The sequence below is a fragment of the Nelumbo lutea genome, chromosome 6, assembly GCF_056320005.1.
Source record: "Nelumbo lutea isolate HS-2025 chromosome 6, American lotus-T2T, whole genome shotgun sequence".
Taxonomy (NCBI): Eukaryota; Viridiplantae; Streptophyta; class Magnoliopsida; order Proteales; family Nelumbonaceae; genus Nelumbo; species Nelumbo lutea.
In genome coordinates this window covers 38,928,753-39,050,648 of record NC_142689.1, presented here as the reverse complement: position 1 = coordinate 39,050,648, position 121,896 = coordinate 38,928,753, and the positions used below count along the sequence as shown (strand labels likewise).

General features: G+C 40.6%; 5 protein-coding genes, 2 long non-coding RNA genes, 3 other non-coding genes and 1 pseudogene across 23 annotated transcripts; 5 read left to right on the top strand and 6 right to left on the bottom strand.

The window, feature by feature from the left end:
* Positions 1-11,745: 11,745 nt before the first annotated feature.
* LOC148848654 (5.8S ribosomal RNA) lies at positions 11,746-11,900 on the bottom strand. Its single transcript, XR_016101629.1, has one exon. It is a non-coding gene; the product is annotated as a 5.8S ribosomal RNA (ribosomal RNA).
* Positions 11,901-12,141: 241 nt separating this feature from the next.
* LOC148848653 (5.8S ribosomal RNA) lies at positions 12,142-12,330 on the bottom strand (annotated as a pseudogene).
* A 238-nt stretch (positions 12,331-12,568) lies between these two features.
* Positions 12,569-14,369, bottom strand: LOC148848652 (18S ribosomal RNA). Its single transcript, XR_016101617.1, has one exon. It is a non-coding gene; the product is annotated as an 18S ribosomal RNA (ribosomal RNA).
* Positions 14,370-16,870: 2,501 nt separating this feature from the next.
* LOC148848651 (signal peptide peptidase-like 1) lies at positions 16,871-64,118 on the top strand. Of its 11 annotated transcripts, none has more exons than XM_088951238.1 (8): positions 16,950-16,964; positions 17,259-17,485; positions 17,681-17,879; positions 18,015-18,171; positions 18,456-18,577; positions 21,174-22,135; positions 23,948-24,148; positions 63,837-64,118. In XM_088951238.1, exons 6-8 carry the CDS (start codon positions 21,338-21,340, stop codon positions 63,951-63,953), a joined length of 1,116 nt encoding a protein of 371 aa, XP_088807364.1. In that variant the 5' UTR covers positions 16,950-16,964; positions 17,259-17,485; positions 17,681-17,879; positions 18,015-18,171; positions 18,456-18,577; positions 21,174-21,337; the 3' UTR covers positions 63,954-64,118. The 11 variants fall into 11 exon arrangements, with proteins under 11 accessions (XP_088807362.1, XP_088807367.1, XP_088807366.1 ...); XM_088951239.1 differs by lacking the exon at positions 16,950-16,964 and adding an exon at positions 17,098-17,164; XM_088951241.1 differs by lacking the exon at positions 17,681-17,879 and having other exon boundaries at positions 16,901-16,964.
* A 59-nt stretch (positions 64,119-64,177) lies between these two features.
* LOC148848650 (uncharacterized) lies at positions 64,178-65,092 on the top strand. The gene is made up of 2 exons (XR_016101045.1): positions 64,178-64,320; positions 64,485-65,092. It is a non-coding gene; the product is annotated as an uncharacterized LOC148848650 (long non-coding RNA).
* A 2,300-nt stretch (positions 65,093-67,392) lies between these two features.
* TRNAV-CAC (transfer RNA valine (anticodon CAC)) lies at positions 67,393-67,466 on the bottom strand. The gene has a single exon. It is a non-coding gene; the product is annotated as a tRNA-Val (tRNA).
* Positions 67,467-76,943: 9,477 nt separating this feature from the next.
* LOC148848648 (pentatricopeptide repeat-containing protein DOT4, chloroplastic-like) lies at positions 76,944-78,743 on the top strand. The gene has a single exon (XM_088951349.1). The coding sequence runs from the start codon at positions 76,944-76,946 to the stop codon at positions 78,741-78,743; it is 1,800 nt and encodes a 599-aa protein (XP_088807475.1).
* LOC148848647 (uncharacterized) lies at positions 78,694-84,448 on the bottom strand. 4 transcript variants are annotated; one of them, XM_088947959.1, is made up of 3 exons: positions 84,172-84,448; positions 79,935-82,793; positions 78,694-79,352 (listed from the first exon to the last, which is right to left on the bottom strand). In XM_088947959.1, exons 2-3 carry the CDS (start codon positions 82,653-82,655, stop codon positions 79,023-79,025), a joined length of 3,051 nt encoding a protein of 1,016 aa, XP_088804085.1. In that variant the 5' UTR covers positions 82,656-82,793; positions 84,172-84,448; the 3' UTR covers positions 78,694-79,022. The 4 variants fall into 4 exon arrangements, with proteins under 4 accessions (XP_088804085.1, XP_088804086.1, XP_088804089.1 ...); XM_088947960.1 differs by having other exon boundaries at positions 79,935-82,790; XM_088947963.1 differs by lacking the exon at positions 84,172-84,448 and adding an exon at positions 84,008-84,143.
* A 6,047-nt stretch (positions 84,449-90,495) lies between these two features.
* LOC148848646 (uncharacterized) lies at positions 90,496-95,919 on the top strand. Its single transcript, XR_016100585.1, has 3 exons — positions 90,496-90,662; positions 90,804-91,033; positions 91,170-95,919. It is a non-coding gene; the product is annotated as an uncharacterized LOC148848646 (long non-coding RNA).
* Positions 95,920-106,539: 10,620 nt separating this feature from the next.
* LOC148848645 (uncharacterized) lies at positions 106,540-107,553 on the top strand. Its single transcript, XM_088951348.1, has 2 exons — positions 106,540-106,880; positions 107,070-107,553. The coding sequence occupies exons 1-2, from the start codon at positions 106,540-106,542 to the stop codon at positions 107,551-107,553; spliced, it is 825 nt and encodes a 274-aa protein (XP_088807474.1).
* A 7,687-nt stretch (positions 107,554-115,240) lies between these two features.
* Positions 115,241-116,137, bottom strand: LOC148848644 (putative germin-like protein 2-1). Its single transcript, XM_088951691.1, has 2 exons — positions 116,017-116,137; positions 115,241-115,791 (listed from the first exon to the last, which is right to left on the bottom strand). The coding sequence occupies exons 1-2, from the start codon at positions 116,135-116,137 to the stop codon at positions 115,241-115,243; spliced, it is 672 nt and encodes a 223-aa protein (XP_088807817.1).
* Positions 116,138-121,896: the final 5,759 nt, after the last annotated feature.

Here is a 121,896-nt window from a genome sequence, read left to right as displayed (position 1 = left end):
GTGCATATAAACAATATAACTTTCTTACAACTAGGGTATAGCAATTGATGGATAGTACCATCCATATAATTAAACAAATTTCCTAAAAACATAGAATTAACTGGCATCACATACTTTATTGCAGCTAGTATCGCCATAGGCAACAAATTATCTCTCACCCCAAAATTTAGACTCCTAGGGAATGGAATGAATGCAATAAGGTGCTTTTGACTATTCCCTTCTTTCATCTTAACCCCTCATCACCTTTCATAAACTTAAAACTTAACCATTTATGTAAGGGCAACTTTGCCTTGTGCCCAATCCCAAACAAGGTCTCTTTGAATGTCTGGATGCTCGATGGTCACCTTAAGGTTGCACTTTGCATTAACCAGTTGTGCTAAACTTATAGTACTCCTCATGCATAGACACAATAAGGACACATTCTCTACTAAAATCCCAAACTCCCCAAATGGAACTAGGAAAATATGGGTTCTACAATACCAATGAGCCATGCCCTTAAAATAGTCTACAACCAAAAGAAAAATAGAGGGAATGAGACATTTATAGAATATGGGGTTATCTAGCAATAAATCTACCTAGTTGGACAAGTCATCACCGGTTTCACGATAGTGGTAAATGATTTCTTTCTTGATGACATCATGGAAGCATAGAAGGTCCTCCCTATCAATGCTATCAAAATGTCTTTCCTCCTTAATTGTAACTGGGACCAAAGGCCAAAAATCCTCTCCCTTTTCTTGATTCTTCAGCTCTTTCATCCACTTTCACAACCATTTGACGTTGAGTTGATCGATGTAGGTTTCAAATACATAAACAAGAATAATAGTCACACCACATTTAATTATTGCTAATAAAAAACTCAGGAGAGAAACATAAACAATGGAAAAAAAAACACAGAATGAGAACTAAATGGTTTGAGTGCTTTTTGGACTAGGCGGACAGTAACTTAGCCCCTAAGTTTAATTTAAACTATTCAATGGATACACCAACACTACAATTCACTTATAAGTGACTATCATGCATCACTAATTAAATTTTAGGGTTTTTGACTTTATGTGTTTATAACATAGGCCTTTAATTTTAATAATCATTCCTCTACATTAAGTATTTCCTCTTTCATTTTTTGCACCTATTAAAAGATAACTTCATCAATAACATCACCAATTGCATTAGAAAGCTTTCCTATCCCATGCCTAATCTAGTATATTCTATATCCTTATAACAATTACCATTTTCATCTATAACCAAAACATTGAACATTTGCTTATTGACATAAATACTTCTATTAGCAAAGGGCTACATCAAGGTAAACTTTAAAACAACAGAACTCATTACCAAAGCTCTTGATCATTGATACAAAATACTTTTATAAATATGTAGAGGGACTAATGCAAATGCATGATTTAGACATTGTTTCTCTTGGGACAAGTGACATGTCACAAAACTATGCAATTAGTCATTGTATGGTGATAGTAAAACAATGAGACAACACATTAGTATAGAACCACAATATCTTATATCGTGTACTTTTTATCCTTTTATTATAGTGAAATCTTGTAATACAACGTTGCATCACAAATTCTTATCTCTTTCTTACATTGCAATATCGTAATCTCCTCCCACTTAGTGATTGGCTACTCATCGTTAAGTCCTTCGTCAAATCTCTCAATACATCAATCGCATCTACATACTCTACCATTGCCTTATCACATCTTTCATCATGAAAAAAACGTTATGATGTCTTATTTTGCACTAGATCTGCAATAAGATTTGTTTCATATTACACTTCTATCTTGAGGCTCATTATGGTTTTTCCATAGTTTTGCATTGCTCATTGCAAACACAAACCAACACTTAAGCATTCTTAAGGCAAAACCTCCCTTAGCTCACTTGCCAAGGAATTTAGAACGGGTAGTAACTATACTTGTGTTCACATGTGTATGTTGAAAAGAAGTAGGAATTCAAATATCGAGGTAACCACATGGATCTGTAGTGATACCTCAACTGGATCAGGTATCAGATCTAAGAAACTCATAACAACTTCGAAAAAGTCCCCCCCCCCTGCTTTCATTAGGAAATAAAAAAAAAACATCGAGTCTTTGAAGAACCCACACATACATTTATTACTAAACCCTACATAAGATCTTCCCCTTTAAAGCCTAAACTCTTTTTTCTTCCTACTTTCAAACCTCTTATCCTTGATATCAGATGATCTGAGAAAAACTTGTCCTATAACCTCTCTCATCTCACCTAAAACCACTTTTTTAAAGTCATATACCATCATTCAAGTAGAGATGGCTATGGTGTCTTTATCTTCAAACTTAGAGGGAGCAAATCTTTTGGTTTGAGATAAATAACTTGTTGCCCCAATATCCTAACCCAATATGGCGCGAATTGAGTACTAAAACAATTTTCCCCAACTAAAGCCTTCTAAGATGATGAATGCAAGATTAATGGAATGGAGGGTTATGTGTGTGTCTATGTGCTATGTAATATGCAACAGATACAGTGACCAAATAAATAGAAATAAACAAATAAAGCATACAAAGATTTTTATGTAGGTTAGGTCAAACCCCTACAAGATTTGAATCATTGAACTTTTTAAGTGTCAACCAAACCTGAACAGTTGGCTTATGGATGCTAACCGCACCTACAATGATGTTCTTCTCTTGAACACCCCAAATACAATAGATATAACAATGTAAGCACAAATACAAAGTAAATGCCTCTCAGTATGTAGATGAAAACAAATTCAATGCAAACTATATCAAAGCAAGAGAATGCATAAGGTAATTTGCTCAAATTATTAAAGAGATTTAACAAATCTCAGTGAGAAACAAATAAGCCAAGAGGTTATTCAGTTTTTCTCATTGCATAACTGATTTAGCTTATAAATTTAACATTTCTCCCTTTTTTCTCAATAGATCTTCATTTGTAAAGTTCTTATTTTTCTTTAAGCCAAAACCACTGATTTATAGTGTTAGAAAGTATATGACTATTAGATATCCATTGGGAAGGAATCAATATATACTAGGAAATGTTCAAATTGAGTTTTCAACAAGATAGAAGGCATGCCATAAGAAGTAATAGCCATATTGGCTTCAAATGCTTAAATTTTTCTTCAAGTAATTAACTAGAAAAACCTAGTAGTCGATTACTACTCACTGTGAGGAATCTTTTTTCTTAAGCAATTTACTACTTCCTCTTAATAAATGACTAGTAGTTTATATCTAGTCTCACTATGATGCGTAGACAACTCATGATTTTCTGTAGTCAATTATTGAATAATGTCTACAAAACACTAGTCATGGTTAGTCAACTATAGAATTATAAGTAGTCAATTACTCACTCTTTACAACCTTAGAAACTTAGAGATTTCTATCATAAAGGTGTAGAAATTGGTCCTTTAGGCTTCCAAGCTTAGATTAATTACCTTTTAAGTCTACAAACACCTAAGAACCATACCTAATAGTAGTCATTGGTCTCTAAGGTTACATTAACCAAGATTGGTTAAGTTTAAGTTAAACCATAAAGTGCATCTCATGCATATGATTCACATCAAATCTTAAAACATGACACAATATAGACTATTAGAGTTAGATGTTTCTTTCTTTTTAGATTTTAGTAACAAACTTCTTCTTTGAAGAGATTTAAGTTAATTCATACCTACCTAATGTATTTTATCCATGCTTTGCTCATCATAGCAATTTGTTAAACACTTTTAACTTAATGGATATAGTTGCACACTTAACACATGTTGGAAGGACTAAAACCCATTTGTTTCATGCATGAACCTAGTAGGTTTGATGGATGAATTTCAAAAAAAAAAAAAAAAAAATTAGCCCAAACCTGGGAACCAATTTCTCGATATTTCAAAATCTGAATTTTTTAAGTTGATCTTACACTGAACTAGACTAGATTTGAAACCCAAAATTAAACTAAGCGTACCTGATACGAAGTCCAAAAATTGTAGCTCCCATAGTGGTATTTCACGTCAAAAACTCGAACCTAGATTGTCCTCCCAACTAAAGATGGTGCATCTAGAACTTGAGGTCAATCCTACAATTATGTTCATTGTTCAACCAATTTCAATCTCCAACTGATTGGAATTGATGTTTTTATTCAAAACCACAATAGAAAAAAGTGGAGAAACAGTCCCCTCCAAAATTGGCTCAAACTAGGGTTTATGGGAAGCAAGAGAGAAGAGAGAGAGAGAGAGAGAGAGAGAGAGAGAGAGAAAGCAAAAAAGTGTCTAGAATATGATAGTTTGACCTCTCCACTTTAACCTTATATATAGAACTTTCTCCTAATGCAATTAGGTCTAATCCAAATCAGATTTGGATTAGGATTTAATTAAACTAAGAGATGGAGCTCCATACCCATATTCGATCCAAATCACGTGACAACTTGTCATGTGACTAGTTTTAACTAGTCTTACTAGTAATGGGCTAAGGCCCATTTGCATTAATGATTCACTTACATAATCATTACTAGGCTTCTTAGGCCTAAATATTGTATGGCATGGGACCCACAAAGGTCTCACATAAGTCCATATGGGCTCATACCATGTCTAGAAAGAGATATGCCGAATTCACTACATAAGGGCAATGAACACTTGAGCTAATCAAGTTGGGCTCAATTTGGGCCCAACACTTAAGTTTAAGTGATTTTTGGTCTCAACCACCCTATGAAGCCTAAGGATAATGGATTTTTATGAGATAAAGCCTATCAAGTTTTAAGCCCTATAATGGTCTCTTGCCCTTAACCTTTGAGCCCTAAATGATCAAAACACTGCTCACAAGGAAGGACATTTTTCCTAATTGCAAAATGTAATGTCACACTCTCTGTTTATATGGATTTTGGGATTAAAAAATTTTGCGAACCACTTTTTCCATAAGGAAAAGTGTAATCTTGATATTTACTTTCTTTAACAAAGGGATCAATCCTATTATTATGATTACCCACTTAAGTAGCATCCTACATTATGCTCCAACATACCTAGGTATTTGACACTAAGTGGATCTCACAGATTGGCATATCAACAACAATTCAGTCTAGGACCTAGTGTAGTATTATAATCAAGTGTAGGGTTAAGTGCAATTTTCTAGTTTTTCCCATCTGTCTCTATGGTCCAAGGCATAACTGAAAATTGGTTCAGATTCAATGCTTCCAACAAGCACCCATTGACTGTACTTAGGGTCTAACCCTAGCAATTGAGATAAGTTGCTCTACCAATTTGACAACACATTAATGTCAACCTTGTCAAGATAAACTCCCCAAATTTATCCAATGTTTAAGAACTTTCTAAACTAATACAAGTCTCATAAATGCCCAGCTTAAGGAGTAAGTCATAGAAACATATCAATTTGAACATAAAACAATAATGTATTAATTTTATTAATACATAAAAGTTAGTGTACATCAATTTGATTGTAGCTAAGGTTATAAACTATCTAACAACAAATTCATTTGTAACCTCAATAAGTTTATTATTATTAAAACACATAAGGTTAACATTCTCCCCCTTTTTGATGATAACAAACCATTGATGAAAAATGATAACAAGTTACATGTACATAGAGAATATAATGATAACTCCCTTTGACAATATGCTACACGAAATATATAGATGTATAATAGCATATAGACATGCAAATATAAACATTTGAGAACAATTATTTAACTCCTCCTAAGTAAAATAGACATTCAGGCATAATAACTACAACTTCCCCTATAAGATAATGGGTTTGTATAAGTACATTAACCTGGCCAGCTCGGTATAAATCTAGGTTAGATTGAATCGAAACAAACTAATTATCCATTAATTATTTACAAGCAATTGAAGACCTAGAATCTTATAGAATAATAACATTTAAGAACATTCCTAAATAGCAAGTAGGTAAAAAGAAAAAATAAAATGATTCTAGAAGATAGAGGTCCAAAACACTATAAGTAGGGCCCCATACCCATATGGGGACTCATTAATATCATAATCATTAGACCCATTTAAGGGGAGATGAAATCCAAGTCCTCTCTCTCTCTCTCACAAATCTCCCTCACCACCATTCTCCTATAGACTTTCAGAGTTAGACTATCCTCATTCCTCCATCGACTTACATAGAAGAGGAAACCCGTATCCTCTCTTTCTTCCCTTTCTCTCTCTCTCTCTCTCTCTTCCTCTCTCTCTGATTTCTCTCACTACCATTATCTTACAAACTTTGAAAGTCTAACCATCCTCATCCCTTCATCAACTTACACCCCCCGAATTATATAAGGAAATAACCATATAAACATATAGATGACTCATCATTCCACATTAATCAACCAAAGGAAGCTCATAGATTATTGATAAAGTACATGGATAACTCATCAAAGCACATAAAATCAATTGAAGTTTATAGATCAAAGCCTTTAAATGACTTACAAAACACATAAGAAATAATAGATCTGATGTTCTAGCCATGATGAATGTCTTAGATCTTTCATTTTGGATGAGTGTTCCATTACCATGTAGGTCCTATTAGGATTCTACTCAATTTTTTTATTAGTGAATAACTGAGTACTCGATTCTTTAATAGTTGATTGCTAATTTTGTTAGAATCATCATTCCTTTTAGAGTGTAGAATTTATCCTTCTAAACATGAGATTTTCATACAAGTTTAGCTAAATAAACTTACATTCATTAACAACTACACTCTATTTAAACTAACTAGATTCTTTACTAGTACCAAATATGCAAACATAGCACAAGGAACAATTCTAGGCTACAGATTTCTTGTCATTTTGACTATCTACTACTCTACACTCACTCCATGTGGGATAAATATCTTCACTTGTGAGTAAATCAATTTCAGCATTGGAATCCCAACCACCTTCATGTGGTGGAATCCTTTCTTTATTTTTGTTCTTCACTATTAATCAAATGCAGACCGCAAAATCTAGATCTTATTACATAAGCACCTCATATTGGGCTACAAAGTTTTGGGTATCATTGGCAGGCCTGCCTATTTGGCTAGACTCTTCTTTTGTAATGTTTTATCTTCTTAGTGCATACATTTTTTGTTTATTTATCAAAAAATGTAAGATTTAAAGAAGGGGAATTGAATAAGGTGAAAATTGTAGTTCAAACTACATTTTAAACCTCATAATTAAATAGGGATTAAAATAAAAATGGGTATTTTAGTCAAAAGAAAGTTCCACAATTTATTCATATTATTAATAGTAGTGTAAATATGGAGTTATAGATGCGTTCAATTTTTTCTATAATTTTTTTATTTCCATGTGTGAAAATAATACTGCTATTTACACATTTTTTGCTTAATATGTTACATATATGATATTATACATGTGGTGAAACTTTTTTTTTTGGTAAAATTTATGTATTTTTTATTTTTGCTTGTTTTTATATTTTATTAACTTTTACTATTTAATTATGATATTCAAGATTGACATATTTGACCCAAAAGTTGAACTATTGATCTCTGTCGAATAAGAAAATAATTTCATTTCTTGTTAGTTTTAGATTATGTATTTCATTTTCATCATCAATAAAAATAATTCTTGGTTGTTACACTTGTTTTTCAATTTGATTAATAAAAAATATCATAAATTTGTCTATTTTTATACATTTTTGTAATTTTCTATATTTATTTCTATTTAAAAATTTTATTATCTAACTATGATTTTATCGATTGGTCAATTTGATATGGATAGTTGAATTGCTTAGTCATCACTTAGATAAAGAATGATTTTGTTTTTGAGTAAGTTTTAAAATACCATAAATACAAGAATTATCTAATTAGTAGCATTTATTAGTGAAAAATTAACTTAAATATGGGATTTAATAAGAGAGAATGGGAGTTAATATCATAAATACAAGAGTTAATGAGAGGGGATTAAATGAGGTGACAAGCCGTAATTGAAATTATATTTTCAACCTTCATAATTAGAGATGGACTAAATAACAAATGAGGGCATTTTAATCAAGAAAAGTTCCACACCTCATTCGTACTTTTTATAATAATATAGATATAGATTTGTAATAATTCTTGAGGTGATCCCAACTTGGTATTTTTGTAAGCTAACACCTAAAAAGCAACTGTTTTCATAGTACCACCACCCATTTTGTTCCTCTTGTTTAATCAAAAGCTAAAGTGAGATAGATTTTGAGCAACCATTGGACTTGGTGTGTTAGGACTTTCACCAAAAGATATATTATCCTAGGTAATGGTTTTGACTAGGTTTTATCATCCAAAATGTCTAGTCAAATCAGATTTCACTTACTTTTCTATTTTTGTCAATTTTGGCTTTTTTTAGACTAATTCCTAAGGGAAAACCTTATTATCTCAGAAGCGATTAATTTAAGTGTTGATGAGGTAAGATCAATCATTTGGTTATAATTCAGTGCAACTAAGGCTAGACTAATATACTTGTTTTAATGAGCTCAAAAATTACATGAACTTCCTATTTATCATATTGAAACGTGATAAGCAGGATTAATCCTATTTACAATAGTGCTTGCACGTGGTCCTACCATTTTAACAAATTTTAAGAGAAAAGAAATGTACAATACACACTTCTCCATTGGTCTAAAGTAGTTGAAGTATAAGAGTATATTACCAACAATATTTTCATACATAGTTAAGTGTAATAACACTCTTGTCCCTATCATAAAATAATTTATTCACTAAAGGCTTTTGATATGACATTCCACAAAATTGAATAAGTGGTTTTAATTGATTTGTCCTTTTTGAGTGTTTCTTCCTATAGTTTAGTCTTAATAAACTTCAAACTAATGTCTTATTAACATTAACTAGCTTCCTAAAACGCAACGTAACATCTCATTCATATATTTTTTTCAAGAGATTTAGGATTTAGAGTTACCTCAGCCTTTGTTTAAGCATTATTTGAGGTTATTTTTCCAATATAAGAACTGTCATTGCTTCTGGTTGCCTCATCATGTTCTTCATCTCTTAGGGACCTATTTCTGCATCAATTTTTGTTATTGATGTTTGAAGAGACTCATTTTGTTTCACCTTTCCTTTCTTAGCCTTGTCTTCTAACCCTTGCCTTTCTTGTACATCTTTAACACTTTCTTTGCACAAATTGTTAGTGACAATATTTGCAAAATTAGTTCCTTCATATGGAAATTGAAGAGTATGCCATATTTCATATGTAGTGGTTGTTGAATGGACTGTTACATTAGCATGTGGGGCAAACAAGCTAGGGTTATTGGTTGAGTTTCAAAAAATCAGTTTAAAACCCAAGAATTGGATTCCCTAGATTTGGAGAATTGAATTCTCTTATGACCGATATAGCATTGGGTTGAACCAAATTTGAATCCAAAATAAATTATGAGTATACCTAATACAGCGATCATAGAGTGTTGCTAACTGAAGATGGTGTAGTTGATGTGAAGAGGTCAATCTTGTAACTAGCTTCAGTTAATTTCCTTTTACAGCTTGATTGGATATATGTAGCTGTTAACCACTTTAGTTTTCTAATGCTTTGTAGGAAAAACACAGGAAAAAAAAAAGAGAGAGAGAAAGCAAGATTCTTGAGGTTAGGTGTAGAGAAAAAGGTGTAAGAAAGAGGTGCACTAGTATTCTAGTAGTGTTCGATTTCTACTTCTTGTATCCTTTATAGTCATGACAATTCTAATGTAATTAGGAATATCCAAACCTAATTTGGTTATGTCTCTAATTGCATTATTTATTAGGATATCCATACCCATATTCGACCCATTTCACATGACAACTTCACTAGTCTTACTAGATAATAAATGGTGTGGATCAAGAAAGGTCTTATATCAATCCATATGGGTTTAGTCCATGCTAGAACCCTTGAGCCAATCAAATTGGGCGCAATATGGGCCCAACACTTAAGTCTAAGTATCCCTGGTTTCAGCTAGGGGTGCAAATGGATTGGATCATGATCTAATCCGGTCCGAAGTCAGATCCTATTTCGTTAGATTCGGATATCCCTATTTAAGATTTTTGAATTGGATCTGATGAAAAATTAAATTTGATTCAGATCACCCCCTATTTGATCCAAAAGGATTCGATTCGATATATATGCTATTTAATTATTTATATATAATATATATTTAATTTATTTATTTATAAATATGTTATTTATATTGCATTTTTTGTAAATATTATTTAACTTTTATAAAAACGCACATATATGATGAAAATAGTTGAAAAAATACTTGTATTTTTTTTGCTTTTCTTTATTTAAATTTTTATATTTTCTTTTCCTTTTAATAATTTATTAGTTTTTAAAAATTAAATTGGATTGGATCATATTCAGATATCTGTCATCTTGATTGGATTCGAATAAAATCAGTATTTATGAGATTATTTATTTTTTTTTAAAAAAACATATATATATATTGTATATATGATGAAAATAGTTAAAAAATACTTGTATTTTTGTTTTTCTTTATTTAAACTATTATATTTTCTTTTCAATTTAATGATTTATTAATTTTTTTTTTAAATTAAACTGGATTGGATCATATTCAGATATTTTTCATCCTGATTGGATTTGAATTGAATTAGTATTTATTAGAGCCGATTGGATCGGATCTATAGTGTATCGGATCATATTCGAATATACCCTAATTCAATCCAATCCATTTGCATCCCTTGTTTCAGCCGCCCTATGAAGAAGCCCAAGGATAATAATTAACATAAGATAAAGCCCATTGTCAACCCCCAATTTTTGCTTAGTTCCCTCTCTGTTCCACTTCTTACACTTTGGATACCTGATCAAACCCCACCTTTCTTTCCAAAACGAGTCAAAACCCCAAGAAACCAAATCTTGGTTCATATGCCCTCAAATCCATTGTCAAATACACAATATTCCCTTCCAACAATCATGATTGTGCCACCTCATCACACCTATCCTCCATTACAAGAAACAAAACCTTTAAACAACTAGTCATGCCAAATATCAAGATCTCATTCTTAAACATGCTTAAAGCCTTAATCTGAACTAATCCGAACCTTTGATAAAAAATCCATCACTCTAATATAATTATGAATGTTCGAACTTGTCAACCATTGAGTAAAGATTCTATTTTAGAAAGTCTCATTAATCCAAACTTGTCAACCATGGATCCCCATCATCCTGACCCAATTTAACCAATTAGACCTCACCACTATGATCAAAGACCTAAAAAACCCTAGTACGCCAATTTTCACGACCTAATTCACTTGTTTGACTGTTAAACCAAAAAATTTTGTTTCGATACATTAGATTAAATCACCCATTCATGTGTTCCAACCTAAGGCCATGAAAGAGAGAAAAGGCTGATGCCATCCCTTTACTTAATCCACCTTGGCCCATTAGTATAAGCCAAGTAGACCAAAAGAACGGTTCGTTGCTGAGGATGCTTCTATAGACTACAATTCAGACGACGGAGGTCGCTCGATTCTCAAGTTGGGCTGATCCCGGTTCGCTCGCCATTACTAGGGGAATCCTTGTTAGTTTCTTTTCCTCCGCTTATTGATATGCTTAAATTCAGCGGGTGGCTTCACCTGACCTGGGGTCGCAAGGCAGGCTCCGTCAACAACGGATCCCTCATTGGGTCACACACTCGACACCCTAATGACAACAAAACGTTTACGACGTCCAACATTCCACCACCTAAGATTGAACCACCAACCGTCGTGGCACTTTGTTGTCGAGGGCCATCATTTGAGCCAACCGCACCAAAATGGAACAAGAGGCCAACATCTACACCAACTCTCCAACACCTAATGGGGAGAGGCGAGGCCTTGGGCGCAACTTGTGTTCAAAGGCTCGATGGTTCATAGGATTCTGCAATTCACACCAAGTATCGCATTTTGCTACATTCTTCATCGATGCGAGAGCCGAGATATCCGTTGTCGAGAGTCATTTTTGAATACAGAGGCAAAACACCCAACAATGATGGGATTATGCACCCTTCCATGGAGATTCCTTGGTGCCATCCACGCCCGGAGTTGGTTGTTAGCTAGGAGGCCACAAGACAATGTGTCGAGCGCAACCCCTAGCAAGCGAGAGACGGCCATGGAGGTCATACCCCAAGACCACCCCTCGTGGGCCCTTGTAGGCATCACATATTCACAGGTCTTTCCGTGGGGCAGGCATCGACAATGATCCTTCCGCAGGTTCACCTACGGAAACCTTGTTACGACTTCTCCTTCCTCTAAATGATAAGGTTCAGTGGACTTCTCGCGACTTCACGAGTGGCGAACCGCCCACGTCGCCGCAATTCACACCAAGTATCGCATTTTGCTACATTCTTCATCGATGCGAGAGCCGAGATATCCGTTGTCGAGAGTCATTTTTGAATACAGAGGCAAAACACCCAACAATGATGGGATTATGCACCCTTCCATGGAGATTCCTTGGTGCCATCCACGCCCGGAGTTGGTTGTTATCTAGGAGGCCACAAGACAATGTGTCGAGCGCAACCCCTAGCAAGCGAGAGACGGCCATGGAGGTCATACCCCAAGACCACCCCTCGTGGGCCCTTGTAGGCATCACATATTCACAGGTCTTTCCGTGGGGCAGGCATCGACAATGATCCTTCCGCAGGTTCACCTACGGAAACCTTGTTACGACTTCTCCTTCCTCTAAATGATAAGGTTCAGTGGACTTCTCGCGACTTCACGAGTGGCGAACCGCCCACGTCGCCGCGATCCAAACACTACACTGGACCATTCAATCGGTAGGAGCGATGGGCGGTGTGTACAAAGGGCAAGGACGTAGTCAACGCGAGCTAATGACTCGCTCTTACTCGGAATTCCTTGTTGAAGACCAAAAATTGCAATGATCTATCCCCATCACAATGAAAATTTCAAAGATTACTCGAGCCTGTTGGCCAAGGCTATAGACTCGTTGAATACATCAGTGTAGCGCGCGACGGCCCAGAACATCTAAGGCATCACGGACCTATTATTGCCTCAAACTTCCATGGCCTAAACGGCCATAGTCCCTCTAAGAAGCTGGCTATGGAGGGTGCCTCCGCATAGCTAGTTAGCAGGCTGAGGTTTTGTTCGTTAACGGAATTAACCAGACAAATTGCCAACTAAGAATGGCCATGCATCACCACCTATAGAATCAAGAAAGAGCTCTTAGCATGTCAATCCTTACTATGTCTGGACCTGGTAAGTTTCCCCATGTTGAGCCAAATTAAGCTGCAGGCTCCACTCGTGGTGGTGCCCTTCCGTCAATTCCTTTAAGTTTCAGCCTTGCGACCATACTCCCCCTAGAACCCAAAGACTTTGATTTCTCATAAGGTGCCGACGGAGTCCTAAAAGCAACATGTGTCGATCCCTAGTCGGCATCATTTATGGTTGAGACTAGGATGGTATCTGATCGTCTTTGAGCCCCCAACTTTCATTCTTGATTAATGAAAACATCATTGGCAAATGCTTTTGCAGTGGTTTGTCTTTCATAAATCCAAGAATTTCACCTCTGACTATGAAATACGAATGCCCCTGACTGTCCCTGTTAATCATTACTCCGATCTCCAAGGCCAATGTAATAAGACCGATATCCTATGATGTTATCCCATGCTAATGTATACAGAGCGTAGGCTTGCTTTGAGCACTCTAATTTCTTCAAAGTAATAGCACCGGAGGCACGACCCAGCCAGTTAAGGCCAGGAATGCATCGCCGATAGAAGGGACGAGACGACCGGTGCACACCGCAAGGTGGACCGTTCGACCCAACCCAAGGTCCAACTATGAGCTTTTTAATTGCAACAACTTAAATATACGCTATTGGAGCTGGAATTACCGCGGTTGCTGGCACCAGACTTGCCCTCCAATGGATCCTCATTAAGGGATTTAGATTGTACTCATTCTAATTACCAGACTCGTAGAGCCCAGTATTGTTATTTATTGTCACTACCTCCCCGTGTCAGGATTGGGTACTTTGCGTGCCTGATGCCTTCCTTGGATGTGGTAGCCATTTCTCAGCTCCCTCTTCGGAATCGAACCCTAATTCTCCGTCACCCATCACCGCCATAGTAGGCCACTATCCTACCATCAAAAGTTGATAGGGCAGAAATTTGAATGTTGCGTCACCAGCACAAAGGCTGTGCGATCCGTCAAGTTATCATGAATCATCAGAGTAGCGGGCAAAGCCCGCATTGACCTTTTATCTAATACATGCGTCCCTTCCAAAAGTCGGGTTTTGGTGCACGTATTAGCTCTAGAATTGCTACGATTATCCAAGTAGTAGATACCATCAAACAAACTATAACTGGTTTAATGAGCCATTCGCAATTTCACAGTCTGAAATAGTTCATACTTACACATGCATGGCTTAATCTTTGAGACAAGCATATGACTACTGGCAGGATCAACCAAGTAGCATTCCTTGTCGACATCACAACCCGCATGAGACCATCCAAAAACATTATGCGGTTGCAATTGTCGATTAGATATCAGGACATATAATAGGGTGGTAACAAGGGACCTAAGGCCCCTACCCTTGGCATCTTCTACATCCAAGAGAACACACACTAGGCATGTGCCGAGTGCATTGCACAATCACAAGACAATGCATGGCATCACGTTCTACATGTTCATGGCTGCCTCACCCCCTACCTTGGGAGGAGAGAGACAAACTATCACTCGAGGGGTATCAATTTCATTTCTTTGGGTAGGCAACACAGGAACCATCTGCACACGCCCAGATAGCAACACCTAGCTTGGGCGAAACTGAAGAGGAGGGGAAGGTTAATGGTTCCAACCACAAGCACAGAGCCCATCAACACATGCCATCCAAACACCACTCACGCACATCGCGTACACCTTCAGGCAACCACCCCCCAAACCAATGACACATCAATGACACTTAGAATGGTCGAGGAAAGCAGCACCCAAAGGCCCCACTAAGCACGGAAAGCAACCACCAACATGAATCAACATTCGAAAAGGGTCACCAGGAGATCACAAGAAATGCGAGAGATGCCAATTGTGTTGCACCATTCCCACTCATGTGAGGTCCCCATGGGGGCCTCCCATGCTTGAAATAGGTACGCCACGGAGGCACCATGGAGTGCCCTGGGCAGCATGCGGGGAGGCACCCAAAGCACAATTGCCAAACACCTTGCACATCACCTAACCCAGCACCGCTAACCCACAAACGCGTGTTCATGAGCACGCGCAGGATGACACTATTAAGGCTGCGGCAACGCACGCAATGCTCAACATAGCAAGTGCGACCGTGCATGCTACGGAGGGCACCCAACACAACACACATCGCTTGCGATCAAGGGGAACTCAACAGACGTTGTGCTGCAACGCGTGCATCGTCGTACTCCCAGATCTCTTCTAGTGCACATCATTGTGCAGCAACATGCACTATCAAGTAAAACCTTGCACATTGTTATGCATGTCATTGCGCTACCATGTCGCGCTCGGTAAGCATCAATGTGCCTTCATGTCGCCTCTAGTGCATGCAACTGCGCTACCCGTGTGTCATGGGTGACGGGGGGGGGGGGGGAAGCCCCATGACTGCCAACGCTCACCCAATGGCGCCCCCAGGTGGGAACCCCCTCAGAGTCACCACCCCCCCTCAAAGAGTACGTTAAGCTTTTGGGGCTCTACCAGCAGGAAACATCACTTCTCTGAAAAATCATACTAGGGTTATATTGAGATGTACGACTTAGATTGGTCTTAAACTTGACAAGTGGCATTAGTTAGGATTGAAAAATGATGAAATTAATTAAAATAAATTTTTAACCAAGAAATTGACACAAAGGGCCATTATTGCCACTTTAAATTTACATTTTCTGATACTAGCAAATCACATCTGAGCCTAATATGAACAATAACACCATTGGCCATGAGAAAAATAAAGGAAATCATGAGAACCTCGGATTGACTAACTAAACCCCTAAAAATCTTTTGAAAAAGCATGTTAGATTGAGTTTTTGGTGTTTCTTTGTATGTTTAAGCATGTTTGAAGCCTTGAACACATGGAAAGTTGTCTCAAACTTGCTCCAGCCTCCCTTCTCTATAAATAGGTCAGATTTTGAGCTTCAAGAGAGGACTTTTTGAGAGGAAAAACCAAAGGAGAGAACTCCTAGTCGAATCCTCTAACCATTTCAGCAAGAAACTTGAGAAAGAACTTCCATCTCAGAGTAGGATCCAACTAAACACCCTAGAAAGACAAGTCTCCAATCCTACGCATTAAGAAGCTATTGCATGATCTTCCTTTGTTCAAAAATATCAAAGGACGCCATTCTCAAATTCTGAAATTGTTGCTATAAAGTTTAGTCAAAGGCTACCTCAAATAGGTAAGTTTCTTAACCTGCATTGTGATTTGTCATCCTTGTTGGTTAGTTGTTTTGCATTAGTCTCCTTTCAAAAATCACTTAGTTTAATTTCAAATTAATAGAGACTAGAATTCTAAATTTGCAAAAGCTTTCCTGTTAGCTTCACATAATCTTGGAATTAGAGGGAGAGAGGCGAGGGATTTAGGGAAAATTAGTACCTAAATCCCGATAACATCCCCTTTCATCTTTATTAATTCAAAAATTGAGAAATTGAAAGCTTAACACATTTCCTCTCTCAATCCTAATGGACTTAGAGTCTCTTGGTGAGTGCCTCTCTAATGGGGGATGAAGTTACTATTTTCAAAACGTATCAACTTTCCAAAATTTATAGAGGACCAATTTCTTCTTGAATTAAATGGGTGGTAACTCTATCTTTTGAGCCGACCATAAACTTCTCGGACCTCACACCCATGAAGTTTTATCTCGTTAATGATCTTTTGCTTTCAACCTCTTATTCCTAAATGATCAAAAAAACAAGTTGAAATATTAGAGTATTAACCTTATACACCATAGGAAATCTAATAAATAATGGCAGTTTTGAATGTGGGTAAACGGTGACGAATTTCCCGCCCTATTTCTCTGTGTTGAGCTCTCACCTAGACGACGTCCAACAATGAAGCTGGTAATCTCTTTCTGCTCTCTGTCTCTCTCTTGTTGTCCCTGACGGGTTTTGATTTCTCTCAGCTCTCCTTTCTTTGATCTAACTTCAAAAAATTAAAAGCATGCCTCACTGCCTGCTAGAGCTTCTTTGCTTCATCTATTACCACTCTTCTAATCCCTCCCTGCTAACTCTCTTTGTCTCTCTCTCACTCACACCAATAGGTTCATCTTTCCTTCTCTCTCTGTTTCTTCTTTCCTATTTGATTTCGCTTCTCAGATTTCTTATATCTTTCTTTCTCTTTTGAATTACTTCTAGGTTCATTTATTAGCAACAATGTCTCTGAGGCCAAACCCTTGGACGGAGATTCGTCGGAACTGATACAAGGTTGTTGTCGATGCCGAGGAAGGTCGAAGAAGGAGAGAAGACAATATGGTTGAGCTCCGAAACAATAGAAGAGAAGAAAGCTTGTTAAGAAAAGGTGAGAAGGAATGCAAGTACAAGAATTTCCCATTGTGATTCATGCTTCGGCCGTTGAGAAGAAGGTATGCTTGATCGCTTTTTATTGAATTTAGTTATTTGTTGGATTCATCTGAAGGTTGCCGCGATATTGGAAGAACTTTCTATCCCTAAATTTGAATTTTGATTAATACCAGTTTGATCGGTTCCACTTGCCACTTGTATGATACCGGTTGATTTGTTATTAGTTTTTTATCATGCTATTCTTCTCTTCTTTGTAGCGTATGGTTGTCGCTATTCTGCGCCTCTCTCTGCTTCTACGAAAATAGTTTCCTAATCAGTAGCCTTCACCTTCCCCCACCTTAGTTACTCTCTCCTTATCAGCACTCTCCCTGCTTACACGAAAACTTCCTCCCCTTCTGTCAACTGAACCCTAGTCTCTTGCTCTTTACGGACAGTTGTCTCTTCTTCAGAATGGAGGTATATATGCTGCCTATTTCTCTCCTGATCATTTCATTTTGTTTTTCATTCAATTTGATTCTGAGCCATGTTTATTGAACCCGCATTGGACGCTGATTTTAGTTGTTTTTTTTTTTTTTTGTTTTGATTTACAAGATTTATGAATGGATGTATTGGGTCTGTTCTAAGCCATGGAGCAATGATTCCTCAACTTGCATAGTTAAATGATCATGCCAAACTCTCTATGCTGAGAAATGCCATGTGGACTCTATCGAATTTTTGCAGGGGCAAGCCACAACCACCTTTTGAGCAGGTGGGGGGTTTGACTTTCTTGCTGCAACCATGTGCAATTTTTCCTTTGGTTGCTTTTTTATATTCTTAAATTTTTGAAATTTCTTTTGCACACAAAGCCTACATACATTCCCAACTTTGGAGTGCCTAATTCATTCAAATGATGTTCTGACGGATGCATGTTGAGCAATTTCATATTTGTCTGATGGCACAAATGATAAAATTCAAGTTAATTTTCATCTGATTGTGTTGTGTAGTTAATTTTCATGTTTCTCTGGCTTTATTGCTAATACATTTCTTACACAGGAAGGAGAGCCTAGGGATTTCTTATGGTCTTAACTAGACTCTTGTTGGAAGAGGGGTGATTGTTAAGGATAAAGCTTTTTACAACTCTTTTGAGCTACAATAAAAAGGTGCAACCTCTGAAGGTACTTTGATCTTAGCCTTGATTTCTAGCATTGAAAATGGATTGGATCAAATAAGATATACCTACTTCCGAATTTGATATGTTAATATTTAGATTCGAATTGAATCTTATCCGATGAATTTGGACCAGACCTGTAATGGATTCAGATACTGAACAATACCATTAGTAAACTAAATTAAAATTATTGGAATATTATATTGATAAATTAATTAATTAAAAATGACTTTGAAATTGCATATTACGAATAAAGTGATACGAGAATAACTTATACTAGAATTGAACCTTTGACTTTAAACATACAGAAGTCAAACAGACTTTACTAATAGATAGATATTAATTTTATGTAGAACATAGCATAGGTATTTATCCATTATTGGATTAGATTGGACCAAATTGGATTTGGGCGGGCCCATATTTGATCCAATTATAAATGGGTTGGGGGATGGGCTACCCCCGTTGTGTAGCCCTTCAAAGGATATAAAAAAAAGAATATTGGGATATTGTTGTTTCTTCATTCATTTCCTTTATTTTCTCTTTCTAGAGCACATTCAGTAAGTCTACAGTGCAATGTTGTTGACAAACATTTACCAAGATTGCACCAACACTCCTCAAGTACAGTAATCGTAAGCTTTGTGACTTAGCCATGTCTAAAGAAAATACAAGAATACATGCTTCGTAGAGGAACGACAACTTCAAGGAGAGAGACCAGGCCAAAGCTTCATGCTTTTGTTGCAGTCTGAACCCCACATAACTTGCTACTCACCACTAGTTGCATATCTGTGGGATAAGGAGGCAATCCTTTTATCCTTTTAGCTGCTGCTTTTGTTCCCTTTTTTCCTGTAAAATGAAGGTTGAACTTTGTCAAGACTGATATATTTCAGTTATTGTTTTCATACCTTTTTCACCCCTTCTAATTTGTTTCATGTGGGTGGTAAGGAAAACAAACTTTTCATTGGGAGCAATTATTAAATGTTCTATCTTGAATTATGAGAAAAGTAAAAGAAAAAAGATACTATCTTGTTTCAACTGATTTTACCCAAATTAAACTCCATGGTCTCCAAGTTTTTGTTGACAGTAACAAGTTTTTGGCACACAGCTAGGGCTATATATATATATATATAATATCAATTAATCTTCTGTATTATATTGTACTTGTCCTCTACTTATGGTAGGCAAGGTTCAAAGTATTTACTTATCGGTCCGTATTGGCCAATACATATCGTTCTGGGACCCTTTCGATATGCCCATACAGTGGGTGTATTGGGGGTCTGATCAGTTCAGGGGATGGAGGGGTCTTAGACCAGTTCCCCTGAACCAGTTTTAAAAGAAAAAGGTAAAAAAACAAGTATCAATACACCTGATATACCCTTACCGGCGTATTGGGCGTATCGATATTTTGAACCTTGATAGTAGGGTTACTTCTTTTTTTCAACCTTAATAAAATTTCTTTGGTAACTTTTAATGATAAAGCAGATCTTCATCTTCAATTCAGATGCTGACATATGAATAGGCTACAAGTTATGCAACTGTTTTCTTGCTGATATACACAATAGTTTTGAGCTTTGCCTTCAAGGTAAGGCCTGGGTTGCTAATATGGATTGTAGCAATTCACATGCCAGTACTCTTCAATTCAGATGCGAGAAACTTATTTTGGGTTGATTTGGTAAAGTTTTAAATGGAGTTTTTTGCATCTTTTTTGTTTTATTTTTGTGCAAAAAGACACGAAAAAATGCATGATAGCCAAACTAATTTTAGGCTACTCAGATCTTCATACAAAAACTCAATACATCTTTTCACTATCAGAGTTACTACAATATCTTTCAAAAAGACTTCTCAAACAGCCCGTTAATGAGGTTTTTTTTTTTTTATCTTAGGAATTATTCCTCTTGATAATCAACTAGTAACCTGTATCCAATCTCGCTGTCCTGATTGACATTCCGTTTAGATACAACACCACTCCCAAACACCGCTTAAATTGATTAATAGTAGCCGTTATACTCTTACCGGCCTAGGCGCGGTTGGCAGAATCGTGCCATTTTGAGAAACCAGTCAATTTGTCCTTACCGTAAGGTCTATAAAGGCAGTGTAATTAGCTGTCTTGTGAAAATTAAAAACAAGTGAATTCCCTTTAGGGGGAAGGTAACGCTTTTCAAGTCCAAGGTTTGTCTTCCCTCCATTTGAAAGAAGAAAGTATCTCTCGCTTACATTCGTTATTGAACCTATTCTTTTGGAAAAAGATCAAATTTTTGTTTGGTTTGAAGCCCTAGATCGCTTGATTTGAAGTGGCAACTAGATATTTAAACGGAAAATGGGCTTTAGAGATGGAATTGCAGACTCCTTGCCTGAATAGTTTAGTTGATATTCCGAAATTTCTTGTATAGTTTGTATTTGGGTTGAAGTTGGCTTTTACCTGTAGCTTTTAAGTGGTTGATGCATGAATGTACTGTTAGCGTAGTTTTTTTTTTCTCGGGTGATTGTGCTTGCAGATTGCACGAGTTCTTGTCCTTAGTTGCTTTTGGATTTTGCATGAGTTCTTATGCCATCTCTTCAATCATGTTAAATATGTTCTTGCTTTTTCTCAGCTCATTATTTTGCAGGATGCATGCACTTCTGTCGAGATAGCACCAGAGAAATAATGCAGCTTTGGTAGCGAGAACACTGTGTGTCTAGGGTTTTCTTTTTTCATGGAATGTTAATTTCTGTGGGGAAGAACGAATTCAAGTATCGAATCTAAAAAAACGTCTATTTAATTATTTTTCTAATGGAATCATTATGGAAGCTCCTCTATTTGCTCGAACCTGCCCCTGTCATTCTAATTTTAACAGCAGTAACTGTGGCCTATGGATCGGCATTTCGAGCTCTGAATTATGGAAAGGAAATGGAACGAAACCGTGATTTGTCGGAGGCGTCCATCACTTTAGATAGGTCCCAAGCGCTCATGATACCCATATTGAGCTCTTGTAGCCTGCTTTTGATGTTCTATCTGTTCTCATCGGTATCACAGCTCCTTACTGCGTTCACAGCCGTCGCTTCGGCCTCTTCCCTCTTCTTTTGCCTTTACCCTTATGTCACTTATGTGAAGACGCAATTCGGGTTGGTGGACCCATTTATTTCTCGGTGCTGTTCAAAGTCGTTCACTCGAAGCCAAGGGATTCTGGTAGTGGTATGCGCAGGAATTGTCACAGCGTGGCTGGTCTCTGGGCATTGGATATTGAACAACTTGCTGGGCATCTCGATTTGTATTGCATTTGTTAGCCATGTCCGTCTTCCAAACATCAAAATATGTGCAATTCTCCTCGTTTGCTTGTTCGTGTATGATATATTCTGGGTTTTCTTCTCTGAGAGGTTCTTTGGGGCAAATGTAATGGTATCGGTTGCCACACAACAGGCCTCTAATCCTGTTCATACTGTGGCAAATAGTTTGAGTCTTCCAGGGTTGCAGTTAATAACCAAGAAACTGGAGTTGCCAGTTAAGATCGTCTTTCCCAGGGATTTATTGGGTGGGATGGCTCCAGGAGGCAACTCGTCAGACTTCATGATGCTTGGGCTTGGTGACATGGTATGCCATTTTTTTTTTATCTTAATTGATTCTACTTCAATTTCTTGCAAAATTGGGTAACGATATTGTAGTTGACAGCTATAACAGTGCAATGACATGCTGAAATTTTGTAAAATGCTCTTCTGTATTAGTTCAAGCAATTTTTGTGAATACAAAGTTCTATTTATAGGTCAGGTTAACTGTAATTGATATCTTTCACTGCCAGCCCTCCTTGATAAAAAATACTAGTACAATTAAAGAATATACCTATATGATTAATTTCATCCTTTTGGATGATCAGGAATATAAAGAAGTTTGGGTATGTTTCAGAAAATGTGTAGACAATAGTCATCGGATGGTTCCAACCTATTGGCTATGCTATGCACAATTCTCTGTGCAAAAGTTTCTTTTATTACGATTTTGTTCCATCTTATAAATGTCTAGTAGAAAGGATTCCTCAAGTGCTTACCATATGCGCCTCAAGCTTGGATGAATCTGTGAACACTTGGTTAAGTTTTGGATCATACCACAGGTGCATTCGATGTAGCATTTCCTTGTAGTCATTAGAAAGCAAACAATTTTGTTGATATGTTGGCTAAATGTTGTGTAGCATAGATGCTAATTGTAATGTGATTCTTTTCTCGTGATTCGAAGTTACTAATTTTCAGGAAGGCAGAAGAAAAAGTAAATAGCTTTGCTTGTATCTTACTTGGGTTGTAGTTCATTTTCTCAAAAGTAGACACTTATTGCTCTCTAGAATATCAGTGGATCATCCTAGAGATCTCCTCTGGTTAAGTTGATCGGACTCGTTATCCATTGATGAGCAGCCATGCTATTTATAGTAAGACAAATATTCAGCTGTACCATTTGTGAATATTCAATATGTAGGTCTTCCTGTATGAGGTGCCATCAACCACGAGCCCACTATATTATTAGTGACAAACACAAACTATTAGGCTGACAATTATGCAGTTTTTTTTTCCTGTTTGGAGGTGGTTTTGCTGTTATTCCGAGGGTCCATTTCTTGCAGTTTGGTGTAATGGTAAAATCTTCGGCTGACAAGCGTGAGAGAGAACACAGGTTCTAGTCTGAAAGAAGCCACTGTTTGAAAAAAAAAATGTCAAAGGTTTGTCCTGTACCCCATCCACCTCTCCCATGACCAAATAGCTAGGACCAACTGTAGGTAATGGCCTTCTTTTATGTTATTATACCAGATTATTTGTTATGATTTGTAGACTTCTCTGCATGACGTCCATGGTCAGAAACTATTCTATGCATGCATCCAACTTTGTGTAGAGGAAGAATATTAAGTACCTAATAAAAAATTTAGAACTTGCAGACATTAATGCTGGTTTTGCAGATTGCTTTGTTAAATTGGATGGTCTTTAGATGATTGATTTTTATACCCACTGTTTCTTTTCTTTTCATTGCTTTTTCCTTTTTCCTTTTTAAATCTATTGTATAGGCATGTAGAAAAGGTTGTTGGGTTATCCTATATTAAACTAATTTTTTTGTTGATACACTACTTTTTTCCTGGTTGTCTGAGTTTCAAGTTGATACAAGTATAAGGAGGGTAGCTATGTTAAGATGCTGTCACTTGAAAAAGGGAAGCAGTTACTATTCAGATTTCAGAATGTAACATAACAGTGTTTGCATATTTGGATTAAATGTGTATGAATCAATATTATCATGACAACAATGGAACCCCCCAAAAAAGAAGATAAAATAATAGTTAAATATCTATACTTTGGAATAAGTGCTTTTTTCTTAGCATTTTCTTTCTGCCTCTGGTAAGAATTTCTAAAAAGTTAAATACGCTGTTTGGTTTTGAAGGCTATTCCAGCCATGCTTCTTGCTTTGGTCCTCTATTTTGATCATCAAAAGAGCAGAGATTCAGCAGGAGTGTTGGATATATCTTCTTCCAAAGGGTACAGATACATTTGGTATGCTCTTTCAGGATATGCCATTGGGTTGGTGACTGCTTTAGCAGCTGGGATATTGACTCATTCACCTCAGCCAGCCCTTCTTTACCTGGTATGTTTTTTTTTTTTTCCATAAAATGAAAAATTTGATGATTGGGTAAAAGCTTAGAATTTGTTGAAATAATTTAGTTATTTGTGTTAGGGTCTGTTTGGCTAGTTAAAGCGTTTTTTTCTGTTATTTCTGTTATTGTACTCACTTACAGCAGGGGCACAAGGGTCTTTTCCCTTCTTATTTCTGCCACCCTATATAATATAATAAAAGTTGGTGCCGCCAGCACTGTTCTATTGCTCCAAACTTTTTCTTCTTCCTTTCTTTCTTCTCCTTTTTCTCTTCTTTCCTTCTTTTCTCTACTTCTTCATATTTCAATCGGATTTATTGTCAAGATGGTATCAGAGCAAGGCTGTTGAATCTGGGCGACCAAGTTTTTTCTCTTCAAGTTGCTGAATCAAGGCGGAACAGAGGACTGAATCTGGGCTGATCAAATCAGATCTGCAACTGGTACAACCCTAAAGTTTTCTTTATTCTTTTATTTCTTTCCTTGGTCGTGTACCAAGTGGAGAGCAAATGAATTCAAACCACTGAATGTCGGCAAACTTTTGTGAGGGTTATATCTTTTATTTGTTGGATCGTGTGGTCCTGTAAATGTTGGCAGACTTTTGTGAGGGTTATATCTTTTATTTGTTGGATCGTGTGATCCTGTACTTATGAAAAGGTGACTGTAGGTCGTAGATGACCTATTTTCTCTGCTCGTTAGTCTGATTTCATGTGTGTTAGGATCTCTCTTATTGATTAATGCTGTGGTGGAACTTACACGTTATTGATTAATGCTGTGGTGAAAATCAGTCTCGTCATAGCTCTTCTTTGGAAGTTGGTGCTGTTTGTTTTTGTGCTCAGATTAAGTTCAAAAATGAATTATTGTCGGTGGAGCTTTTGTCGATATAAGGAGGGATCCTAAGTTGAGAGTTTAGATAAAAAAACTTGTGCTTACTATGTCGTCTGAGAATTCTGCTACTTCAGAGTGGGGGAATGGATATGAGTTTCCCCATGGCTGTTATTCCTTTTGATGGTCTGAACTACCTTGAGTGGTCTAGGAGAATAAAACTCTACATCACTTCTAGGGGGAAAATAGGATACATCAATGGGAGAGTGAAGGAACCGAAGTATGGAAGTGCTGAATATGATAGGTGGAACCAAGAGAATAGTATGGTGATGTCATGGCCCTTGGTTTCCATGCTGCCATAGGTAAGGAAGACTTTTATGTGGGTTGAAATTGCTTGTGAGATATGGGAACAAGCAAAGTCCACCTATTCAGAGCAAAGACACTATGCCAAGATATATCAACTGCAAACTGAATCCTCCACTTGCAAGCAGGGGGAGAAGAGTCTCTCGATGTACTATTCTGATTTGACATCGATATGGAAAAAACTTGATCACTACCAGAATGTGAATTGGATGTGTGATGAAGATGCAAAGGCGTATAAGTCACTTGTATCTCAGCAACGGGTCTTTGCCTTCCTCCTAGGGCTGAATCCTTCATATGAGTCCATCAAGGTGCAAATATTGGGTAGTAAAGACTTGCCATCAGTTCAGGAGGTGTATGCTTTAGTGCAGTCAGAAGAGAGTAGAAGAAGTGTGATGAATTGTGTAGAGGGGGAGTCAGTTGCCTTAACTGTCCGGGGAAATTTAGATGCAAATGTCGGAGGTGCTTTTAAGAAAGGTGACTCTCAGAAGAGAACAAATGATAAGAGTAAACTTTGGTGCACTCATTGCTAGAAGACACGACACACGAGAGATACATGTTGGGATCTCCATGGAAAACCTAAATGGGCACATGATTTGGGTAAGAAGTCAACACCTGATCAGGGCAAGAAACCAAGCCAGCAGAATAAAAAAAAGTAAAACTCAGCTAATATGGCATCTCAAGAGACTGGTCCCATGGTAACTCAGAAAGGCATCACAGTTCTGACCCTAAGGAAGAGATCATCAACTCCTTCCGTGGCCATTTGGAGTTATATGGTAGGACTCTTTGTCAAATGGATACTAGTCCTACTCCTACCTCTTTCGCGTCTACATCAGGTAACGCTGCCATTGCCTTCCATGTGTCATCTCATACCACTGATTCTCCTTGGGTTATTGACTCCGGAGCCTCAAACCACATGACCGGTAAGTCAAATTTATTTCAGATATATAACCTTCTCTCTGAGAGAGATAAGGTGAGACTAGCTGATGGTTCTTTCTCTACCATAACTAGCCAAGGTATCATACCTCTCCCACTCGGCCTTACCCTTTCTAATGTACTGCATGTTCCGAAATTACCTATAAATTTGCTATCCATTAGTAGTATAACTCACTTCTTGAACTGTTCAGTCACTTTTTTTCTGTCTTCCATGTGTGTTTCAGGATTTGGCCTCGAGGAAGACGGTTGGTAGAGGAAGCATGGTGGATGGTCTCTACGTGTTGGAGAATAAAACTAGTCTTGTGGCTACAGAGTCCATAAGTTTGTCAAATGAGAGTCAAGCCTATCTATGGCATAGTCGTCTAGGTCATATTTCTTTTGAGTCCTTGTCAGTGAGTCAGTTACAGTGTCAGACATGTCAATTGAGTAAACATTGTAGAAGTTCTTTACCTTTGAGAAATAAAATATCTGAATTTCCATTTCATATTGTTTATTCAGATGTTTGGGGTCCTGTTACTCTACCAATTGAGGCTAGATATAAGTACTTCATTACCTTGATTGATGATTACTCTAGATACACTTGGGTTTACCCTATGCGATCTCGAGATGAATTGCCAAAAATTGTGAAAGACTTTCAACACATGGTGTTCACTCAGTTCCAAACTGAAGTCCATACCCTCCAGTCGGACAATGTGAAGAAATACTTCCATAGTGATCTCCCAGAGTTTTTTGCTTCGAGTGGGTCACTTCAGCGAAGCTCTTGTGCCAGGACACCACAACAAAATGGTGTTGCTGAACGAAAGAACCGTTACCTTCTCGAAGTATCTCGTGGCTTATTAATTCATGTGAATGTGCCAAAACGTTTTTGGATGGATGCAGTTTTGTGTACTACATACATCATCAATTGTATGCCATCTCGGTTACTAAAGTATAAGGCCCCACATCAGCTTTTGTTTCCTACAACTCCGTTGTCCACCATTCCAATGCGTGTTTTCGGGTGTCGTTGCTTTGTCCATAACTTGTCCCCTACTCGAGGTAAGCTTGATCCTCGGGCTATTCCTTGTGTTTTCCTTGGTTATCTTTTATCTCAAAAGGGGTATCGCTGCTATGATCCTACCTCTCGCAAGTACTATGTCTCCATTGATGTATCATTCTTTGAGAATCAACATTTCTTCTCGGTTTTTTCTTAGGGGGAGAATAGGGTTGAGGAGAAACAGGCGGCTCAAACTCAACTACCTCCTTTACCCAATCCTTCATTCCGGGTTTTTCATCGTCACCATAAAAGCCTGCAGAGTTCAAGAGTCGTGGAACTTGACACTATGCAACCAACATCATCGGAATCACCAGAGGCAGATCCGTCTCATCAGCCAGGTACACTTGCTCTTATTGGTATGCTTGTTCCTCTCAATGTTGATTCACTTGTCATCAATGATCTTAATATTTCTATTGCTAAGAGAAAGGGTGTTAGATCTTATACCACTAATCATCCTATCTCTAATTTTGTGTCCTATGATCACGTTTCACCTTCATTCCATGCATTCCTCTCTTCTGTGGACAGTGTCCCCGTTCCTAAGAATGTGGCAGAAGCTTTATCTAAACTTGAATGGACAGATGCAATGTAGGAAGAAATTGATGCATTACACAAAAATGGCACTTGGGAGTTGGTGAACCTTCTGAAGGGAAGGAACCAGTGGGTTGCAAGTGGGTGTTCATAGTGAAACACAAGGCTGATGGAACTGTTGAAAGGTACAAGGCTAGACTGGTAGCAAGAGGTTTTACACAAGTATATGGAGACTATGCAGAGACTTTTGCTCCAGTAGCCAAGGTGAACTTTATCAGGATCCTTATTTCATTGGCAGCAAATCTTGACTGGGAACTTCACCAATTGGACATAAAAAATGCTTTCTTGAATGGTGACTTGGAAGAGGAAGTGTACATGACCCAACCTCCAGGTTTCTGTGCCAAAGGCAGTGAACAAAAGGTGTGTAGGTTAAAAAAAAATCTTTATATGGGTTGAAACAATCACCTCAGGCTTGGTTTAGTAAGTTCCATTTAGTAGTTCAACAGATGGGGTTCAAACAATGCCAGTCAGATCACATTCTATTTGTGAAAAGAGGTGAAGGGAAAATTGCAGCTCTTATTGTGTATGTGGATGACATAGTGATCACAGGAGATTGGGAGGCTGAAATACGGAGACTAAAAAAATTCTTAGCCACTCAATTTGAGGTGAAAGATCTAGGCCCCTTACGTTATTTCCTTGGAATTGAAGTTGCCCGCTCTCACAAGGGCATCTTTATTTCCCAACGGAAATATGTACTAGATCTACTAGAAGACACAAGCAAGTTGGGGGTAAAGCCAATTGGCTCACCAATTGAATCTAATCATTAGCTGGGAGACAGTTAGGGAAAGTTTTTGAAAGATGTGAAGAAGTTCTAGAGACTTGTAGGGAGACTCTTGTCTTTGTCTATGACCAGGCCTGATATTGCTTATGCAGTGGGTGTCCTTAGTCAGTTCATGCACAATCCTAGGACAACTCACTTTGAAGCTGCAGAGATGATCCTTAGATACCTCAAGAAGTTTTCTGAAGCTGGTTTGTTGTTCTAGAAACATGGTCACTTAAATGTGGAAGTATATACTGATGCTGATTGGGCAGGAGCAGTCAATGACTGAAAGTCTACCAGTGGGTATTGTTCCTTTGTAGAAGGAAACCTGGTCACATGGGGAAGTAAAAAACAAAGTGTGGTGGCTAGATCTAGTGTTGAAGCAGAATATAGAGCAATGTCTCATGGGGTTGCTGAAATCATGTGGATAAGAAATCTGTTAACTGAACTGGGTTTTGTAGTGAGCAATCCTATGTCACTCTACTGTGACAATAAAGTTGCCATCAATATTGCTGCTAATCCAGTCCTGCGTGATAAGATGAAACACATTGAAGTGGACAAGCATTTTATTAGAGAGAAACTTGTAAATGGAGAAGCGTGTACTCCATATGTCAGCTCAAAAGAACAACTTGAAGATATCTTCACCAAAGGTCTTCATCATGTGTGGCACAATGATTTGTGTGACAAGTTGGGCATGATTGACATCCATGCTCCAACTTGAGGGGGAGTCTTGAAATAATTTAGTTATTTGTGTTAGGGTTTGTTTGGCTAGTTAAAGCATTTTTTATTTTTGTTATTGTACTCACTTACAACAGGGGCACAAGGGTCTTTTCCCTTCTTATTTCTGCCGCCCTATATAATATAATAAAAGTTGGCATCGCCAGCACTATTCTATTGCTCCAAACTTTTTCTTCTTCCTTTCTTCCTTCTCCTTTCTCTCTTCTTTCCTTCTCTTCTCTACTTCCTCATATTTCAATCGGATTTATTGTCAAGATAATTGAATACTTTTTCTAGGCAATTATTATTAGTGTATGGGGTGGCTGACCTAGGAACCAATTTGAATTAGATATTCTGTTAGGAACCAGGCAATCTAGAACAGTCAAGCCCTAGTTACCCATGCCAATGCTGCTTCAGATCAAGCCTAGAGGGCCATTGCCAGCCAGCTAGTGCCCCAACCATGAAGCCAATGAAGCCTCCGGTTTGAGTTTACATCAAGAAGCCATTTGAGGCCTAGTGGTAGGAAACATGCAAAGAGTGTGGATGTTGTGATAGAAGACCATATATTTAAGGCCTCATGAAATCATCAAAGGCAGAGAATGTAAAAATCTACTCTCTCTCTCTCCCCCCTCGAACGAGCTCCCTCTAAGTAGGTTAGTGTAGAGAACATTGATGTGGGCCCCATAGCTGTGGTCCCACTCTGTCTGTAGGGTAGAATGTATCTAGTCATAGATGATGGTCAATTTATTATTCTGTTATTCTAGTTGTTATTTACTTTTCAGTTTTATATTGTTGTGTTATGATGTAAACACCAAGGGCAGATGTGTCCTTTCATGTAACTAGCATAACATAGAAATATTAAATTGAAGTGGCGGCGGCAGAATATTGAGATTCTGTTCTTCTCCTCAAACCCTGTGTTCTACTGCTCTCTCACCACTCTTTCTCCTTCTTCAATTTCCCTTCTCTTTGAACCTGAAGTTCTCTTAGTGATCAAGACTGATAGCAGACTTGAACACCTACATGGTATCAGAGCCAAGTTAGGGTTTCTCATGTGAGCCTAATACCAGCCGACCACATGAGAATCTCCTAGGACTGGAAGCTGAAAAGGAGGAGTTCGCAGACTAATTCTTGGAGATCGCCAGAAGTGCTAGTAGCTATTGGAAACTTGTTAGGGTTGTAGAGTGTTGGTGGTCAGGAAGGATAAGAGAAGACTAGGGTTCGGGTAACCCTAGAAGGCAGCAGACATTTTTTCCTTGTAAGTCATTTACTTTCTAAGAGAAGTTCTATCAGAGAAGATAGGTTGGACATATTTGGAGGGGGAGGCCAAACCATTCTAGGGTTTTCTCTCTTTGATTCACTAGGGTTTTATAGCAAATCTTAGGTTGAACTGTCTCAACTTTGTTTCTCTCTGCTCTAGGGTTTGAAAGTGATCTTGCGGCAAGCCCTAGTGTTAGACTGAACCCTGTGATTTACCTAGAGCTGCCCTCAAGTTTATTGTTAGCATTGATCAGATTCTAGGGTTTCTTATTAATCCTACTGCAAGTCTATCTATACGGTACTGATTGGATTGTGCAACTGAATTGTTCACTTTAAGGACTGATTAAAACCCTAACTCTGCCAAGCATATCAGACCTATGTTTAAGCTGTTTTTTAGAGTCCTAAGGGGTTAGAGCTCTACGGACAACTACTGTTGTGTTGGCTAGTTGGTTTCAGATAAGAATTATCCCAGTTTTGTGCATACACTGTGAATACAGATCAGGCCTATACTGTTTTTTATTGTGATTGGTATTGGTAGTCCAAGTGCTGTTTTGAGACTTGACAGAAATGGAGTTTAAAAATCAGGCAGAAGGCAGCCTTGGGAACATCAGTTATGGTAGTGTTTCTGAGATGGGTGGTCAGATTACAACCGTAAAGTTTGATGGATCAAACTATTTGGAATGGGCCCAATCGGCCATGATGGCTATTGGTGGAAGAGGTAAATTAGGGTACCTCTTGGGAGATATGAAAGAACTTCCCAAGGGAGACCTGGCATATACCAAGTGGATCCAAGAAAACTACTTGGTTATGACATGGCTGTGTAATTCTATGCAGCCTCATATTAGCCGGAATTACTTGTGGGCAAAGACAACTAAGGAGATATGGGATGTTATGAAAGAAACTTATTCCCAAGGGAGATATGAAATGTGAAGTGAAAAATCTTAAACAATGAGAGAGACCGGTTTCAGTATATTTCTCTACCTTGCAGTCCTTGTAGCGTGAGATTGATCACTTAGAGACTCTTGAGTGGGAGAGTCCCAAAGATGCACAAATATATAGAAAGCGGGTTGAGACAAATTGGGTATTTGAGTTTCTGGTAGGCCTAAATTCAAAGTATGATATTGTATGACAACAGATTTTAAGTAGAGACAGTGTGACTCTCTCTCAGGCATACTCATTTGTACACAGTGAAGAGACCAAAAGGAAAGTTATGATGCAACCTCAGCCCCTCACACCAGCCTTTGTAGCGGTCACACCCAAATCAGGGGGTGATTCAGAGAAGGACAGGAGGAAGGAAGACAATAAGGATGTGGTATGTGAACATTGTAGAAGCACAAACATACAAAAGAAACATGTTGGAAACTGCATCCTCATTTGGTTCCTGCGAAGTTGAGAAGCAAGAAGGGCACTACTCATGTAGCCATGGACACTGATTCAACATTCTCATCTGGCACAAAAGGAACATCTTTAGAGACCTTAGCTGCAGTTCAGGCTGCCCTAATATAGTTAGAAAAGGAAGTTGGAAATTCAGCTCAGCCACCGCAGTCACCATCAGCCCCTGCCACATTTGCCTTCGCACATTCATGTACTCAAACTTCAGCCTATCATGCCTCAGCTCCAGGTACTACTGAACATTGTTGGGTAATAGATTCAGGTGCATCCGATCACATGACTAGCTTGCATTTGCTATTTACTACTTACCATTTGTCTTCTGGTAGGGATAAAGTATCTATTGTTGATGGCTCCCTGGTTTCTATTTCTGGGAAGGGTGACATCAAGTTATTAGATACTATCTCCCTGTCATCTGTCTTGCATGTTCCTAAGCTTGATACTAACCTTATTTCAATCAGTAGTATTACCAAGCATATGAACTACTCAGTAACCTTCTTCCCTGACCGATGTGTTTTTCAGGACTTGGAGACGAAGAAGTGGATTGGGTCTGGCCGTGAGACGAATGGGATCTATCTGCTCGGGGAGAGGCTCCATCAGGAAGAGTCAATAGAGAAGATTTTTTTGTTTCTCAGAGTGTGAAAGCATAACCGATTAGGTCATTTGTCTTTTCGGTCTTTAAAGAGTCTGTTTCCAGCTTTATTTGAGTCTATTGAGTTGTCTCAGTTACAGTGTGAAAGTTGTGAGTTTGGTAAGCATTGTAGAAAGCCTTATTTATTGAGTAATAAAAGGAGTGATAATTTTTTTGATATTATGCATATTGACGTTTGGGGGCCTTATCATATCCTTTCCATGGGTGGGTACAAATATTTCTTGTTATTTGTTGATGACCATACCCATTTTTCTTGGGTTTATCTCATGCGTTCACGAGATCAGGTACCTTCCCTGACCCAAAACTTTCACCAAATGATCCTAAACCAGTTTGATGCCAAGATCAAAGTTGTTAGATTTGATAACGCAAATGAATACTTTGCTAAATCATTGACATCTTATCTTCTTCATCATGGGGTTATCCACCAGAGCTCTTGCCCTCATACACCTCAGCAGAATGGAGTTGCCGAAAGGAAGAATAGGCACATTTTGGAAGTGGCTAGAAGTCTCATGTTTACTTCCAATGTTCCTATCCGCTTCTGGGGTGATACTATTCTCACGGCGGTATACCTTATTAATCGGGTTCCTTCCAAGGTCCTTGATATGAGATCTCATTTTTCCCTTCTACACCTACGTGAGGACTTGTTTTCTATTCCCCTTAAGACGTTCGGTTGTACTTGCCTTGTTCAGCTTCTCGGACCCCATCACTCCAAGTTCGAACCCAAAGCCTCCAAATGCATCTTCCTTGGTTATGCACAAACTCAAAAGGGTTATTGTTGCTATGATTCTGTCTCAGGGAGGAAGTTTGTCTCCATGGATGTCACTTTCTTTGAGGGGACACCCTATTATCCTCGGGTTTCCCCTCAGGGGGAGAGTAGTGAGAGCGGGGGTTTGAGTCATTGTCTTCAGGGGGAGAGCAGTGAGAGTGGGGCAGTTCCTTTACCTATTCCATTGGGTGATGAGAGCTACAATGGTGAGGGTGATCAGAGGGATCAGGAGTTGAGGGAGAGCTGCAATGATGAGGATGGTCAGAGGGATCAGGAGTTGAGGGAGAGCTACAATGGTGAGGGTGGTCAGAGGGATCAGGAGTTGAGGGTCTATCACAGGCGGTGTAGACAGGTTGATCCTGATCATCAGCAGTCCAGGGCAGCTTCAATCTCATCTGCAACTCTAGGTCTAGGTACTACAGTCCTAGGGCCCACATAGACTTCCTCTATTGTTGCCATTTCACCTCCTACAGATGATCTTGACCTTCCGATTGCAGTCCGTAAAGGGAAACGACATTGTACCACATCTACAACCCACTGTATTTCCCATTTTTTATCCTATGATCGCCTATCTCCTACCTACAGGTCCTACCTTAGTTCCATTTCCAATGTCCCTATTCCAAGAACAGTGCAAGAAGCCCTATCCGTTCCGGAATGGAAAGATGCAATGCAAATTGAGATGGATGCCCTGTTGAAAAACAACACCTGGGAGGTAGTTGATCTGCCCAAAGGAAAGAAACCAGTTGGATGCAGATGGGTATTTACGGTGAAGCATAATGCAGATAGATCTATTGAGAGGTATAAAGCTCGGTTAGTTGCAAGAGGGTTTACACAGACTTATGGCATAGATTACTTAGAGACCTTTGCCCCGGTAGCCAAGATGACCACTATTTGAGTCCTATTATCCCTTGCAGCAAGTCACACTTGGCCTTTATACCAAATGGACATGAAAAATGCTTTTCTGAATGGAGATCTGCAGGAAGAAGTTTACATGCGTTTGCCTCCTGGATTCTATGATGTAGAAACAGGTAAGAAGGTCTACCGGCTTAACAAGGCTTTGTATGGTTTGAAACAGTCACCTAGGGCTTGGTTTGATAGATTCAGACTAGCCCTTGTGCAGTTTGGTTATGTACAGGCCCAGTCAGATCATACTCTATTCATCAAGAGGGTAGAGTCCTCCTTGACACTACTGGCAGTATATGTTGATGATATTGTGGTCACAGGGAATGATAGCCATGAGATTGAGTCTCTTAAACAGCTCCTTCACCAAGAATTTGAGGTGAAAGACCTTGGTGTACTCCGGTATTTTTTGGGTATTGAGGTTGCTAGATCCAAACAGGGGATCTTTATCTCTCAGAGGAAATATATTCTAGACCTGTTGGTAGAAACTGTAAAGTTAGGTGTCAAGCCTACAAATACACCAATTGAACAGAACCACAGGATTAGTGCAGAAAGTGGGGAGCTTCTTGAAGACAAAGTTATGTTCCAGCAATTGGTAGGAAAGCTCCTATATCTCTGTCTCACTCGGCCAGATATTACTTATGCTGTTAGTGTTGTCAGTCAGTACATGCATTCTCCTAGAACCACACATCTTCTTATGGCAGAAAGAATCTTAGCCTACTTGAAGAGATGCCTGGGTAGGGGTATACTGTTCAAGAACAACAACCACATGAAGGTGAAGGTCTATACGGATGCTGATTGGGCTGGGAGTGTTGATGACAGAAGGTCTACCTCAGGATATTGTGCCATTGTGGGAGGAAACCTTGTCTTCTGGAGAAGTAAGAAACAAAGTGTTGTCTCCCGGTCAAGTACTGAAGCAGAATACAGGTCCATGTCCAACGGGGTGGCTGAAATCCTATGGCTAAGATCTCTACTTAAGGAGTTGGGTATTGAGTATGAGAAGCCCCTGATGCTGTATTGTGATAATCAAGCAGCCATTAATATAGCACATAATCCAATGCAGCATGACAGAACCAAACACATTGAAGTTGACCGCCATTTTGTACGAGAGAGGGTCTCATCTCAAGAAGTATGCCTCCCTTACATCACATCCAGTATGCAACTAGCAGACATCCTCACTAAAGCCGTATCAAGAAAGAAGCTAGAAGCGGATCTATCCAAGTTGGGAATGATGAACACTTACTCCCAACTTGAGGGGGAGTGTAGAGAACATTGATGTGGGCCCCACAGCTGTGGTTCCACTCTGTCCATAGGGTAGAATGTAGTCATAGCTGATGGTCAATTTATTATTCTATTATTCTAGTTATTTACTTTTCAGTTTTATATTGTTATATGTTATGATGTAAACACCAAGGGCAGATGTGTCCTTTCATGTAACTAGCATAACATATAAATATTAAATTGAAGTGGCGGCGATAGAATATTGAGATTCTGTTCTTCTCCTCAAACCCTGTGTTCTACTGCTCTCTCACCACTCTTTCTCCTCCTTCAATTTCCCTTCTCTTCGAACCTGAAGTTCTCTTAGTGATCAAGACTGATAGCAGTCTTGAACACCTACAGTTAGATTAGATCAAATTGATATTATCAATTGGTATCAAAGTGTCAATCCAAGATAATGAACACCAAACCCAATTTCACCAACGATCAGGTAGATCGTTTTGAAGTGAATTTGCATAAGATGGTTGACAATTTGAAGGACATCAAGAATACACTCTGTCATTGCTAGAATTCAGGTCTGCCTTAGAGTTCGGCCTGACTGAGTTCAGCTATGTAGAAGAAGAAAGAGTGATAGAGAAAGAGAGAAAGAGAGAAAGAGAGAAGAGAGAATTCTGGTTGGAATTGAAAGAGTCAACATGACCTTTCCCATTCGGCCAGTAAGAATTTATATTAATATTAAAACATAACTGAAAAGACTTATGTGCCCTTACTTAAGTTAAGAGCACATATTTCAACACAACATTACAGATCAGCAACATCAATCAAGGTATAAAGACAGAAATACCCTTACGCTAACACTCCCCCTCAAGCTGGTGAGTATATATCATATACTCCCAGCTTGTTACATATGTAGTCCACTCTTCCCTGACTCAAGCCTTTTGTAAATAAGTCAGCCCACTGATTTCCTGTATTAAAATGTGTAGTGTGTAGCTCTCCATTCAGCACCTTCTCCCTCACAAAGTGACAGTCAACCTCAATATGCTTGGTTCTTTCATGAAACACTAGATTCGATGATATATGAACTGCAGCCTGATTATCACAATAGAGCTTCATTGGAGTGTTAATGTTGTACCCTACTTCCTGTAGAAGGTTCCTTAGCCACACTAATTCACAAGCAGTATGCGCCATAGCCCTATATTCTGCCTCTGCACTGCTTCTTGCCACAACCGTCTGCTTCTTACTTTTCCATGTCACCAGGTTACCTCCCAGAAACGTGCAATAGCCTGTAGTAGACTGCTTATAGACATAGAACCGGCCCAATCAGCATCAGAATACCCTTCTATTTCAAGTTTTCCCCCACTCTTGTATATCAGATCGCGACCCGGGGCCCCTTTTAGATACTTCACAATTCTCAGAACCGCATTCCAGTGAGGAGTCAGAGGTTTTTGCATGAACTGGCTTACCACACTAACTGCAAATGAGATGTCTGGTCTGGTAATGGTTAGGTAGTTCAGTTTGCCCACAAGTCATCGGTATCTGCCAGGGTCTTCAAACACTTCACCCATATCACTGCTTAGCTTGGTATTTGTGTCCATGGGTGTTTCAGCTGGTTTGGCACCCAACAAGCCTGTTTCTTCCAGCAAATCAAGCACATACTTCCTCTGGCACAGGTTAATCCCATACTTGGATCTCGCTACCTCTATCCCCAAGAAGTATTTTAGTTTACCCAGATCCTTTGTCTAAAAGTGATCCTGCAGATAAGTCTTCAGCCTATCAGTACCAATGTTATCATTCCCAGTAATAACAATATCATCTACATACACCTCCAATAGTATTTTTCCTCTCGGAGAGTCATGACTAAATACAGAATGGTCAACCGTGCACTGTTTCATGCCAAACTTCTTTATCACCTCACTGAACCTACCAGACCATGCTTGAGGAGACTGTTTAAGCCCATATATAGCTTTCCTTAGTCTGCACACCTTACCATCTTCCCCCTGAGCAACAAACCCTGGAGGTTGCTCCATGTAGACCTCATCGAGTAAGTCACCATGCAAAAAGGCATTCTTGATATCAAGCTGATATAGTGGCCACTCATACATGGCTGCAAGAGAGATCACAACACGAACTGACCCTATCTTAGCAACCGGTGAGAAGGTCTCTGTGTAGTCAATGCCATAGGTTTGGGAGTACCCTTTTGCAACTAATCGCGCTTTCAGGCGTTCAATACTACCATCAGGCAGGTACTTAACCGTATAAACCCACTTACAACCAACAGCTTGCTTCCCAGGAGGAAGAGCAACGAGGTCCCAAGTATGATTATGATGAAGGGCTGAGAGTTCTTCTTCCATGGCACAACACCACCCTGGAGAGGTAAGGGCTTCCTAGACATCTTTAGGAACAATAACTGATGATAACAAGGTAACAAACTGGCGATGGGAAGCGGAAAGGTGAGTAAGAGAAACATAATTAGAAATGAGATGAAGGGTGCAAGTACGTTTACCTTTCCGCAAAGCAATGGGTAGATCAATCTCAGATGCCAAGTGGGGTTTTGGTGCCGGATCCGTCGACAGAGATGTAGCCGGGGGAGTAGTAGCCGGTGCACGTGGGCGATGTGTATACACATGACGGATAGGTGTGCGTTCAACAGGTGGTGGCACTAGAGGCAAGGATTTGGTCACAACTGGAACAAACTGAGGATCGACAACGGGAAGTGGAAGGGGAGGAGGTGATGAGAAGGAAGAAGCATCACCAGACCCCAAAAAGAACGGAGTAGACTCAAAGAAACTGACATCAGCATACACAAAGGACCGTCGAGAACCAGGATGGTAACACCTAAACCCTTTCTGGGTCCGAGAATAGCCAAGGAAGATGCACTTGAGAGAACGGGCATCGAACTTGTCGTTCCCAGGACCCATATGATGGACAAAACAGACACACCCAAAAACTCTCGGCGTAAGAGGGAACGGAGACAAAGAGGGAAACAAGACCTGAAACGGAGACTGACCATCAAGGATGAACGTGGGCATCCAATTAATCAGAAAACAAGAGGTAAGCACTGCATCACTCCAAAAAGGTTTGGGAACATGCATGTGATGCATTAGGGATCTTGCTGTTTCAAGGAGATGGCGATTCTTTCTCTCAGCCACCCCGTTTTGTTGTGGGGTGTAGGTACACGAGGTCTGATGTATAATGCCGTGTTGGTCCAGGTATTCCTGAAATGATGAGGATAAATATTCGCGGCCATTATCAGAACGAAAAACTTTGATATGGGTACCAAATTGGTTACGAATTTCAGCATAAAATTTTTGGAAAATGGTAAACAATTCACTTCTTTCTTTCATTAAATAGAGCCACGTCATCCTTGAAAAATCATCCACAAAAACGACAAAATATCTGTATCCATTATATGACATTACTTTATAAGGACCCCAAACATCTGAATGAACTAAAGAAAAAGGACTCGACACACGGTTATCAATCCTAGAACTAAAGGGAACACGATGGTGTTTCCCAAACTGACACGACTCACAATCCAAAACAGAAAGCTGACTCAAGGACGGAACCAAGGACTTCAAGACTTTGAGCGACGGATGACCAAATCGGCAGTGCCACTGGAGAGGAGAAAGAGATGACTGGAGAGCTGTTGAAGTTCTACCACCACCTCCGTCAAGATAATACAGTCCACCTGCTTCATGCCCTCCACCAATCTTCATCCCCGTCTTGAGATCCTAAAAGACACACATAAAAGGATAAAAGGTAATGGAGCAGTTAAGTGATTTGGTCAGCTTAGTAACAGACATAAGGTTAAAAGGCAATTTAGGAACATACAAAACTGATGAGAGGGATACAGGATCTAGGTCAACATTACCAACACCACAAATTGAGGATGTGGAACCATTAGCAAGAGTGACAGATTGTGATGTTGAGTAATGAAATAAGGAGGAAAACACACTTGGTGTTCAAGTCATGTGTTCGGAGGCTCCAGAGTCAATGATCCAGGGATTGGGTGTAGATGCCAGACAAGCCATACCTGAGTGAGCAAAAGTTGCCATGTTCTGCTACGATTGGATAAACCTCTCATATTCATCACGGGGAACATTCACCATCTCCTTCATGGGACCATCTGTGGATGTAGGAGGCAACTGGTCAGATGAATGATTCTCTTGTTTAAAGCTGGAACTTGAGTCACCGGTCGTGGCATGATTGGCCCAGGTTGAGGGAGGACCATGTAAATCATAACAATAGTTGATGGTATGTCCATCCATTCCACAATGAGTGCACTTTCTCGGGCCTGAGCTACGTCGTCTACCATGGGCTCCCCCTGAATCTCTGCTCCCAGTACGACCACCACCACGATTATAAGTAGACCCACCATTGCCACTTTGGCCATATGCAGAACCACTACCAACACCACGGCCAGACTGAGCTCCCCGAGCTCCACCTCTACCACCACGGCCTCTCGATGCAGCAAAGGCCGATCTACCTGAGATATTAGAGTTCTCAGTAGATCCGATAGAAATCCTCCGAAGTCGAGCAAATACCTCTTCTAGGGACGGAAGAGCTGATCCCCCTAATATCTGAGCCCGTACTGGTTCATATTCAGACTTTAGTCCCACCAAAAATCTAGTCACATCAAGCTGCTCTCTCTGTTGTTGCTGAATCTTGACATCAAAAGTGAGAGGATGATAGACATTCAACTCATTACGTATGTTCCTCATGTTGGCATAGTACTCCTCAAGACTCTGATTGCCCTGTTGCAGATTAAAGTACTCTTGATAAAGCTGATAAACTCTGGTTGTATTGTCCTGCCCCGAATACAATTTTTTCGCATGGTCCCACACGTCTTTGGCAGTATCAAGGAACATGAAGTTCACACTAATCCTGGGTTCCATACTGTTCCACAACCATGTGATGATCTGAGCGTCCTCTTGCTCCCAATCTTCATACTCGTGAGAGTCAGAGGAAGGTTTCTCCTCTCTGATATGTTTTACCTTCTTCTTTGCCTTTAGAAAGACTTCAACGGATTTAGCCCAAGTCACATAATTCTCTCCATTTAACTTAATGGAGGTCATCTGAACATTCAGGTAGTCTGTAGGCACCATCACACTAGGTTTATAATCATTACTGTCTCCCATTATGTTATCACCAATACTGCACACTTGCTGAATTCTATTATCACTAAGATCTGCACACTACACACCACTAGGTCACACCTGTCACACTCATTGCAGCACTAATTGTTGCTGGAATGTGTGCTCTTTACACCACAAACTCTGCTCCTACAACTACCTGAAATCTCACCACTATATGATCATATCTCTTCAACATGCGCAAAGAAACTAGCATAAACCCTAGCACTGACTGGCCGAAACACTAGCAAATGATCTGAAACACACCTCCTATTTAATCCATAAACCATAACTGAAATCTCTTACCTTATCGCTGAAGTAACACCCATGCGAGCAGGAGAGCAGTCCACACACAACAGCCGCTTCACACACAACAGCCACACACAGTTCGACCCTCTATTCCTCCTCTACTAGGAGAGGGCGATCTCAGAAATCACAGCAACCGACCACATACGACCTGATTGGAGGCATAGAGACCCCCAATGGAAGAGGGCGATCACTCCTTTTCAGCCCTTTCCCTTATCTCCAATCGAACACATAAAAAAAAAAAGGAAAACCCTAGATAGGGTGCGTAGAGAATGAACCCTAGGCAAGCAGAAATCTAGGCAGATTTAACCTGCTCTGATACCATGTTAGAATTCAGGTCTGCCTTAGAGTTTGGCCTGACTGAGTTCAGTTATGTAGAAGAAGAGAGAATGATAGAGAAAGAGAGAGGGAGAAAGAGAGAAGAGAGAATTCTGGTTCAAACTGAAAGAGTCAACATGTCCTCTCCCATTTGGCCAGTAAGAATTTATATTAATATTAAAACATAACTGAAAAGACCTATGTACCCTTACTTAAGTTAAGAGCACATATTTCAACACAACATTACAGATCAACAACATCAATCAAGGTATAAAGACAGAAATACCCCTATGCTAACATGTATAATATTGTAATAAAAAATATAATTTTACTGTGCATCATCAGGGTGTATTTAAAAAGATAAAACAACAAATGTTATCCAATAAAAAAAGACATATTACAGATAGGTGCCCACCTAGTTGCCTAGGCAACTGCCTAGTACTCAGGGCAGGTGCCTTATGTTAAAACATGTAGTTTGGTCAAGGTGAGCCCTGGAAATTGCCTAGTGTTGCCTAGGTATTGCCTTGACAACTATGCTTCCAAGAGAGATCAATCATGCTCGATTTTCCAATTTTCTCAAGTGATGACCCTATCCCATGGATTTATTGAGTTGAATGATACTTCGAGTTCTGTTAGACGCCAACTTATCAATGAATGTCCATTTCATCGATCCATCTTGATGGAGAGGCTGCACTTTGGTACCAATGGTACTATAGATCCCTTTCTCAACTTATTTGGCTAGACTTTATAGAGGCTCTTAATGTCAGGTTCTGTCCTTAAGGATTTGAGTTTAGGCCCATCGGCCTTTTAAATAGCTTCTACAAGATTCTCAGAAAGGTGTTAGCAGTGAGAATGAAACAGGTGCTAAGTAGTGTTATTGCTAAAAATCAGTTTGCCTTTGTTATGGGGAAACAAATGCTTGATTCTGTCTTGATTGCAAATGAGCTTATAGGCTCAAGATTAAGGGAGGCTCTGGGACTGGTTGTAAAGCTGGATATAGAAAAAGCATATGACCATGTAAATTGGAGAAATTGGATAAAAGTATGTGTTTCTTCTCCCAAATTCTCTGTGCTGATCAATGGCCAGTCAGTGGGGTTTTTTGATAGTTCGAGGGGTCTTAGACAAGGGGACCCACTCTCTCTTGTGCTCTTTATTTGTATATCAGAGCTCCTGACCCAATTCTCCTTAAAGGCAGCAGTTAATGGCTTGTGGAATGGTTTTGCAATTGCTCTGGGAGCGGAAAAAGTCATTCTATTGCAGTTTGCTGTGATACTCTCTGTTTCCTTGATGCCTCTTCTGACCAGGTGGATGTTATACTTGGTATACTTTGCTGGTTCGAAGTTGTATCAGGCCTTAAAGTTAATCTTCACAAAAGTAAGATAATCCTAGTGAGTCCCGTTCCTAATCTGGATTCTTTTGCTAGGTTGATGGCCTGCCAGGTGGATTATCTGCTGGGTAAGTATTTTGGCCTCCCACTAGGTGCCAAATGCCATTCTTCTGCTTTATGGGATCCCGTAATTGAGAGAGTTGGGAAAAAATTGGCCTCCTGGAAGGCAAAATATCTGTCTATAGGAGGGAGAGTGACCCTTATCAAGAGTACCCTTGCCAACCTCCCTACCTACTTCATGTCCATGTTTCCTATGCCATCTAAAATTGCAAAGAAACTTGAGAAGATACAGAGAGATTTTCTCTAGAGAGGGTGGGAAGAAGAGAAGAAGATGCACCTTGTGAATTGGGATCAAGTTTGTCTTCCTAAGGCAAAGAGTGGTTTAGGTCTTAGAAGATTAAAGGTGGTTACTTTGGCTTTATTGAGTAAATGGTGTTGGAGATTTGCTGTAGAAAGATCTTCTTGGTGGAGGTCCCTAATTGCAACAAAATTTGGTGTGGATTGGGGTAATTGGAAGTCTCAGGATCCATACCCAACATGGGGTTGTTCGGTTTGGAAAGGGATTCTAAAATCTCTTCCTGTGATGTATGAGGGGGTGAGGTTTAAGGTGGGAAGTGGAAATAGGCTGAAATTCTGGAAAGATCCCTGGTACATGGACAAACCTTTAGCTGAGGCGTTTCCCCTTCTGTTCCAATGTACAGTTAATCAAGAAATATCAGTGGCAGAGTCTTATGTGATTTTTAACAACTCAGTGATCTGGAATCATCAGTTCAGAAGAGAACTATTTGATTGGGAAGTAGAAGGTGTGGTGCAGCTTCTGCAGATTTTACAGGAGCAGACAATAGACATTGCAGGTGAAGATGAATGGAGCTGGTCCTGGAGTAAGGATGGCTGTTTCTCAGTCAAATCCCTTACTTTGAAGCTTAGTAGTATGGGGGTTACTGAGTTTCCCTACCAGGAAGTTTGGAAGTCTTGTGCTCCCTCGAAGTCTTTATTCCTTGTTTGGACTATGGTACTTGTTGAAGTTTGACCTGCCCTAGAATTCTGTCTTGTTCGTTGACTGTAAAGAAAGTAAATAGCAAGTAGGAGGAGAAAGAAGAAGAGAGAAAAGAGAGGAAAGAGAGAAAGGCTGGTTCGAATTAGAGAAAGATTATCTCCCTAGATTCAGCCAGACCTGTTATTATATTATTAACTTATTGGAAAAGACTTAAGTGCCCTTCTTTAAGTAAGAAGCATTCAAACTAACATAACATTACACATCAACCTTCTCAACAAGTACAAAGACCGAAATACCCCTTCACTAACACCACTAACACTCCCCCTCAAGCTGGTGAGTATATATCATATAATCCCAACTTGTTACATATTAGTCCACTCTCCCCTGACTCAAACCTTTTGTAAACAAGCCTGCCCATTGGTTTCCCGTACTAACATATGCAGTTTCAATCACCCCATTCAGCACCTTCTCTCTCACAAAATGACAGTCAACTTCGATGTGCTTGGTTCTTTCATGAAACACCGGATTGGAAGAGATATGAACTGCTGCCTGGTTGTCACAATAGAGCTTCATTGGAGTACTGATGTCATATCCTATCTCCTGTAGAAGGTTCCTCAGCCACACTAATTCACAAGCAGTATGTGCCATGGCCCTATATTCTGCTTTTGCACTGCTTCTTGCCACAACTGTTTGCTTCTTTTCCACATTACCAGGTTACCCCCTAGAAAGGTGCAATAGCCTGTGGTGGATTGTCTATCAGACATAGAACCTGCCCAATCAGCATCGGTGTATCCTTCTACTACTAGTTTTCCACCACTCCTGTATAGCAAACCACGACCAGGAGCTCCTTTCAGATACTTCACAATCCTTAGCACTGCATTCCAATGTGGAACCAAAGGTTTCTGCATGAACTGACTCACCACACTAACCGCAAATGAAATATCTGGCTGAGTAATGGTTAGATAGTTTAGTTTGCCTACAAGCCGTCGATATCTGTTAGGGTCTTCAAATACTTCACCTATACCACTGCTCAGCCTCGTATTTGTTTCCATAGGTGTCTCAGCCAGTTTAGTACCCAACAACCCTGTTTCTTCCAGTAAATCAAGCACATATTTCCTCTGACACAAATTAATGCCATGCTTAGATCTTGCTACCTCTATGCCCAAAAAGTATTTCAACTTGCCAAGGTCCTTTGTCTGAAAGTGTTCTTGTAGGAATGCCTTCAATCTGTCAATGCTCATTTTATCATTCCCAGTCACAACGATATCATCCACATACACCACCAATATTATTTTGCCTGCTGAAGAGTCAAAACTGAAGACAGAGTGATCAACTTGGCACTGTTTCATACCAAACTTCTTGACCACCTCACTGAACCTACCAAACCATGCTCGAGGGGACTGTTTAAGTCCATAAATAGCCTTCTTAAGTCTGCATACCTTACCATCCTCCCCCTGAGCAACAAACCCAGGTGGTTGCTCCATGTAGACATCCTCGAGCAAATCACCATGCAAAAAGGCATTTTTGATATCTAGCTGATGGAGAGGCCAATCATACATAGCTGCAAGGGAGATGACACGAATTGACCCTATCTTAGCAACCGGGGAGAATGTCTCTATGTAGTCAATGCCATAGGTTTGGGAGCACCCTTTGGCAACCAGCCGCGCCTTCAGGCGCTCAACACGACCATCTGGCAAGTACTTAACACTATACACCCACTTACAACCGATACCCTGCTTCCTAGGAGGAAGAGCGGTGAGATGCCAAGTGTGATTATGATGCAGAGCAGAGAGCTCTTCTTCCATAGCACGACACCACTCTGGAGAGGTAAGGGCTTCCTGGACATCCTTAGGAACAACCACAGAGGATAATAAAGAGATGAATTGGCGATGGGAGGCGGAGAGGTGGGTAAGTGAAACAAAATTGGAAATAGGGTGAAGGGTGCAAGTACGTTTACCTTTCCGGAAGGCAATAGGAAGATCTAGGTCGGAGGCTGGTGTTGGAGCTGGAGCTGGATCTGTCGACGGTGATGAAGCTGGAGGAGCCGTAGCCGGTACGCGGGCGATGTGTATACACGTGACGGATGGGTGGACGGTCAACCGACGGTGGCACCGGAGGCAAGGACGTAGGCATGACTGGAACCAGAGGAGGTGGATCAGCTACAGGAAGAGGAAGAGGAGGTGGTGATGAGGAGGAAGCAGCAGCACCAGACCCGACGAAGAACGGAGTAGACTCGAAGAATGTAACATCAGCACATACCAAGGAACGACGAGAACTGGGATGATAACACGTGTACCCTTTCTGAGTTCGGGAATAGCCAAGGAAGATACACTTCAGGGAACGTGCATCTAACTTGTCAGTCTTGGGACCTAGATTATGAACGAAGTAGACACACCCAAATACCCGATGAGGAAGTGGAAACGGAGACATGTTGGGGAATAAGACACCAAAAGGAGAACGACCATCAAGGATAGACGTGGGCATCCGATTAATTAAGAAACAAGAGGTGAGTATTGCATCGCTCCAAAAGGTTTTGGGAACATTCATGTGGTGCATGAGGGAGTGTATCGTTTCTACAAGATGGCGGTTCTTTCTCTCAGCCACTCCATTTTGTTGCGGAGTGTAAGGACATGAAGTTTGGTGAACGCCAAATTGATTGCGGATCTCAGCATAAAATTTCTGGAAGATGGCAAATAATTCACTTCTTTCTTTCATTAAATAGAGCCACGTCATTCTTGAACAGTCATCAACAAAAATAACAAAATAGCGGTATCCATTATATGACATCACTTTATAAGGACCCCAAACATCTGAATGAATTAAAGAAAAAAGACTCGACACACGGTTATCGACCCTAGAACAAAAGGGAACACGATGGTGTTTCCCAAATTGACACGACTCACAATCTAAAACAGAAAGTTGACTCAATGAAGGGACTAAGGACTGCAACACTTTCAGCGAAGGATGAACAAATCTACAATGCCACTGGAGAGGAGAAATGGATGATTGAAGGGCCGTCGACGTTCGTACACCACCATCAAGATAATACAGTCCACCGGCTTCATGCCCTCCACCAATCTTCATCCCCGTCTTGAGATCCTAAAAAACACACATAGAAGGGTAAAATGTGATGGAGCACTTAAGGGACTTGGTCAGCTTACTAACAGACATAAGATTAAATGGAAACTTAGGTACATATAAAACAGAGGATAGGGATACAGGGTTTAGGTCAACATTACCAACACCACAGATAGATGATGTGGAGCCATTAGCAAGGGTAACAGATTGTGATGTTGAGCAATGAGTGAGAGATGAAAACACACTTGGAGTTCCCATCATGTGATCAGAGGCTCCAGAGTCAATAATCCAGGGGTTGGGTGTGGATGCCAAACAAGCCATACCTGAGTGTGCAAAGGAAGCTGTGTTCTGCTGCGACTTGGATTGAACAAACCTCTCATACTCATCCCGAGGAACACTCACCATCTCCTTGCCTGGGCCATCTGAGGGGGTAGAAGGCATCGGGTCAGCTGACCGGTTCTCCTGTCTAGAACTGAAACTGGTGTCACTAGTTATGGCATGGTTGGCCCACGTCAAGGGAGGACTATGTAAGTTGTAGCAATAGTTAATGGTATGTCCATCCAATCCACAATGAGTACACTTCCGTGGACCCGAGCCACGTCCTCTACCACGAGCTCCCCCTGAATCTCTACCTCCAGTACGACCACCACCACGGGTATGTGTAGATCCACCACTACCACTTCTGCTAAGCTGGGCTCCTCGAGCCCCACTTCTGCCACCTCGACCTCTCGACACTGCAAATGCTGATTTATCGGAGACATTAGAATCCATAGATCCAATGGAAGCCCTTCGAAGACGAGCAAACACCTCCTCTAAAGATGGAAGAGTAGATCCCCCTAGTATCTGAGCTCGTACTGGTTCATACTCAGATTTCAGCCCCACCAGAAACCGTGTCACATCAAGCTGCTCTCGCTGTTGCTATTGAACTTTGACATCAGAAGTGAGAGGATGATGGACATTTAACTCATTACGGATATTCCTCACACTGGCATAGTACTCCTCAAGGCTCTGACTTCCTTGTTGCAGATTGAAGTATTCTTGATACAGTTGATATATCCTAGTGGTATTATCCTGACCTGAATACAGTTTCTTAGCATGATCCCACACCTCTTTGGCTGTGTCAAGAAACATGAAGTTCACACTGATTTTGGGTTCCATACTGTTCCACAACCATGTAATGATCTGTGCATCTTCCTGTTCCCAGTCTTCATACTCTTGAGAATTAGCGGGGGGTTTCTCCTCTCTTATATGCTTCACTTTCTTCTTTGCCTTCAGAAAAACCTCTACAGACTTGGCCCAAGGGACATAATTCTCTCCATTCAGTTTAATGGAGGTCATTTGGACATTCAGGTAGTCAGTAGAGATCATGACACTAGGTTTACTATCACTGTTATCTGCCATTGCCGAACTCCCTTATCACTGAATTCTGAGCACTGAATTATGAGCACTACACACTGCACACACTACACACAGACACTTCACTGAAATCTGCACACTGATTTCAACAGTAATAAATGCTGAGAACTGCAACACCATAAACCCTAATCACCGAAATCTGCACACTGATTTTAGCAGTATTAAATGCTGAAAACTGCAACACCACAACCCCTACTCACCGAAGTCTACACACTGATTTCAGCGATATCAAGTGCTGAAAACCACACTTGTAACACCACAAACCCTAATCCACAGCTACAGGAAGTTTCACCATTAAGTAGACACTATTGCCCTTTGAATCACAAACAAACCAGAATAAACCCTAGCATAAACCCTAGCATACTGCAATCGAAACCCATCATGCGAACTGTACTACACCTCTCATGTATTCCATAACAGAAAATATGCATAAAAAAAAACTTTACCTTATCGCCTGAAGGCCAACCACACGAAGGGCTGAGACACCACTGCACCACACGTACCAGCCCTAACTAGGGCTTAGAAACCACAGCAACCAATCACCAACGACACAATTGGAGGCATAGGAACCTCCTAGGGAAGAGGGTGATCACTCCTTTTTAGCCCTTTTCCCAGTCTCCAACTCACAGCTGAGAAACCCAAGAGAAACCCTAATTCGAATGCGCAGAAGACAGAATTTTAGCAAGTCTGATTTGTTGAACCTGGCTCTGATACCATGTTGAAGTTTGACCTGCCCTAGAATTCTGTCTTGTTCGTTGACTGTAAAGTAAACAGCAAGTAGGAGAAGAAAGAAGAAGAGAGAAAAGAGAGGAAAGAGAGAAAGGCTGGTTCGAATTAGAGAAAGATTATCTCCCTAGATTCAGCCAGACCTATTATTATATTATTAACTTATTGGAAAAGACTCAAGTGCCCTTTTTTAAGTAAGAAGCACTTGAACTAACATAACAGTACACATCAACCTTCTCAACAGGTACAAAGACCGAAATACCCCATTCACTAACACCACTAACAGTACTGAACAAATTGTCTCTCAAGACTCAACCTGGACAGAAGGGGTATTCAGCTCCCTTCTGTGATGTGTGGGTTCTGTGGCTTATTGCCTGAGTCCACAGACCATCTGTGCTTTGTCCTATCTCTTCGAAAATCTGGTACCATTTCATAGGTGCAGCTGGTCTTAATTGGGTCATGCCTAATTCTGTGAAAGACCTGCTTCTTTGCTGGAATCTCTAAGGTTTGAAGAAAAAGGGAAGTTTAATTTGGAGAACTATTCTTGCGGCAGTGATTTGGTAATTTGGTCTGAAAGAAATAGAAGAATCTTCGGCAACAAAGCTAAGAGTACTGAGGAGATAGTGCAGCAGGCGGTCAGCAAGCTGATTTCTTGGGTGTCTGTTACACCTGATTTTAAAGAACTAAATGTTCCTGAATTAGTTAGGTCTATATCCATTTGGGATTTGTAACATGTCCTGTAATCTGAGCTGCTACTTGTGGCTTGCTCTTCTATTGTACTGAGTTCCTTCTGATTCAATAAATTTATTACTTTACCTTTCAAAAAAAAGAAAGGATTTGAGGGCTTTGATGAGTCTCTTCCTAAGCTTAAACATACCGGCTCCATGAGTATTATATCCAATTTGAAAGACTCAGCACTCAGGTCCACAGCTGGTCGGAATAGGTACTTTACCGGTTACTTTGTGGGTGGCCTTAGGGAAGACACTAAATTGGAAGTGAAGGCCATGCAACCTATGTCAGTTATGGTAGTAGTGGGGCTGTCCAAACAATATAAGGAAATGATGGACTGGATCAAGAAGATTCATCAGCCCATGGGCCTGATACTCAAATCGCCCCCATCTAAAGTTGAGTCAGGCCCCACTAAAACACCAAGTAAACCACCTTGCTTCTCAAGAGACCAACGTGGGCCGAGATGCAGGCTCATAGGGAGAAGGGCTTTTTCTATAATTGTGATGGAAATTTTTGCACTCAGACATTGGTGCAAGGCCCAACAATTATTCCTACTACAATCTGATGAAAGCAATGGACTAGATGAATCAGATTTGGATCCAATTGATCCAGTTGGCATTCGATCCCACAAATATTGTTAGATCTCATTACAAGCATTACTTGGGATAAAGTCCCCACGGACCATTTGTGCTGAAGGCGTTCTCATGGATTGAACCATGTCTATGTTGATACAGTTGTAGTACATTAAATTTTATCACCTCAGAATTTTCTAAGCAAGTGGGCCTATCAGTCCAAATGATGACCCCCTTCTTAGTCCACATGGAAGATGGGAATCACATCTTGTGTGATAGGCTATGCAAGTCAGTGGGCCGTAAATTACAAGGTCATTTGTTCATTATGGATTTGTATCCACTAGACTTCAGCGGTGTAGATGTGGTATTGGACATACAATGGTTGTGACAGCTTGGCCTAGTGGTGTATGATTAGGCAAATTAACTATGTGCTTTAAATAGTGGATGCTCAATGTAGGTTTCAAGGAATTGGCCCAATTCCTCCTAAAAATGACCTAGGCTGTTCTAGAATACTGCAAGCATTCTAAGGCCTCAACACTTGTGTACTTTGAGCCCGATTATCATCAACAGAAGATTGTTGCATCAAGGGGATACAGAAGAGATGGGGCATCAGGCCTACCGGCTTCAGCAACAATTACATGAATTTAGTGATGTGTTTAGCGAGCCCACAAAGTTACCACTAGTCCAATCTCATGACCATCAGTTCCCGATCATACCTGGAGCCTAGCCCACTAGTGTGCAACCTTACCACTACCTGCAATGTTAGAGGGTGAAGATTGAGAAAATAGTCCTAGAGCTCTTGGAAAAAGCAGTTGATATAGCCTAGCCACAATACTTATTCCTCTCCTATCCTTCTAGTAAAAAAGAAGGATGGTTCATAGCAGTTTTGTGTTGATTAGGCATACTAAACAACATTTCAGTAAAAAACTAATTTCCAATTCCTATTATTGAAGAGCTCTTTGATGAATTACAACAAGTTTTCTTCTTCTCTAAACTGGATATCTCCAGTATGGGTACTATCAAATTTGGGTTCATCTGATGGCATCCACAAGATGGCTTTCCACACACACAATGACCACTACTTTCCAAGGCCTTATGAATGATGTATTCATGCCTTTAATTTGGTACTTTGGGATTCACATTTGGATCATCTGAGAAGCACTTTGACTCTAACAAAAACATTAACTATTTGCCAAATATCCAAATGTGATTTTGGCAAATTGCAAGTCCATCTCTGCCATATTATTTCAAGAAGAGTTATGACTGATCCCAACAAAATTACCAGCATGGTTAATTGGGCTCATCCCAAGTCAGTGCAAAGCTTGTGAGGGTTCTGCAGGTTAATTAGGTACTATTGTCGGCTTATCAAGGGTTATTCCTTATTGGCTTGGCCCCTAAGACAATTGTTTAAAAAAGATGCATTTCTTTGGAATGAGGAGGTTGAAAAACCTTTGTGGCTCTCAAGAAGGTAGTGACCACCCTGCCAACCCTAGTCTTATCAGACTTCTCCGAGGAGTTTATTATTGAATGTTATGCATCAGGCAAAGATATCAGAGCAGTTCTTATGCATGGGGGACAGCCCATAGCCTTCTACAGTAGAACATTGTTAGCTCAAACCTGGTCAAAATCCACATATGAAAAATAGTTACTGGTAGCAGCCTTATCAGTATAGAAGTGGTGAGCCCATCTTCTAGGCCACAAGTTTACCATACGGACTGATTGGAGGAGTTTGGGATATCTATTAGACAAAAGGATTCTAACCTTACAACAGAAAAAATGGGCCACCGAATTAATGGGCTATGATATTTTGATTGAATACAAGATGGGCTTGTCAAATGTATTGGCTGACATTCTCCAGAGTCAAAGAGTTGGCCCAAATGTACACATGCAAGCCCAACTATCCATTGGTAGACCAGATCAAAGTGAAAGCTTAACAGGATCCTGACCTGGGCTGGATTTGGCAACAAGACCCAGCTACAGTTCCCCAACACATTGTAGTGGGCTTTGTAGATAAACTGATGTGGGCCCCACGGTTGTGGGGCCACTCTATCCGTAGGGTAGAATGTACCTGGGCTGATTCTTGGAGATCGCCAGAAGTGCTAGCAGCTGTTGGAAGTTTTGTTATGGTTGCAGAGTATTGGTGGTCAGGAAGGATCAGAGAAGACTAGGGTTCGGGTAACCCTAGAAGGCAGCGAGCAATTCTCTTCTTGTAAGTCATTTACTTTTTTAAGAAAAGATAGGTTGGACCTTTCTGGAGAGGAAGGCTGAACCATTCTAGGTTTTCATCTCTTCGATTCACTAGGGTTTTACAGAAAACCTTACTGCTCTGCTGTAATTAAAACCCTATTGGTTTACACCGAACTGTCTCAGCCTTGTTTCTTTCTGCACTAGAGTTTGAAAGTGATCTTGCGGCAAGCCCTAGTGCTAGACTGAACCTTGTGATCTACCTAGAGCTGTCCTCAAGTTTATTGTTGGCATTGATCAGATTCTAGGGTTTCATATTAACCCTACTGCAAGTCTATCTATACAATACTGATTAGATTGTGCAACTGAATTGATCACTTTAAGGACTGATTAAAACCCTAATTCTGCAAAGGCAAATCAGACCATCTTCTAAGCTGTTTTTCAGAGTATTTTGGGATTTTCAAACTCTCTTAAAGGGGTTAGAGCTCTACGGACAGCCACTGTTGTGTTTGTTAGTTGATTTCAGATCAGAGTTATCCCAGTTGTGCACATACACTGTGAATACAGATCAGGCCTATACTGTTTTTGGTTGTGATTGGTAGTCCAAGTGTTGTTTTAAGACTTGACCGAGATGGAGTTTAAAAATCAAGCAGAAGGCAGCTTTGGGAGCACCAGTTATGGTAGTGTTTCTGAGATGGGTGGTTAGATTACAACCGTAAATTCAGGTACTCTAGCTTCAGCCTACCATGCCTCAGCTCCAAGTACTACTGAACCTTGTTGGGTAATAGGTTCAGGTGCATCCGACCACATGACTAGCTTACCTTCACTGTTTACCTCTTACCATTTGTCATCTGGTAGGGATAGAGTATCTATTGCTGATGGCTCCCTGGTTCCTATTTCTGGGAAGGGGGACATTAAGTTATCAGATATGATCTCCTTGTCTTCTGTCTTACATGTTCCTAAGCTTGATACTAACCTCCTTTCAGTCAGTAGTATTACCAAACACATGAACTGCTCAGTAACTTTCTTCCCTGACCGGTGTGTTTTTCAGGACCTGGAGATGAAGAAGGTGATTGGGACTGGCCGTGAGACGAATGGGATCTATCTGCTCGGGGAGAGTTCTCGTCGGGAAGAGTCAGTGGGTAAGAGGTCACTTGTTTCCCGGAGTGTTGGTTCGGTTATGCTTTGGCATAACCGATTGGGTCATTTGTCTTTTCGGTCCTAAAAGAGTCTGTTTCCTACTTTGTTTGAGTCTGTTGAGTTGTCCCAGTTGCAATGTGAAAGATGAGTTTGCTAAACATTGTAGAAACTCTTATTCATTGAGTAATAAAAGGAGTAATCGTCCTTTTGATCTTGTGCATACGAATGTTTGGGGGCCATATCACATTCCTTCCATGGGTGGGTACAGATATTTTTTGTTATTTGTTGATGACCATACCTAGTTTTCTTGGGTTTATCTTATGTGTTCACGAGATGAGATTCCCGCCCTGACTCAAAACTTTCACCAAATGATTCTAACCCAGTTTGATGCCAATGTTAAAGTTCTTAGATCTGATAATGCAAAGGAGTACTTTGCTAAGTCATTGGCATCTTACCTTCTTACTCATGGGGTTATCCATCAGAGCTCTTGCCCTCATACACCTCAGCAAAATGGGGTTGCAGAAAGGAAGAATAGGCACATCTTGGAGGTGGCTAGAAGTCTCATGTTTACCTCCAATGTCCCTACTCGATTCTGGGGTGATGCTATCCTCACTACGGTATATCTTATTAATTGAATTCCTTCTCGGGTTCTTGATTTGCGATCTCCTTTTTCCCTTCTATACCCACTTGAGGAGTTGTTTTCTATTCCCCTTAAGACATTCGGTTGTACATGCTTTGTTCAGCTTCTCGGACCCCATCACTCCAAGTTTGAACCCAAGGCCTCCAAATGCATTTTCCTTGATTATGCACGAACTCAAAAGGGGTATTGCTGCTATGATCCTGTCTCAGGGAGGAAGTTCGTCTCCATGGATGTCACTTTCTTTGAGGAGACACCCTATTATCCTCGGGTTTCTCCTCAAGGGGAGAGCAGTGAGAGTAGGGGTTTAAGTCATTGTCTTCAGGGGGAGAGCAGTGAGAGCAGGGGTTTAGGTCCATGTCTTCAGGGGGAGAGTAGTGAGAGTGGGGTAGTTCCTTTACCTATTCCATTGGCTGATGGGAGCTACAATGGTGAGGGTGGCCAGAGGGATCAGGAGTTGAGGGGGAGCTGCAATGGTGAGGGTGGTCAGAGGGATCAGGAGTTGAGGGTCTATCACAGGCGATGCAGGCAGGTTGATCCCAATCATCAGCAGTCCAGGCCAGCTCCAATCTCATCTGCGGCTCCAGGTCCAAGCATTACAGTCCCAGGACCCACAGAGACTTCTTTTATTGTTGCCATTTCACCTCCTACAGATGACCTTGATCTTCCGATTGTAGTCCGTAAAGGGAAATGACATTGTACCACATCTACAACCCATTGTATTTCCCATTTTTTATCCTATGATCGCCTATCTCCTACCTACAGGCCCTACCTTAGTTCCATTTCCAATGTCCCTATTCCAAGAACAGTGCAAGAGGCCCTATCAGTCCCGGAGTGGAGAGGTGCAGTGCAAGTTGAAATGGATGCCCTGTTGAAAAATAATACCTGGGAGCTAGTTGACCTAAAAGAAAGAAACTAGTTGGATGCAGATCGGTATTTACTGTAAAGCACAATGCGGATGGTTCCATTGAGAGGTACAAAGCTCGACTAGTTGCAAAAGGGTTCACTCAGACTTATGGCATAGATTACTTGGAGACATTTGCCCCGGTAGCCAAGATGACCACCATTCGGGTTCTATTATCTCTTGCAGCAAGACACACTTGGCCTTTGTACCAAATGGATGTTAAAAATGCCTTCCTGAATGGGGACTTGCAGGAAGAGGTTTACATGCAGTTGCCTCCTGGATACTAAGATACAGAGATAGGTAAGAAGGTCTATCGGCTCAATAAGGCATTGTATGGTTTGAAGCAGTCACCTAGAGCTTGGTTCGACAGATTCAAACTAGCTCTTGGGAAGTTCAGTTATGTACAGGCTCAGTCAGATCATACGCTGTTTATCAAGAGGGTGGAGTCTTCATTGACTCTACTTGTAGTATATGTTGATGATATTGTGGTAACAGGAAATGATAGCCATGAGATTGAGTCCTTCAAACAACTCCTTCATCAAGAGTTTGAGGTGAAAGATTTGGGTCCACTACGGTATTTTTTGGGTATTGAGGTTGCTAGATCTAAACAGAGGATCTTTGTCTCACAGAGGAAATATGTTTTAGATCTGTTGGCTGAAACTGGAAAGCTAGGTGTCAAACCTGCGGATACACCCATTGAACAGAACCACAGGATTAGTGTAGAGAGTGGAGAGCTGCTTGAAGACAAAGTTATGCTCCAGCGGTTAGTGGGGAAGCTCCTATATTTGTGCCTCACTCGACCAGATATCAGTTATGTAGTTAGTGTTGTCAGTCAGTACATACTTGAAGAGATGCCCGAGTAGAGGTATACTGTTCAAGAACAATAACCACATGAAGGTGGAGGTCTATACGGGTGCCGATTGGGCTGGGAGTGTTGATGACAAACGGTCTACCTCAGGATATTGTGCTCTTGTGGGAGTAAACCTTGTCTCCTGGAGAAGTAAGAAACAGAGTGTTGTCTCCCGGTCTAGTGCTGAAGCAGAATACAGGTCCATGGCCAACGGAGTGGCTGAAATCCTATGGCTAAGATCTCTACTTGAGGAATTGGGTATTGAGTATGAGAAACCTCTGATGTTGTATTGTGATAATCAAGCAGACATTAATATAGCACATAATCTAGTGCAGCATGACAAAACTAAACACATTGAAGTTGACCGGCATTTTGTACGAGAAAGGGTCTCATCTCAAGAAGTATGCCTTCCTTACATCACTTCCAGTATGCAACTAGCAGATATCCTCACTAAAGCCGTATCAAGAAAGAAGCTAGAAGCGGATCTATCCAAGTTGGGAATGATAAACATTTACTCCCAACTTGAGGGGGAGTGTAGAGAAACTGATGTGGGCCCCACGGATGTGGGGCCACTCTATCCGTAGGGTAGAATGTACCTAGTCTATTTGTTATGTTTTTCTGTTATTCTGGTTCTGTTATTCGAGTTGTTATTTACTTTTCAGTTTTATATTGTTAAGTGTTATGATGTAAACACCAAGGGCAGATGTGTCCCTTCCTGTAACTAGCATAACATATAAATATTAAGTTGAAGTGGCGGCGACAGATAATTTAGAATCTGTCCTTCCTTTCAAACCTGTGTTCTACTGCTCTCTCACTAATCTTTCTCCTCTTTCTTCTTCACTTTCTCTTCTGTTCGAACCTGAAATTCCAAGACTGATAGCAGTCTTGATCATCTTCAGGCGTGACCTTGTTCTATATGGGTCGTTTAGTGGTAGTTCCTACTTCACCCTATCACTGGGATTTATTACAAATCTTCCATGACTAAGCTATAGGGAACCACTTTGGGGTACTCAAGACATCATTGACTAGAAGCTCATTATTTTTGGAAGGTATGAAGAGGGTCGGTCATTCTTGAATTTGCCATCACTTGCTCCACTTTCCAGCAGAAAAAATACATAGTTCAGTCCCTATCCAGTCCTATGTAGCCCCTACCTATACTAGATCGCATTTAGACAAGATTTCCATGGATTTTATCACAAGCTTACCCAAATCCATGGGGAAATTGGTGATTTTGGTGGTTGTTGTCAAACTCAATAAGTGTGCTTATTTCATGGGCCTAACACAACACCCCCTATAAGCTGCTCAAGTTGCCCAAGTCTTCATGCAAAATGTAGTCAAGCTCTACGATACCACCCTCTCTATTCTCACCAACCACTATCTGGTGTTCATTAGTCAGTTCTAGGAAGATACTTGAGGGCCCTGGGAGTTCTAATATGCCACTCAACAAGTAACCACCCACAATTTGATGGGCAAATTGAGGTGGTAAACCGAGTGGTCTACCCAATGGATGAAATGGCTATCTTGGGCCAAGTGTTGGTGCAATACAATGTACCGTGTAACCATTGGTACTGCACCCTTCAAAGATCTATTTGGCTACAATCCTTCTTCAATCCTTACCTATGATAAGGGATCCACATCAGTAGCTAAAGTTGATGAGCAGCTTATATCCACATCAGTAGCTAAAGTTGATGAGCAGCTTATTGCCCATGGTGATATTCTCAAGTTGTTAAAGATTGACCTCCAAAGAGCTTAGCGGCAGATGAAATTCATTTATGACAAAAGAAGAGAGAAGTGAGAACTACCAAGTGGATGACCTGGTTTAATTGAAGCTCCAACCATATAGGCAATTTTATATAGCAAGATGAGCCTAACAGAAGTTCTAACCAAGATTCTCTCCCCAACATTCTTTGACCCTTTTCACATACTATTGCAAGTCAATGAATATATATTTAAGGGTAAAGAAATAAAAACCTCATTGATATGTGTGATCAAACTCTGAGTAAATAACGAAATGAAGGCCTTGTGGCATAACAATGTAGCACGAAAGCAACATTGAGTTGACTTAGCCTCGTAAAGTCATAGGTAAGTTCACAATGTTACCTTGTGAACTGCCTCGTAAGGCCACATTAGTCGAACCTTGCAAGTCACTCTGCAAGGTCATGTTGGTTTAACTCTGCAAGCTGCCTTGCTGGATTACCAATATGTCTTGCCTCGCAACATCACAATACTCCAACCTTGCAAGTCACCTCACGAGGTCATAATAGTCCTACCTTGTAGTAAACTAAATACTAATTCTTGCGAGGCAATCTAAATACTAATGAGTTAGTGTCTGAGTGTGGTGAGGTTGTTAGGTGTGTGATCAGTACCTTAGGGAAACCCGATTGGCTATACCTAGGTGTCGTATTGACATGTGCCACTTCCCAAGAAGACCTGAGATTGTGCTCTAACAACCTTGTGGTCCTATGAGACACATTTCTCAAGGGGAGAACTAGACGGGATTTATCTATAGGAACTGTTCGGATTAAAGAATATTTTGCAATTCTTGCTTCATGCATGTAGTCTTGCTCCCTTATTTCTATAAATAAGGAGATTACCCTTTGTAAAGGGGATATAACTTTCATTCCACTTGGATCTAAGTGCTTCCTATTCTTCCTAGTGACATCTTCCTTCCTACTTTCAAGAATCTTTGGTTAGGGTTTTGGTTGGAGAATGCAAAGATGCTACCATGCAGAACTCAACAATCAAGGACTAAAGAAACCACACTAGATCCACTATCACCAAAGGTGGACATTCCTTCCATAGAAGACGAAGATAAGACTATGCATGATGATCAATGGGCCAATTTAGCTGGAAAAATGTATGAGTTACAAGATTGGCTCAAAAAGATGGAAGAAGAGTAGCAATGGAGGATGCAACACATGGAGTAGAAACAAGACCGCATGTTCCAACTCCTACAGAGCCATTTCTTGGCACCACCAAATTCACTAGATCTTTAGTCAGCCACACCAAGTGGTCACCCAACACCAAGAACATCCGAGATTCATCCAAAAGTAAGAATCCCATCCAGGTCCCAATCCCCTGAACCACCTTCACCACCAATACATTGTCCATTATCCCAGACAACCGTAGTTCTAGGTTCAACAACAGCTAACTAAAGAATCTAACACCTAATTAAAGAATATCTCATGGAGTGATTGTCAGTGGTTTTTAGAAACTAGCCTAAACCCCCATCCTACTAGAGGCCTTACCCTATCCATTTGCACAGAAACCCTACCCACCCGGTTACATACCACCACCAACCTGGGAAATTTTTGATGGAGAATCAAGGAATGCCAGGGAACATATTAGCAAATAACTGGGACTCTACACCAAAGACGGGGATCTGAAGCTAAGAGAGTTTTCAAAGACATGGAACAGGCGTATTGATGATTCGTACACCTAGCGCCCAGCACCATCAACACTTGGGAAAATCTAGTGGAGAGGTTTGTGAGGAAGTGATTTACACTGGAAGAAGGATGGTTCTATCCGACTTGAGGAACATAATACAATACAATTTAGAGGAATCGGGAGATTATGTCATGCGATTCAAGAAAGAAGCAATGAAAGTGCTCGGAGAGTATGAAGAATAGATCATAGTAGATGAATGTATACGGGGCATGAACCCCAAGTACTATGTATGGATAGAAAACCTTGGCATAGTGAATTTCTTGAAGTTGTAGTTGTGTGCAAAGAAGACCGACAAGTCTGTGAAGAAGGTAGCAGAGCAACAACAGGGGCGGTGGCAAAGTAGTAGAGACCACATACCAGATTGCTAGTGAGGCACGGGGCCTATATAGTAGACTTGCAATAAGGCAAGGCGGATGTGCACCCCCAGACGGGGCTTAGGAAGATCACCTCCTCCCCCCTGCCATTCCCCTATACCAGGAAAGAAGTGGCCCTCATCATGAAGAGGTTGACTACAGATGGGAGAATAGAGCAGCCACAACCCTCACACCCATCCACTAAAGAAAAGAAACGAGGAATGCACAAGGAAAACAAAGCCGCAGTATACAGTCAAGACTTAGAAATTTGGTAAAGAAGTTCCTCAATGAACATTGCACCTTATGTAACTGTTTCAAAGGCAAAATCATTGCACTACACATCAATCTGCAGAAAACACGCATTGGCCATGCACATGGCGCTTATTGAAAGCATCTCGTAAATAGAGAAACTTCCCAAGGAAGTTACTAATGTTATGTATCCATTTAAGCAGGAGTTTTGAATTTAAATAGCCTCACCAAATACTAACATTTAAAAAAAAAAACCTTGCTCCTAACAGCTTCGCCCCAACTCCATAAAGTCCCAAACAATAGCCTCACCCCACAAATAATACATGCTCCCATTAGCAGCCTTGTAGAAACAAATTTGGGTGGGCTATCTTTCAAATAAACCTCACAGTTTTGGGGGCTGATCTTTCTAAAAATTCTTCAAATATTTGGGAACTAATCTTTCAAATAAATCTCCTTAGAATTTTGGGGATTGACCTTTCTAAAAATTCTCCAGATATTTGGGGGCTAATGTTTCAAATAAATCTCTTTAGAATTTTGGGGGTTAATGTTTCTAAAAATTCTTCAGATATTTGGGGACTAGGCTAATTTTTCAAATAAGAATTCTAGGGACCGATCTTTCAAAAATTCCCCAGATTTATGGGGGCTAATCTTTCAAATAAGAATTTTGGGGGCTGATCTTTCTAAAAATTCTTTAGATATATCTTTCAAACAAATTATCACCCAAAATCAAGTTGTTTCAGAATTTTGGGGTCTAATCTTTCGGAAAATTCTTCAACAAGCATATTAATTTTGGAAGCTTCAATCCTCTGAATTTCACTCCCAAAATGGGGGCTAATGATAGGTAACAAGGGTCAAATTGCTTGATCCATTTTCTGTTTAACAAACAGATTCTTCCATTATCAAGTAGGGGGGGCTAATGTTCATGAATATATTTAAGGGTAAAGAAGTAAAACCTCACCAATGTGCATGACGAGACTTGGTGTAAATAACGAAATGAAGGCCTTATGGCATAACAACGTAAAGGGAAATAGAGTCGACTTAACCTTGTAAAGTCACAAGTAAGTTCATAACGTTGCAAATTGCCTCATGAAGCCGCAGTAGTTGAACTTCGCGAGTCACTTCACAAAGTCATGTCAGTTTAACTTGCGAGTTGCCTCGCTGGATCATCAATATGTCTTGCTTCACGAGTTGCCTAGCGACATCACAATGCTCCAACCTTATGAGTCACCTTCCGAGGTCATAACAGTCCCTCCCACCTCACAAGATTAATTATCTTGCCTCGCGAGGCCGTGTTTTCCCTGTCAGTCTTGCAAGGCGTTTAAAATCAAATATGTGTATGTCTTGCGACTTGTGAGGCAAGATAATACTAATGAGTCAATGCCTGAGTGCATTGAGGGTCATGTTGACGGTGTCGGGTGTGTGATACCTCAGGGAAATCATGACTGGTTGTACCTGTGTATCGTGCCAACATGCATCACTTCTTAAGAAGGCTTGAGATCGTGCTCCAACAACCTTGTGGTCCTGAGAACACATGTCCCGAGGGGAGAAACAAACAGGATCCACCTCCAGGCACTATTTGAATTATGGAATACTTTGTAATTCTTGCTTCATGCATGTAACCTTGCTCCCTTCTATAAATAGGGAAACCACCCTCTATGAAGGGGATCTAGTTTTCATTCCACTTGGAGCTAAGTCATGTTCACTATTCTCCCTAGTGACATCTTCCTTCTTTCTTCCAAGACTCTAAGTCCATCCTTATTTCTGTTGGCTTACAACGAGGAAGGGTGGGACTTATTGCTTATAAACTTGAATTGCCAGAATACAAAGCTTCATCTTGTTTTTCATGTTTCCCTTCTGATGCCTTGCCGAGTAGGAACAATTACCGCCGGCCCAATCTTACTACAATTCACTGATGATGGAGAGCTGGTGGTCGAACCCTACCACATAATAGACATTTAAAGGATGATTATGCCGGAATGATACTTGTATTATTTCTACACTTCAAGCTTCCTAGGTGGCTGTTTTGGTCCTTATGTCAATAATCACCAGATAGACAATTCACCTTGCCATTACATCTTTTTCACTATTAATGGCTCTTTTGATCTTGTTATCGAGTACTGACAAAAATTATTTTATCAAACACTTAAATAATTAAAATCTTATTTATTATTTGGCAAGTGCTTTAGGTATTGGAATAGGGTGAGAACAAAGATCTTAGAACCATGCCATTTGAGCAGAAAATGTTACCTTATGTAAAATGAGCTAATAGGAAAAATTATTAATTATGGTTGTGTTTCAAGAGTTGGGACCTCCTTCCAACAGAAACTGTCCCAACATGATCTGTGTCCACACATCTCACCATAAGACTTCTGAGATGTGCAGACACAGATGAGTTCAGATCAGCTACCAACACACGGTTCTAACAATGCCTCAACCAGCCATTGCCGCCGTACATTAGGAACATCTCCCCATGAATGAGAAAGGAAATGTTCCCAATGTACAGTTGCAGTGACCTGTTGAGACAGTTTTGGGAGCGCTTTGTTGGCAGCAGATCCCTACCCAACACAAATCATGTTGGAATGTGTTGAAACAGTTTTTTGTTGGGAGCAGATCCAGATTTGTGTTATACCTGGTTTCCTATCCAAAAAAAAAAAAAAAAAAGAACAAAAGAAAGAAAGAAAAACTGGTTTCCTAAGATATTTCTGTTTGGCACCTTGTTGGGTGTGCTTCTGTTGTGTAACTAATTAGGTTTGTTTTCATGGCAGTCCCATATAAAGAGCCAAGTATTATTAGTAAACTCATCCATCAAAAGTGTATACATGCCCTTGGACCAGACTTTATAGATTGTTTCTAACCCAAAAAAAAAAAAAAAAAAAAAAAAAAACAAAAAAGATAAAAACAAATGAGGGGCTTTCTAGTTTGTTGGATATCTGTTGGATGCGCTACTTAAGTCCATAGTTGTCAAGGTGATGCCTAGGCGATTAGGCGGTTTCCATGGGTCGCCTTGCTCAAATGCCAGATGATTTTCCTATTAGGCACTTGCCCAGAAAATTAGGTACATGCCTAGGCAATTAGGTGGGTGCCTATGCCTATTCGGATGGTTGAGGCACACATATTATATCATTTTTTATTGATTACTTTTATCTTATTAGAATACACTCTGTTATATGTTATCATTTTTACTATGAGAATTATAATATAAAACAAAACTACAAACCAGGGAAGTTTCTAGTCTTTGTCTCTAAACTCTGAACCGATTAGAGAAGACCAGGAAGTCTCCGTTGTTTAAGTTCAAGTCATCCAGGATCTCCAGGTAAGCCAAACTAAACGTTCTTCTTCTTCTTAAACAGTCCAAGTCGTCCTATTACTCTTGTATTTTATTTTCTTATTTTATTAAAGAATATTTTTGGGAATGAAATAGGGGCTCTGCTCCCTTATTTTTCTCTCCTGTTTTATGGCTGCATTCCTCCATTTCTCCTTCTTCTCGGCTTATATTTTTACATGGATTTATACTGAAAGATTCTGTTGTTGATAGTTAATGTACAGGTTTGTTGATTGTTATACAGAACTAATAAACCAGCTTAGTAGGAGTAGGGATCTATAGATTTTATATTTTCAAATTCCATTGTTTTTCCACCTGGTGTTCTGCTTCAAGTCAACTCAAATTACAATTTTAAGATCAAGCAAAAGAGTATTTGATTGTCTGTCTTATCTAATCATTTATATTGTTTGGGGCATCTTCATTAAGGGGTGTCTGATCTGATCATACAGATGACAGGGTTAGGCACTAGTACAGGTTGTAGCAACTATCAAAGTTTTACTTTCTAATTAACATTTTATGTCATTATGTGGGTGCAGGTGCCCTCAACTCTAGGACCAATTATCGTCATCTCGTGGCTGAGAAAGGAACTCACAGAGCTATGGGAGGGAACCAAGCCAAACCTGAATGACAAGTCTTGGTTACCAGAAGCTTGAATAGTTGAATTGGATCTCCATGATCCAGTAGCCGCAGTAGTACTTGCAGAGCCAACTTATACTGTAAATTCCATCCAGATAGCTCTGTCCTTATTAGAACCGTAATATAGCAATAACAATTTAACATCTCATATGGTATTTAACCACTATCTGCACATTTCTGCCTCTCATTGTCCAAAATACACGGTATATGACCTCAATGCCTTGCTAAATTTAAGTGACAGAACCGCAGAGGGACTTCACAACAACTTGCTTTAACGCTATTCTCTGGGGGTCTGAACAAGCAATTGCGTTGCCCACTGCCCAGAAGTAATCGCAACAAAACCAGTTGATTCACATTCTGGAATGGCACAGATGTGTTCCCGAGGTTCCATTCTGATTATCCACAGCACACTCCCTGCCACTTTTATCAAGTTATAAGAATCCTCCTGGCTGTATAGTCTAATAGTCTTCTCTTTATCTTTTGGCTTTTTTTTGACTTGTCTTCAATTCTGCCACAGCTCGCTAACCCTCTCTTTTACCATTACCCAGTATTGGTCGGTCCTAACCTTACAAAGGGGTTGCTCTCACACTCAATTCTGCATTTTCTCCACGCATGACCGGATACTGTTGCGGTGCTACGAGCCTACAACAGGAACAGGCGTGTAGATGTATTACAATTTGCAAGAGCCATTGGCTTCACCGTTTCGTGAGTCAGGTAAATGGAGAGGCGGACTGTTTACTACGCCGATTATATGCAGAAATGGTTCAGATTAAAAACATTCATCTCAAAATCCACATTCGTTCAAATCATGGTTTTCAAAACCGGACCGGAAAAACCGGAACCGGTCACCTGACTGGTTCCATTTTTCCCCAAAATTGTTGATTTTGGTCAGCAAACTGTTGAACCGGCCGGTTAACTGTTTGAACTATTCGAACGGTTTTGACCATTTTTCAGTTTTTTTAATTTTTTTAATTTTTTTTCTTTTTTGTCAGAACGGGGTGGTTGTTTGGGTCGAACGATTGGACTATTTGAGCCGGTAACCGGACCCCTGACCGGTTCAGTTTTAAGAACCATGCGTTCAAACATTCAGGGCAAAATCTTAGTGACTATGGGATTTTACTTCCAGAATAGTAATTTTTTTTTTGAAGCCTGATAAGACCAAGTGTGCATACGAGAGAGAAATAAGGCAACACGTGCAGTACAATGGACAGTATTAAAGTCCCCATTTGGTTCTTAAGAATAGGGGTATGGAATCGGAATTGAAATGGATTTATTCTGATTCCAATTATTTGGTTGAGCAGAATTGGAATCTCATTCTCATTCCTGCTGGAATGGTATTCCTCCATTTGAGGTAATGGTTATTCCTTGCCCCTTGGGAATGAAATCCCATTCCTGTTGATTCCAATTCATATTCTCATTTCTGTCTGAATCATACAGATTATAGGAATAGACCATCCTGATTCTGATTTTGGTTGTGAACCAAACGGACCCTAAGAGTATTGAAAAGAGCACTAACAGATAGAAATACACAGATCTGCTATCAGCTTACATACATCAGACTTTATTTCGAGAATATCATTAGATGACAAAGCTTTCATTCTGTATAATTAGGGGAGAATTTATTTCATCAGTCACTTGGGAGGTTTCATTATATTTTTTACACTTTTACGGAGAACTAGTAGAATGGCCTATGCGATGCATGGGATATTTGAGTCAATGGTTGATTAACCACAATAAGCATTAGGGTCCTGATTCAGCCCCAACTTTTCAATGTATCAAGTTGGTAAAGAGATTGAGTGGACTTCCCATCAGGAAACCTCTGATTGGTTCGTTGAAAGATTTGTTATTGTCTAATTGATTGTCATCCAGCAAACTTAGGTTAATATCTATACTTGCAACTTAAGAGTTTGCATAGTGTAAACTATTCCTCGTAAACAATCGAACTAGTGTTAGTAACTGTGCAAAGTACAATAGTAAGAAAAAATATGTGAATAGTTCAAATTTTTGATAGGTTAAAGTTTCTACAAGGAACTGACAGTTGATTGGACCAAACATTGAGTAGTTTCATATGGGTTTGGGCATATCTAGTTAGCTTCATTTACATATAGCCTAAGATATCAACTGCAAGTTTGAAAATGATGATATAATCAGAATGAAATATAAATGAAAGGTGCAAATATTTTAGACAATATGCATTCATACTGCACAAATTTCAAAAAAAAAAGAAATAATTAAATCTTGCTGCAATAGATATAAGGAATAATGGAATATAGTAGGAAATTTATGGGAAGATACAAATGAACAGTGAACACCTTGGGGAGTCTAAATTAACAAAGTTTGCAACCAAGATACAAAGATAGCATTAATGTATCATATAAAAAAATAAAACAATGTTTTTCAGATATATGCTAAATAAGATAGAATAAGCCTGGCTTTCTACTTGAAATCACTAATCTGAAAGTCTACTTATTCCATACTTTTATTACTTGTATCGGTTTCATTGAATTGAAAACAGAATTGGGGCAAGAAATGCTTCAGACAATTTGGAATTTGCAAAAAAAAAAAAAAAAAAAAAAAAAAAAAAAAAAAACAAGATAACTCCTGCAAGGAATTGGCAGCTAATTAGACCTAAGATTAAGTAGTTTCAGATGGGTTTGGGTATATCTAGTTAGTTTCATTAAGTTGTACTCGAATTGATAGAATCAACACTTCAGAGAGGTGAATCTTATTTGGATATAATTGTTGACATGGCCATCTTTGTTGGGGGATGGTAGAAATAATCCTCTAAATCTTAATAAATAGTTCTCTAAATGCTTCATGTTTCCAGAACTTTCAGTTATCTCTATATTATAGTTTCAACCACTTCATTTTGTTTACCGTTAAATTTAAATTCTGATAAAAGGTCGGTTTGAGTTGGAGTTCCAAGAATAATTATGAGTTAGTAGATGTCGCATTGGAGTGGTGGACCAGATATTTGTGTTTTTTTAAGTGTAACTCAAACCAGTTGAAACTGTGATGAATAGAAAAGCAGTCTAATTTGCCTACTTTTAAGTGTAGCTCAAGGAACTTCTTTTCCTGTTTCATGATAAATAGAAAAGATGAGGTGATAATTCCTAGGCTATTTTTATCTTATTTCAATTTTTTTCCAACTCCATCCTAGATCAATTATGATGAATAAACGGGACAAAAACACATTTGCTATTTGGCCCCACTCTCATTTTCAATTTCCAGGGGTAATATTGGAATTGTATATCAAAGTGTTACACCATTGTACTTGCCCCACTTTGATGAACAACGTACGGCCTTATGGTAGTTAAATATTAAAAAAAAGGGTAAAAAGGAAAAATAAAATCAGGTTTTTTTGACCCAACAATTATCACCATTATAATTTTTATAAATGGTAGAGAAATTTTGTTATTGGCAACCCCAATAATGGGGGCAACACAAAAGAAAAGATGTCTGAGCCCGGGCTCGAACCGGGGACCTCTAGTGTGTGAGACTAGCGTGATAACCAACTACACCACCCAGACTGTTTATTAAATGCGAGATGTTCCTAGGAACATATCCGAACTCTCAATCAGATGACAAAGTTTTTATTAATTAGGAGAGAGTTTATTCAGCAGTCACTTTGGGAGACATCGTATGATAAAATTGTAACGATACAGAAAATTTATTCTATCATAGACTTCAGGTTATATTTTTTACGCTTTTACCGACAAACTTTTGTTCTCTGGTAACCCTAATAATTGGTTGCAACAAAATATTAAATGTCTGAGTCCGGGTTCGAACCGGGGACCTCTAGTGTGTGAGACTAGCGTGATAATCAATTACACCACCAGACTTGTTGGCGCAATTTAAAATTAATATATATCAAATATCAAATGGACCCTTCCACATTTTTGCCAATGCAAAAAAAACCAAAATATTTATAACTTATATATATATATATATATATATATATATATATATATATATATATATATCAAGACAGTATACGCCACAATGCCTCTCTTTGCTCCATTACCCCCACCTTACATTCTCTTTAACTCTCTTTTCTCTCCCCTTCCCACCATTCATATTAAGCCAACTCAGCACCCTCTATCTTCATTTCCTAATTAGCTAGCTCAATATGTTTGAGATCGTCTTCAGTCAATGCAAGCCCCATTCGAACAGCCTTTACAACCTTGCATCAGAAACATCTATGTACTTCTATGCTTTATTTCATGGAGAGATATTCCCAATGCAAGGCTATGATGGCTGTTCAAATAGGCTTTGCACTGACTGAATCCGGTTTCAATATATTTTACCTAAACTCTCTCTCTCTCTCTCTCTCTCTCTCTCTCTCTCTCTCTCTCTCTCTCTCTCTCTCTCTCTCGATCCATTTAGCTAAAGTGAAGTGGTTTATTGGATCAAGTATCGTTTAGTTTTCATTAATCCAACCCAGTTACAACCCATTCACTTTGAATGATATATTACGCATTGTTTATAATTAAGATTTTCATTTTATTTTATTACTAAAGTTTTGCGATTAATTAAAAATTCCCAAACAATATTACTATTTTTAATAATTAATAATTTCCATTTTAGTAATATTTTTGGGATTAATTACTAATATTGTCAACAATTTACTAATAGTTTACCAAAATTAATTATTTCTTTTCAGGATTAATTTAAAAATACCAAAAATCACTTAAAATATATTATTTATATCCATGATTTATTAAAAATTTCCAACTTTTAATACCAAAATATTAGTGATATATTAATAATTCATGATTAATTAATTAGTGACATATTACCAACATATTAATTAATTACCAATAATAATTAATTGTTTTATTAATATCAAATTTTTAAAAATTAATAAATGTTTCATGAATAATTAAATTGATTATTAAATTATCATTAATAATAGTAATCTATCTATATTTATAGCAATATTTTTATAAATTAAGAAGTATAAAATTTATTAATTCATAATTGATAATTATTAACTATAATTATAAATTTATTAATATTTTTTAAAATATTTTATAAAATTTAAAAATAATTATTAACTATTTTTGTGAATAATTAAAAATACCATAAAATATTACTATTCTTAGTAACTAATATTACTATTAGTAACTATAAATTAAAATTAGTGCTATTAATTACTAGGGGGACCCTACAATGCACGAGTTTTGTAAAAAAAAAAAAATGAGGCAAAAGGTGCTAGGGGGTGTACCTTGGATTGGGTGGGCCTAACTAGAAACCGACTCAATTCAACCCAAGCTTTTGCACAAGTTGGGCTTATGTTTTTGAACTTCAAGTTGGCTTTAGGTCAAAAAACTTTAGGCTAACCTAAACTCAGGTTGTATTTGGGTTGAGGCCTCGAGTAGTTTAAACTCGACCCAACCCAATTTTATCAATATGTTCTACCTGGGAATTGGGCTATAAAGCTCAATACGCCCAAGCTCAAGTCTAGTCCAAGATGTTAAGCTAAGATCGGGTTGGGCCATGCTGGTAAGCTGCGGTCCTGATGTACGCAAGGTCCCTTACTTCATTGAGTGGATCGAGGTTGGTACGTAGTTCATCTTCATTTGTCTTGTCATTATATGCTTTCAGTCGTAGCATAGGTACTTTGATCTTTGCTGGGATGACTGCTTCGGTGCTGTAGGTGAGGTTGAAGGGAGTCTCCCCTGTGGCAGTTTTCTCCGTGGTTCAGCAAGCCCATAGAACACTGGGTAGGTCGTCTGCCCACAATCCTTTAGCTCGGTCCAAACGTGCATTCAGTCCACGGAGGATGGCTCTGTTTGTGACTTTTGCTTGACCGTTTGCCTGAGGGTGTGCGACCGAAGTGAAACTCTGTCGTATCCCGATATCTTGGCACCAGTTCTGGAATTTGATGTCCTCGAACTACTTGCCATTGTCAGAAATTAGTACCCAAGGTAGCCCGAAGCGGCATACGATGTTCTTCCAAAAGAAGTTTTGGATGTTCCGGGTTGTGATCGTTACAAGAGGTTCAGCTTCTACCCACTTGGTGACGTAATCCACTGCTAATACTAAGAACTTCCTTTGGCCTGCTGCTGGCGGGAATGGTCCAAGTATGTCGATGTCCCATTGTACGAAAGGCCACGGGCTGGTAAGATACTTGAGATCGGTAGCAGATTGATGGTGAATATTGGCATGCTTCTGGCATTTGTCACATTTTTTGACGAGCTCGATGGCATCTGCCTTCATTGTTGGCCAATAATACCCCTGTCATAGTGCTTTTTGGGTGAGGTTTTTACCCCCCCAAGTGTCCGCTGCACAGACCCTCATGAGTATCGCGGAGTACGAGCTCGACTTCGGTAGGTAAGCAACGTAGGTAGGGGTGCGTGTAGGATCTCCGGTATAGCCGTTCGTCTATTATGACGTATTTGGCTACCTAGAGCTCTACCCTCTTAGCCACATTGCGATCTGCAGGGAGGGTCCCATGTAGCAAGAAGCTTGCGAGCGAGTCAATCCTGCTCGGCTCTGCTTGAAGGACGGGAGCGACCTCCTCTACCCCCCCACCCCCACCCCCCCCGAGAATGCTAGGCTGAGGCAGGTCCTCTATGTACACGGTTCTCATGGTGATATTGCTAGTGCTGGCTAACCGGGACAAGGCATCGACCTCAGCGTTCTTCGACCTCGGGATTTGCCTGATGAAGTGTGATTGGAAGTTGAGCAAAGCCTCTCTTACTTTGGCTAAGTAAGCAACCATGGTCGGTTCGCGAGCTTCGTAATCTCCTGTGACTTGGTTGACTACGAGCTGGGAATCGCTGCAGATGACGAAGTGCTTGGCTTTTACTTCTCTGGCTAAAGCTAGTCTAGCTATCAATGCTTCGTATTCCGCTTCATTGTTGGATGCCGCAAACTCAAACGTAGTGCGCACTCCAATTTCGTGCCACTTGGGTCGTGCAGAACTATTCCGGCTCCGCTACCCTGCTGGTTTGAGGAGCCATCTATGTGAAGGATCCAGGTCTCCTCATCCCAGTTCGTGTTTGTCTTAACTAGGGGAGATGTCACACTGGCTACTACCTCACGGGGCCCGGACTAAACTGGCCTGGGAGCTCCGGGCTCGCCCGGACTGGGGGCCTCGTGCTCAACCGGCCTGGGGACTTCGGAGCTGAAAGTGCACTCGGTAATGAAATCTGCTAAGGCTTGGGCCTTAATAGCAGTTTGCGGCTTGTATTGGAGGTCGTACTCGCTGAGTTCAATGGCCCACTTCGTCAATCGACTAGAGACCTCGGGCTTAAGTAAAACTTGCCTTAGAGGTTTGTCGGTGAGGACGATAACAGTATGAGCTTCTGTGCTGCGATGACCAGTGCGTAGGCTAGCTTCTCTATCTCTGGATATCTTGTCTCTACTCCCTGCAATACTTTACTAACATAATAGATGGGTCGTTGGACCCGATCTACTTCCTTTATTAGTATCGAGCTGACCACTTCGTCACTTGCCGAGAGGTACAGCTCTAGAGTATCGCCCTCTTCGGGCCGGGTTAAGATTGGCACACTAGCGAGGTATTTCTTGAGCTCATCAAATAAAAGCTAGCAGTCTTGGGTCCATTCGAACCCTTTGCTTTTAATTGCCTTGAAGAAAGGCAGACAGTGGTCCGCTGACTTGGACATAAAGCGGCTCAGGGCGGCTAAGTGGCCATTCAATCTCTGAACCTCCTTCAACTTCCGGGGTGGTCTCATATCTAAGATGGCCTTAATCTTATCCGGGTTGGCCTCAATGCTGAGCCGGTTAACGATGTATCCTAGGAATTTGCCTGAGCTGACACCGAAGACACACTTGTTTGGATTCAACTTCATGTTAAATTGTTGCAGAATTTGAAAGATAGAATGCAAGTCTTGTATTAATTCGTGTGAAAATTGGGTTTTGACGACCATGTCATCTACATAACACTCTATTTTTCTGTCAATTAATGGCTCAAATAATTTATTTACAAGCCTTTGAAATGTTGCCCCAACATTTTTCAACTCGAAGGGCATAACCTTGTAACAATATAGACCGAATTTTGTGATGAAGGCAGTCTTTTCTTCGTTGGCCGGGTCCATCTTGATCTGGTTATAGCCCAAATAAGCGTCTAAGAAACTCAACAACTAGTGCCCCGAGGTCGCATCCACTAAGCAGTTGATTCTGGGGAGGGAGAAACAGTCTTTTGGGCAGGCTCAGTTTAGGTCGGTGTAGTCGACGCACATGCGCCACTTGCCGTTAGCCTTCTTTACTAGAACGGGGTTGGCTACCCAGCTCGGGTAATGGACTTCTCTTATGAAGTCAGCTGTGAGGAGCTTCACGACCTCCTCGTCGATTGCTTTCCATCGCTTTGGGGATAGGTTGCGTTTCTTCTGTCTAACGGACCTAACTACAGGATCAGTATTGAGCTTGTGAGTTATAAGACTAGGGACTATGCTGGACATCTCTGCCGCGGACCATGCAAAAACATCTAAGTTTTGAAGTATGAAACTTATTAGTTCAGATCGCAGGGGTTCCTGGACGGAAGCACCAATATGAAGTGTCCGAGCTGGATCTGCTGCCGAAGTCGGAACAACAACTATTTCTTCCATGGGTGCAACTCGTTCTTCAACTTGCTTCGTAGGCTGCTCTAGTTCGAGGTCGTCAGCCACATTGGTCTTTCCCTTGAGGGTGGCGACATAGCACTTGCGAGACTCAAGTTGGTCGCCCCGCGCTACCCCTACTTTGAAGTTTGTAGGGAACTTCATTGCCAAATGATAAGTGGAGACCACCGCCCGTAGGACATGGGTGATTGGTCAGCCTATCATGGCATTGTACGGGGAGGGGATCGCGACCACTAAGAAGTCATGGTTGAGTCTGACTATGCTGGGTCATGTGTTGACTTCCACAGGTACTATTATTTTTCCGAGGGGCCTGATTTCTTCTCCGCTGAAGCCCACCAAGGGAGTATTAGCGGGCCTCAAGTCACTTCCCTGCAACTGAAGCTGGTCGAATGCGGCTTTGAAGAGGATATCTGTTGAGCTACTTGAGTCAATGAGGATGCATCTGACCTCGAAATCATTGATCCTTACTTTTATGACGAGCGCGTCATCGTGGGGGTAGTGGACCCCGCGTGCATCATCCTCTGTAAAGAAGATCGGTTCCTCTGTCTTCAGCCATTTTGGAGGATTCTGGAGGCTGCCTCTGTGATTGCTCTGTTGGCATGTTGTTGGACTCGGGAGCATCCTTACCGTGCTCCCCTTGCCGACCTGCTTTATTATTATTGTTGTTATTTTTTTGTACAAAATTTCTTAGATATCCTCGATGAATGAGTTCCTCTATCTCGTCGTAGAGATTCTTGCAGTTCTCGATACTATGACCGTGGTCTCTGTGAAAACTACAATACAAATTTTTATTTCTTTCAATGGGATTCCCCCTCAGGCGGGGTGGCCACTTAACGTATGGGGCGTCCTTGATTGCCATCAGGATCTCGGCCCGCTTCGCGTTCAGTGGGGTGTAATCAATTTGGTTCGCTATAGGGGGTCGGAACGGCTGACCCGACTTTGCTCCCCGAGCTACGTCCTTCTTCTTTCAGCTGTCTCCTTGGCTAGAAGGTTCTCCTTCTCTTTTTCTTTTCTTGGGTGTGCTTTCGCCCTTTTGATTGATCTCTTCTTCTGTGGCTATGAACCTGTCCGCAAGCTTGAGGAATTCAGTTATGGTCGATGGCTAGTTGACAACCATGTGTCATTTGAATTCTTTGTGCGTCACGCCCTTCTTGGCTGCTGCAAGGTGCACTGCAGGGTCCAAGCGTGGTATCTGCATGCATGCATCGTTGAACCGCTTGATATAGCCCCGGATGGACTCTCCCTCTATCTGGACTATGTTGAGAAGACTTTCCTCAGTTCGCGAGCACCGCTTGCTGGTGGCAAAGTGGGACGCGAAGCTTGTGCGAACTGCGCCCAACTTCTTATTGATCCAAGTGCAAGGTTTCGGTACCATGTGTAGGCCACTCCTCTGAAAGTGGTGGAGAAATCCATGCACATGCAAGACTCACTAGCCCTCGCCAGGTGCATCTGTGACTAGAAAGCGTCTACATGATCATTCGGGTCGAACGACCCATCATACTTGTCGAGAGGGGGGAGCTTGAAGTCTTTGGGCATTGGAACTGACAGGAGCTCGGGACCAGAAAGGAGGGGCACTTTAGCTTCACCCAAGCTTACCTCTTCTCTACCTCTAAGCTTGGGCAGGTTGTGGGTGGTAGTTCGACGAGCTCGACGGTGGCATCTTTGCTTCTTTACGGGCTCTGCATTGGTATTGCTCACTTTCGTGCTGTTAGGAATGGTTTGCGCAGGAAGTAGCTCGGGCTGCTGGTGATAGTTGCGGACATAGGGGTTCTGCTTAGAGTCTGCAACTAGGATCTCGAACCGGTTCTCCAGAAGTGGGGCTTCGAACTTCGATTGCTGAGATGACGTAGACCTGGCGAGCTGGGGTCCTCCCGACTTGATTGCCCGTAGTGAGACCAGAGTGGCTGGTCTTTCTTTTCTGCCTCGAGAGGAGGCTTGGCTCTTAGGGGTGTTCTGGGAAGCCTCTCCTTGGCAAGAAGGGCATTCATCCTAGCAGCGAGACCTAGCTTGCCATAAGGCTGGGTTCCGAGGAGGGAGTTGAGGTTGAAGTTGGGGCTGATGCTGAGGCAGCTGAGGGAATTGCTGCTGATAGTGATACTGAGAGACTTGGTGCAGCACTTGTTGCTGGTAGAGCTGGAACTGCTGAAATTGTTGCATCTAGGCTTGCATGGCCCGCATGGACTACACCAAGTTGTCAAGTTGGCTCTGGCTTGTCATCAGAGGGACAACAATCGGTTCAGCAAAGGTTGTCTCAATAGAGGGGGGAAGGGGAACACTCACAGGCGCCACTGCTCGTGGCACGTTCAGGCTAGGGACTCCGTCCACTAAAAGGGGAATGGTGAACTGCCTAATGCAGACCACGGGGGCCTAGATCTGTTCCCCGGTGATGTCCATCTCCATGCTACATCCGGCATTGATTAAAGAAGCCATGGGTGCTAAGTTTTTAGAAAAGAAGGAACTGTGAAAGTTTAGAGTTCTAGCTGGCACTTGCGTGGCTCCTGAAAGGTACCTGAGATAGAGAAGATGAAGGATCCCCGGGGGCTTGCCCGATGGGAACACTCCGACACTTAAGTTAGAGTTCTATGAAAGATGCAAAGAGAGGAAGAAAGCTAAGAGTGTAGATAGCGCGAGTATATGGAAGTTACCTCTACCCTTTGGGATTGGGCTGCTTATAATAGAACTCTGTCGAATTAGGCCCACCTGCCTTTGAGAGGGCAGGTATAACCGCCATTGTCGTCCTGCCGGCACCGTTAAAGCCAGGGCTGAGGTGACACGTATGGGGCCATCCTTGCAGGGTACATACCTGTCAGGTGCAAGACACCTTCTAAAGGTGGTGGGCACGACACTATTTGACGAGAGACGTGGGTGCAGTCTCCAGGTTTGATGGGTACGGTGGTCGGGTAGGAGGCCTTCCTGTGATGTGCTGAACTGCTCTCCTGCGAGCTACCCTGTACCGAGCTACCCTACAAGTGGTGAGCTGCTTGTGGCAAACTTCACCGAGCTGACTGGCTCGAGGTGTCTCTACCTCGGGGGTATCTAGAGGCGGATTGTGGTGTTCCTGTTTGAGAGTGGCCTAAAATTCACTGGAAGGAGCTCGGGCATTAAAAAAGGTCAGGGGGCCCAAGCTCGGAGATAGCACGGAGTGCCTCAGCCTTGGGAAGGAGGTGCAAGCCAGGCGGCTATCGGCAAGTAGCCTAATCTGCCGAGTTGCCAGACTCAGCTCGATGAGCCCTTCCCACTGAGTTGTGCTTGTGCTTGCTGTGCTGTCACGCTGAGTCAACGCTTGAGCAAGGTCACGCCCACGTGTACCTGTGCTACGAGGTCGGGCCAAATCACCCTCCATCACTTTGTAACCCAATTTCTAGGTAGAATATATTGATAATATATAAATATGTATATCACAAAATGTTGGGCGGGCTCAAATTGTTCAAATTGGGTTCGGGCTACCCAATGCCTCAACCCAAGCCCAACCTAAATTTATGTTAGGCTAGAGTTTTTTGGCCTAAGCCAAACTTGAACTTGAAAGCTCAAGTCCAACCTATGCAAAGTCTTTGGTTGAGTTGGATTAGGATCAAATTAGGCACCCCTGACTCCTTTTGGCTCAATTTCTTTTAACAAAACTCATGCAGGTCTCCACTACTAACTTATAAGTTCTTACAACGACAATGCACGGGTCCCCACCAGTAATTTGTAAGTTCTTATAATGATGCATGTTCCCATCTAGGAATAAATAATTTTAAGGGAAATTTCCACTTTAGTACCCTAAACTTTAGGGTAGTGTCAAGTCATTACCCAAACTTTTAAACTTGTCACTATAGCACCTAAACTTTCAAAAAGCATCAAGTTGATTCCAATCGTTAACTGACAGTCATTTATTTGTTGAAAATGTCAAAATTACCCTTCAAAAGAAGACACTGTTCATTGTTTCTACCTTGAGATTGAACCAATTGAGGTGTTTGAAATTCCAGACTAATGAAGTCATTGTCTTCTGCTTTTAGATTTGAAACACATTCTTCTCTAAGTATTTCTTTGTTTTCAGATATTGTTTCCCTCTATCATATTTTATGGTTTTTCTCTCTTTTACTTTGAAAATAACTGATTCAGTATCAAGGTAGAAAACAATAAACAGTGTCTTCTTTTGAAGACTAGTTTTGACATTTTCAATAGATAATTGACGATAGGGTAACGATAAGGACCAACTTGACATTTTTAAGACATTGGAAAGTTAGGATACTAACTTGACACTACCCCCAAAGTTCAGGTGAAAGTGGAATTTTCCCTACATATTTTCAATTGTTCTTCCATATAACAAGATATAATTTTGAGGGTAAATATTTTACAGGCTACCATTACCACCGTATTTTTAATTTCTCGGTCTATAAAACCATAGAACGAAATTCTCTGTTCTTCTTTCATTCCATGCTGAAACTGAAACTGGGTGTGGCCAAGCGCTCCTTCTTATTTCCACGTCGGCTTTCTGTTTTCTGTCGCTTGCATCAATCTCTTTTCACTTGTTTCTCTTTCCAGTCTCCACACCCGAATCATCATCCCATCTCCTCTGGCCGTGATCCATTATCACCAATTTCTCTCTCTTCAGATTCAACTGATCATCATACTTGTCATGCTTTCATCTTAAAACATGGGCTCGAATTTAACTATTCTGTCGCAACCGATCTTCTTCTGGCTTATTTCAATAACCGAAGACTCTGCATTGCCTTATCCTTGTTCGGTGCCCTCTTTGAGGGCAATATCTATTCATTTAATTCCACACTCAAGGAGCTATCGAGTGCTGGGCTCTTCGAGAACATCCTCCATCTGTATTGCCTTCTCCGGTTGTCCAATTCGAATGCCGATAATTTTACTTACCCCTACGTGCTCAAAGCCTGTGCAAGTCTTTCTGCGGTTGAAGAAGGCGCGTTGGTCCACTCAGAGATCCTCAAATGTGGGTTCGGAAGTAGCACGGCTGTTGCCAATTCTCTCATCGATATGTACTCAAAATGCGGGTCTGTGCAGTCTGCGCGTCAAGTTTTTGACAATATGCCCAGGCGGAATTTGGTTACTTGGAATTGCATGATTTCTGGTTATGGATGGAATGGTCTCCTTGATGTCGCGTTGGATTTCTGTAGTTCAATGAAATCTGAAGGGATGGTGCTAGACAAAGTGGGTTTGAAAATTGTTCTTCCTGCCTGTGGACAGTTGAGAGCACTTGGTCTTGGAAAATCTGTGCACGCACATGTGGTGGTCTCAGGTTTTTCTCTTGATACAGTCCTGGTTACGGCAATTATGGACATGTATGCCAAATGCGGGAGTTTCGATGCCGCCGAGAAGCTTTTTAATGAGATTTCATGCAAAGATGTCGTTACTTGGAACGCCATTATAACGGGGTACTCGCAGAGGGGAGAACTAGAACGGGTAATCAAGTTATTCCATATTATGCAGATCGAGGGTGTGGCACCTAGTGTAGTTACTGTACTGATTGCCCTTCAAGCTTGTGCTGGTTTGGGGAGCTTCCTCGCAGGGAGTTCTATCCATGGTTACATAATAAGGCTTGGACTTAGTTCAGAAGTGTCCATAGAGGCACTTTTGATAAGCATGTATTCCAAGTGTGGAAGATTGAACATGGCTTACCAGGTATTCAGTTGGATCACAAATGAAAATGTAAATTCGTGGACTGCCATAATTCATGGGCTGGGCATGCATGGATACGGAGAAGCTGCTTTAATGGCTTTCTTTAAGATGCTAAAGAAAGGAATGGATCCTGATGCTGTAAGTTTCCTCACCGTATTATCTTCTTGCGGCCATACAGGACTAATTAAGGAAGGATTCAGAATTTTTGATTATATGGTCAGACAATTTGGAATCGAACCTAAAATGGAACACTATGTCACCATGGTTGATCTCATGGGACGAGCAGGGTTAATTGATGAAGCATTTCAGTTTATTGGGCAAATGCCAATGAAACCAGATATCAACATCTCGGGGGCATTCTTGGGTGCTTGTAGGATTCATGATGACCTTAAGATGGCAAAATTGTACTCAGAACAAGTTGTAGATTTAGATATGAATGGCCCAACTGCTGGCTATTACAAGCTTCTATTGAGTATTCATGCAAGTAAAGAGGCCTGGAATGAAGTCCTTAAGTTGAGAAGTTTTATGGAAGACCGAGGAATTCACAAAATTTCAGGATGCAGTACAATTGAAATCACAGTTCACAGCTGAGGGCTCGGACAAATAATTTGTATGTTTACTGTGAAAGGTGGTTGCCTTCCCTTCATTACAAGCTTCTATTAAATAATATAGACAAGATTTGTTAGTTTTGAGTGGATTACTGGTACAAAGAATTGCATGATGTACTCTGTATTCTGTAATGGATCTTACTGCCTACAAAGGAGTAAAATTCTGGCATCTGCAGTAAGAATAGATAACGCAGATCTCTTAATTAGATCTGGAATTCTCCTGCAAAGTGGGGTCAAAGGTATAAAAAAATACTATTTCAATCTACACTCGTGCAATAGGAGAAAAAGGTGGGTTCAGGATGGAAGATGGTAGGATTTCTTCCTTTCTCTTTGTGAACTTTCGTTTCTCTTCTCCTGTGACTGCTTCAATCAAGAATCTCACTTCTTCCTCAAGCAGCACCTTGAGCGAATTGCTATGCAACCTCTGCCTGTTCCTCTCTTGTCCAACTGCAGTGGACACTTCTGCATTATGTAAGATAGCAACACAAATTGAGAAAGCTTGTAATGCGGAAAGTCGAGCATGAAAATCAACTGAATATTGCCCTTCGTTGATGGCTATTATGGTCAGTGCTGGCATCTTATCTTTTGCTCCCTGTAGAGATTAAAAACAAACACTTATCAGACAAGAGAGTACGGGACATAATGGAAGGGAGAAAACAATTAGATATTTGCACAAACCTCAGGAAATAAATTTCTGTTAATCATTGACAACCAATAATGTAAATCTGGAGTTTAATTATTATAATCAGTAACCATCTCTTAATAGAACATATGAACATGAGAAACACATGTAGGCTATTGACATCCACCACTTGCCAGGTTCCTATGTGAGATCCTAAGTGAAAAGGTTCAATCCAATCATACCATAGTATGCATCTGACTTGCAAATGGAAGTTGACAAAGGAAAAGGTTCGGAAAAAAACCAGGAGGGCTACTAATTTGATGTATTATTGCTACCACTATAATTTCTTCACCTAGAAAATCTCTAAATTAGGATCATCCATGATGCACCATGGCGCCCCTTACATGTAGACCCAGTTCCTTTACATTCTCTTTATGAAGAGTACTAATGATCATCTCAAATACTTAAACCATGTATTTAACATTTGTCCAGCAGAAGATATGGCAACCATGGTACAGACATCCCACCATCTGCATCAGATGAGAAATATACCTGAACAAAGAGCTCCAAATGCTGTTGACTACCCATAAATTGATGATCTTGAACATTTTGAGCAGGAGGATTACCAAAAACAAGAAGGGGGCATGCCATGTCCCAGCCACCACAATCACAGTGTCCACCAGATCTTAATCGATCCAGTAATGGCGAAGGACCACCACAATTATCAGTACTTGGCAAACCATGTATTCCAGTTGCTGTTACCACCTTCACATTTGCAGGATTCATGCTGTTTTGCTTGTCATCATTTCTCTGTTCAACCATGGAAAATTCAAACAAGTTTGAATGCACTTTACCAGAAACCCCTTGCTTGTCTTTGAAGCTGTCCTTTTTCTTAAATGGAACTTGAATAACAATAGCTGCAATTTCAGAGTTTGGATGCAAATCCACAGGTGCCCAGGGATAAGGTGTTGAATCATTAGAACCATCACTACCAGAAGCAGGTTGTTTTTCAAGCTTATGCTTTGCTGGATCAAATACAACATTTGGATCCACAGACAGCCCCTTGACTAAGTTGCCACTGCCAGTACTTTTGGGAGGTTTGATGGAGTCTAGGGAACATGTAGAACTTTCTTCAGGAGCCAGGCTCTTAGTTGCATGCCCTATGTCGTACAACACAAACTCTGTCACCATTGAGTTATCAAAAGCTCCAGCATTTCTAATTTCTGAACATAAATAACATGAAACTCGCATCTGGCCAACCATGGAGGCTTCTTTGTGCCTCTCCCTTGAACCCCACCCACTGCTATTTTTCTTCTTTTTACCATTCATAGTATGAAAAGTATAGACCCAATTAAAAGCATTGTTTGCTTTCCAAGTCTTTGCCATAAGGACGTCCTCAAAGTTCCTCAGTGAGAACTCAAAGAATGGTGCCCCATGTTTATATTCTAACTTAAGAAGGCCATGGAGGTGAGCAGGTGATGATGATACAACTGAACTGCGCAGATACTTATTGACAAACTGGGCACTGGATTCTTCCTTAACAACAGTTTTTGTGAGATCGTTCAATAATGATTTGCAAAGTGTTTGGTTCCTCCCTATGTTTGGAAATTCTACCGTTGTCAAATTACCAAGTTCTGCCATTGAAACTGAAGGACTTGGGTGAGACTTGGACTTCATGATTGGATCCAACATCCTTCTGATAGGGCTGAACCTGCCCTTTGGAGTGGCTTTAGAGGGACCATTTTCTAATCGACAAGGTAAATGTGGCATTCCCACCTTTGCTGATGAGGACTTCTGAAAAGTGCAGACTGTGTCTCCTTCCATAAGGTCATTACCATTGCTTGGAGGACCACTAGTTGGGTTAAATCTGAAACTCAGTTCCTCCACTGAGCCTCTTGGGCTGGCTTTAGAGGGACTACTTTCTAATCGACAAGGTAAATGTGCCATTCCCACCTTTGCTGATGAGGATTTTTGAAAAGTGCTGGCTCTGTCTCTTTCCAAGAGGCTATTGCCAATGCTTGGAGGACCAATAGTTGGGTTACATCTGAAACTCAGTTCCTCCATTGATCCTCTTGGGCTGGCTTCGGAGTGGCTACTTTCTAATCGACAAGGTAAATGCGGCATTCCCACCTTTTCTGATGAGGACTTTTGAAAAGTGCAGACTGTGTCTCCTTCCATGAGGTCGTTACCATTGCTTGGAGGACCACTAGTTGGGTTAAATCTGAAGCTCAGTTCCTCCACTGAGCCTCTTGGGCTGGCTTTAGAGTGCCTACTTTCTAATCGGCAAGATAAATGTGCCATTCCCACCTTTGCTGATGAGGATTTTTTGAAAGTGCTGGCTCTGTCTCTTTCCAAGAGGCCATTACCAATGCTTGGAGGACCAATAGTTGGGTTACATCTGAAACTCAGTTCCTCCGTTGATCCTCTTGGTCTGGCTTTAGAGGGACTACTTTCTAATCGACAAGGTAAATGTGGCATTCCCACCTTTGCTGATGAGGACATCTGAAAAGTGCTGATCGTGTCTCTTTCCAAGGGGCCATTACCATTGCTTGGAGAACCAATAGTTGGGTTACATTTGAAACTCAGTTCCTCCATTGAGCCTCTTGGTCTGGATTTAGAGGGACTACTTTCTGATCGACAAAGTAAATGTGGCATTCCCACCTTTGCTGATGAGGATTTTTGAAAAGTGCCGACTGTGTCTCTTTCCAAGTGGCCGTTGCCATTGCTTGGAGGGCAGATAGTTTGGTTGCATCTGAAACTCAGTTCCTTCATTGAGCCCCTCTCTATTGTTTCAGCAGGACATTGTTTTCCATCCTCTGGATCAAGACAGATCTCAAAGAATCTATCTTCAAAAACATCTTTACACGCAACATTACCTTGTGGAGAGGGAAAACGGAAGGACAGCTCAAGGGAATCCTGAGGGTCTGGCTGCTTGTAGGTCTTTCTAATAGATGCTTCCTGGTCTGTCATTAAAGGCATAAATGGTGTTGATCTCTTCTGCTGCAGAGATGGGTTGGATTCATGTGACTGAGACAAAGAGTCAAAAATCCTGAAAGACAAAGATGTGTCACTGCTACATGACAACCCAATCTCTCTTCCTCCTTCAAACTCGCCCATTTTCTTCATTTTCCCTACTGTCCTTGAGTTTTTATATATAGAACCTCTCTTTAGCTCCCCACTACTTCCACACTTACCTGGTCCTGATGGCATGGTTTTATGGGACATACTCCAGGAGTCTTGGTACAGACTCCCTACAGGGTAGTTCCTGCTCATTGGTTTCCCTTCCACATTTCTTTCCTCTACTTTTGAACTGTGGCTATGTGATTGATGAATGGTTTTAGAACCCTGAACCACTCTGCAATACTTCCAAAATTTTATTTGCGCCTAACCCCCATTCACAGATACGACCTGCTGCAAGAAATGAAAATAAGCAATTCACAATCTTGAAGAAGCAATACCCTTGGTTAGCCAATACAACAACTTCAACTAAACCCAGTACCACAAAATCATTTTGAATTAGAAGAGTCAAAATGAAATATCTTGATTCAATATCATGCATCACGAATGCACTTTCTGGAAGAGATCACATAAAACTGTTTGAAGTTCTAACATCAGAACATGGAGATTTTGAACAATTGACATTATTTTCTAACAAGTATAGTTGGACACTGTATTGGCTACATCTGTAAAATGCATATTCATAGTGAAGTGCCTCAAAAGACAAATTTCATTTGATGAATTTATCATTCTCCATGTCACACAGAAAGAATCATTTAATTTCTTTATGTCTTTTAGAAAGCATGATATGGCCTAACAGTGAAGCAAGACTCAAGTATCACGATTACTAAACAGATGGTGTAATCATCACATACTGCATCCATTATTTTTTTCCATGCATACATGTAGCTGCAACACACACTTGTGGCAGGAGATCCTTGAAGATGGAATCTAATCAGATCACAACACTTAATGTACTTAATTTTGTTCGAGAATGAAAAAAAATGCCTTGCTAAGTAAATTTATGCATCAAAATGAACAACAGAGTGCAGGATGTCTATCTTGGTAATGGACGAGAGTAAGGTTCTAGAAATAGTCAGGAACCTCACTGGCTAATAGATTCCCATTTAGAAGGAAAAAAAAAAGTCAAATTGTATATAACATTCATGAGCAACAAATATACATAGCTTTGTTTTAACTGGAAACCCTATTTCATCTATGGAAAGAACAAACAAGATGTTATGACATGCAGTGACAGATATCAAGGGGGAACCAATCTATGGTGCCAAATTACTCTCATTGCAAACTAAAAGCTCCTAAAGCAGAAAAACCAAGTTCTTAGAAGAACAAAATGAAAACAGTCTTGAACAAATCAACAATCTTAAATTCTTAATAGCGGTAACCCTACCCCAAAAAGATGCAACATTGCGCCCTGCTTAATTAGGCAAGTAAATTGTGAACAGAGCAGCATTTGTAAAGGGAGGAAAAAGAACAGATCTCGAGCCTACCAAACTGAAACCTCGAAACCCATAAGAAATCTTGAACTTGCAAACAAGGAAACGTGGATTAAACTGAGGGGAGGGGACGGAAAGCATTGTAGTTAATAAAACTAATAGAAATGCTCATACCCCATAAGATGTCACAGCAGTGATTTCAAAACAATATCAAAATAAAACCAGAGAAAAGGTAGCTTTTTTTTGCAGTAATCATTTCTTTCCACCCTTCAAAGCTTAAACCTCAAATGTTCTCTACAAACCGCATTTTTCACTCTAGGGGTACAAGAAAAACTAACCTCACGTAGAAATCACTCTTCTGCAGCCCAAAAGAGCATATCTTCAGAATTCTTGAAGAATCAAAGGGCAGAACAGAGCAAGAATGGCAATATAAGAATTGTGTGAATGTGTCTGTGAGAGAGAGAGAGAGAGAATGCCTGGTGAGTGAGGCAATGAGTCAGTTCTGTCTTCTTTGCTGTCACACGCACATGAGGTGAGGGAGGAGAGAGAAGGAGAGACAAGTCCCAAGTTCACAGGGAGCTGTTGCTGTTCTTAGTTTTATCCGCTGGAAAAACCATTTGTAAGTTTGTTTTTTTTGACGGTCACATTATCTTGGTATCTTCTTATGATATGTACCGTAGTTTGCTTCCTTTCTCTTTTCTATATGTTTTTCCTTGTTTTATCTAATGGTTTCGGGAATTTCGCAGATCAGTTTTCATTAAATATGATGTTACCCCCAATACAAAAATGAGCTCTGCATATGATATTGGGATGGCTAATGCAGAAGTCTTTTGCCTTTGGGCAGTTTATACATTTTTTTCTTCAATTTCATTTTCACTAATAAATGAATGAGTGTAAATGAAAAGAACTCAAATTTTTGTTTGCTTTTGCATCAATATAAATGAAATTGCATTACAAATTCGTGTATAAAAGGGTTAGTCATACAACAACCGAACACAAAAGTAATGGTTCCTACATGAGAGAACTCATAATGGGCATTGCATTTGTCTTGTTTTATGAAACTTTTGCTGCTTTATTAGGGTTCGTTTGGTTAAAAAGCTTTATTTTACTGAATTATGTTATTTTTTTGGATAGTTTGATCTTTACAAATATTGCGTGTATTTGGAACTGTGGGCGTTTATTGAATAAATGCTGTCACATAGGTGACATTTCAGCATTTCCCCCATTATGCAAATCCATACAGATAGGAACTTGCAAAATTAGATTTCAATTTATGTGTGTACCTAACGTTGGGGGAATTATTCACTATTTTGTTTGGCACCTAATAGCACCTAAATGTCAATAAACAAGTTTATCATTACTTTTCTCGATTTTCTAAACAAATCAAATAAGAAATGTTTAGTTAATACATGTTCACGATTCCAAACACATGCATTATGGAGGACAGATGCAATCTTGTTAATCTTGAAGTCCAAGTGGCTCTAAGGAACATCTTGGTTGAACCTGAGGATCCTTATCAGTTCATTTTCTTGCTGGTAAATTTTATAGTGTTATAGACCAAGGATCAAAATTTTGATATAAATCCAAAAACACCTGTTTATAGGTGTTTCAGGACTTTTACTTGAAAAAAAAAAAAAAAACTAATTTTTTATAAAAAACTAAAAAACTATATAAAAAGTGTACCAATACACCTGCCGCTACACAGGTATATAGATATTTTGAACCTTGTTATAGACCTTTTCTCCCCGTCATCTCTCGAACTGTCTCACTCCTTCATCTTCTTATATTTCTCCAACTACAGTAATATCTAATATGAGCTTTCTTTTACCAAATTAAAAAGAAAAAGAAAAAGAAAAAAAGAAAAGGGCGTGTTCAATATTGTTTGTCTCCAAAAAAAAGGGCATGAAAAATAGTGTTTCCAACTTCCGAACAATTGGAAACTTGAAATTGAGAAAGAAACTGCATAAATTGAGATAATGTGTAAAAATGAATGGGGATTTGCTGCACTTGCTTGCAGTGAACTTGTTGTACACTTGCATTTAGCATGGTTTTTAAAATCGGGCTGGACTAGACGGTCGGACTGGAAAAACTGGGAACCAGGAGGTGACTGGTTCTGTTTTCCTCAAAAGCTGGATTTTCCCCCAAAACCATTGATTTTGGTCAGCAAACCGTTGAACCGAGGGATGTTTTAACCATTTTTTATTTTTTTGTTAGAATAAACTGAGCATTCAGTTCGAACGGTCGGACCATTCGACCCGGTAACCGGACCCCTGACCAGTTTAGTCACCGGGTTGGTTTTAAAAACCATGGCATTTAGTATGTGGTAAGTGCTCTATCATAATACATGTGAAATGGCAGGTGCAATGGGACTTCTGTCACAAGCTGAATGTAAGTGCAAGTGAATAGTGCAGGGATGCGATATTGCTGATAATAACCTAATAATTATAGAGGAAAATATTAACAAAAAATTATTAAGGCTGTGTTTGAAGTCGATGTAAAACATTAAATGTAAATGTTTATGCCGGTTCAATTTTGTTGACGTTTAGATGAAGTGTAAATTAAGATTGATGTAAAACTTTAGTCCGATTTGGTTTTATTGGCATTTGAATAAATTGATGTTTTATGTCGTAAATCAATATAAAACTTTAATCAAAATACTACATTGATAAAATCGATGTAAAACTATATATTTTTTTGTCATACTTTTCAAAACTTAACGATCACATTTTTATGGTTCGATGTAAAACCTCATCGATGTACTTTGACACCAATGAAGTTTTACATCGATTCCAAATAAAGCTTAAAGACCACGCTGAGAAAATCAGAATCTTTATCTTGCCACCAAGATATATTGAATGCGTGTATTGTACACATCCAACATTGATAAGTCCACCACTTAACGCTCATAATTGAGAAATAAAAAGCTCAACCAAACCAGGTCAGTGATAGCAACGACCATTTATTATCGGATTCATCTTTATCTTTTTCCCTTCTCTATCGTTACTCAAGTAGTCAACCCATTAAAACAATTTAGGGGCCGTTTGATAATCACTATGAGTAGACCTGTTCATCGGCCGGGCTGGGCCGAGTCAGGTTCGGAGTTGGAGTCGAATTGGGCCGGATTTTTACTCATCATTAATGGAAATATGCTAGGCCCGAGTCCAGTCCTGATAAAAAGCTTGAAGCCCAAGCTCGACCTAATAAAAAAAATTATAATTTTCCCTATTCAAATTAGAATTAAAAATTCAGATGGTTTTTTTCCTATTTAAATGAACAATAGGCCTACAAGATGGTTTTTTTCCCTTTCTTTTACGTTTTAAAACACAGTTTTACATTCTTAAATAAAAAAATTTATTCAAATGGACATTAATCACATAACCCATTTTAAGTCTAATTTTAGGTCAGGCCGGGCTTTTTGGCCCGAGTTTAAGCCCGCGGGCCTATAAACATGTTCAAGCCCGTCCAGGGGCTGGGCCGGCCCGTCAGGCCACCCGACCCATAAACAAGTCTAACTGTGAGGGATTCATGGTTCAAAGTATGGGTATATCTTTGTGTATTGGCATAGATTATACATTTTTTTTATATTTTTAGTTTTATTTAATTTCAGTTTTAAATATATTTTTATATATTATAAAAAAATGGATTCTTAAAATTATCTGTAAACAAGTGTATCGAAAACCAAAAAATACGGGACACATTGTATCAATACTTCGAACTTGGATTGGGGAGGGCATAAGGTGGTCACTCAAACATGTCATTCAATGATAAGTGCCTATACACCTCGGCTGATAAATAATACTTTCAACCTTTCTTTATTAAGGCCCGGTTTAGAAGGAATACAAATACAAATATGTACAGTGTAAATATATATAAGACATAAGTTTTGCACTTTATATGATCCTTCCAAACTGAGTAATGAATTGATTAATTTTCATCAGAAGTTATTCAAAAGGGAATACGATCATAGGAAAAGGAATTCAGGGTCTTAATAGGCTTGTCTTTATCAGGGAAGGGGGAGAATTTGAGAGAGAGGGCGCATGCCATGAACGATGGATGGAGACTAGAGAGTAGGGGTGGATTTGAACCAAACCGAGACGGATATTTGGCTATTCGAGCTCAATTCATTGAAACTGTGTTTGGTTTGAGCTCGAGTTTGGCTCGGTTCAAAACTCGCAAATTTGAGCTTGGCTCGGCTCAAGCTCGATTGCAAGCCAAGTTCTTTTCTATAAAGTAAAATTTATACATATAAAAATATTTTTTATTTTATATAAAAAAAAGAATTATAAAAAGTATTTATTATTATACATATAAAAATGTTTTTATTTTATATACAAAAAATAAGAATTATAAAAATTATTTATTATATATATTCATATATATATATATATATGTATATATGTATATAATAAAAAAATATTTATTTATTATATAAGTTTCATAAAACTCATAAGCTGAGTTTTATTAGGCTCGAACTCGACTTTATTAACAAATAAACCTATATATCATATTCGAACTCAACTCGAAGCTCGATTTAAACTAAATCGAATCGAACTGGAATAATTTCTGAGAAACTCGGCTCTCGGCTCGTGACCACCCCTATTGGAAAATGGGATGGGGAGGAGTGAATAGGAGGGATACGGGCACAGAAATGAGGTGATCGGTCTCGCCGAACATTCGGATTTAGGGGCGAACTATTTGAAGCAGGTGTGCCAATTCATCGGGTTTGGTGCGGATCTTTTCAATCCGATATATATCGGATCAAATTCACTCTGAGTCTGAGAGGAGATGGAGATCTGAGCCCCGCACTCCCACAAATAATTATTTACACTCAATTAATGAGCCGGGTTTGGCATGGGGGCAGACACAATTTGTCGTATCGATTGAGGCTGACCCGACACTTACTCCTTATGGTTGGGATCAATCAATGCATGTTTACCACTTGCGATCCTCTAACGTCCATACCAAAAGTGAGGCAGTGAGACCTGTTCAAAGGCCGGGCTGGGCTTTGCCTGATTTATAGAAAATAATAGGCCCAGGCCAAGACCGACCATTATATAATTGCACATATAAAAAGTCTTATCGTGCAATTTAATAATTTAATAAATTAATTTCTAATTCCTAAACTGTAATTTGATAAAAATTTAATAAATTAATGATATATATATGGGTTCAACCGGTATCATAAAAGGTGATCAATCAAGTGGTATTCATCAAAATTTACAGGAGAGTTTTTTCGGTACCGTGTCTTTTCAGTCTTATAGATTTTCCCTCTATATTATTGGGCTGAGCTTATTTGAGAAAGTCCAAGTCTGACCCGATAAAGAATAGATCGGGCCGGGCCAGCCAAGTATGTTAAGGGTTCTTGCCTAAACCCTAGTTTTGGTTTGACTTGCACTTGGGGCCTATAACCTTTAAGTACATCATATTAAATTAGGGATGGCAATTTTCTCCATCCCCACTGGGTACTTAACCTCCTTGACCCAATGGGATCAGCATGGTTTTTAAAACCAATTCGGTGACCGAACCAGTCAGGGGTCTGGTTATCGGGTCGAACGGTCCAATCGTTCGAACCGAAAGCTCAGTCCATTCTGATAGGAAAATAAAAAAAAATGAAAAAAATAAAAAAATTGTCAACACCGTTTAAATGGTTCGAATAGTTAACTACCATATTCAGTGGTTCGATGACCAGAATCAACAGTTTTGAGGGGAAATCCGGTTTTTGGAAAAAATGGAACCGATCAAGTCCAGTCTAGTCCGACCATCCGGTCCGGTCCAGTTTTGAAAACCATGGGAATCAAGAATGGGGATCCCAGTCAGGGACAAATATATATGTCAAATATTATATATCAAAATCAAAATATATTTAAAATATCATTTATATTTTAACATATTTTTCAAAAAGTATTTTTAATCAAATTTGGGTCCGCACATGAACCCGTCTCCATTGAGAATCGGGTATGAAGGATAACTTTTATCCTTGGCAAAGATCGGAACCTAAGACAGGAATTTATTCAAATTAGAGATGAAGAAAATGGTCACCGCCCCATTGCGATTCCTATATTAAATATAGAAGAATATGTTATATTAATATGATAATGGTTGTTTCTGAAGAATACCCATTCAAAAGTTTTAATGCTTACCCATTCAAAATTACACTTAGAATCCAGGTGCAGCATGTTGTTTCTGAAGAATACCCTATCATGAACGATCAAAAGTTTTAATGCTAGTCAGTTAGTCGCCAACTTGATGCTACCCTCTTTTTTCTTAAGATGTAAGATAAGCTTATATTGGTAGAGTTTATATATTACATCTAATATATAATACAATATTTCTCCCCCTCCTAGGCCCAAAGTTAGGCTACGCTTTTGAGCCACATAGTAGAGGCAGCTCTGTAACCAAACTAAGTTCTTCTAATATCATAGATTTATCCTTTTTATATTTTATTAATGCTGCGTTTGGAAACGGTGTAAATGCCGATTCGTTGCATTATTGCACCCCCGGTCCTGATTTACATGTATTTGGGAACAATGTAAAAATACGATCAAGATCGAAGTAAATTTGCAACCTTGTCAGAGTTTACTTCGATCTTGAGGTGAAAATCTCCTTCGATTTTAACAAAGTAAATATTCATGCCTTTTTCATCGTTGGAAATAGACGAAGAGTTTACCCCCTCATCCACCAGAACTCATCGGTGCCATTGTGTGACGGCTAGTTCCGATTCACGAAATCTACCATCGACAAGTGATACGTTCGGTCTCTAGCATCTGAGATCTGATCAGTAGTAATATTGGTGATCGAGATTTGAGAGAACGACGGACCTCCCGTGCTAGTAAGGTTCCCTACTTTGTTTGCAGAGCTTCTTTTTTCTTCGGTTCTGCTGCAATATATACTGCTTTTAGTGCATTGCAGTTCTTTTCTTCTCTGTAATCTTTTCCATTTTATCTTACATGGGAACTCTGGCTCGCTGTAGGTGCAATCTTACTTGTATGGTTCGGTCCTAGTCCTACACCTTGTCTCACAGTCATTGATCCCGACCCCATTCGAGAAATCATCGCCCTGAGATCAGAATTCTACAAGAAGAACGATTCCCATCAACTCGTCAAACAGCTTGAAGGCGAAGGATTATTAACACTGAAAGGCCAAAAATGGGCTCACCACAGAAAGATCTTCTCACCAAGCTTCCACGTGAAGAACCTGAAAGTAAGTCCAGAAGGAATTCAGAAACAACAAAAGAAATGACTAACCCATTTTCCATCATCAGCACCCCCATTTAATTTTCTCAGCGCGCTTTATTTCTTCCATTACTGCCATTAATCTCTGTTTGTGTTCTAATCAGCTCTTGATACCAATGATGGGAAAGAGTGGTGGAGATGTAAGATAAGTGGTCAGAAATGTCTAATTCCAGCGAAGTGGAGATTGAAGTTTCTGATTGGTTCCAGACCTTGACTGATGAGGGCGGATTTGGCCCTCCAATGACTTTATGACACCTGGCAGCCTCTTGACAGCTAAATGCAGCCTCTTGACAACCAGGTAATTCGCCACCTTGCAGCACTTAAAGACAGCTTGCCACTAGGCAGCTCGCCACCTTGCGGCACTTACAGGCAGCTCACCACCTTGCAGCACTTACAGGCAGTTCGCCATCTTGTAGCTTGGCACCTCAGAACAACTAGGTGACACCCGGGACCACTTTGACAATAACTTGCCTTTGCTAAGTTGATGGTGTCCAACCAAACGTAGCCTGGCACAGGCACGGCCTGGCCCTTGCATGAGCTAGCAGCCTGGCCCTGGCACTGACCTGGCAGCCTGATACAGGCGCCAACCTGACAACCTCGAGCTCGCCACCACCGTACACCGCATTTTACGGGATTGTGACTTGTAACGGCTATATTAGCTCACCCACTCCCCAGTTCTGACGAAAGGGACAGTATTACCATTTGACGGCGTTTCACCCACCTAACACGAAAGCAGGTCCCATCATAGCGGGAATCCAAGAACTGCACCACCTAACCCACGAGGACTCCAGTATATAAAGACCTCACCCCGCAGGGGCAAAGAAAGGCTAAAAAATGAGGCAAATGCTAAGATGCTAAGAGGCTAAGATGTAAAAAGGGTTGGTAATCTCTGCTCTCTAGCTCTCTCATTCTCTTATATCATCTTCAAGCTCTCTACTACTATACTGTGCTAACTTAGCCATCGGAGTGTCTCCGCCGGGTAAGCCACCCCCGAGTCCTCTGACATTTGGTTCCTTGCAAGCCTCTAAAAGAGCAACAACTCATCAAGGTAGCTCACCACCAGGCAGCTGGTCAAGGCAGCTCGCTACAAGCAGTTCGCCACTAGGTAGCTCGCCACCAGGGAGCTTAACTTCAGCCTCTAAGTCACCAACCATATGGGAGCAGACGAGATGACAAGGTACTTCGCCAAAAAATTGATACATTACAAAAAAAAATGATAAGTGACCGGAAACGGTTAAATCATTTGGCACCGTCTGTGGGAATACACTACAAAAAGCTAAGTCATCCTACAAAAAGCTAAGTCATCTTCTCCCAGAAAGCTAAGTCCTCGCCTTTTTTGAAACTGAAGCTCCCTCTTTATAGTTTCATTTTTTTATGAACTCAAAAAAAAAAAAAAAAAAAAAAAAACTGAAGCTCTCGTTTCATAGCTCTAAGGCGCCCCCCGGTGGCCCTGGTGCGGCCTGGCAGCCTAGCACATGCGCCGACCTGGCGCGACCAGGCACGGGCGTCGACCTGGCGGCCTGACCCAGGCACGAACTTACGAACTGAAAAGGCACTAGCCTCAGAAACGAGTAGGCAAGCTCTAACTCTCAGATTGTGATTTATAGCTCGCGGTCTACAACGAGAGTACTAACTTAGCCATCGGAGTGACCTCGCCGGGCAAACACCCCCGGGTCCTCTGACATTTAGTTCCTTGCAGGTATCTAAAGAGCAATGAAGCTCAACAATCCATCTCGGCACCTCACAAGCAGAGACCTCAGTGCTACAACAAGACCCAATCGCCTCTTCGGCATGGGAAAAAGTTCAGGAGTGGACTACGGGTCCCTCCCAAAGCCTGAGGGCCAATATTGCTGAAAGACCCAATCGCCTCTTCGGCATGGGCAAAAGTTTAGGAGTGGACTACGGGTCCCTCCTAAAGCCTAAGGGCCAATACTGCTGAAAGACACAATCGCCTCTTCGGCATGGGCAAAAGTTCAGGAGTGGACTACGAGTCCCTCCCAAAGCCTAAGGGCCACAACACTACTGCTTAAGACCCAGTCTTCTCTACGACATGGGCAACACTGCTGCTTAAGACCCAGTCACCTCTACAGCATGGGCAACACTACTGCACAAGAGACAGCCACCTCGTTGGCATGGACGAAGTCAACAAAAGTCGTTCCCAGAGCCTAAGGGCTAAAGTACCGAATTGGCAGAGACCTCAGCACCTTATGGGCAGTTCTCAGAGCCTAAAGAAACTGAATCAACGCTTACGAGCTCATCGACTTACGGGCCAAAAGGAGAAATCTACTCCCTTCGCCGAGTTACTTTCAACTCGGGAGTGGAAGGCAAATGATGAGGGCGGATTTGGCCCTCGAATGACATTATGACACCTGGCAGCCTCTTGACAGCTAAGTGCAGTCTCTTGACAACCAGGCAGCTCGCCACCTTGCAGCACTTACAGGCAGCTTGCCACCTTGCGGCACTTACTAGTAGCTCGCCATCTTGCAGCACTTACAGGTAGCTCACCACAGGCAGCTCGCCACTAGGCAGCTCGCCATCTTGTAGCCTGGCACCTCAGAACAACTAGGTGACACCCGGGGCCACTTTGACAACAACTTGCCTTTTCTAAGTTGATGGTGTCCCACCAGACGTAGCTTGGCACAGGCGCGGCCTGGCTCTAGCACGAGCTGGTAGCCTAACCCTGGCACTGACTTGGCAGCCTAACATAGGCGCCAACCTGACAACCTCGAGCTCGCCACCACCGTACCCCACATTTTACGGGGTTGTGACTTGTAACAGCTATATTAGCTCACCCACTCCCCAGTTCTGATGGAAGGGACAGTATTACCGTTTGACAACGTTTCACCCACCTAACACAAAAACAGGTCCCATCATAGCGGGAATCTAAGAACTGCTCCACCTAACCCACGAGGACTCCAGTATATAAAGACTTCACCCCCCCAAGGGCAAAGAGAGGCTAAAAAATGAAGCAAATGCTAAGATGCTAAGAGGCTAAGATGTAAAAAGGGATGGTAATCTCTTCTCTCTAGCTCTCTCTTTCTCTTATATCATCTTCAAGCTCTCTACTACTATACTGTGCTAACTTAGCCATCGGAGTGCCCCCGTTGGGTAAGCCACCCCCGGGTCCTCTGACATCTGGTTCCTTGTAGGCCTCTAAAAGAGCAACAGCTCATCAAGGTAGTTCACCACCAGGCAGTTCATCATGGCAGCTCGCTACAGGCAACTCGCTACAGGCAGCTCGCCACTAGATAGCTCGCCACTAGGCAGCTCGCCACCAAGGAGCTTCACTTCAGCCTCTGAGTCACCAACCACATGGGAGCAGAAAACGGTTACATCATTGACCAAAAACGTCATCACCCAAATAGCCTTTGATATAAGCTATGAAGATGAGAAGGCGGTTTTTCGGCTACTAGGGGTGTTCACAGGTCGGGTTGGGTCGGTTTATTGGGGTTTTCCCAACCGACCCGACTTGGTCGGGTTGCCTGAGGTGGAAACAGAAACCGACCCACTGATAGGCCAAACTGACCTGGTCGGTTTGAGTCGGATTGGGTCGGTTTTGGTTGGTTTCGGTTTTGCTCCTATACAAAAGGACACCTAATTGAATTCTAATTGTAATTGCCTAATGGGTTGCCTATTTGGTGTAAAAGATTATAGAAAGTTAGAAACTAGGATAGATTGTAATTGCCTAATGGGTCTTCTAGTTCTAGTAGAAGAGTAGTTATAGTTAAGTAGGAAACTAATCAAACTAGGAACTACCGAACTAGTAGAAGACTAGTTCAGTTCGGGTCGGATTGGTTTTGGTTTTCATACAAGAAAATCGAAACCGACCCGATATATCGATTTATATATTTGCCCAACCCAAAACCGACCAGTACTGATGAAAACCCGACCAACTCGGATTGGATCGATCTGGGTTGGTCGGATTGGGCATTCTTATGAACAGCCCTACCGGCTACATTGTTATAAGTTTCCAAATACCAGCAAAAGTGCACTGCTGTTTTACATCGTTGCTGCCAAATGAGACGAGAGGAAAAATGAAAATACAAAAGCGAACCGGTTTGTATTTTTTGAAACCGGTAGAATGTTGATTTACACCCTACAAATTTGCATTTACGTCCTTTCCAAACATGATATGACATATATATTTTACATGATATATTTAAGGTTGTAGGCTTGAAAGTCTGTTTTGATCCATGATAATCCTTACCAGAGAGGTAGAAACCCCCCAAACCTCAATGAAGGTGGAATTAGATTCTAATATTAGAACATAAGCTTTGCTACTAGGTTAACTCGCATCTTCAATTTATATATGCTTATATGTTGTTCCATGCCATATGTATACCATTGAATAGATGTGGTCTTCCCTAACTCGACTCAAAATGGTCCACAAATAGACTCAAGAATCTACTTGGTAGTGAAACCGACTTTTGTGTCTATTTCCTCTTCCATGAAACCAACCCCGGTGTTTGTACCATCCTTGTTAAATTAGTCCTTTTCCAATGCTCACAATAATAATTCCACCACGATTTTTTTTTTAACCTTTCCTCATAGTCTCTCCTACTCATCAGGTTCTCATCATAGCACCCAACCACATAAAGTTGTTCTTCTACCTACTATTTATCACGTGAAAGGAAGAATCTCAAAAATGGCCTCCAAGTCCAAGGACAACGGAGTTATTAAAATGAAAGAATATCACCATGTAAGTGATGGACTTGAGAGCAATTCACATAGTCTATTACAAAATTAGCTAATCAATAGGTTCCCTCTTTTTGACCCTATTGGAGAAAATATTAAAGTTTCAAAGCTCATTCGCCTTGTTCATTTTTTCATTTGGTCATTTACCTGGGTAAGTGAATTTATCCAAGTTACTCAGTTAAGTGCATTTACCAATGTTTTTTTATTTTCTACATAAATAAAAAATGATCATTTTATCCATAAAAAGCTATTATTAAGAGCGGCAATTTTCTTTAAACAGTGTATGTCCTTAGTTTCAATTATATTGATGTACACTGTACACTAAGTTTTATATATTAATAATATCAATATATTCTTGTTTTATTATCATATTGGTATGTTTCTATAAATTACTACTTAAATTGGACACTTATGAGAATTGTGTTAATTTATAAAGATCTTAGTCATTGAATAAACTTGGAGACTTTATCCTGATAAGGTAACACTGATGTACTACCAAATTAGTGGAGCAACATGTCTCAACTACTAGGGTTAAACCCTAAGTACAACCATGGGTGTTTGTAATAAGCATTGAACTTGGACTAATTTCCATTTATGATTTGGACCTTTGAGACAGATGAGAAAAATTAGAAATTTGCACTTAACTCTAGACTTTATTATAAAACTACATTGGACTTGGAATAAACTATTTTTGATATGCCAACTAGTGAGATCCACTTAGGGTCAAATACTTGGGTATGTTGGAGCAATTTAAGATATTACCTAAGTGAATGATCATAGTAATAGCACCAACCCCTATATCAAACAAAGTAAATATTAGGGCTTATACTCTTTTTTTATGGAAACCTAAAATTGACAGTAGTGGATTTCAACTATATTTGAAATCAGTTTTACAAACTATTTTTTGTACTTATATTATGTTATTTTCTGAAAAATGTTTGCAAAAGGTTTTAATCTTGCAATCCATCTAAGCAGAGGGTGTGACACTGCATTTTGTAGTCAGAAAAGAGGTCATTCCATGTGAGTAGTGTTTTTATCATTTAATATTAGGACTTTCATTGCGTCGAGTCAGACCTGCCGGTTCAGGTTTTGGGAACTAGAACCGATGGATCAGTTCCAAGTCCTGATATAAGGTCTCGATTACTATCAGTTTGGAACCAGTTCCACCTAGTCCTGAGCCGATTCAAACCCAACCCTATATATATATATATATATATATATATATATATATATATATATATATATATATATATATATATATGCCTAATATATTAAATAAATTATATATATATATACTATACATATAATATATAATGTATAATATATATAGAATATTTAATATATATTAAATATAAATATTTATTTTTTATTTATTATAATTGGGTCTATCGAGTCAGACTCGATTACCTCGAGAACTGATCGGTTCAGTTTATGGTCCAAAGGTTACACCCTATTGGGTCCAGTTTCGAGTTCAAGTCCTCAACATTTTGTGTTGGGTTAGTTCCGGCCTAGACTCGACCTGTTGACAACCCTATTTAGGGTTGATAGATTAAGGGTAAGAGACCATTATAGGGCTTAAAACCTAATGGGCTTTATCTTACATCAATCCATCATCCTTGGGCTTCATAGGGTAGATGAAACCAATGATCACTTTGAATTAAATGTTGAACCCAAATTGAGTCCAACTTGATTGGTTCAAGGGTTCACTACCCCTATGTAGTGAATTTGGCATATCTTTTTCTAGACATGGGCTGAACCCATATGAACTTATGTGAGACCTTTGTAGGTACCTCTCCCTCTCCCTCTCTCTTTCTCCCCCTCTGTGTCTTTCTGCCACTGCCACTGCAACTCTTAGTAGCGGCGGTCGATTTCCCTCTCTCTCTCTCTCTCTCTCTCTCTCCCTGTCTTCCCGCCACCGCCACTACAACTCTTAGTAGTGGCATTCGAATGTACACCAAATTAATTATTAGTTATTTTAATTATTAAATATGTCAATATTTTTTAATTTTTTTACTTTTATAATTTTTATTTATATTAATTATTAATTACTTTAATTTTTATTATTTATTAAATATTTTAATAATTTTAATTTAATAATTTGATAAATATTAAATATTTTTCATTGTGTTGTGGACTTTATTACTATTTTCATTATTATTTTAGCTTTTAATTAATTATTTTAAATTTATACGTTTATATGTATTTTTCAATTTTATTCTTATTTTAATATATTATTTTTTATTTTTTACTTTTACTCATTTTTTTCAATATTATTTTGAATTTAATAAATTATTTTTTTATGAAATAATGCAAATTGAACTCAAAATTACAAATAGTATGTTTTAGGGGTAAAATAGTAAAATTAGGGAATTTCAGATGTTGAAGGGTTGATACTTTTAAAAATGGTTGAAATTAAAAGGGTTGATTTCAGATGCCTCTACAAAGTAGAAAAACACCTATGCCTCTTTTCAGATTTCACATACTTTTAATATCTTTTTAACTTTTCAGATTTAAGATTTAGCAAACGCCACCTTAGTCTAATAGTGTGTGAAATGGTGATAACTAGAGATTGAACTCGGCATATTAGGATCTAAAAGTGTTTAGGAGTGAATGATTAAGGTTTATGAGTATTAAGTATAGGTCAGAAGGGTAAATTTGGGCGGAGAAGTACAGATAGGCCCAATGCAGATTTTTTATTTCCACTGCAGAGCTATAATCGTTTAAAAGGTCAAAAACCCACGCTCTATGCACTCATACCCGCCCATGAATTAGTATCAATTCCGGGCTGACACCTACCCCAAACGTACTTTGAACCTACAAATTTTGACCCTAGACTGATCCATCATTCTCCCTAAATTTGGGATCCGAAGGGTTTGAGCAACAGAATCTTAATGAGATTATGGGTTAGATGATGAAGATTAGGGATGGAATTTAGTGAATAAGGTTCAAAAAGGTCTTTTGCTTGGCAGATGAAAACCGATCTTTGATCAGATGGACAGAATGGAAGATATAATGGTTTAGTGTCTTTTAAGTTGGATTGCATCGGTCAACTACATGCCTCTCGGATCAGAACCTTAGTTGTCTCAAGTGTTAAATGAGGGAACTTTCAGGTGAAATTTGGTGGATTAGTGAAGATTGGGGTTAAGGGACTTGGTGGCAGCACACTAGATTCATCATAATGGAATCTTTTGATAAATGGATGGCAAAGGCTAGGTGTTTGACGAGAAATTTTGGTTTGATAGATTATCTTAGTGTCAATGTTTTAATGCGAAGGATAAAGTGTGACAATGTGTCAAGGGTGCTAATGGTGATAATTTAGACCATTGGATGAGAATCTCGTAGATTTGACGGTAAACTTGAGAGTTTTCGGGTAAGGATTTGGTTTCCTGAATTTTGAGGTGTTCTAAATAAAATGTTGGAGAGGTCTAATCGGACGTTTGAGGTGTGGAATGGTTTAGAGAAAGGATCATAATAAAAATCGGGTGTTGATAAAGAAGAATGTTTTTTTGAATCTTTCCTCCTTAGAAAATCATCCAATGGTTTGACCGTTTTTAATTTTTTTGTCAAAACGAACCATTCATTCGATTCAAACAATCGAACCATTCGACCTAAGAATCGGACCCTAACGGGTTCATTGTCCGATTAGATTTTAGAAACCTTGACCATACCTATTCTTCATTACAAGTTGAAGAACTAAATCCGTATAGTCTTTTGCTTGTAATGCACTACACAACTACATTAGGGATCGTGGAGTGATTGACTTGACAAAGGTGACCCATTTCTCATACCCAAATGTAATTGTGGATGAAGAATGGAATCATGTACGATCCCTGAAGTTTGTTCAAAATTGACAACAAAACAAAGAGCCGTCACACGTGGAGGGAGTTAGAGACAACATTATGAGACAAATGGCTATCAAATATAGCATTGTAAAGAGGAATTGAACATGTGATATTTCTTCTATTCTATAACAGAACAACCCCATTCATGGTTGTCAATTGATGTAACTTCTCAATGTGTGTTGACATACATTTTCATTTCACTTGACTAAATTTTTTTATAATTAATGACATATTTATAGGATTTATTATATGTTAATTTGCAACCAAGTTCTGTATTAGACTTGTATATATGAATATATAACAATCATTCACAAGTATTGACACCAACAACAACAATGAGTTGAGTCTTAGAGGTGGTTACTCATTAAATTAAGAGTGCACTACTAAAAGGAAGGTTTTTAAAACCGATCCGGGCAGAACCGGTCAGGTCCAGTTCCTTGGTCGAATGGTTGACCTGTTCTGATAAATAAATAAATAAAAACGGTTAAAACTGTTGAACAGTTCGAATGATTCAATTGCCTGAATTGGCAGTTTGTTGATTAAATCAACATTTTTTAGCAAAAATGTGATTTTGGGGAAAGACAAAACCGATCAACTGACTAATTCTCAAAATTTTCAGTCTGGTCCGATTTTGAAAACCATGACTAAAAAAACTACTCTTGAAGGCCTCTAAAAGGCAAGTAAAGAATTGCATATTGAGAAGCCATTAAAGGAGTAATTGATGAATGGGAGACAAAGAAGAACAGGAAATCACCGAAGGAGGTGGAGAAGGAAGTGGAGGGAACTCACCAATTTCATGCATGGGGAGAGGATTGGGAAGATTACCATTACCCTGATAGCGATAGGGTGCTAGTTAGTTGGTAGATGATTTGTATAATGAATTATTGCGTTTGAAAACTTTGGATATTTCAAGTATGTGTATAATATTATGTTTGAACCAAATATCTGCAAACTTTGGATATTTCATCTTGTAATATAACATCATTTTAAGAATTCTATTGTGTTTTGCTAGTTTTAATAAATCTTGGTACATATTTTTGTTATGTTCTTATTATTTCAAAATGGTTATGTTTTTATTATTAACTTTTCCTATTTTTACTATATTATAATTATTTTGTTAAGGTTTTTCATCATCATCTTTATCATCTTGTTACGGTGTAATCATTTTATTATATTAATGTTTTACATTTTGTTTTTTTTTTTTAATTTTTTATGCTTATATTATGTTTTTCCATTTTATTATATTTTTTATTATTTTTCCAGTTTCATCATTTTGTAATAATTTTCTTATGTTTTTATTTTATTTTTAATAAATTTTATATGTCAAAATTATTAATAAATTGTAGTTTTATTATTAGTTGGTACATAGTTGTTACCATATTTTTTATTTTTCGGATAAAAGACTTAAACATATCCTGAGTTTTCATAAATTGTCTTAAACATACCCTAAAATTTTCAAAAAGACTAAAATATACTTTGTGGGCTAATTCCAGAGGACTTAAACATACTCTCCTTCAAATTTAAAATTTTTAAAATCCTATTTTGTCCTCCTGGGAAGAAGAAGAAGAAGGTGGGAGGAGAAATTTACTTTGAAAATTGTTAATGACCTTGTAATTCAAATTCTTTTATCCTTCATTGTCACTTTATTTTCATTTATTGAAGCAAATTAACAAGAGAAGTTTACTGTAAATACTATTAAGCCTGTGAGTAGAGATGAACCGAGTTGACTTTTTTAAGTTGTTTGATTCGATCATTAAATTATTGTTGATTTTGATGTAATGTAAATTATTCCCCTATTTCCTTCCCTTGGAAGGATCTATTGCAGAATAAAGCATAAAAAAATAGGGATTGAGAAACAAAGTTCAAAGAATGGAGGAGGCTATGTTGGTGGCTTTCTTTAATCGTTTGATTGGAATGGGAAGTCCAGGAAGAAGTTATATTTTGAAAATTTAAATGAACATGAAGGATAAAAGAGTAATTATGTATATTTAAGTTTTTTTTTTTTTAAACTTAGGGTATGTTTAAGTTAATTTATGAAAAGTTGGGGTATGTTTAAGTTTTATACCCTTATTTTATTGTTCATTTATAAAGTTTTTTGGTATTTAAAATAGCCCTACTTGGCATATACTATCTGTCTCTTCATTGCCACGTGTATACCATTGGTGACCCAATGTCATTAATATGGCATGCACACTGTCCCATCTTATATCTTAATACTAAAAGGGTGGCTTTCCCTTTCGCCAAATGGCAGTAATTTAACTACTGCCATTACCATCTTATATCTTAATATTAAAAGGGTGGCTTCCCCTACAAACTTGCTTTCCAGAAGATTTTCATTCATTTGAAATTATCAGATTGTTCAAGTATATATATCCTAATGAATATACCCATTGATTTCTCTTAGAACCCTTAATAATTCAAAGAGGATTTATTTAATCTGAGTAGCTGGAGATTACTTGAGAGTTCAGAATATGTGAACACAATAAGGACGACCATGTCAGTCTTTATTACCATGCTCTAATCAGATTAATTAAGATAGAAGGGAAAACTTTTATTCATCCTAAAAAAGAGGAAAAGGTCCTGTTCATGTTACTGCGATTCTTTGTTTCTGAAAAAAATTAATGTTGTACTTTTCAATGATGTGGCTTTAACACATCCACGGTGTGATAATTAGAACTTCAACTTTATCAATATTTAATTGCTTTATATGTTTTATGTGTTTTATTTTTATGGTTGATATAGTATTGGAAAGAAAATTAAATTGATAAAGATGGGATTAAAATGTCTTTTTTTCTCCTTAATTGGTATTAGTGGTAATGTGGTATAATTTAATGGTAATTTTTAATAGCGTTAATTAATAGGATAATTAAATATGAAATATGCAGGCATGTATAGATTTGTAAAAGTTTGGATAAGTATGGATTTGTAACGGTCAAGTATGGTGTGATGATGGAGTGTGAGGTGTAAATGTTTGTAGTCAATTTGCAATGGTTTGTGGATATGATGATGGTGAAAGTATGGCTTATATAACGATTTGTGGCAGATATGCATTGATTTGTCACGTTTACCAATGGCTTGTAACATTTTGGTATTTGATGTGGGGTGACCCAACCCAGCCCATTTGAGGCTGGGAGGCCTAGCCCAGATTCGGGAACAAGATCCGTTATAGCAGGGGTTATCTTGTTCCTCTCATATGGAGCCAATCGTGAGGCGCACACGCATCCTCATAGAGCTCTCTAACTGCCTTCGTACAATACCCAATTCAGGTGTTCATCTCCACCTACCTCCAGGCAGTTCAAGTATAAATAGGGGTGCCCCCCTCCAGGTACAGGGATCGAATACAATTTACAGTCTGAATTTGGAACTGGGCTCACAAACAGTACCCTGGTTCCCCTCTTTGTACCCTGTACTAACTTGACCATCGGAGACTCTACCTCGGGTTCTCAACCAGGGCCTTTGGCGTATTCTGTCTTGTAGTACCTCAATCGCCCACCTTCGGCTTCTATAGTGCTCGGAGCTCCCTTCGCCTCGACCTACATACCTCAGCCATGGCAACAACCTCTCCGAACCCTCGAAGCCTTTGGTCAGCCTCCAGAGCCTAGGGACAAAATTACTTTGTTGTCCTCAGCCAATCCGAGCATTAACAATTGGTGTTGTGTGTGGGAAACGTTGCTAAGACGTTTCCTAAAAGGAACTTTGACAAGCTATTAGATCCCTGAGCTCCATCCAACCAACATGGTACGAAGAACAAGGAACACACAAAATCTTGTCATCAATGTGCAGTTTTAGGCCATGCTCGACCACCTGGAGTACTTGACACAGTGAGTCGAGCAAAACTACCCCCAGGTAAGAGGTTGCCCCCAGGGTGACCACCCCATCGGGGAGTCCACACAGTGGGGCCGGCATGGATCCACCAGCCAATCGGTCCCCATCCTCGGCCCTGCGCAGTAGACCAAGCCTTCTGTGTCTGGTAGCAGTCGTCCAGTCGACCCGCTCTCCCATACCTCTTGATCTCCCAACCGAAGGGGGGACAACTCCAGACCACCTAGTCGAAGGGAGGAAGAACCAGAACAACCGAAGGATAGCCGCCAGACCTCTGAGCAGCATCACCGATAGGGCCAAGCCGAGGGATGAAGGCGGATGTCGCGATCACCCTAGCACCCACTCCAGGGCCGAGGGCTGGCATCGAGCCTCTTCCCCTCACGTCTCGGACCTCCAGGACATCCTGAACGACCGCGGTGCTAAGATCGTAGCACATGGTCTCAACTCCGAGCACTCTGGAGTCTGTGTCGACCGCCATAATGCCCATGAAGACCGGGACGGTGCACGGGCCATGCCCGACCCCATGTTCGCCGATCTCCGAGATGATCTTGGCATTGTCAAAGCCGAACTCCGACAAGTTAAGGAGGGTCAAACTGATACCTCGGCCAGACAGAGCAATTCCCTTGGGAGAATGGATGCCTTCTCCCCTGATATCGTTGCCGAGCCTCTACCTCTGAACTTCAAGGCTCCCACCTTGGAGATGTACAATAGGAACACAGACCTGGACGACCACTTGGAGAGCTTCAGGGCACTCATGATCCTATACGGAAACTCCAATGCCTTGACGTGCTGGACTTTCCAGGCGACCTTCAAGGGATCCGTTCGGTGGTGGTTTTCTAGCCTCCCACCGCGATCCATCACCTCATGGGAGCAGCTTTCCAGCATGTTCCTTTCCCACTTCATCAACTGCCGATGCCCCTAGAAAAGCATTGTCTCGCTGATGATTGTCAAGCAAAAACGAAGAGAGAGTTTGTGGTCATACATTGACTGCTTCAAAAAAGAACTCGAGGTCCATGACATCGACTCCCTGGTCTCTATGCTTGCCGCTATCAGCGGGCTCCTCCCCGGCTCGGCTCTCAAGTGCTCCGTTCCCAAAATCCAACCAAAGACAAAGTTGGAGTTCGTAGAAAGGGCCCAAAAATACATTGTCGTCGAAGAGGCTTCGACTACGGATGCCCATGAGAGAGACACAAAGAATTGAGACAGAGCCCCCAAGAAGAAGAAGAAGAATGAAGACCAGATCTATAGCAAAAACAACCACAACAAGAAGCCACCGGCCTCGGCCTTGGCTTACAATGAGTACACGCTACTCAATTCCACCCGCGCACAGATTCTGATGCAAACTGGGCATGAGAAATTTATAAAGTGACATGAAAAGTTGAAGAACCCTCGCTGGGGGAACCCCAAAAAATACTACAAGTTCCACCGATGTACCGACCACGACACCGAGGATTGTTATGATCTAAAAAATGAGATAGAGTCTCTCATTCGTCAGGGCCACCTCATGTAGTACGTTGGAGGTGAGGCCAGTGCCTCACCCTCCCAGTAGCAACAATTGCAGCACCAACAAACAGCAGGCTTTATCAACGTTATAGTGGGAGGCACAACCTCGAGTGGAGGCTCGGCCTTGACTCGCAAAGCCTACGCCAGACAACTGAACATCTAGGGGCTGGCCCCCAAGAAGCAGAAGCAATAACCCCTCTCCTTCACGAACGAGGACCTGAAGGGGGTATCAATCCCCCATGACGACGCATTGGTGGTGTCGGCCATCATTACAAACTTTGTAGTCAAAAGGATCCTTGTTGATAGTGGCTCCTCAGCCGACATCATTTTCTACGAAGCTTTTAAAAAGATGAAGATAACTCTGAAGCGCCTCCAACTAGTAGATGCCCCGCTAGTTGGCTTCTCCAGCAGCATCATCAAACCAGAGGACAAGATCTCCCTACTAGTCGTAGTAGGGATGGAGCCCCAGCAGGTGACAAGGATGACAAAGTTTCTGGTCGTGAAGATTAGCTCACCCTACAATGCCATCATGGGGAGACCAACTCTTCACGCACTTCGGGTAGCCATCTCCTCCTACCACCTCGCCTTGAAGTTCCCCATTGATCACGGCATCATAGTTGTTAGTGGGGACCAGCATGCCGCCCGTCAGTGCTATGTGGTAGCACTGAAGGGTAAGAATAAAGAAGCTATGCCACTAGAGGGCTCGACCTCAAGGAGGAGCCAGTGAGCCGAGGCCAACCGGTTGAGGACCTCGTCCCAGTCCCCCTTGACGAGGACAAGCCCAACAAGACAGTTTGCATCGGGTCCAACCTTCCCCCAGAGAGCTTATCCGAACTGGTACTTTTCCTCAGACTCAATGCCGATGTCTTTGCTTGGTTTGCCGCTAACATGCCCGGGATTAGCCCCTCGGTTATTACACACATGCTGAGCGTGAATCTAAGCTCTAGGCCAGTTTGGTAGAAGAAGATGAACTTTGCACCGGAATGTTGAAAGGCCATAGAGAAGGAATTTGAAAAGTTACTCAACATTGGCTTCATCCGAAAGGTACACTAACCTAACTAGTTGCCAGATGTGGTTATGATAAAGAAAGCTAACAGGAAATAGCATATCTGTATTGATTTCATAGACCTTAACCGAGCCTACCCCAGTGACAGTTTTCCTTTGCCGATGATAGACCACCTCATTGACGCCATTGCAGGGTATGAGCTACTTAGCTTTGGATTCATTCTCTAGATACAATCAGATAAAGATGCACCCAGATGATGAAGAGAAGACCTCATTCATCATTGAACATGACACATACTGCTACCGTGTGATGCCCTTTGGCCTCAAGAATACTGGGGCCACCTACCAACGCCTTATTAACAAGGTGTTCAAAGAGCAGATGGGGAGAAATGTCAAAGCCTATGTGGATGACATGGTAGTGAAGAGTCTGAAGGCCGAGACCCACATTTCGGACCTAGTCGAGACCTTCAACACCTTGCAGAAGTACAATATGAAGCTCAACCCTAGCAAGGGTGTCTTTGGCGTCACATTAGGCAAATTCTTAGGTTTCGTTGTCACTTAGAGAGGCATTGAGGCTAATCCTGAGAAGATACAAGCCATAATAGACATGGCACCCCCCTGGACGGTGAAGGAGACCCAAAAACTCACCGACCGAATAGCAACCCTCAATTGCTTCATGTCAAAGTCAGTCGACCGCTACCTACCCTTCTTCTATGCCATCAAGAAGCTGAAAGAGTTTCAATGGACGAAGGAGTGCCAACGTGCCTTTGACGAGCTCAAGGCATACCTTACTTCGCCTCCCCTCCTCACCTGGCCGGCCGAAAGGGAAAACTTGTACCTGTACCTCTTAGCCAGAGATGAGGCAATCAGTTCAGTCCTCATCAAGGATGATGGTGTGCAAAAGCCAGTTTACTATGCTAGCAAGGTCCTTTGCGACACCAAAACCAGGTACCCCAAGGTAGAGAAGTTGGCTCTCGTCCTCGTGATTTCAGCAAGGAAGCTTTGGCCATACTTTCAGGCCCACACTGTAGTGGTCCTGACAAACCAGACCCTCAAGACTTTCCTTAGTAAACCCGAGGTCTTGAGACGCCTAACGAAGTGGGTCTTTGAGCTATCTGAGTTTGACATTTAGTACAGGCAGAGACCCGTGCTCAAAGTCCAAGCCTTGGCAGATTTCATAGTAGAATGCACCTTCAGTCGAGCCCTTCGCCAGTCCCCAGAAAATGCTAAGGGGGATCATGTGGACGACGAGACTCAACCTCAATGGAAGCTCTTTGTCGATGGTTCGTACAATGCTAAAAGAAGCAGAGCGGGCCTCATCCTCCTCACCCCAAATGATGTTGTCCTAGAGTATGCGTTAAGGTTTGACTTTCCAACATCAAACAATGAAGCCGAGTACAAGGCCCTCCTCGTCGGTTTGCAGCTTGCTAGCGACCTCGACTCCTCATACATCGAAGCCTTCAGCGACTCTCAACTAGTGGTAAATCAGGTGAATGGCGAGTACAAGGCTAGGAAACAAAGTATGTCCAAGTACCTCGCCAAAGTCCAAGATATAGCCCACTACTTCCAATGCTTCTCTTTGCAACGGGGCCACGAGCTGACGCCCTCTCTAAGTTGGTAAGTACCTCGAGCGGATCCCCTGGCTAGATTGTGCATGTCGAGAAGTTGCTTCGGACCTCCATTGAAGAAACCCGAGTACTCTCAATAGAGGCCAAACCTTCATGGATGGATCCCATCGTCAACTTCCTATCAATTGGACGGCTGCCCAAAGACAGAAATGAGGCAAAGTGACTCTGGTGACAGGTAGCCCACTACACCTTGCTGGAAGGGAAACTGTATCGAAGATCCTTCACCTTACCCTACCTCCGATGCCTTCATCCGGAGGAAAGCAATTATGTGCTACAAGAAATTCACGAGGGCATTTGTGGTAATCATCTTGGCAGGAGAGCCTTAGCCCAAAAAGCCCTAAGGCAGTGCTACTTCTGGCCTACCCTCCACAAGGATGCAGCTAGATTGGTGCAAAAGTGTGACCCATGTCAAAGGCACGCCAACTTATGCCACCAACCGACCACCACTCTCGCAGACCATGGCCCTTTGCCAAATGGGGCATGGACCTCCTTGGCCCCTTTCCTTCGGCCACAGGGTGCAAAAAGTACCTCATTGTTGTAGTAGACTACTTCACCAAGTGGGTAAAAGCCGAGCCTCTGGCCGCCATCACGGCACGAACCATCTAAAATTTCTTTTGGAAAAACATTATATGTCGCTTCGGCCTACCCTACATGCTGGTCACCGACAATGGAAAGCAATTTGATGACACCAAGTTCTAGGAGTGGTACGCCTCCTTCGGTACTAGGCAACAGTACACCTCGGTAGGCTATCCTCAAACCAATGGCCTAGCCGAGGTCACAAACATAACAATACTAGATGGGATGAAGACCGGATTGGACCAAGCTAAAGGCCTATGGGTTGAAGAACTGAACAGTGTACTCTGGGCTTACCGAACTATGCCTCGGACAACCACGGGAGAAACTCCTTTTGGCTTAACCTACAACATAGAAGTAGTAATCCCAGTAGAGATCAGCCAACCGACACTCCAAATTGAGGCGTATAACGAAGTCGAGAATGATGAAGCCTTAGAGCAAATTTAGATCTACTGGAAGAAGCCTGAGAGCAAGCACAGATAAGGGTAGCTGCTTACTAGCAGCGAGTGACCCGCTAGTACAATTCCAGGGTAAAAGAAAGCACTATCAAGAAGAAGACCTTGTCCTCAGAAAAGCCATGGTCCCCGAACCCAAAGTTTGGAAGCTGGGCCTCAACTAGGAAGGCCCCTACAGAATCAAGCGAGTCGTCGGCCCTAGCACTTTTCACTTGGAACACCTAGATGGAAGACCTATACCTCGGACATGGAACTCAGAGAATCTCCGGATGCACTACAAATGATTGTAATATCTTTTTGAAACTATTGGATGAATGAAGCAATGTTCCTCTTCGACTCAATGCTCAGTGTGTGTACCTACTAAGTTCCTCCTTGGCCTCGCGACTGGCAAGGGCGCACGACCTCCTCCGAGGACTGTACCCCCTCGCTAGACCGATGCCAAGACATAAAAAATAAGTAGCGAACACCCTAGTTGTGACTTAATGTGTCAGAATACACCCGGACGGCCAAGGGCCTCATATGCCTCAACTCCCCACCTCGGTGGCGGCTAGCCTCCTAAACATTCACACTTAGCGCTACCAGCAAAGGAAGCCAGACTCCTTGGAACAAGTATGCGGGGATATGGGAGCCAGGCAAGCTTCGGCTCTGCCTAGGCCCCATGGATCCAGATGAGTCTCAACTCTATCTCGGCCACCCCCAATAGAGTAGGCCACCTCAGCTTCGCCGAAGCTAATGCACAAGGATACGGGAGCCAGGTGAGCCTCGGCTCTACCCAGGCCCCACGGAGCCAGACAAGCCTCAACTCTGTCTCGGCCACCCCTCAATACGATAGGCCACTTTGGCCTCACCAAAACCAATACTTAGATTATTGGGAGACAAGCAAGCCTCAGCTCAGTCTCGGCCCCACTCTTACGTCGACAGGTCATCTTGCTATTTACTCGAAGGGAGGAGAGTCAAGCGAGTCTCATGCCCCACTTTGGCCTCCCCCCATCATAAGCCTCTTTGGCCTTGCCTAAGTCAACGCTCAAGAAGGGTGGTAGGCCAAGCAAGCCCTAGCCTAGTTGTGGAGGCTTCACCTCGGCCACCCCTCCGCCATTCTCCTGACATGCAAAGTAAAGTAAACCGAAGAGAACTATACTGGTCTCACACTTTGATTTTTCCCTTGGAGGGGCAAGGACCCTTTGACAACAAAAGCATAAGTGCAAAAAGTACAAGGAAAAACAACACAACAAAGCACAACTACAAAATTTGAGGCAAAGATAAAAAATGCCACCAATTTTCATTATGTACAAAATTTTTGGCTTTACAAAATTGTCTCAAGGCCCCTCGGGCCAAACATATGTACAATGTAAAAAAAAAAAACAGAGAGAGAAAAAGCATGGCCTAAGCCTCGCCACCAGCCGAAGGAGTGAGTGCAGAATTAGTAGCCTCTTCAGGAGAGTCATGGATCACCTTCAAAGATTCAACATCAAAATCTAGAAGCATCGCCGCAAGTGCCTTCTTGGTGTCCTCAATCCCATCCAAGTAATCCCCGAAAATGAGATCGGCCAACTCATTGGCTCGTTTCCCTGGTTCCTGGGCCCTCTTCTCAGCATCGACTTCCTTCTGTTTTGGCCTTTGTAGCCTTCTTAGTTGCCTCCTCGGCCTTTCTCTCTGCCTTGGCCGCTCGCTTATTTGCCTCGGCGATGTCTAACTCGGCATGATGGAGACAATGTTCGGCCTCATAAATGAGGTCTCTGCATGAGCCCTCTCCATCTGCTCTTGGGAGAAGAGATCTTGTGTCTTCTTCAGCTTCTCTTCATCCCCCATGCGAAGCTTTTGTTCGTCGCTGAAGTATCGCTGGAACTCGCGGTGGTGGCGACTTGCTAAAACTTGTCTTTCTCAGCCTCCAACTTGTCCATACTGGCTAGGGTCAATTTCAGCCGATCCCCTAGCCCAACAAAGTGAAGACAGACTAGCAACGAGAAAATAGTTAGTACCTAGCAGATAAATGAAGAAAAGAAGAAAAGGAAAGGGGAGCAAGTTGTTACCTCGACCAGGCTCTGCAACCCCTACTTGTACAACCTATTCGGGGCCATCCCCAGCATCAGGAAGCGGTCCCGTTCTAAGAGAGCCTCACTCACCAACGCCAGGCCAACTCCCGCGTTGCAGATAGAGTCCCCCTCGTGGATCTCCTACTCTGCGTGGAATATTTGGTCAGACTGCTAGGTGAGCTCTTCCAATGGCGTGAGAGTAGAAAACAACCTCATTCACTACTTGTGGGGCCTCCTCGGGGCATCACCGGCAAAACTCCAGGGTGTGGGCCACCTTCTTCTATGGCTGACCCCCTACAGCCTCCTCGGCTGACCTCTTCCTCCCTACCTCAACCCCATTGGTAGGTCCTCTCGGCCCCTCGACCGGATGCTGCGGCACTTGCTCCTTGGAGTGGCTCCCTTCGGGGGAGCTATTGAAGAAGTCCCTTTGGCAGGGACCTATGCTCTCATCCCCTTGGTAAGGACCTAGCAGGAAGATCCTCCCTTCATAGGGGCCGATGCCTTCTTCTGGGCTGGCGTGCCCCCGGTAGGCCTTTGAGGCGTCTGTCCACCAGCCTTCGCCCGCTCCTTCTGTATCACGCGGGCATGGTCCAATATGGCCTTCTGAGCATCCATCGGCACTTCTGTAAGCAAAACAATAGTTACTACCATTACACAAAGATGAAGGCGAGGAAAACATGAAAAGGAGTTGCGTGGCCTATCCTATCGAGAGGGGTAGGGCTGAGTCCCACGAAAACTAATGGGATCTCCTCCTCCACCAAGGGCTGGGTTCGGACTCTCCCCAGGTTGAGCAGCCACATGATATTGTCACTTTCCTCATTTGTAAGCAAGGGGACACTTTTCTCTACACACAAGCTGGCCTCTCCCCACCCCAACTTGAAGGACCAGCCCTCGGGACAAGACAAAAAGAAATATTTACTCTTCTAGTTGTGCATGAAAGAGAGGTTATCTATGGGCTTGGACTTGCGGGGTTGGAAGCAGAAGACACTAGCTTCGGAAGAGTGCTTCCTCAGTATGAAGACCGCTCGGAAGAGCTTCGGTGTCATCTCCACTCATTGGGTGCCAATTGGCTAAGGGTAATCCCATACACCCTTAGCAGGTTAGAGATCAGCGGATGAAGGGGGAACCGAAGACCGAATTGGAGGAGAGTGTTGATAAACGCAGATCTTCCCCTCCTTGGGAGTCCACAGTCAATCAACCGCCTCAGGCGCCCTCACCCCATAGGACAAAGCGATGAAGTATTGCCTCGTAAGGGCCTTAACCTAATCCCACTCTAGAGAACCTTTGAACTCTGAGCGAGAAGGATCAGCCCCGGCCACTACCCCGACAACACTCTCAACCCTCGTCCCGAGGACGAGGTCTGGGTCTAGCTCTCCCTCAGCCTGGGGGGGACCCCTCGGCATTATAGATGCGGCGCTCTCACAGGGAGGGTCATTGCCTCGACGGATGCCTTCGACTCCCCCGGAGGTTACCCTCTCCTGGAGCACCTCCACCTCGCACCGAAGGGGAATGGAAACAAAAGGGCTTCAAGGGGAAAGGGGAGAAGGGGTTTGAATGGAGCTCCCCTCTGATACATTCGGAAGTTCATAGCACTCAGGTCCAAAATCTGAGAAAGACATCATTGGAAATTACCTAAGAAGGGGAGGGAAGTAATAGAAATGAAGGTAGAGTGTCGAAGACTGGAGAATCTAGGAGCAAAGTTCACTAGAAGGCGAAAGCACTTAGAGGCAAAATGATAAGAATTCTACTGTTAAAGCACCTATTTAAAGAGGAATGAATGGCCCAGATTTCTCAAGATCCAATGGCTGAGAAGCCACCGCCTCCACAACCCAATCAAGGTGCGCCGCGTGACGCTCAGCCTCGGAAGGCGAAGTGACGCACTGATAACGGATCAGATCATCTGAAATCTAACGGATGAGAAGTTCCTCAGCACCTGCGATCCAGTCGTGCCACATTCCTGAGCGCTCACCCTAGGAAGACGAAATGACGCTCAAGACAGAGTAGCGCATCTGCCCAAAGAAACCCACCGGTCTGGGTGACCTGTTCCAGTGAGCGAGCACGTCAGTTCAACCGAAAAACCATCCCACACATGGATCCTCGGGCCCTACAGGCCCTCAGCTTAAACAACCTTTGGATTCACAGGCCCCCAGCTTAAACAGCCTTCGGCTTCACAGGCCCTCGGCCTAAACAACCTTTGGCTCCATAGGTCCTTAGCCCAAATGACAACCCCAAAGCATCTGCACTGAGTGCGCCTCCTGGGTCACTTGTTCGAAGCAACAATGCCATAAACCACTCACAGCCTAGGCCCAACTTATAAAGACAAACCAAGCAGAGACGAGAAAGAGGACGCCACCGCAAGGTACACCTCGGCTACCGGGCCCACTAGCGCTCACCATTACTACTCCCATTAGCCAAAGCCGAATTTTTTCTCTTGGTCTCGGGAGTAGGGGGCAAGGGATGTGGGGTGACCCAACCCAACCCATTTGAGGCTAGGAGGCCTAGCCAACGAGCGCCAGATTCAGGAACGAGATCCGCTATAGTAGGGGTTACACTGCTCCCCTTGTACGGAGCCAATCATGAGGCACCCATGCGTCCCTGCAGAGCTCTCTGACTACCCTCGTATGGCACCCATCTCAAGCGCTCATCTCCACCTACCTCAAGATGCTCAAGTATAGATTGGGGTGCCCCCTCCAGGTACAGGGATTGAATACAATTTATAGTCTGAATTTGGAACTGGGCTCACAAACCATACCCTGGTTCCCCTCTTCGTACCTCGTACTAACTTGATCGTCGGAGACTCTGCCTCGGGTTCTCATCTAGGGCCTCTGACGTATTTTGTCTTACAGTACCTCGGTCACCCACCTTCGGCTTCTGCAATGCTCAGAGCTTCCTCCACCTCAGCCTACATACCTCGACCCCAGCAACAACCTCTCCAAACCCTCAAAGCTTTTGGTCAGCCTCTGGAGTCAAGGTATGAAATTAATTTGTTGTCCTCAGCCAATCACAACGAAGGCCCACGGGCCATGCTAGGCCCGGCACAAAGGTGCGTGCTGTGTTGGGCCAGGGGTTCGAGGCCCACGGGTCGACACGACAGCTCGTGTCGTGCAGCCCATATATATATATATATATATATATATGTATATGTATATATATATGTATTATATTTATATATTATATATATTTTATATATAGTTATATAATATTATATAAATTATAATTATATAATAATGTATAGTATATAATATATTAATAAAATAAATATTTTTTAATTTTATTATACTAATTTATTTAATTATTGCACACGAAATTCATATAAAATTAAAATTTTAAGTTTTTTGTCATTTTTCTTAAATAAATAGCTTTGTCCTAATGCACAGCCCGACCTGGCCCAAGGCTTGGCCCAAGGGCCAGCCCGGCCCATGGCATGGCATGGCATGGCACGACACGGGCTCGGGCCATGGGTCGTGCCAGGCCGACTCCCAAAATTTTCAGCGGGGAAAGCGGCACGGCCCATGACAGTCCACACTTTATTCAGGCCCGGCCCGACACACTTTACACCTCTATATATGCCACGTCATCATAATTTGACCTTTGATTTAACTCCGATTGAACCTATGACCCGTAAACCTCTCCCTTTTCTGGTTTTATGTTTGGTCCAATTCTGTGAACATTGGTCGAAATCCCACTTTCACATAACCAAGTCTAGTCAATCAGTTAGATATTCAATTATATGGGTGCAAACTGATTGTCCAAATTTGAATTTGATCATATTAATGATGATTGAACTCAATTTGTTTATAACTGGATCAAGTATAGATCCACCAAATCTGATATGATATTATCTGATTCATCAGTTCGGTTTTATAAAGCCAAGGTGAATTTGTACTCCAGTTCGGTTTTGCAATTATAGTCCTATAAGAATATGTCTTTATACTGAAGACGAAAATTCGTTTTCCTGACTTTTTTGCTTTCAAAATGGGAACAAAGTTAGTTTATGATAATGGAAGCATACTTTGAACTCAAAGTTACTCAATATGATAAATAGGTAGGATCCGATCTTGAAACTCTTGGTGTACCCATTACAACCAAAGGTAATACAAAATTTATCAAATTTGCATTCGTATGTTTTGAAGAAACTTGTGTTTACCTTGATATAATGATATATATGCTTTTTGCACTTACCAAACGCAGCCTAATTACTTAACTCCAAATGCATGTAAATGCAAATGACATACTTTGAAGAATTTATCTCTCTTAGCACCATTACTTGTATAGTTGTATTGATTACTGGGAGAGAGTACAAAGACCATTTGGTAGGTATGTCTGGTCCTAATTCCAAAATTGGAAAATCTATGATGCTAGAAAATTAAACATACGAAAAAAGGATTTAACCAATCAACCCCCCCCCCCCTCCCGAATTTTTATGAAAACCCACCTGAGTGGTTACCCTTTTGTCTTCAGTTTTCCAAAATGTAGCTGACCATCTTTTCTTGTTTTCACGTAGGAATCAAACAGAAAGCCATAATTAGGAGACGGAATCAGAGATAAAAAAGAAATAGAAAACAATCGCATTATTATAATCTTTAAGAATGTTTACAGCCTAGTAGTAATGTTTTATTTTAGTTGTTGTCCATCCAGAACTGAGCTTGAAGGTAATCAATCACCTTCTTGTCAACTTGGAATGCCTTTGCAAGAACATCATCTTTGATGGGTGGCTTGGGTCCAAACACAGCATTAGCAATGGTGATTGTACCAGGGTTCTGACTGCTTAAACCGGCAAAGGCGACGGCATTGGTGTGCCCCACATTGAACTGGAAGTGAATGAGACCTTGAGGGAACACAAACATATCTCCCTTGTTCAGGACCTTGGTGAAGAGGCGATTGTCGGGGTTAGAGGTGACAAAGCCCACGTAGAGTCTGCCCTCCAACACAACCAGGACCTCAGTGGCGCGGGGGTGAGTGTGGGGTGGATTCAGTCCGTAGGGAGCGTAGTCTATGCGGACCAAAGAAATGCCAAGAGTATCGAGACCAGGCAATTGCATCACATTCACAGGAGTGACTTTGGAGCCAACAGGGTTGGATGTGTTTCCTGGCTTGTCAAGGCCAGAAAAGAAGAAATCATCTGCTGTTGTGTACTTTGGATTCTTGCAGAACTTCCCATTCACAAGCACTGTTCAGAAAACAATAACAAAATTGTCAACAACAGTTGATAGCAAAGAATGGAAGCATTTGAAGTAAAACCAAACAGCTGCACTATATGATGTTAATTAGTTGAATATGTACAAGTTTAATTAGGATTGGACTTCTTTTGTTTGGTATATATACACATATACAAAGGGAAAGGGAATTAGGGAAAGAATGGGAAAGCAGAGTCATGAGAGTGTGAATGTAGTACCTGCAGGAGATTCAGTGTCCTTGATGGCAACACAAAAGTCTTGTAAGGGACTTGGATCTGAGGCTAAAGCTTGAGAGCAAAGGACCAAGATGGCCAGAAATGCGAGCATCCGATAACCCATTTTTTCACTACTTGTATTCAATTTGCTATCATCAATTTGGAACAGGTTTGTTTGTTGATTGATGGGTGGGAAGGTTGGCATGAGAGCCGTGCTATTTATAGAATGAAGCTAACGAAATGGTCTCGTGTCTTCTGGTCTCTGCGTGCAGTCTAGGATTAAACAAACCAATTGTTTATTTAAATTAATTAGTTACTTGGTCTACAACTGCTCTTATTTGCTTTCCAAAAACATGGCACATATCTATCTTGAACAAAGATTTTCATCTATAATTAATCTGTTTAGCTGGGGATATTACTTGACGTATACTTCCATTGCTGGTTGATATTGTAAACATAAGTTGGAATATGTGAAGAATAGAGGGATGAACTGGTCAATCTTCACTCTGTTGTAATCAGATAAGGACAAGAATTAATATTTTCTTTTTGATGGTTTGATAAGAATTTATAGGAAAAAATAGCCAGAAACTCTAGATTCTTATGATATAAAATTTCACTGTATTGGTTAGGAAAAAAGAATGAAACTTTGACTTTGCCAATCAATACCTGTCCACAAGGTCGGTTTCTTAAACCTTTTCTCATGGCCCGTTTGGTTGGGCTGAGTTGAAGATTTAGCTAAACTGGTTCAGATGCTTTGATGTGTTCTAGAGGATTAACTATTCGAGGAGGTTGAACCAGTCAGTCCTTCAAATGACTGATTAGTAACCAAATTGTGCTCTCCGGATTTTTCCCCAATTAATATAACTTATAAGCGGGTACGAGAAAACAAGTTTTCAGTGGTTCTCACACGAAAAGCTTCTAAGGTAGGTTAATTGGTGAAACATGAGGAAATCCCAATTATGCTCTCATTCAATCCAAGAAAACAAGTTTTCAGTGAAGCTGGGTTTTAATAGTTTCCTCAAAGTGCACAGCTCAATTAAAGCTGAAGCTCTCCCAAACGGCCCCAAATAACATCGGCTCTCCAAAAGCTTCACTTGCTTAAAAATGAAGTTGATTAGATAAATTCAAGATTTATAGGACCCTTTCCAAAATGATATCACATCTTGAAATGTTCAATTGCTTAAAGTTCTCATGTGGTAGTCACTAGGTTGAAGCTTGTGTGCTTGATTGGCAAAATGGTATCGTGTATTAATTACAACGTCACTTTTATATTCTTCTTGAGGGTAGAAAAGAAAAATTCCTCTTTCCCACTGGCTTGGTTGGCTTCAGATCTCTTGACCTTCGATTAATTGGATATATGATATATATGAGTGTGTTCAAAAGGCTATTGGCTCAACATCAGAGAGATTTTTCTCATGGTGGCCTGGTAGAGGGATGGCAATTTTCTCCATCCCCTCAGGAATCCGACTTTCCCGATCTATAGAGTGAGGGATGGGGATTATTTTAGCGGGGCAGGGATGGGGATGAAGATTAATAGAAATCCTCCATCAGGGTTGCGGATTGAGGTCTCCGCTTCGCCTTGACCCCAATTATGTATATATATTATTTATATTATATATATTAAATATATATTATATTATTTATACTATATATATAATATATAAAAATATATATATAAATTATTTATAATTTAAAATTTTTATTTATTTTAAGTAAATTTATTTTTCAAATGAATACTGTTATCTAAAAAAATTTCGGGCATTTGGGTCCCCATCAGAGACAGAAACAGGGGTTACTTTTATAGTCAATGTCAGGAATGAGGAATATGACCCCTTCCCCAAACCCACCCCGTTGCCATTCCTATCTGTAGTCTTATTTTCAGCCATTTTATAAATTAGACGAACCATCATGCTCATAAAATATAGCACTGCACAAGGTTTTTAAAACTGAACCGGATAACAAACCGGTTAAGGGTCTGGTTTTTGGGTTAAATGATTCAATCATTCGAACCAAACGGATGTCCCATTCTGACAAAAAAAATAAAAAATTAAAAACAGTCAAAACCATTGGCCGGTTCAAATGGTTTGAACAGTTCAACCACCTAGTTCAATATCTGAGGTAAAATGGAACTGGTCACCTGATTGGTTCCCGGTTTTTTCAGTCATCCGATCCAGTCCGATTTTAAAAAACATTGAACCGCGACCTACCCATACCAGATCAATTTAACATAAGTGAAACTAGATCTACTAGGCACATCCTTGTAAGCAAATGACTGATGGTTTTTGATAACGTGGTAGTTTCTTGTGCTGCATTTCTTTTAGAAAAAGACTGAACAATGGCCACACTATGTTTTGTATGTTCTTCTTCATTTATTCCTTGCCTTTGCTCTAGTAGGTTTCATTCTAGAGCATTAGAGATTTAAAACTTTAGCATCATGTAATTGTGTAGAGGTTAAGGTCGTTGGACGTTGTTGGGTTGCAAAACTAAGCTAGAGGTTTAGTGTCGCTGCCATCGGCTTTATTTGTAAGTCTTCCTCCTTTAGACTCCAGGATGCACCATCTGGTATCAGAACTTTCATATCCAATTCAATCCGAATACGATCCTATTTTTATTGGATTTGGATAACATAATGTCGTATTTTCAGATCAGATAATAGGAATCAATTGAAAATCATACTGAACTCGGATCACCCCCTATATATATAATGAATGAAAATAGTTGATAAAAACTTGTATTTTTTGTTTTTCTTTATTTAAACTATTATACTTTTATCTTTAAATAACTTATTAAAATTTTCAAAAATTAAAGTGAATATTGGAATATCTGACATTCTTAATGGATTTGTATTTGAATCGCTATTTGTGATATCCGATTAGATCTTTAGATCAGATTGAATCTAGGATTTGTATTATTAGATTAGATTCAGATACACCCCAATTGGAATATGATCCAATTCATTTGCATCCCTACTCCTGGGCGTGGAGGGCACCAGAAGAAATCTTTGTTTAAGGTATGTAGAGAAATTCTCATCATATGCAGGATCTTGAAGAACATATAACCAACACAGATTGACCAAATCTTGACTTAGGTCCAACAACTTTCCAACCTGGTTGGGTTCTAAGACAGGATGGAATTGTGCTTTATTGCAGCAGCTTTTGGTTTTGCAATTAATATGGATCTCACAAGGAAAGCTTATAAACTTATAAGATTTAGCTGAATGCTTTAGCTGTTTAGTGGACTGTGAAAACCAATGATAAGGTTTCATACCAGTAATAAAATACATGGAGCCGCATCTTTCACAGTAGGGCCTATAAATTTATTATTAGCATGGAACCTCATCAACATTTATTTCACAGCCAAACCGTTCAACTAATCCGAGTTCCTTGAAAGTGCAAATTAAAGTTTCTTGAGAACAGTTTGAAGCTCTCCCAAACATATCCTAAATAACATCGGCCTTCAAAAGCTTCTTTGATTGAATCAAATCATGATTTATAGGAGTAGGATCCTTTCTAAAATGACATCACCTCTTGAAAGGCTCAATTGCTTAAAAAGGAATTATCATCAGGTTGAAGCTTTGTGTTACGGCATCGTGTACTAATTGCATTTCACTTTTGTAGTGGAAAATATCCATTCCTCTTTCCACTTTTGAACTTGCCTGGTTGGGTTAAGTATTGACATTATATTATATATCAAGAATTTCTTTTTAACCTATAAAGGTCGGTTTGATTGGTTCACAGTTGGAATCAATCTGAATTGAAAATCCACGTAATCGGAATCAAAATTGGTTAGAATAGATTAATTCTCATTTCCAGGAGAGAGTGGGAAATGCCATTCTTTTCCCTCATATCGAAAAATACCATTCCACCAAAAATGGAAATGGGATTCTGATTCCACCCACCCAAACAAATGGACTCCATACCTGCAAATCATATACAGACCCTAAGATGATTTTCAGTAACCTGGTTGTTTCTTGTGCTGTATTTCATCTAGAAATAACAGCACAATGGCCACTGTCTATTCTATTTCAAGTGTGATCTTGTATGGTGCAGCTGCTTGTTTACTAGGCATATTCACTTTAATATCCCCATTTCAAGCAACTCACTAAAGCTATATTTGGCACCATTGTTATTTTTTCATGAAACGTTTGGGATTGATCAATAGAAACTAGTGTTAAAATATGAGCTGTCATGTTACATAATCAGAAATGTTTTGGGTTGATTAATACAAATTATTGTTGTTACTTGAAATATCAAATTTGGTATTTCAACTCTAAAGAGCAATGATCAGTCCCTACATTTATTTTTTTCAGTTGAAGTAACTCTTTTGTGTAGCATAACACGTGGTTTTTGAACCTCCATTGATCTGGACGGTTGGACCGTTTGGCCCAGGAACCATCTAGGCAATGAAGGGATGGGAGATCCATCATATAGATGGTCAAATCCTGCAAGAAGGTTGGGTGAAATTTCAAAAATTTATTTACTCTCATCCGAGAATCCTATTCTCAATTTAGAAAATTGCATTTTCAAGGTTCATTTTTGTAACCAAACTATACCAAATCTGAAACCAAATTAAGGGAGGCATATACTTGATATAGAATTCACGCAAAAAAGCTCCTCCCAGCGTAGGTGTTCACGCCAAAAGAGAGTACCAAATCCTCACTCCACTGAAGATGACACATCTTAGGGTGAGGCAGGATCTATAGTTAGTTCTTCACTAAGAACTAGTGATTCTTCAACAAGAATCAAATGAGACAGTGAACACAACTTCTAAATTGTTTCTTCTAGCAAGAAACAATGTCAAGATCGAATCTTGATCCAATCCAAGAACTGAAGATCGAACAGGGTAGGGTGGAAAGAGCAAGAAGAAAAAGAGTAGAAGGCAAGAGTAGTCTAACTGTGTTGTTTTCTCTCTGTATTTAGTGAATGTGTCTTTGGAGGTTCACCCTATTCTCTTATTTATAGCCTTAAAGAGACAATTTTCTAATCTCATTAGGAGTTTCCTAATCCAAATCTTTTATTTGGATCTGAACTATTCAAGTGATAAGGATAATTCCTTATCTTATCTGCAAATAAAGATCAGCCTTCCAATCAAATTAGGAGTTCCTTTGATCCAAATCTTTATTTGGATCTAAACTCTTTAAGTGGATAAGGATAATCCCTTATCTTATCTACTGATCCAAATCCTAGATCTGCCCCTATTTAATTAATCTAATTAATCCAGTTTGAAATGGGTTTTTAGGCCCATTAAGCTTTCAGGCTCACTTCCACTTTAATGTTGGCTAGCTTGGCTCTCTTTGTATAGCGTGGGACTCTATCATTATGTAGACATCATCCACATGGGTTCAACATAGCCTCTGTTATAAGGCCTAACTGAATTCACTGTTGAATATAGTGAACCCTTGAATCCATCACTATGTGCTCTTAATGGGCCCAACATTTACACTAAATGGTCATTGGGTCCAACCATCTAATGAAGACCCAAGGACTGTGGAAAAAAAAGAGAAAAATGTCCTATTCATGCTACTGCGATTCCTTGTTTATAAATGGTGTACCTTTCAATGAGGTGGCTTTAACATCCACCGTGTGAATAGGACTCCTTCCTCTTTGATGATTAGAATTTCAACTTTAGCAATGTTAATTGCTTTATATTTTTATTTTTATGGTTGATATAGTATTGGTAAGAAAATTAAATCGATAAAGATGGATTAAAATGTCTTTTTTCCTTAATCGGTATTAGTGGTATAACTTAGTGGTAATTTTTAATAGCACACGCTAAAAGTTGATTATCAGTTTCTAACAGGGGAGAGAGAGAGAGAGAGAGACTGTAATGGATAAGTATGGATTTGTAACAGTCAAGTATAGTGTGATGGTGGATGTCGCCAGT

Bases quoted from the DNA above. Each gene is read 5' to 3' on its own strand.
- LOC148848651 (XM_088951233.1), top strand. From the start codon at position 21,338: ATGGAATCATTATGGAAGCTCCTCTATTTGCTCGAACCTGCCCCTGTC. The intron at 22,136-23,947 runs GTATGCCATTTT...TTGGTTTTGAAG, and splicing joins TGCTTGGGCTTGGTGACATG to GCTATTCCAGCCATGCTTCT. The intron at 24,149-32,539 runs GTATGTTTTTTT...TGTGTTTTTCAG, and splicing joins AGCCAGCCCTTCTTTACCTG to GACTTGGAGACGAAGAAGTG.
- LOC148848648 (XM_088951349.1), top strand. From the start codon at position 76,944: ATGCTGAAACTGAAACTGGGTGTGGCCAAGCGCTCCTTCTTATTTCCA.
- LOC148848647 (XM_088947959.1), bottom strand. From the start codon at position 82,655: ATGAGCAGGAACTACCCTGTAGGGAGTCTGTACCAAGACTCCTGGAGT. The intron at 79,353-79,934 runs GTATATTTCTCA...TAATCTCTACAG, and splicing joins ATTTGGAGCTCTTTGTTCAG to GGAGCAAAAGATAAGATGCC.
- LOC148848645 (XM_088951348.1), top strand. From the start codon at position 106,540: ATGGCACCCCCCTGGACGGTGAAGGAGACCCAAAAACTCACCGACCGA. The intron at 106,881-107,069 runs GTACCCCAAGGT...CATTTAGTACAG, and splicing joins CTTTGCGACACCAAAACCAG to GCAGAGACCCGTGCTCAAAG.
- LOC148848644 (XM_088951691.1), bottom strand. From the start codon at position 116,137: ATGGGTTATCGGATGCTCGCATTTCTGGCCATCTTGGTCCTTTGCTCT. The intron at 115,792-116,016 runs GTACTACATTCA...TTTTCTGAACAG, and splicing joins GGACACTGAATCTCCTGCAG to TGCTTGTGAATGGGAAGTTC.